Source organism: Nelumbo lutea, chromosome 6, assembly GCF_056320005.1.
Source record: "Nelumbo lutea isolate HS-2025 chromosome 6, American lotus-T2T, whole genome shotgun sequence".
Taxonomy (NCBI): domain Eukaryota; kingdom Viridiplantae; phylum Streptophyta; class Magnoliopsida; order Proteales; family Nelumbonaceae; genus Nelumbo; species Nelumbo lutea.
In genome coordinates, this window is record NC_142689.1 from 52,722,847 (window position 1) to 52,867,025 (window position 144,179).

General features: G+C 39.1%; 3 protein-coding genes, 1 long non-coding RNA gene and 1 other non-coding gene across 7 annotated transcripts; 3 read left to right on the plus strand and 2 right to left on the minus strand.

Moving 5' to 3' along the window:
• Window positions 1–24,772: 24,772 nt before the first annotated feature.
• Window positions 24,773–96,750, plus strand: LOC148848907 (uncharacterized). 2 transcript variants are annotated; one of them, XM_088948022.1, is made up of 3 exons: window positions 24,773–25,358; window positions 95,874–96,012; window positions 96,088–96,750. In XM_088948022.1, the coding sequence occupies exons 2-3, from the start codon at window positions 96,007–96,009 to the stop codon at window positions 96,691–96,693; spliced, it is 612 nt and encodes a 203-aa protein (XP_088804148.1). In that variant the 5' UTR covers window positions 24,773–25,358; window positions 95,874–96,006; the 3' UTR covers window positions 96,694–96,750. The 2 variants fall into 2 exon arrangements, 1 of the variants encoding a protein (XP_088804148.1); XR_016100184.1 differs by lacking the exons at window positions 95,874–96,012; window positions 96,088–96,750 and adding an exon at window positions 26,096–26,335.
• LOC148848908 (small nucleolar RNA R71) lies at window positions 45,572–45,678 on the plus strand. The gene has a single exon (XR_016101589.1). It is a non-coding gene; the product is annotated as a small nucleolar RNA R71 (small nucleolar RNA).
• LOC148848909 (heavy metal-associated isoprenylated plant protein 39-like) lies at window positions 91,556–93,186 on the minus strand. The gene is made up of 3 exons (XM_088952536.1): window positions 92,891–93,186; window positions 92,333–92,408; window positions 91,556–92,212 (listed from the first exon to the last, which is right to left on the minus strand). Exons 1-3 carry the CDS (start codon window positions 92,894–92,896, stop codon window positions 91,884–91,886), a joined length of 411 nt encoding a protein of 136 aa, XP_088808662.1. The 5' UTR covers window positions 92,897–93,186; the 3' UTR covers window positions 91,556–91,883.
• An 18,228-nt stretch (window positions 96,751–114,978) lies between the features above and the next one.
• Window positions 114,979–118,459, plus strand: LOC148848910 (uncharacterized). 2 transcript variants are annotated; one of them, XR_016100419.1, is made up of 3 exons: window positions 114,982–115,789; window positions 116,511–116,719; window positions 117,536–118,459. It is a non-coding gene; the product is annotated as an uncharacterized LOC148848910 (long non-coding RNA). The 2 variants fall into 2 exon arrangements; XR_016100418.1 differs by lacking the exon at window positions 117,536–118,459 and having other exon boundaries at window positions 114,979–115,789; window positions 116,511–116,965.
• Window positions 118,460–127,885: 9,426 nt separating this feature from the next.
• Window positions 127,886–128,748, minus strand: LOC148848911 (uncharacterized). The gene is made up of 2 exons (XM_088951376.1): window positions 128,613–128,748; window positions 127,886–128,529 (listed from the first exon to the last, which is right to left on the minus strand). The coding sequence occupies exons 1-2, from the start codon at window positions 128,746–128,748 to the stop codon at window positions 127,886–127,888; spliced, it is 780 nt and encodes a 259-aa protein (XP_088807502.1).
• Window positions 128,749–144,179: the final 15,431 nt, after the last annotated feature.

Below are 144,179 nucleotides of genomic sequence, written 5' to 3' on the forward strand. Positions count from 1 at the left end.
TTACATCCTTAAGTACATAATACCTGATTGGGTAAGCTTTTGCATGACATAGGGTCCGACCCAATTAGGAGCAAACTTGCCAGCTGATTTTCCTTATCGTACATGGAGTGATGTTTATAGTACCTTGTCGCATTCTTCGAATTTTTTAGGCTTTACTAGTTTATTGAAGTTGGAAGCCATTAGTTGTTTGTATTTGATTTGCTTCTGAAGTGATTTTTCTCGAGCTTCCTCTATGCATTCTAGTTTATCACTAAGCATTTGGTCCATCTCTTCCATCTAAAAGTGTTTTTTCATTTCATAGGCTACTACAGTAGACACTGTTTGGACCTCTACCAGTAAGACTGCTTCCTAGCCATATACCAAAGAATATGGAGTTGCCTGTGTGTTCTTCTAAATCGTTGTGTGATAGGCCCAAAGTGTTTTAGACACCTTATTGGCCCAATCCTTTTAGTTCTCAACTTCCATTTTTCTTAGCATCCTTAACAAGGTTTTGTTAGTTGCCTCTACTTGCTCATTCCCTTGTGGGTAATAGGTTGTTGATGTGCTTAGCCATGTCCCATATTGTCCCAATAGGACCTAGACTTCCTAATTTTTTATTAATAACCCATTGTCCGTGGTAATCCTCATCGGGACCCCAAACCGATGGACTATGTGTTGCCTTAGGAAACTAGCAACATTCTCTACACAAATGCTTTTCAAGTGTATGGCCTCCGCCCATTTTGTAAAGTAGTCTGTGGCTACAAGGCCATGGTGTGATGATAGGGTGGAGGTCATTGGCTGGTTAGTATATCTGTTCGCCATGTACTTGACATTTGTGGCACCTACATACATGCTTTTGGGTATTCTCCAGCATTCTTGGCCAGTAGAAGCCTAGGTGCAGGATGTAGTTATGCAGGGCCATTTCTCCTTGGTGTGGGGCTGGTTTAGAGTTATGGGTTGCATCCAATGCTTCTTCTATTTTCTCATTGTCTAGGTAGCGAAGAGGCTTCCCTGTCTAGGACTTTCTATATAACACTTTGTCATGCAAGTAGAATCTTTTAGATTTTGCTAAGAGTTTCCTTTGCAAAATTGGGTCGACTAGCGCAATGTCATTCTGGATATAATCTATGTTCATGTCTCGCCAAACCACATCACCCACCATGAGGCATTCATTTTTATCCACCTCTTGTATACATCTATCACAATCATTTTGTATCTTGGCCAAGTTTGCTTTTATCTCTAGCCAATAATATCCCAACCTTTGCAGTCTCCTATAGAGTGTTGTAGTCACATCTCCACAATATGTTTTATGTTCGCTTAGGACCACTGCTGCTTCCTTGGGCCCTAGTTATCTTTCCCTTACCACATCTGCCATTCTGTGATATAACACTCTGTTCACCAGTTGAAACCTTAAAATTATCTTGTCATCTTGCATTTCCACCATTGGGTTGCTTAATTTCTGTATTATGTTGTATCCCTAGTCATCTTCTTTAACATCATTTTTTGTCTCAACCCAATGCCCTAATATTTCTGTTGATGGCTCACACTGCATTTGGATTGTTATGGTGATTGGGTTCTACTTAGTTGTATTTTAGATCCCAGGGTGGCTAGTGCATCAACATGTATATTTTTGGCTCTATTCTGGTGCTCATATGTTATGTCTAGGTCTCTGGTTAGTCTTTGGATCAGTGTTCTATATGGCAGAACTGTCAACTCTTTTATTGTTGTGTTGCCATCCATCTATCCAATTACTAGTTTGGAGTCCCCTAATACTTTTACCTTCATTGCAACGAAGTCCCTTGCTACCATCAAACCTAGTACTAGTGCATCGTACTCTATGATGTTGTGCGAGCAGGGGAGCTGTAGTTTAAATGAGTAGGCTAGTGTTTCCTCGGCAAACAAAGCCAATGTGACTCTGGCCCTTGTGAAGGAATATGTACTACTTCCATTGAATGTCAAGCTCCATTCTGCATCTTCTACTACTGAGATGATGAGATGTTCTCCGAGAACCTCTTTAGAGATGGGTAAATTATCATTGGTGAGGAAGGTAGTTAGGATCACTTCTTGCGATCAACTTAACCTTCTGGCCTAGGATGTAGTGTTTGAACTTGTGTGTAGTGAAGATTAACGCTAGACAATATTGTTCCATTTGTGAGTAATTCTTTTCTGCCAACTACAGAGTTCTACTAGTGTAATATATTGGACACTCGACACCCTAGGATAATAGACATTTTATGGCTTCTGAGTTTGATGCTATGTACACCTTGAATTCTCAACCATTCTTTGAAGGGGATATGGTTGGGGCTTTGGCCAATGTTTGCTTTAGTTAGTCGAAAGCATTATGATGTTGTGTTGACCATTTATATTCTACAAACTTCTTGGTCAGCTTAAGTAAGGGCGTTGCTACATGTGCTATTCTAGGGATGAACCTTCTAAGGTAGGAGACGTTCCCTAAGAATGTTTTTAGCTATGACTTAGTGCTTGGAGGAGGTAAGTCCAAGACTACTTTTTCTTTTATTAAATCTAGGTTGATTCCAGTATGGTCAACTCCATACCCCAAAAACTTTCCTAATTGTACTTTGAACGCACACTTTAGTGGGTTAAGCCTTAGGTTGAAGGCCCTACATTTGGCGAATACCTTTCTTAGTACGTCAGAGTGGTCTTCTCTCTTCTTTTCTTTCACTACTATGTCATCCACATAGCACTCAATCTCCATATGCATCAAGTCATGAAACACACTCATCATCACTCTTTAGTATATGGCTCCAACATTTTTTAGGCCAAAGGGTACCATCTTGTAATAGAAATTCCCAATGGATGTCATGGACGATGTGTGGGGTGCACCTATAAGGTCCATGTATATCTGATTGTATCCACTGTAGGCATCTAAGAAGGAGAACAATTGGTTTCCATTTATTGAATCAATAAGGATGTCCATGTTTGGCAATGGGAACTTATCTTTGGGGTAGGCATTGTTCAAGTCCCTAAAATCGACACAACACCAAGGATAGGGGTGGGAAAAGTTAGTGCGCTAGTCTTTTACTGATAGTTATGAGCTAATGTGTTAGGATTTGAGTACTAACCATAGTTGGCCATTTTTCTTTTTGATTGGAACCACATTGGCTAACCATTGTGGGTGAGTGATTGGTTTAATGAATCCTACTTTTAGGAGTCATTCGACCTCCTTTTTGATCTTCAAGGCTATTTCTGGCTTGAAAATCCTCTGTGGGTGTTTCATTGGTTTGAACTTAGAATCGGTGCAAAGTGAGTGCTTGACTAGTGCTAAGTCCAATCTGGGCATCTGGTTGTACGACCAGGCAAAGACATCCTAGAATTCTAGTGATATGAGAGAAAACATAGTTTAGTTTCGCTCGACATGTATTATATTTATGTGATTAGGGAAGAGAAGGTTTCTATACCTTTCAAAAGGTCCAACATTTTTTTTCTTTCTCCAAGTTCTAATGGTTCTTCCACAGTGTCGTTGGAATCTTGCATGTGCTTAGGAGGAATGTGGATTTCATCATAATATTCCACTATTTCTTTGTTGTGCTCCTATTATTTATGTGATTTCAATATTTTTCTCTTGTTGTTAATTGTATACATAAATATGTTATGTTGTACCTTCAAGTTTATTGAGTCCTATTTTGCATGTTCAAAGTCCTTTTGCGATGAGATCATCACAATGTCCTTGTGTGGAGATAGCATGGTGAAATAATTCTAGTTGAGAATGGCCTTTTTGGTGGCTAGTGTGTTGGCATCCTCATATTCCTCCATGATCGTGTAATAACTCTCCTGGTTCTCGTTAGTGACTCGTATACATCTGGACTGCTTTCTTTCTAGCGCTGATGAATGCTTGCTTGCTAGGTTCGGTAGCTGGATGCTTTCCACCTTAGATACTTTGGTCTCTCCTTCCTCATTTAGTTTTGTGTAATAGATCGCATCCTGAAGATGGGTCTTAGTTCTGTTGAATGGTACACGAGTGGCCAAGATTCTTACGATGTGGCCTCTTTGCTTGGTATTGATGCATTGGTGGTATGTAGATGGGACTAGTGCCAAAACATGTATTAGTGGTCGCCCCAACAAGGCATCACTACAACAAAACTGCTGCTAAAATTCCTAAAAGCTGCCGCTAGAGGCTTTATCGGCAGCCAGCAAACTGCCGCTAAAAGTCATTTTAGCATGTGTTTTTAGCAGCAACCATGAACTTTTTTTAGCAGTCACGACTAAAAGTATACTTTTTTCTTTTCAAATAACCTTTTTTTTCTAATTTTCTTCAAATTACTTGTTTGAATCATTCTCCATTGTCCATTCAAAAACCATTCTCCATTCAAAATATTTGAATCACAAATACATCTTAATTTTACTTTGATAAACTCTTGGTTTGTACAAGAATTCAGTAGGGTTTGAACCAATCTTTCTTCATCTTCCCCTCATGTTTCCAACCACTTGTACTGATCGTACCATCTAACTCGCTCATGGAGCTCTTGTGGCAGCAACCCCATTGCTCTGAATCATGCCTTTTGACTCTCATCTCCTCAAGCCGAATTGTAAAAGATTGATGATTGGTTGTATAATATGCAGCCAGTTTCTTTGTAACTCTTCTTTGCTTACCCCATGAATGTCAACTATTAGGCATCAAAATCTCATACAGAGTTCTGTAGGAACAACGGAAAATCTCATTATGCATGCAACACAACCTAGTGAAATGATTTGGCTAAGAAAGAAGTTGACATACTTGACCTCCCAGGTCCTAGAAGACAAGTTTTGTATTTGATGCTTCAATACAACCTATATTGAGGCCAATAGTTGGAACTATACGGTCAAGAGGAAGTCCTTCCAAGTTTGAATACAATGTCTTTAACTTCTCTAGCATAGTCTACAAATTCATAAACAACAAGCCATGTTCATGTGAAGTTTGGGGCAATGTAATTGAGAAAACAACTGCAAATACACAAAAATCATATGTTATGTATTTAAAAAGGCTTAAAGTGATAGAAGCCAGCCTATCCAGTAGGCTTGAACCAAGGACTCTCATGCTCTCAACCTGTTCATAGTTTCATATTGAGATTTTCATTGTTTGGATTCTCTTGGCCTCCGAAGGGTTCCTTCAAAGAAACCTCTGAGGAGAGTAGATCTCACCACAAAGTTTGAATTTTTAGAATTTGAAGATAAAATTTCAACCAATACCTATTCAAATTTTCTAGTATTTTGAATAACTTGTTCAAAATCTTTTTACCCTTAATAAGGAGAGGATAATCTTCTAGATTGAATTTTCATTAACCTAAGACAATGTGTGAACTTTATGATGCCATGATTGGTGCATTTCTAAGTGCAATAAATGCATATTTAAGACATTAAAACTTCAAATAATGAGCCTCATCAGATAAAGTATAGACAGAGTTGGGATGTTTTACCCAGCAACCCTATTTACAATTACAATTCAGCCCAAAACAGTTGTTCCTTTTGAACCCTTTGCTTGGCCAAAGACTTTTCCAAAGAACCCTGTGATAAACCACATGACTTGCTAATCACAAGGGAACAAAGCTTTCATAGTCAACAATAAAGTTATCAACTCTGGTTCTTATAACCAAAACCATACACAATTTTTTTATCAGTCAGGTTGTTATCAACATTTTTGAGCAATCAGGTTCAGTGGAAAAGTGGAGACAAGTACAAACAAGAATAGGAGAAGAAAATATATTCTCTCTCAATATGATTATCGTGTTGCATTCTATAGCAGTACCATAAAACCAAAAACTTTAACTTTACCTACATTGTTAGTGTTCCTGGATTATAGTCTTCTTCCCTATGAATAAGTAATATAGGCTTCTTAATTTTATTGGATGACATGAAAGGGTTCATCTCAACATAAGTACTAGTTGTTAGAAAGTGTATGCCCTTAGCTCCAATCAGATTGATGTACTTTTGACATTTATTGCAAATGAACAATAGTACATAATTGATTCATGTTATATCTGGTGTATTTCTGTGTAATACCCTTAAACTAGACACTTATGAGACTTGTGTTATTTTAGAATCTTCACAACTATTGGATAGACCTAGGGAGGCTTATTCTACCAAGGCTGACACTAATGTGCTGCCAAGTCGGTTGGGGTGGCTTGTCTCAATTGCCAAGGTAAGACCTGAAGCACATGTAGTGTGGGTTTGATTCAAACTCTGAACCGGACCATTTTTCAGTTATGCCCTGGACTATAGAGACAGATGGGCACAACTGGAAAATTACACCTAACCCCTAGACTCGATTATGGTACTGCACTATGTGTTGGATTGGGCTGTCTTTGATATGCCATTAGTGAGATCCTTAGCTGGGGTCAAAACCTAGGTCTATTGGGGCAGTCTGAGAATTCATCTAAGTGGGTGATCATAGTGACAAAATTAGTCCCTTTGTTAGACAAAGTGAATAATCAGGGAGTGCACTCTCTCTGATGGAAACCTAAAACTACCAGAATTGATTTCAAACTTGTTGAGATTTGTTTTGCAAAATATATTTATATAGAGATATACACATATATTCTGGTTTCACAAAATATTTGCAAAATGTTTTAATTGCTGGGATCCATGCAAGTAGAGAGTGCGACATTGTACCTTGCAGCCAAGGGAGAGGTCCTCTCTTGTCGGGCAGTACTTGATAATTATGGGTTGAGAGGTTAAGTGTAAGACCATTTAGGGCTTTTATCTAAGGAGCTAATCTTACTTATGTCTATAGTCTTTATGCCTTCATAAGGTGGTTGGACCCAAGGACCATTTAGTGTAAATGTTGGGCCTACTAAGAGCCCATATTGATAGGCTCAGGGGTTCACTATCTTTAGTAGTGAATTCGGCCAAGCCTTGTAATAGAGGCTACTGAACCCTTATGGCTTTTGTGGAGATCAATGTTAGGGTCTCACGCCATACAAAGGGAGCCAAGCTAGCTAGTAAATTAAAGGGAAAGTGAGCCTGATAACTTAATGGGCCTAAAGCCCAATTCGAACTGGGCTAATTAGATTAGTTAATAGTGGCCTGATTTGAGATTAGATCTGCTCTAGATCAGCAAGAGGATAAGATGTCTTATTCACTTAAGAGTTCAGATCCAAATAAAGATTTGGATCAAAGAACCCTTTCCTAATAGGATTAGGAAACTGATCCAGAGAAGTTATAAATAGAGGGAGAAATCCTTCTATTAAACACTTTTTGCAAATCTCAGATCTTCTCTCTGCTCTTGCCGCCCTACCTTGTTGGATCTCCAGTTCTTGGAGTGATCAAGATTGGATCTTGATATTGTTTCTTGCTAGAAGAGTCAATCTTGAAGTTGTGCTCACATCCCTGTGTGATTCTTGTTGAAGAATTGGGGTTCTTACTAAAGAATCTCTTTGTTGATCCAACCTCACCCTATGCTGTGTCATCCTCAGTGGAGGATGGATTTGGTGAACTCTTTGGGTGTGAACACCTACGTTGGGAACTACTATTGATTCCATATCAAGTATATCCCTCCCTTAATCTTGGTTTCAGATCTGGTCCGGTTTGTTTTCAGAATGAACCTTGAAAAATGCAGTTTTTCTAAATCAAGGAATATGATTCCTATAAGGGAGAAAAAATTTTTTGAAATTTTGCCCAACCACCCTGCATGGTTCAGCCATCCATATGATGGATCTCTCTTCCCTTCAATGGTATCAGAGCCAAATTTAAGTCTTGAACCAAATTTAGACCAGATCTGAACTTGTGCAAATGGGTAGAAATTGTTCTACCCGATTTGTGCAAGTTTGTAGTTTTTCTAGGAATTGGTTCCCACTTTTTGGGCGTGTAGATCTGAAATTAATTATTTATTATTATTTAATGATTATGGAATGGTTATATAATTTTTTCTTGGATTCTTGGGCTGTCATGTGATGGAGATTGAATTCTTTAAAGGCACCAAGATTTGCGCACCCTGTAATTATTAATTCCATTCATTTTGGTCTGTAAACATTTTTTTATTTTTAGACAAAATGTATAGGATTTGATGTGACATAATTAATAGAAAATTAGGTTTTTCTATTTTTTTATGTCTGAAGACTTGCTAGAGCGCGTGGAGGAAGAGAAGACCTTTTGTAGTTTAAGAAACTGCAATCTGAGATTTGCAGATATCGAATTCCCAATCTGTGATTAACTCTTTGTTTTGCAGATTTGCAATCACACGTACAGCCCTTTGATATGTTTTCTTGCTGATTCTTGATTGTTTTTAATTGGCTGTAATTAATTTTAGATCACAATCTTGAATTAAATCTTGAATTGGACATAAAACCCTAGGCCGATTTTCACCTGATTTGGTCCAAACTGGTTGGACCAAACCCATGGTTCAATGGGGTTAGTTTCTAACCCAAATTTGGTTATGGGCCAGGGGTTTGGTGGCCCATTACAAGATCTAATTCGGTCCACCCTGTAAAACCCTGTTTTGTTATGTTAAAACTGCAATAGCCCAATTTCAGCATAAATGGTATATGGGTTGAAATGCCTTTTGCAGTTCAGCCCATACACTTGGATAACGTTATATGATAATATTATGGGTTTAATGGGCTGATATTGATTTAACTTAAATTAATAGGGTTTTACAGTTGATTTAATTGATTGGATCAATTTTCATGCATGTGGATGTATGTGATGTGTGATGTGCTTCGTACATGGACCATAAGCACTAGGACCATGTTTATTTGTTAGTGGCTCTTTGTGCACACCATAGCTGATGCACATCATTGCCATGGTGCCCTAAGGATCATTGGATGATATCCTTTTCCAATGGGCCCCAGTCTAGCTTCCTCCCCAAGAGGAACTGTATGGAACCCTAGCCGCTTTGGGCCCATTTGAATCTGACTTTAAGAAAGTCAGTGGGAGTCACTTTGGTTTGACCTAAATAAGATCTAGGGTTGTAACAATTTGTTCCCTCCAAATACATAAGTGCATGTGATTGGGAGATTCATATGATGAGCTCTCTAAAGACCTTCCGTCATTAACATGAAGGTGGGCTTATCAGTATTGAGCAGATGCACCATAAAATTGGGCTATCCATTTGCTGGTGAGTTTGTTTGCTTGCTTCATAAGATGATAGGGGCGCCATAGACCGATGAGGAGAGGCATATCCTAAAATGGAAGATTCTTTCACAGTACCTTGTTGTTCACGAATATGACGGATCTGCACTTACTAGACATAAAGGTTTAACCTAAAATGGCAGTGAACCTTGTCTGATAGAGGCCAAAGGGAAAGCTCATAAGATGAGTGGATATGATCATTCACACAAAGTTGTGGGGCTTTGCAGCTAAAACAGTTGGCTCCATGCACCATATGTGATTTCCCACAATTCCAGAGACATAACCGCGTCTCCATCACTGAGACAGAAGGGAAATCGTAGAGATGAAGAAATGGAAATGGAACATAAATTAAAAGTCTTTTCTATATAGATAACATGAATCAATTTAGGTTATGGAATAATAATTTGCATTGCCTTTTATCGTAAATGGCAAACGGACAATTCGCTAAATTGTTGGACGATAACAAGCTTAAGGAACCAAATTATGCTGACTGGTTCTATAACCTTATGCTAATTTTGACGTCCGAGAAATTGGACAAGGTTGCTAAAAACCCTTCTCTGGAATGTCCAGGTGATAGGATTTTGAGGCCTATAGGAGGGAATATCAAGAATGGGAGGAGAAGAACTCTATTGCTTGGTGTTATATCATAGCCTCCTTAGACAATCTGATACAAAGACAATTCGATAAAATCAAAGTGTCCAAGGATATCATGGATAATCTAAGGACCGTGTATGAAGAACATAATTGTTCCACTCGATAGAATGTCCTAAAGCTGTTTATGATCACACAAATGACTGAGAACCAACAGGTTCATGACCATTGTCTAAAGATGATGGATTATATCAATGAATTGGAGGCTTTTCAGATCGGGGCTAGATGATGGCACCAAAATTGATGTTGTGCTAAACTCTTTGCCTGCCTCCTTTAACTAGTTTATCATGAACTTTAATATGAATAAGCTAAAGGTTAGCCTTCAAGAACTCAACAATATGTTGTAGAGGGCTGAAGAACTAATTAAGAAGGATAGGCCGATTACCATGCTTGTAGATGGTGAAAAATCGGGCAAAAAAAAGCGGAAGGCAAAGAAGAAGTCTCAAAAAAAGGTTAGCAAGCCTAAAAAGTAGAAGAATGACAAACATCAGATGCTTGTCAATTCTACAAGCAAACCGAGCATTGGAAGAAGAATTATTCTCAATCTCTGAAGACTAAGAATCAAGGTAATTTTGAATCTTTTGTCATAGAAACCAATTTGTTGGATACTTCTGCATCATATTGATTGACTCTGAGGCTTCTACTCATGCATGTAATACATTGCAAGGTTTCAAGACAAGCAGAAGGCTGAGTGATGGAGAAGTGACTCTTTACTTGGGGACATCTGCAATTGTTGTAACTACAACTATAAGAACTATAGATTTATATTTCAGAGAATGAATAATTACTCTTAAAGATTGTCTTTATGTACCTATTTTGAGAAGAAATTTGATTTCTATTTCAAAATTGTGTATGGATGGTTATTCTATTTTATTTAGTAATGTGATTACTATTAAACAGAATAACAAATTCCTCATTTACGGAGAACTTGAGACTGGTCTCTATGTTCTCCATCCTTGTTTGGCAATTAACTTAACCAAAACTGTTGAAAATAATCTCCAAGAAAAGAACACGTGATACAGTTAATCCCACGTGACTGTGGCATTACTGGCTTGGCCACATTAACATAGATCGCGTCATTGGGTTGATAAAGAATGGTCTTTTGGATTTTTTAACTGTAGAAGATCTTCCAACCTGTGAACCTTGTCTTCAGGGTAAGATGATGAAACGACTAGTTATAGATAAGCCAAAAAGATCTACACGCACACATGAACTAATACATACTGATGTATATGGTCCCATGAATGTTAGGGCACATAACCAGCACGTTTGTTTTATAACATTTACCGATGATTTCTCATGATATGGTTATGTGTACCTAATGAGACACAAGTCTGAATCCTTTGAAAAGTTCAAGGAGTTCAGACAAGAGGTCGAGAAACAGTTGAGGGGACAAATTAAGGTTCTTTGATAGATCAAGGAGGTGAATATCTCTCCGATGAATTCAGGGACTACTTAAAGGAAAATGGGATTGTATCACAACTAGTTCCTCCTGCTACATCATAATTAAATGGTGTATCAAAGAGGAGAAATCAAACTCTATTGGATATGGTCTGTTCACTTCTCATCCACTCGGAATTACCTATATCCTTTTGAGGTTACGCATTAGAGACTATGATATACGTGCTGAACTGGGTTCCAACCAAATCCGTTCCCGAGACTCCATATAAGCTATGGACTAGTAAGAAATGAAGTGTAAGACACTTGAAGATTTGGGGTTATTTAGCACATGTTAAAAGAACAAGTGCTGACAAATTGGAATCCAAGACTAACCGTTGCCTATTTTTAAGTTACCCCAAAAGCTCCATAGGTTACTTATTCTATGACCCAAAGGAGCAAAAGGAGTTTTGTAGTCAAAATGCCTATTTCTTGGAAGAAGACTACATCCTGGACAATCATCGTCAGGAAATAGTTCTTGATGAGGAGAGCCCAAAGGTAGTGGGAGATTTCCCATAGACTCTAGATAGTAACCAACCTAGAAGGTTTACCCAGGTTTCTAGGCCTCCAATTCGTTATGGCTATGATCAAGAAAGTTACTTGATGGAAGCCATGAACAGTAAGAAAAATCCCGTGACTTATACATACGCTATGTTGGACATAGATTCCTTGAAGTGGGTAGATGCCATGAAAGCTGAGATAGGCACGATGGAGACCAACAAGGTCTGGACTCTTGTGAATCCATCCCTGGGGTGAAAGCAATTATTGCAAATAAATCTATAAGAGAAAGAAGGGCCTTGATGATAAGATTGTGACCTATAAAGCTCGTCTTGTAGCAAAAGGGTACACCCAGAAAGAAGGAATCGACTATAAGGAAACATTTTCGCTAGTGGCCATGCTCAAGTCCATTAGGATCCTACTAGCTGTAGCACTACACTATGATTACAAGATTTGGCAAATGGATGTCAAAACTGCGTTCCTGAACAAATATCTTATTGAAGATATCTACATGCAGCAACATCAAGGATTCATTATTGTAGGTCAATAACACAGTGTGTAAAATTAATTGATCCATATATGAACTTAAGCAAGCTTCTAGGAGCTGGAACATCCGGTTTGACTCTACCGTCAAACATTTTGACTTTGAGCAGAATCCGGATGAGCCCTGTGTTTATAAGAAGACAATAGGAGATAAAGTTACATTCTTTGTTTTGTATATAGATGACATTCTACTCATTAGGAATGATGTATGATTGTTAACTACAGTGAAAGTGTGGCTTTCACAACAATTCTCCATGAAAGATCTTGGAGAAGCCTCCTACATCTTGGAATTTTGACTCTATAGAGATAGATCGAAGAGGATAATAGGATTATCCCAGTCTACTTACATTGACAAAATTGTCAAGAGATACATCATGGAGAACTCCAAGAAAGGAAATGTTCCTTTTAGGAACAGAGTCACTCTCTCCAAGTGTATGTCTCCCAAGACTCCCGAGGAGATTGAGGGCATGAGAGAGGTTGTCTATGCCTCAGCCATAGGGAGCATCATGTATGACATGCTATGCACTCGGCTTGACATTGCTCAGGCAGTGAGTGTGGTAAGTAGATATCAATCAAACACAGGACAGGAGCCCTAGATAGCTATGAAAAACATTCTGAAATACTTTTGAATGACAAAAGAGTTTTGTCTGGTATTTGATGGTAGTTCACTACAGATCCTAGGTTATATCGCTGCCGACTTCCAATCAGATCCAGATGGTAGAAAGTCTATATCTGGTTGCATCTTTTTTATGGGGTCCTGTGTAGTAGAAAAATTATCCACGACCCAAGCCAAGCACATTTCTGTAAGTGAGACTGCCTAATGTATCAAGTGTCACAATACTAGATCTATGGTTGATTGTTGTTAGAGGAGGCATCCTGATTTAGAAGGTTGCATCAGCAGAGAATGTTGCAGACCCATTAACTAAGCTATTGACCTAGAAAGTGTGTGTGAAACATGTGGACAGTTTAGGACTGAGGCTTGTATACGATTGGACCCAAGTACAAGTGGGAACTGTTAGACAGTGTATGCCCTTAGCTCTAACCGGATTGATGTAATTTTGACATTTATTGTAAATGAATAATAATACATAATTGATTCATTTATATCTAGCGTGTTTCTGTATAATACTCTTAAATTAGACACTTATGAGACTCATGTTTGTTTAGAATCTTCATAGCCATTGCATAGACCTATGGAGGTTTTTCTTGCCAAGGTTGGCACTAATGTGCTGTCAAGTCGGTTGGGGTGGCTTGTCTCAACTGCTAGAGTGAGACGTGAAGCACATGTAGTGTAGGTTTGATTGAAACTCAAAATTGTACTATTTTTCAGTTATGCCCTGGACCTTGGAGATAGATGGACAAAACTGGAAAGTTACACCTAACCCCTAGACTCGATTAAGGTACTACACTAGGTGTTGGATGGGCTGTCTTTGATATGCCAATCAGTGAGATCTTTAGCGGGGGTCAAAACCTGAGTATGTTGGGGCAGTCTGAGAATTCACCTGAGTGGGTGATCATAGTGACAGAATCAGCCCCTTTGTCGGACAAAGTGAATGATCGGGGAATGCACTCTCTTTGATGGAAACCTAAAACTACCGACAGTTGATTTCAAAATTGTCGAGATTTGTTTTGGAAAATATATTTATATAGAGGTATACATATATTATAGTTTCACAAAATGTTTGCAAAATGTTTTAATTGTCGGAATCCATGTGAGCAAAGAGTGCAACATTGTACCTTACAGCCAAGGGAGAGGTCCACTCTTGTCAGACAGTGTTTGATCATTATGGGCTGAGAGGTTAAGTGTAGGACCATTTAGGGCTTTTACCTGATGGGCTAAACTCATTTAAGACCATAGTCCTTGGGCCTTCATTAGGTGGCTAGACCCAATGACCATTTAGTGTAAATGTTGGGCCTGGTAAGAGCCCATACTGATGGGTTCAGTGGTTTACTATCTTCAGTAGTGAATCCATCCAAGCCTTGTAACAAAGGCTAGGCTGAACCCATATGGTTTTTGTGAATATCAATGTTAGGGTCCCACGCCATACAAATAGAGCCAAGCTAGCCAGCAAATAAAAGAGAAGTGAGCTTGATGACTTAATGGGCCTAAAGCCTAATTTGAACTGTCTTAATGAGATTAATAAGAGATGGGCGAATTTGAGTTTAGATCTGCTTCTAGATTAGCAAGAGGATAAGATACGTGTTATCCACTTAAGAGTTCAGATCCAAGTAGAGATTTGGATAAAAAAACCCTTTCTTGATAGGATTAGGAAGCTAATCTTGAGAAGTTATAAATAGAGGGAGAAATCATTTTGTTAAAAACTTTTTGCAAATCTCATATCTTCTCTCTACTCTTGCCACCCTACCCTATTCGATCTCCAGTTCTTAATGTGATCAAGATTGTATCTTGATATTGTTTCTTGCTAGAAGAATCAATCTTGAAATTGTGCTCACATCCCCGTGTGATTCTTGCTGAAGAATTGGGGTTCTTAATAAAGAATCTCTTTGCTGATCCTACCTCACCCTAAGTTGTGTCATCTTCAGTGGAAGACATATTTGGTGAATTCTTTGGGCATGAACACCTATGTTGGGAACTACTGTTAATTCCGTATCAGGTATATCCCTCCCTTAATCTTGGTTTTAAATCTAGTCTGGTTTGTTTCAAGAATGAACCTTGAAAAATGCAGTTTTTCTAAATCAAGGAATAGGATTCCCGAAAGGGAGAAAGAAATTTTTGAAATTCTGCACAGCCACCCTACATGGTTCGGCCATCCATATGATGTATCTCCCTTCCCTTCACTAGTGGCCTACAAAGTGTTTTGTCCTCATTCCACAACAGTGACAACATAGAGTAAAAAGGCATGAAATGCAAATCATTGTAGATAAGGAGAGTAAAAGCAAAAGCTCTTGACAATTTGTTAAGTGAAAATGGAATTAGACAAGTCATAAGATGTTATTACCTGAAAACTAGAAGGGGTAAGTGTTCTATTGTAAGTCTAGAGCAAGAAATTCCATAATAGAAGAGATGAGGAGCATGTGCTAGGAGATTTGCAATCATGAATGCCCCATAAGAATGATCTCCAACAACAATTTTATTTGGATGAGCCACCTAAAACAAGTGTTTGACCAGAAAAACCAAGTCATAATGTATATACTAATATACCAATGATGTTCATCAGGGAGAAATTTTGTAGAAGATTTACCCCCCGCCATATAACTTCCTCGACTACAGCTTCATCACTAGCAACTAGATGCTCCACATACCTATTTAAGACAAGTTAGATCTATGGATAAAGTTTTAAAATTTTAAGTTATAGAAATTAGTTTTTCTAGATTTAATAACAGTTGAATTGATAATAAAAGAAAAAGAAATTTCCTTTTACTAGATGGTATAGAGTCAGTTTTGGTTTTGGCTTTTAATGGTTATTAGGCTGATTGTTTTTGTAAACCAATGACCAACTTGTATAGCTTCCAAGGGGTAAGGTATTTAAACCTCCCCCCCCCCCCCCGCTTCCCCAGGTATTTTTGGATATCTAATAAAATTTAACGGTTTCCACCCTCCCACTGGAAGTAAAGCTTGGGGTTAATAACAAAAACTGGAAAAAAAAAGAACCATTGGATAACAAGAGAAGCATGTAAACATAAATCTGAAGCAGCATATGAAATAGAGATTCCATTGGTAAGGATGATATGTGAAGAGACAAGATAGGAGGACCAGTGACCGCATTTATTAGATAGATAGGATCTGCATTTGGGTACAAAATGGAACTTTACAGGACTTTGAGAAAGAAACCACCTTTCCTGGAAAGATGGGAATCAGATTGCCTGTCATTTGCCTCTTCATCACCCTCACCAATAATTGGTATTGTTGGACCAGATAGAATAGCAAATCTGCAGGACATGGGACCATTAATTATATTTGTCCCAAAGTTATTTAATCACAAAATCCTATAAGAGAGATTCTATCAAAAGGAAATGTGATAACAAACAAATCAATCATACTAGGAAAGACGGAAGAAGTTAAAAACCACTAAGGGAACAAGAAAGATAAATACCTTCTGGCCGGCTAAAGGAGGGTTGATGTTGGGCCTATGCCTGCAAACTCATTAGGAGAACCACAGATCTGTCCAACGGCATCTTTTCTTTTAAAATCTCCAGGGTAAGACCGCACAAGACATGGAAGGGGACCATCTTTAGAGGGATCATATCCTAGAGGCAAATATAGTGTTGCAATAAGTTTAACACCATCCTTTCTCTGGTACCTAATCATCTCTTTCTGTAATGAGGCCAGATGAGGGTATGGATGGGGGAAGTTAGTAATTTGGTAGACCTTCATATCTGGCCAACTCTGTATGTAATATTGAGTGTTTTCTGTTTTTGACTCTTTAGAAGTCGATATTTTCAATTAATCAATGCAAAAGACACCCTCATTCTGATATGACATCAAGGCAATAACTGTCTCATTTTGATATGACATCCACCTCAGCTGTACTTATTTTTTGGACATGGTATTTCTTTATTGCCTAGAAAAGTTGATTTCAGAATTCAGAGTATGAACAAAAATTCAGTTTTGTGAAATTCTATCACTTGGTACACACTTCCTAACCTTGAATCTCTCCCTCTTAATTTCATTTCAGTTCTCTTTTTCCCTCTCTAGTTTCTTTTCCCCTTATCTATAGCTCCGAGCCACAGTTTTCAAGTTGTAATGGGCTAGTATGGAAAAAATAGGCGCACATTGTTTGCAAGTCACCTAGGTAGTGAAAATTTACCAGAAAAGAGAAATAAAACCTGAAATCTCCAAGTTATTTTCCTAGGTGGAATACTCAAATAACATCCACTTTGAATCAGAATTAAGTGTTGGATTTTAATCTCATAAGAGATTAAATCCAATGGGTTTGATTGGTCAATTACATGAGAAGTTGCACCTGCACACTTGATTGAAAATCAGTTTTTCTCTTACAAAAAAAAACCCAGTTTTGAACTTGTCCCACATTGGATAATTACAAAGTTTGTTTTCAGTATTTCAATAGGAGCTGATTTACACTCCTTAGAATTAGTAGAGGAGAGTATGGGGATTCGATACTGTGCAACGCGCACCCACGTGGCTCGCGATGGAAGGTTCTGGTTTTGGTGCGTTGATGACCATTGATCACCATTGATGAGATCAACTATCACGATTCGATCGGGTGTGATCAAGAGGCACAATTCAAAGTTAACAGTCACCAACTGTTAACAACTTTTTAAACAGTCACAATGGTTGAAATTGTGACTGTTCATGGTGCCTTCTCTAAACCAGCACCTACCTTTTCCTTATACCTCTTCACAAATTATTTAAGGAGCATGAATCGGACTCCAAAACACACAATTTCAAAATTCACTATCTCTCTCTCTCTCAGTCCGGTTTGCTACAGTCTCACAGAAGGTTTCTTTGGAGACTCTTCAACTTTGCTGGTTGCAGATTCTCGCCCAAGGCTCTGTTGTATCTTGGGAACGAATTTGCCTGTAACCCAACAACAAACTCAGTAAAACTGAGTGGGAGCAAATAACGTTCTAAAGACAATGTCTTCAAACGCGCCTCAGAGCTTCTCCTCCTAAGTTACAATGACCACATCTTCCCCAACAGTTTCAGAACATTATTTTGCAATGGAGGCGGAAGCAAGCATGACTTCGATCAAAATGATGAACCAAGATCTTGTTCGACTAGACCAGTTTGATGGAACAAATTTCAGCTGATGGCAAGACAAGATGATCTTCTTTCTGACCACACCAAAGCTATACTATCTGTTGGACCCGAATCTGCAATCACTTCCTGAACCCACTGACAAAGACTCTGAGAAACTAAAGAAGGAAAGAGCAAAACGGGAAGATGACTCACTTTTGTGCCGAGGACACATACTGAATGCCTTATCAGACCGGCTCTACAACCTCTACAAGGAACTTGCATCTCCAAAAAAAATCTGGAAGGCCCTGGAATTCAAATACAAGGTGCAAGAAGCAGGTACGAATAAATATCTTATTGCAAAATACTTTGACTTCACCATGAACGACCATAAACCTATACTGGAGCAAGTTCATGAACTATATGTGATAGTCAATAAAATTCGATCCCTTAACATCATCCTTCCTGAATCTTTCCAAGTGGGAGCAATCATTGCCAAACTTCCGCCCTCTTGGAAGGATTACAGGAAGAAGCTTCTTCACAAGGCTGAAGAACTTACCTTGGAGCAAATTCAGCAACACCTTCGTATTGAAGAAGAGTCTCGAATTAGAGACAGTAGGGATAAGACCCTGACCGGTATGCTGAACTCTAAGGTAAATTTTGTGGAAAACGGATCGAAAAAGACTAACCCTGCATTACAAGTAAAGAAGAAGGATGGGAACTTCAAAAAGAGCAACAATAAGAAAGGATCTTGCTATGTTTGTGGAAAGAAGGAGCATTATGCCCGATTTCGCCGACATCGAAAAGCCGGAACCAAGTCTGCAAACATGGTAAAAGACGATCTCGTGGCCATGATTACTGAAGTCAACATGGCAGAATCGTCTTCTGGATGGTGGTTTGATTCAGGCGTCACAGTCTATGTTTGTAAGGACAAGTCCTTATTCAAGACATATGAAGAAGTGACTGATGACCAGGAGGTACAGATGGGAAACCAAACATGTGCAAAAGTTGTTAGAAGAGGCAACGTAGAGTTGAACTTCACATCCGAAAGACACTGACTCTCTTGAATGTTCTCCATGTTCCTGACATTAGAAAGAACTTGGTCTCAGTAAATCTTGTTTGTAAAAGGGGATTCAAAGTTGTCTTTGAATCTGACAAACTAATTATATCCAAGAATGGGATATTTGTTGGAAAGGGATATGGTTGTAATGGTATGTTCAAATTAAGTATTAATGAAGGAAAAGTTTCTACTTATATTGTTGGTTCTTTCTCTTTATGGCATGATAAATTAACACACTTGAATTTTAAATCCATAAAGAACATGAGCAAAATAGATATAATTGCTTATAGTAATGAATCAACTGAAAAATGTGAAATATGTGTAAAATCTAAAATGGTTAAGAAACCTTTCCCTAGTGTTGAGAGAAATTCTCAACTTCTAAAACTAATCCAATCTGAACCCAATGGTGTATTAACTAGAGGAGGCAAAAGATACTTCATAACATTTATACATGACTTTTCTAGGTAGACCTATGTCTACCTTATGAGAACTAAGGATGAAGCCTTTGACATGTTTAAACTATATAAGGTGCTTTAGAGGCGCACTTTGCTCGCACCCGCGTGGCTCGCAATGGAAGGCTCTAGTTTTGGTGCGTTGATGACCGTTAATCACCATTGATGAGATCAACTATCACGATTCGATTGGGTGTGATCAAGAGACACAATTCAAAGTTAACAGTCACCAACTGTTAACAACTTTTTAAACAGTCACAATGGTTGAAATTGTGACTGTTCAAGGTGCCTTTTCTAAACCAGCACCTACCTTTTCCTTATACCTCTTTACAAATTATTTAAGGAGCATGAATCGGACTCCAAAACACATAATTTCGAAATTCACTATCTCTCTCTCTCTCTCGGTCCGGTCTGCTACAGTCTCACAGAAGGTTTCTTTGGAGACTCTTCAACTTTGCTGGTTGCAGATTCTCGCCCAAGGCTCTGTTGTATCTTGGGAACGAATTTGCCTGTAACCCAACAACAAACTCAGTAAAACTGAGTGGGGGCAAATAATGTTCTAAAGACAGTGTCTTCAGATGCACCTCAGAGCTTCTCCTCCTAAGTTATAGTGACCCCATCTTCCCCAACATTAAGAACAAAAATTATAATAGTTTTACCAAATAACAAAATACTTCACCTAAAAAGCACACACAATCAGTAAATCCACATGGAAATAGAAATTTAAATAATCCATTTCACCAAGCTATCTGCTATATGCTTAACCGACATATGGATCAACAAACAAGCATGAATTTCTATAAGAGCACATATTCATACACATAGAGGAGGATCTGTGTTCTCTATAACATAGTCCTGGTTTATTTCTCACATAATGTCCAACCTTACTGCATCAAATCAGGTCAATAACATCTAAGTCTTTTATGGCTTCTCATTATAGATGGTATTCTCTATCTAAGCATAGCAAAATAACAAAAAACCAATTTACTTTTGTTATTTCTGCAGTATTTTCATCTGTCACGATACAATAGAAGAAATAAATAAAAAAAAAACATAGCCGATTAAACACTTATGCAAACAAAAGAGGATAAAATTTGATTCAACATTTTTGCTAGGATTGTTATTCTTCTACATAGTAAATTAATAGAAAAAAAAACATACTAATTGAAGTGCTTTCCCTAGTGTCACCAATTTTAGAGTAAACTTTTGTGGTGTATCCTTGCTCACATGGTCGCTTGCAACAAATACAACATTAAAAAGAAAAAAACATTCTTTACTAAAACTAAAAGAAAAACCCTAGTTTAAAATTAAATCTAGTAGTGTCCCAAAACTTACAGCTTGTACGCCCAAAACCAATGATTCCTTCTAAACCTTTGGAGTTTACCTAGTGATGTTGGTGTCCTAAGATGTTGTTCGATGGTGAGAGGTCGACATCGATCATGAGAAAGAGAGAGAGCGCGAGAGAGAGATTGAAAGAGAGCGAGCAGAGAATGAGAAAAGGATATATATATATATATATATATATATATATATATATATATAAGAGAGAGAGAGAGAGAGAGAGAGAGAGAGAGATTACCTATTGATGCTGGTGTCCTTGGATGCCATCCAGTGGTGAGAGGTCGACGTCGATTGTGAGAGAGAGATCGCGTGAGAGAGAGATTGAAAGAGAGCGAGCAAAGAATGAGAAAGGGGAGATAGAGAGAAAGAGATTAATAGGTGTCCTTGGAAGTCGTTTGTTGGTGAGAGGTTGATGTCGACTATGAGAGAGATCGCGCAAGAGGGAAAGAGAGCAGAAAGAGTGAGAAAACGGGAAAAAGAGGAGGAGAAAAAAAGCCCTCATTTGCGCCACAACTTTTAGTGGCAATCGATGTATTCTATAGTGACAATCGGCCTTTAGCCATCTTCTAAATTGCCGCTAATTTTCATTTTTCCTGTAGTGCATGATATGTTGTATTACTAGAGAATTTTATTTCTAGAGAATCTTATTTCTAGCGATGTTGGTGTGAGGTTGACGTTGATTGTGAGAGAGAGACTGAAAGAGAGTGAGCAGAGAATGAGAAAGGGGAGATAGAGAGAAAAATATTAATAGGTGTCCTTGGATGTCGTTTGGTGGTGAGAGGTTGACGTCGACTGTGAGAAAGATCGCGCAAGAGGGAAAGAGAGCAGAAAGAGTGAGAAAACGGGAAAAAGAGGAGGAGAAAAAAAGCCCTCATTTGCGCCACAACTTTTAGTGGCAATCGATGTATTCTCTAGCGACAATCGGCCTTTAGCCATCTTCTAAACTGCCGATAATTTTCATTTTTCCTGTAGTGCATGATATGTTGTATTACCAGAAATCACCTAGAATTCCTAGTTGATGGAGAATAGCCATTGGTAGCTCGATTGGCCCCTCTTTGATAGATGCATTACCGTTGAAGTTTATGACTTCCATAGTCGGCCCTTTAATAGTTTCTCTTTGTATGTACATTAGCTTGAAGGTGTGGAAAGAGATCAAATTCACAAACTTCTCTAATTGATCAATGAGCACCGCATCTCATATCCCTCTATCTTGGTTGTGATGTATAGAGGCCAGTTGTGATGGAGGTCTGTAGCCAGCATTTCATTTGGGGTGAACTCCACATGGAACTTATCTATGTGATAGGGTTCGAGTGGTCTCTTGAACACTTCTACTATCGCCTTGATGGCGAATTGCCATGTTGCAACACTAGCTCCCTGCTTACTAAGGAACTATTGTAGGTCTGAATTCTACTTGAACCGTTGGATCAACAATAATAATAAAATGAAATAAGATAAATGGTAAAAAAATAAAAATAAAGAACAGAAAAAAAATCAAGGCTAAAGGGGGTAAAAGTTTGAGGAATAAATAAAAATAAACAAATAAATAAAAATAAAAAATTTCCAAAAAATCATAAAAATCCAAAGAAACAAAGTGAGCAAGAGTGAAATAAAGAAAGTAGTTGCTAACTGGGTTATATTGATAGGAAAGCACCATTAGGAGTCTTTAGCCAATTCCTTGTCAGATAGTGACTAGATCAGTTACCAAGTCGTGGCACAAAATCTTTTCCAAAATCTTGCAATCACTTCTCAGCTAACAAATCTGACTGTTTCCTCCTTAATAGAGCCAAGGGTGTCGGTCTTAGTTCCATTTTTGAACTATGTCCGGCCTGATCCATTTCAAAGGGGTACATAGAGCAACCCATCTCATGGGTCTGGCCACTTCCATAAATAAAATATTACTTTACCCCATTTCTCTTTCCCTTTCTTGAGATGCTTACTTGTAAGTGATTGATTAGTCCATTCAAGTTTGTCTATCTGTAGAAGAAGGCAGAGTTTGCCTCCTCCTCTTCTTAGAGTCCCAAAAGCATGCCTGAGGAAAGTTAGTTGTTGATCAAGAACTCTATAGTTGAACTTCCTGTTGACTTCCTAACACCACTACAAGAAAATGGGCCCATAACTACTACAGTGTAGCTACGAACATTAAAAACCGTAGCTAAAGCATAAGCTATTGCTACGGATATGAAATGCTTGTGGCTAAAACTTGATTTCTAACTACAGTCATTTTGTCTGTAGTTAAATGTCACTGTACCCGTGGCTAAAACCTATTTATAGCCACAGATTTTAATATCCGTTGTTATATGTTGTAGAAGATTGAAATTGACCTACAACATCCAGGGTTAACGGCTATTAATATCTATAGCTACGGAAAACCAAAAATCCGTAGTTATAGGTTATAGAAGAATGAGAAACGCTATTTATATTTATAACTTTTCTGCTGTTAAAGGATATAATATTAAGGCTACACATTTGGCATTCGTTATTCTAAGAATTTATCTCTTTTTTATCTCTTTTTTGTACTTAAAATGCCCATATGAACAATGAATTTTTAACTATAAAAAGGAGATAAGTCCTTAAAATAAGGAATGCCAAATGCACCCTAAAAGTTGTGATTTTGTGCTTTTCTAACATTCAAACATGGAGAATATTGTTTTGAAATTTCAATGTGGCATTTTGTGAAATGACACGTAATAATTTTACCCTAAGGAGGAAAATGCTTTGGAATTATTTAATAAATTGATTAGCATATAATGGAAAATGGTTAAGAAATAATAAATATATTAAAATGTTAACAAAAAATAAATATTAATAAATTACTAAAAAATATAAACTAGTAAGTAATTAGTAAAATTAAAAAAAACAATATAATAAGTGAAAACTTAATTATTTTTAAAAAACAATATAATAAGTTATTTTTAATAATTAACTAATTACTAATCACCAAAAAAATATTAATAATGAATAAATATTATTCTTAGACTATTATTAATGAATAAAAATAATAATTCATGATTACTATTTAATAATAATTAAGTTAGACATAAATAATAAGATAATAATTTCTAAAATATAAATACATATTTTAATTATTATGTAATTAATTAATTAAAAAGTAATCATAAAAATAATTTAATTATTTTAGATAAATATTTATTAATAGAAAATAATAACTAATATTTAACTATTAAGAAATTAAATATTATTAAACATTGGTAATTAATTAATTAATATTAGTTAATGATTAACGGAAACATAGTTATTGGCTATTATTAGCTAATGACAATTAAACTAAATTATTAGTAATTTCATAAATAAATTATTAATAAATTTAGTTATAAAATATAAATAAATAAATATTAATTAATATTTATTTACTTAAAAATTAAACATTTATTTAATAAATTAATATTTAATGAAGTAATAATTATTGGGGGGATTTTTATTGTTTTTTATTTTATTTTGGGTAACTTTTTCTATCTACACGTTTCAAAGTGCTAAAGTCATCTTACCTTTCTATTTTTGTTTAAAGTGCAATTTTGTCCTCAAATCCTAATTTTTTATATTAAGAATTTTAAAAATTAATAAAAATATATGTTATAGTATAATATTATTATGCCACCCCGACTGAATGGTTTGACCATCCAGATTGTGACAATTTAAAAAGTAACAATAAAATAAAATAAATAAATATAATAAAAGGCCCAAAACCGTTGTTTGGGTTGAACAAGGCAACAATTTGACTGCTCGGGCCAACAATTCAACGATTTTGGGAAAATTTCTAGTTTTGGGTCAAAACGGAACCGACACCCTAACCAATTCCCAGGCTAAATGGTACGACTATTCAAGTCAGCGATGGTTCAAAACCATGATATCATCTATTTTATATATAAATATTATAATATGATATTTATAATCTGTATATGATATTTTGTAATGTATTCCATTTAATATAAAATATTAAATATAATATAAAATATGTAGGCCCGAAATCATGTCCATCCAGTCCCGACCCTTGTAGGCCTAGGCCCAGGTTTATGTGCAAACCCTCTATTTGAAACTTCCTATCTTCCCTCCCTATCTTCCCTCGTTTCCCTCGTTCCTCGCCCCAACAAACCAAATTGCTGAAATCACCTGGAGGATAGATCGTCTTCTTCCCATCAACACACCAAACAGCGGCGGTGGTGCACTCCCTTCCGATCGACCACCCTTCTCCATCTCCTCTAATCCCTTCCTCTCTTATTTTCCTTTTCCCTCTTTCCCCCTTCCCCTTCATCACCGGCGACCGTTTCGAGCCTATTCTCACACCCTGTTCTCTGGTTGTGAAGGAGGCCTCACAATGGCAAGGTTCCCCCATTTTCGATCGGATTTCCGGTGATTTTTCACCGTTTCCATAGCTTCATCTTATTCCCTCAAAATTTACATCAAATTCCTTCAGCTTTTGGGTTTTCTGGCCATTTGCCAACCCCCTTGTCTGAGTCTCCTACGCCAATTGCATAGAATCGTTGAATATTAATGTTGTAGTCCTCGATCACCACTGTTGTTAAAGAAAACAATCTGGGAGGAAGATTACTAGAGCCCCTGTTGCAGCATCTGCATTAAGGCCTACAATCCACCACCGATTGAAAAGGATCGAGGCTCCCTGTTCTCTTGATCGAACCAGGCCGAAACCCTATCTCAGGTAAGTTCTAGTTTACTCTGCAACTCTTTTCTATTCTATTGTCTATAAATCCCATTTTCGGTTTCTCCTCTCCAATGTTGCATTCGATTGTTGACTGGCAGAGGTGGCAATGAGGTTCTGTAGAGCCATCCTCTGTAATTTTTTACCCACATCGTTGCTAATAATGATATCCTTGTGATCCTTTTTCTAGAACCATTTTTTTATCTTTCTTTGTCCTGTCTTTAAATCCTATTTGAATGAAGATGCTAGTGAAGTCGCAGATTCCTTAGCTTTTTTTGATTAGTTATTTCTTAGTTTAGTTCTGATGTTGTTTAGTGCCAGATTTCTTAGCTTTTTTTAGAAGATTCTCACCTTGAGATTCCAGCCTATCAAATGTTCAGGTCATAGTAAAAAATTGTTTGCCTTCACTAGCAATGAGAGAGATGGTCATTATTTGTGAGTTCAGGACTGGGAAGATTTCCTACCCCAGTTCTCCTACCCTGTAATGGTTATAAACCAGAAAAGGGCAAAACGAATCAAATATCATAAATACAACTTCATAAAAATGTAATCAGATATATTTCAACAAGTATATTCCTTTTTTATTCATTCTCAGTTCATCTGGTTGGATAGTTGCCTTTGCTATGATTCATGGCTTTCATATTTCTAATTAGAGATGTGTAGGTTATAGCTCCAACCTTAAGTAGCTCATTATTATGGTTCTCTAATCAGCTAACACTTTCCCTTAACTGGCTCAGGGTCATTTGATAACAACTAAGTGGCTGAACTGAATGACATTAATTTGTCTAAACAATGGGTTTATAACAAATAGGATTTCAAATGAATGAAGATTCTGACCCTATGATTTAGAAGTTCTAAGATGTGGTTAATTTAACATGCTTTGTATATGTATATGTTTCTTGGATTTCATGTAAAGGGTGGTGTATCAATTTTTATATCTATATTTATTTGGAAATTTCTTATATTTTAGTGGGCCACTGTTTATGTTAACAATCAATCACAAAATGAGTGGATTTTATGTTAACAAATAGGACTTCAATATAATACCTTTAATGTTCTTTTGTTCAGCCTTGGAAAAAGGGCAGCACAAAGTATTTGAAGTAGTGGGTTTTATGCTGCATTTTTGGTCGATATAGATAAAAGAATGAATTGGAACTTGGTATCATTACATTATTCATAGAATCATAGAATCCGTTCTGCTTTTTGACTCCTGCACATCAGTCCAAACATAACCTAGTTGTGATTCTTGAAAACCCATATATGAGTGTCATGCCATGCTGATTTGGACGCGTATTGGGAGCAGCAGCAAAAATGATCCAGTGTTCTCATCCTATCCAATTCGGCATCAACAGTCTTATCCATTCGGCAGATTAAATTAGACTATCTTGTTATTCTTATCTTATCTTATTAAGTTAGTAGATTAGATTATCTTATCTTATTAGATTTGGATTAAGAGAGACTTATCTTATTAGATTAGAATTAAGAGAGACTTATCTTATCAGTCTTATCTTATCAAGATAGAATTGGAGGTCTCCCTATTCAGCAAGGAGTCTCCCTAAGAGCATGACTCTTATAATCTCCTATTTAAGGAGCCACTATTATTGAATAAGGATATCAAATATTCAGTTAAGAAGAGAGTAAGGAGAGTTGGTGATCTCTTGGACAAATCACCATTAGGGTGCTAAGATAGGTACCTCAAGAAAAGGAAGGGACAAGGGAAAACAAGAGGGTTTTCCAATGGACCGATCTGTGACGAGATCCTATTCCCCGGCCCATGACACATGCCAAGTACTTTGGTTGACGTTTAAAGGTTAGGATTTAAAGTTGATGAAAATTGTCCATGGTTGGATAAACCTTCATCAATAGGAGGCCTAGGATGCCTTGAAATTGATGATGGAGAAATATGTGAATAGGAGTTTAAAGTGTGAACTCCACTAATTTGAAGGAAGAAAATAAACCATATGGGGTAGGAATTTAAAGTGTGAACTCAACTAATTTGAAGCAACAACCCAGGATCTTTACCTAGTACAACCCAGCCCCAGGCAACCCCGTTCTAATACCTCTTTCCCAACCCCTGCTCTTGCTAAACCATTTGCCACCATATTTGCACTCTAGGAATCCAATTGAATGAGGAACAACAGTTTGATAGTCCCCTTCTCAACATCTTTCCACCCCTGTTGTTGTATCAATTTTAAACCTTGAATCAGTGCTAACAACTCTGCCCTTAGGGAGATAACCTGTCCTGTTGGGCCTGTAAAACTGAGAATAACAATGCTTTGCTGATCTCTTACTACACCCCCTAACCTAGACAGCCATAGGTTCCCCAGACAACACCCATCAAAAGTGAACTTAATTACACCAACTTTAGGAGGATTCCAATCCAACACTCTTTGTCGTTTTCTAACCTAAAAAGCAACCAAAGTTTGCCATTCCCTCAGCACATCATTCATGGAAACTCCCTTGAATTCCTCTATCTCTAGGGTCCAATGTGTCACCCTAATTATTGTTAACTCTAACATCTCTTCAACAGACTTGCAGTTTTCCTCAAACAGTCTTGCATTCATTTTAGCCCACAACCCCCACAAAATTGTCCCTCTCAACTGAAGGGATGAGAGACCCACTATATGGATGGCCGAACCATGCAGGAAGGTTGGGCGAAATTTCAAAAGTTTCTCTCTCTCATATTGGGAATCACATTCCCTATTTTATAAATCTACATTTTCAAGGATCAATCTTGAACCAAACCGGACCAAATCTGAAACCAAAAGGGAGGAGAGGGATATACCTGATACGGAGTAGTAGTAACTCCTAATGAAAGTATTCATGCCCAAGGAGAAAACCAAAACCTGCTTCCACTGAAGATGACACAGTGTGAGGTGAAGCAAGATCAGTAGGACGGCTCTTCAGTAAGAATCGGATTCTTTAGCAAGAATGGAGTAGAGGGCTGGTGAGCACGACTTCAGATCGCTTCTTCTACCAAAATGCAATATAAAAAACAATTCTTAATCACTCTCACAAGTGGGGATTGAACTGGGTAGGGGCGGCAAGAATAGGGAACAAATTTGCACTTTGTTGTGTCTTGTCTGATGATTTTGCATGTCCACCCTGCTCTTTTATTTATAGCCTTAAAGAGACAACCTCCTAATCTGATTAGGAGTTTCCTGATCCAAATCTTTATTTGGAGCTGGACTCTTTAAGCGATAAGGTTATTCCCTTATCTTATCTGCAGTTTAAGATCAACTTAATCCTAATCAAATTAAGAGTTTTCTGATCCAAATCTTTATTTGAATCTGGACTCTTTAAGTGGATAAGACTTATCCTCTTATCCTTATCTATCGATCCAAACCCAGATTTGCCCCTATTTAATTAATCTAATTAACCCAGTTCAAAATTGGGCTTTATGCCCATTGAGTTTATGTGCTCACTTAACATCTTAACCTGCTGCCTTGTTGGTTCTCCTTGTATGGCGTGAGACCTAAATATTGATCTACACGTCAGCCACATGGGTTCAGCCCAGCCTTTATTACAAGGCCTGTCCGAATTCACTGTAAAAGACAGTGAACCCCTGAGTCCATCACTATTGACTCTTAATGGGCCCAACATTTACACTGAATGGTCCTTGGGTCTAGCCACCTTATGAAAACCCAAGGACTATGGGCAGACGCAAGATTAGCCCATTAGGTATTACCCTCAATGGTTTTACACTTTACCTCTTAGCCCATAATGATCAAACACTACTCGACAAGAGAGGACTTCTCCCTCGGCTGCAAGGAACAATGTTGCACTCTCTACTCACATGGATCCTAGGAATTAAAACCTTTTGCAAACATTTTGAAACCATAATATATATATGTATATCTTTAAATAAATATATTTTGCAAAACAAATTCCAATGGTTGAAATCAATTGATGGCAGTTCAGGTTTCTATCAGAGAGAGTGCATTCCCCGATCATTCACTTTATTCGACAAAGAGGCTGATCTTGTCACTATGATCACCCACTCAGGTGAATTCTTAGATTGTCCCAACATACCCAGGTTTTGACCCCCTCTAAGGATCTCATTGATTGTTACATTAAAGACAGCCCAATTTGACACCTAGTGCAGTACCATAATCGAGTATAGGGGTCAGGTGTAACATTCCAGTTTTGCCCATCTATCTCCAAGGTCCAGGGCAATATTAGAATTTTGGTCTGGTTCAGGGTTTCAAGAAAACCTACACTACATGTACCTCAGGTCTCACCTTGGCAGTTGAGATAAGCCACCCCAACCAACTTGGCGGTACATCAGTGTTAGCCTTGGCAGGATAAATCTCCTCAGATCTATCCAACGGCTGTGAATATTCTAAATTAACACGAGTCTCATAAGTGTCTAGTTTAAGGGTATTACATAGAAACACACCAAAACAAATGAATCAATTATGTAATTTTATTTATTTACAATAAATGTCATCAAATACATCAATGATTGGAGCTAAGGGCATACAACTGTCTAACATCAATACTTCCAAAGGACCTTTTGTCTCTGAGTAGTAAAACTAATGAAATCTATCTTGAATAGGTTCACAACCTCCTTTGGTGCAACCCAAATCTTTCTCAATAAAGACAAAAAATGCTTCCATGATTGATCTGCAAAGGGATAGAGCAAAACCAAGTGGTTGGTGGACTCCTCACTCTTCAAGCACAACACACACACATGAGACAAGTGCCAGTTCTTCCATTTCTTTTGAAGCCTCTCTTGGGTATCTATGATTTGGTTGGTAGCTTCCCAATAGAAAATCTTGACTTTGGGGGCAATCAAACTGAACCACAATTCTCTAGCAGGAAAGGAAGGAGGCTCAAGTGTAGGAAGAAAGGTTCTAAAGAAGGAAGAGAGTAAAAACCTTTAACATTGTGTGACCAAACTCTCTCATCACACCCTGAAGGGAAAGCTGCACATCTTTGAGTAATTCAAGCAAACACAGGCTTCAAAATCTCTTAAAGGTCTTCTTAAACCCAAATCCCAGAGGTCTTCAAAATCTCTTAGAGGTCTTCAAGCAAACATAGGGAAAGCTGCAGATCTTTTAGCAGCTAGTGAAGGGATGAGAGATCCATCGTATGGACACCCAAAGATTGTGGAATAAGGGGGCGGATTTCAAAATTTTTTTCTCTCCCTTCAACTAGGAATCACATTCTCTATTTAGAAAATCATATTTTAAAAAATCATTCTTGAACCATAAACTGAACCAGATCTGAACCAAAAGGAGTAGGAGAGGATTATACATGATACAGAGAAATAGTATCCCCCAACGAAGGTGTTCACACCCAAGGAAGGATCCAAAGACTGTTCCCACTGAAAATGGCGCAGTGCAGGATGGAGTAGATTCAACAGTGTTCTTTTCCAAGAACTCTGTCCTTTGCAAGAAACAACAAGATGGCACGTGAGCACAACTTTCTATCGATTCTTTCTCAAAGAACTGATGTCAAGATCGAATCTTGACTTCTCCCACGCTAGAGATCGAACTGGCAAACACGGGTGGCATGAACAGGGAGGCGGCAAGAAAGAATTCAGCAGGAATGCTTAATTCTTCCTTCTATGATTTCAGCACTCAAGAGGATGTGAATATCTCATTCATCTAAAGGCTGCCGCCCCATCCTTCTTCTGTTAACTTAAAGGATCAGCTCCTGATCCAATTAGGAGTTGCTTATCCAAATCATATTTGGATCAACCTTCTCTTTAGGTGATAAGGATAAACCCTTATCTTATCTGCAAATTAGATTAGTTTTCTCCTAATCTCATTATGAGGTTTCTAGATCTGAATCATATTCAAATCTAGACTCTCTGAGTGGATAGGGTCAAGGCCCTATCCGATCTGCTAATCTATCTCAGAATTCGCCCCATAATTAACTAATTAAATAGCCTAGTTTGAAATGAGCTTAATTGCTACCCAGTTGGGCTTCCTTGTATGGCGTGGGACCCAAGCATTGATCTACACATCAGCCACATGGGTTCGGCCCAGCCTTTGTTACAAAGCCTAGCCGAATACACTATTATGGACAGTGCACCCCCTGAAACCCATCAAATGGGCTCTATGGGCCCAACATTTACCCTAAGTGGTCCCTGGGCCAAGCTACCTTGTAACACCCAGGGACTATGGGCAAATGCAAGATTAGCCCATCAGGTATTATCCTTAATGGTTTTACACTTAACCTCTCAGCCCATAATGATCATACACTGCCCGACAAGAGAGGACCTCTCCCTCGGCTATAAGGAGTAGTGTTGCACTCTCTATTTGTATGGATCCCAAGAATTAAAACCTTTTTGCAAACCTTTTAGAAACCATTATATATATATTTTTATATATCATATAAAATATATTTTGCAAAACAAGTCTCAATGATTGAAATCGACTGCCGACAGTCTTGGTTTCCATCAGTGAGAGTGCATCCCCGATCATTACCTTTGTCTGGCAAAGGGGCTGATCCTGTCACTATGATCACCCACTCAGATGAATTCTCAGACTATCCCAACATACCCAGGTTTTGACCCCCGCTAAGGATCTCACTAAATGATACATCAAAAACTACCCAATCCGACACCTACTGCAGTATCATAATCGAGTCTAGGGGTTAGGTGTAACTTTTCAGTTTTGCCCATCAATCTCCAAGGTCCAAGGCAATATTGAAAATCTGGTCCAATTCATAAATTCAATTAATCCTATACTATATGTGCCTAGGGTCTCACCCTGGCAGCTGAGACAGGCCACCCCAACCGACTTGTTGGCATCATAGTGTCAGCCTTGTCAGGATAGGTCTCCCCAGACCAACCCATTGGCTGTGGATATTCTAAACTAACACGAGTCTCATTAAGTGTCAAGTTTAATGGGATTACACAGAAACATACCAAGGGAACATAAATCAAATATGCACTTTTATTCATTTACAATAAACTCATAAAGTACATCATTCTGATTGAAAATAAGGGCTTACAAAATTGTCTAACAGCCCCCATTTGCACTTAGGTCTAATCAGGTACAAGCCGGAGTCCCATGTTTTTCACGTGTTTCTCAAACACTTTCTGTGATAATGGCTTAGTCAATGGGTCTACCACATTCTCCGTTGATGCTGTTAGACAGTTTTGTATGCCCTTAGCTTCAATCAAAATTGATGTACTTTATGAGTTTATTGTAAATGAATAAAAGTGCATATTTGATTCATGTTCCCTTGGTATGTTTCTGTGTAATACCCTTAAACTGGACACTTATTGAGACTCGTGTTAGTTTAGAATGTTCACAGCCAGTGGATCGGTCTGGGGAGACCTATCCTGACAAGGTTGACACTGTGGTGCCACCAAGTCGGTTGGGGTGGCTTGTCTCAGCCTAAGAAACACATCAGATCCTCTTTAGTGCTGAAATCAAGAAGAGAGAATTCTGCAGCCTACGAATACTCTCTTGCCGCCTCCCTGCTCTTGCCGCCCTGTTTGCTAGTTCGATCTCCAGCTGTGGGAGAAGTCAAGATTGGATCTTGACATCAGTTCTTTGAGAAAGGATTGAAAAGGAAGCTGTGCTCACGTTCCATCCTACTGTTTCTTGCGAAGGACAGAGTTCTTGGGGAAGAACACTGTTGATTCTGCTCCATTCTGCACTGCGCCATTTTCAGTGGGAGCAGTCTTTGGATCCTTCCTTGGGCGTGAACACCTTCGTTGGGAGATATTACTTCTCCGTATCAGGTATTATTCTCTCCCATTCCTTTTGGTTCAGATCTGGTTCAGTTTAAGGTTCAAGATTGATCATTGAAAATATGATTTTCTAAATAGGGAATGTGATTCCCAGTTGAAGGGAGAAAAAAATTTTGAAATTTGCCCCTTATTCCGCAATCTTTGGGCGTTCATGGGATGGATCTCTCATCCTTTCAGATGCTACCTCTTAACATCATCCTCCTGTAGGTCCAGTGTTGTCACACAACAGTGGAATGGGTGATGTGCTGAATTCCAAATTCAAGAATGAACACTTTCATTCATAAGGCAGCCTCACTTATGGTAATGCGTTCGGCTTGGGTTGTGGAGTCTGCAGTGGACCCCTCTTTGCTGCTTTTCCAGCAAACAGCACACGATCATATCGTGAAAACATATCCAGATGTAGACTTTTTATCACCTGGATTCGACTGAAAATCAACATCTATATACCCTTGGATCTGTAATGAGCTACCGTCGAATACTAGACAAAACTCTTTTGTCTTTCGAAAGTACTTAAGTATTTCTTCACAGCAGTCTAGTGCTCCTGCCCTGGGTTGGCCTGAAATCTGCTTACTACACTCACTACTTGAGCAATGTCAGGATGAGTGCATAGCATGGCATGCATACATGATGCTCCCTACTGCAGAGGCATAGGGAACATCTTTCATGCCATCAATCTCCTCAGAAGTCTTGGGAGACATCTTCTTGGAGAGAGTGACTCCGTGCCTGAAAGGAACATTTCCTTTCTTGGAGATTTCCATGCTGTATCTTTTGACTATTTTGTCAATATAAGCATATTGGGATAATCCTATTATCCGCTTCATTCTATCTCTATAAAGTCGAAAACCCAGTATATAGGAGGCTTCTCCAAGGTCTTTCATGGAGAATTGTTGTGAAAGCCATACTTTCACCGTAGTTAACATTCCTACATCATTCCCAATGAGTAAAATGTCATTTACATACAAAACCAAGAAGGTAACCTTATCTCCACTGTACTTCCTGTATACATAGGGTTCATCCGAATTCTACTCGAAGTCAAACGATTTGACAGTAGAGTCAAACGGATGTTCCAATTTTTATAATCTTGCTTAAGTCCATAAATGAAACTATTAAGTTACATACTATGTTTTCCTGACCTGCAGCAACGAAACCTTGCGGCTGCTGCATATAGATACCTTCAGTAATATCTCCATTCAGGAATGCAGTTTTTACATCCATCCATCAAATCTCATAATCATGGTATGCTGCTACAACTAGCAGGATCCTAATGGATTTAAGCATGGCCACAGGCGAAAATGTTTTCTCATAATCGATGCCCTCTTTCTGAGTGTACCATTTCGCCACCAGACGAGCTTTGAAGGTCTCAACCCTACCATCGGGGCCCTTCTTCCTCTTGTAAATCCATTTGCAATCGATTGCTTTTACCCCAGAGGGCGGATCAACTAGAGTCTAGACTCCATTGGTCTCCATTGAGTCCATTTCTGCTCATGGCCTCCACCCACTTCTGGGAATCTATGTCCAACATAGCTTCTACGTAAGTTACGGGATCCTTCTCACAATTCATGGTTTCCACCAGGTAACTATCTTGGTCATAACCATAACAAACTGGTGGCCTGGATACCCGAGTGGATTTTCTAGGTTGGTCACTACCTAGAACTTGTGGGACATCTCCCACTGTACCTGAGTTCTCCTCATCAAGAACAACTTCCTGACGATGGGTGTCCAGGATATAGTCAGTTTCCAAGAATTGTGCATTTCGACTGCAGAGCACTTTCTGCTCACTTGGGTTATAGAATAGGTAACCTATAGAGCCTTTTGGGTAGCCTACAAATAGGCAACGGTTGGTTTTGGATTCCAATTTGATTGCACTCGTTCTTTTAACGTGTGCTGGAAACCCCAAATCTTCAAGTGTCTGACACTTGGTTTCTTTTCGGTCCAAAGTTCATATGGAGTATTCGGAACCAATTTAGTTGGAACCCGATTCAGCACGTAAATCGCAGTCTCTAATGCGTAACCCCAAAAGGATGTGGGTATCTCTGAGTGTATGAGAAGCGACCGGACCATATCCAATAAGTTCCTATTCCTCCTCTCTGAAACACCATTAAGTTCTGGTGTAGCAGGAGGAGCTAATTGTGATACTATTCCATTTTCTTTTAAGTAGTCCCTGAATTCGTCAAAGAGATACTCGCCACCTCGATCTGATCGAAGGGCTTTAATTTTTTTCCCTAACTGTTTCTCGACCTTTTGTCTAAACTCTTTGAAATTTTCAAAGGATTTAGACTTGTGTTTCATTAGGTACACGTAACCATATCGTGAAAAATCATCTGTGAAGGTGATGAAATACAATGTTGATTCTGTATCCTAACAGTCAAGGGACCACATACATCAGTATGTATTAGGTCAAGTGTGCCTGTACATCTTTCAGGCTTACCGTTAAATGACCGCTTTGTCATTTTGCCTTGTAGGCAAGGCTCACAGGTGGGAAGATCTTCTATAGTTAGAAATGTTAGACAGTTTTTGTATGCCCTTAGCTTCAATCTGATTTGATGTACTTTTGTTATTTAGTGGAAATAAATAAAGTGCATGTTTGATTCATGTTGTTTGGTTTAATTATGTGTAAAACCCTAAAACTGGACTTTTATAGAGACTCATGTTAGTTTTAAATGTTCACAGCCGTTGGATAAGTTTGGGGAGATTTATCCTGCCAAGGCTGATGCTGGTGTGCCACCAAGTGTTGGGATGGCCTGTCTCAGCCATCAGGGTAAGACCCGAGGCACATGCAGTATGGGATTACTTGAATCCTTGAACCGGACCAGATTTCCAGTATTGCCCTGGACCTTGGAGATAGATGGGCAAAACTGGAAAGTTACACCTGACCCCTAGACTCGATTATGACATTTCACTAGGTGTTGGATCAGGCTGCCTTTGATATGCCAGTCAGTGAGATCCTTAGCGGGGATCAAAACCTGGGTATGTTGGGGCAGTTTGAGAATTCATCTGAGTGGGTGATCATAGTGACAGAATCAGCCACTTTGTCGGACAAAGGGTAATGATCGGGAATGCACTCTCTCGGATGGAAACCAAACTGCTGGCAGTTGATTTCAATCGTTGGAATTTTGTTTTGCAAAATTAATATATTTATATATATATGTACGGTTTCGAATTGTTTGCAAATGGTTTTAATTCCCGGGATCCATGTGAGAGGAGAGTGCGGCACTGTACCTTGCAGCCGAGGGAGAGGTCCTCTCTTGTCGGGTAGTGCTTGATCATTAAGGGCTGAGAGGTTAAGTGTAAGACCATTGAGGATAATACCTGATGGGCTAATCTTGCACCTGCCCACAGTCCCTGGGTTTTTATAAGATGGCTTGGCCCAGGGACCACTTAATGTAAGTGTTGGGCCCATAGGGTCCATATGATGGACTCAAGGGGTTCATTGAGTTTTTCAGTGAATTCGGCTGGGCCTTGTATTAAAGGCTGGGCCGAACCCATGTGGCTGGTGTGTAGATCAATGCTTGGGTCCCACGCCATACAAAGAAGCCCAACTGGGCAGTAGATTGGAATGTAATTAGACACTGAACACTTAATGGGCCAGAAGCCCATTTCGAGGTGGGCTGATATGATCACCCATCCTTGGGGCGAATTTGAGATTAAAGTTAGTAAAAGGATTGGGCCTTTTAGCCTTATCCACTCTAAGAGACCAAATTCAAATTAGATTTGAATCTGGTAACCTCCTGATAAGATCAAGAGTAAGCTAACTCTATCTGCAGAAAGGATTAAGATTATCCCCTATCCAAATACTGATTTGGATTGGGATAACTCCTAAAAAGGAGGTTTCTTAATCAAGAAGAAAGGAGGAGATTTCGAACCACCTTGAAGAGGTATAGGATACCTCTTGCGAATTCAAATCTGATCTGATTCATACTCTCCAGAAAAAACAGGAAAAGCAGTTCAGCCTTTTTCGTTTTGGAGATCTCCTCCTGCCGCTGCCATCTGCCATTGCAAGATTAGATCTTTGCTGAAAAGAAAGTCAAGAAATCTGTTCTTGACATCAGTCTTGCAAGAAAGACTGAAAAGGATTCAGTGTTTAGTACTTCCAGAGGATTCTTGTGAAGGATCCAGTGTGTAGGATGCACCCTGCTGGTTCTGTTCCATTCACAGCTGTGTCATCTTCAGCAGGAACGGATCTTGGAGTATTCTTTGGGCGTGAACACCAACTTTGGGAGATACTGCTTCTCCGGATCAGGTATATTCCTCCCATTTATCTTTTGGTACAGATATGGTTTGATTATGGTTCAAGTAGGATCCTTGAATATTGTATTCTAAATTAGGGAATATGATTCCCAATTGAGAGAAGGTAGGAAATTTTTGAAATTCGCCCACCCATTCCGCAACCTTTATGGCGTCCATTAGATGGATCCTACCATTCTTTCAAGAAAATCCAAAGGACCATCCTTTACCAACCTTGTGATTCGGTCAACACCGATGTGGCCAAGTCGGTAATGCCACAGACACGTGAGATTAACTGTATCACAGGCTCTCTTCTTGGGCATTTCAGCCGACGTATTTTAGGTTATGTTAGTTTATAGAGAAGGATGTAGAACATAGAGACCGTTCTCCAGTTCCTCGTATGCGATGAATCTGTTATTTCTTTTAATAGTAATCGTATTACTAAAGAAGGCAAAATAACCATCTGCACAATTTTGAGACAGAAATCAAATTTCTCCTTAAAATTTGTACATAAAGACAATCTCTCAGTACAATATTTCATTCTCTAAAAAGTAACTCCACGGTTCCTATGGCCACGGCTGCAACAGTTGCAGTAGTTCCCAAGTAGAGTGTGACTTCTCTTTTACTCAGCCTTTTTCTTACCTCGAACTCCTGCAGTGAGTTACATGCATGAGTTGAAGCCCCGGAGTCAATACACCAAGACGTAGAAGCTATCAATATATTGGTTTCTATAACACAAGTTTTGAAATTAACTTTCTTGGATTCTAGGTAAGCAGGACAGTTACTTTTCCAGTGGCCAGTCTTCTTGCAGAAGTGACATGCATCCGATGCTTTGTCTTTCTTCTACTTCTTGCCCTTAGTGGCTTTTTTTTGAGGCTTCTTTGCCTTCCTTTTTCTCTTGCCTGTCTTGCTAGCTTCAACAAGCATAGTTACAGGCTCATCCTTTCTTGCAAACTGACATTCAGTTTGTTCATGTTATAGTTCATGATGAACGGATTGAAGGGGGGCAAGAATTAAGGATAACATCTATCTGGGTCGCAAGGTCCAACCCGGATCCAAGAGCCTCCAATTCGTTGATGTATCCCATCATCCGAAGACAATGGTCGTGAATTTGTTGGCCCTTGGTCATTTGTGCGGTCATGAACTGTTTCAAGACCTTCTGTCGAGTAGAACGATTATGCTCTTCATACATCATCCTGAGACTATCCAATATGTCCTTGGCAATTTGATCTGATCAAATTGCCTCTGTATTGGGTTGTACAGGGAGACAATGATGTAACACCGGGCAAGGGAGTTTTTCTCCTCCCATTCCTGATAGTCTCTCTTTCGGGCCTCAGAAGCCCTATCACCTGGACGCTCCGGGCAGGATTCTTTGCCACTTTGTCTAGCTTTTCAGAAGCTAGGACCAGCATAAGGTTCCTGTACCAATCGACATAATTTGGGCCCTTCAACTTGTTGTCATCAAGCAATTTTGCAAATGATTCGTTTGCCATTTTCTGATAAAAGAGCAAACATTAGTCCACAACCATATTTGATTCATGTTCATTTCATAGACATGGATTTTAATCTACGTTTCATTTTCATTTATTCATCTCTGAGATTTCCCTCCTTTCTCAGTGACGGAGACTACGGGTTGTCTCTGGAAATGTGGGAAATCACATAGGGTGCATGGAACCAACTATTTCAGCTGCATAACCCCACCACCATTCTGTGAAGGATCATATCCACTCATCATATGAGTTTTCCCTTTGGCCTTTGTCAAACAATGTTCAGAGCCGTTTTTAGGTAAACCTTTCTGTCCAGTAAGTGCTTACCGATCATATTTGTGAACGCCAAGGTACCGTGAGAGAGTTTCCATTTTCTGGTGAAGCCCCTCTCACATCGGTCTATGATGCCCCTATCATCTTTTGAAGCACTTAGACAAACTCAACAGCAAATGGATAGCCCATTTTCTGGTGCGTTTCCTCATTACTAAAAGACCCATCCTCATGCTAATGATGGAAGGCCTTTAGAGAGTTCATCATATGAATCTCCCTATCACATGCATTCATATTAGCTGGAGGGAACATTTAATTATGCCCTAGTTCTAATTTTAGGTCAAACCAAAGTGGCACCCATTGACTTTCATAAAGCCATATTTCGGTGGGCCTAAATCGGCTAGGGTTCCGCACGTGACCTCTTGATGAGGTGTGGGGCCCACCACTGAGGGAGGTCATCCAATGACCAAAAGGGACACCATGGCAATGATGTGCATTCAGCCATGGTGTGCGCAAGAGCCACTGTTGATTGAGCATGGGCCAAGCACTTATGGCCCATGTACGTAGCACATCACACATCCATACATCTTATGTAGGGATAAATTGATCCAATCAATTAATCATTTGTAAGGCCCATTTGAAGCTCATTTTAAATCCATAATATTAACCATTAATATTATCTAGGTATATGGGTCGAATGGTTCAACCCATATAACTTTATGTGTTAAGTGGGCTTTTAGCAGTTTTTACTATTTAAAACTAGGCATTTACAGGTTGGGCCGAATTAACCATTTAATTAAAAATCAATTCTCACACCCATTAGTGCGAAAAATAGGGCTGACTTTAAGCCTTGATTAAACCCTAGATTCGGTCCAAACAGTTTGAACCAATCATTGTTCGAATTGGCTAGGGTTTGATCTTTAATTAAATATTTAATTCAAGAAAATAATCTGAAATTAAATACTGATAAAAGAAAATCACGAATCAGTCAAACAGGGTTGTTCGCACAATTCAACCTATAAAACAGAGGTTAGATCACAGTTTGCAGTTTCATAAACTGCAAATCGCAGATTGTAATTCTCCCATTTGCGAAATCTCCTTCTCTACGAAATCTCCTTTTCTGTGCCGCCATCTTCGATCCAAAATTAAAAATAAATACAAATCCTATTTTTATTAATGATTACATCAGATCGAATACCTATACATTCAGCCTAAAAAAAATAAAAAAAAATTACATACCAAATGAAACAAAATAATCTAAAATCTGCAAAATCACAGGTTCCCTGCGCTAATCAAGATTTTGATATCCTCTTGTGTGAATAGCCCATAAATCAAGAAAATCATGAAGAGCAGTTCTAAATAATAATCAGATTTATATAAAATTAATTTTAGATTATTCACCCTTTAATTTTGGGAGCAAATTTCCCAAAACCCATATCTGCGCAAATCGGATAGAACGCCTTCTGCCCATTTGCATAGGTTCAGATCTGAAACAAATTGGTTCAAAATTTGAACCATGGCCCTGATACCACTGAAGGGATGAGAGATCCATCATATGGATGCCCAAAGATTGCAGAATAATGGGGCGAATTTCAAAAATTTTTCTCTCCATTTAATTGGGAATCGCATTCCTATTTAGAAAATCATATTTTCAAGGATCATTCTTCAACCATAAACTGAACTAGATCTGAACCAAAAGGAGTAGGAGAGGATTATACCTGATACGGAGAAATAGTATCCCCCAACGAAGGTGTTCACGCCCAAGGAAGGATCCAAAGACTGCTCCCATTGAAGATGGCGCAGTGTAGGATGGAGCAGATTCAACAGTGTTCTTCTTCAAAAACTCCGTCCTTCGCAAGAAATAGCAGGATGGCACGTGAGCACAGCTTCCTATCGGTTCTTTTTCAAAAAACTGATGTCAAGATCGAATCTTGACTTCTCCCACAGCTAGAGATCGAACTGACAAACAGGTGTAGCAAGAACAAGGAGACGGTAAGAAAGAATTCTGCAAGGATGCATAATTCTTCCTTCTATGATTTCAGCACTCAAGAGGATGTGAATATCTCATTCATCTAAAGGCTGCCGCTCCCTCCTTCTTTTGTTAAACTAAAGGATCAGCTCCTGATCCAATTAGGAGCTGCTTATCCAAATCATATTTGGATCAGCCTTCTCTTCAGGTGATAAAGATAAACCCTTATATTATCTGCAGATTAGATTAGCTTTCTCGTAATCTCATTATCAGGTTTCTAGATCTGAATCACATTCAGATCTGGACTCTCTGAGTGGATAGGGTCAAGACCCTATCCTATCTACTAATCTATCTCAGAATTCGCCCCATAATTAACTAATTAAATAGCCCAATTCGAAATGGACTTTAGGCCCATTAAGCTTATGTGCTAACTTAACCTTCATAACTGCTACCCAGTTGGGCTTCCTTGTATGGCGTGAGACCCAAGCATTGATCTGCACATCAGCCACATGGGTTAGGCCCAACCTTTGTTACAAGGCCTGCCGAATACACTGTTATAGACAGTGCACCCCCTAAAACCCATCAAATGGGCTCTATGGGCCCAACATTTACCCTATGTGGTCCCTGGGCCAAGCCACCTTGTAACACCCAAGGACTGTGGGCAGATGCAATATTAGCCCATCAGGTATTATCCTCAATGGTTTTACACTTAACCTCTCAACCTATAATTATCATACACTGCCCAACAAGAGAGGACCTCTCCCTCGGCTGCAAGGAACAATGTTGCACTCTCTACTTGTATGGATCCTGGGAATTAAAACTTTTTTGCAATCCTTTTAGAAACCATTATATATATACTTTTATATCTCATATAAAATATATTTTGCAAAACAAATGTCAACGATTGAAATCGGCTGTCGAGTCTTGGTTTCCATCAGTGATAGTGCATCCCTGATCATTACCTTTGTCCGACAAAGGGGCTGATCCTATCACTATGATCACCCACTCAGATGAATTCTCAAACTGTCCCAACATACCTAGGTTTTGACCCCTGCTAAGGATCTCATTGAATGATACATCAAAAACTGCCCAATCCGACACCTAATGCAGTATCATAATCGAGTTTAGGGGTCGGGTGTAGCTTTCCAGTTTTGCCCATCAATCTCCAAGGTCCAGGGCAATATTGGAAATCTGGTCCAGTTCATAGATTTAATTATTCCTACACTGTATGTGCCTAGGGTCTCACCCTGGCAGCTGAGACAGACCACCCCAACCGACTTGGTGGCACCACAGTGTCAACCTTGTCAAGATAGGTCTCCCCAGAATTACCCATTGGCTGTGAACATTCTAAACTAACACGAGTCTCATTAAGTGTACAGTTTAAGGGGATTACACAGAAACATACTAAGGGAACAGGAATCAAATATGCAATTTTATTCATTTACAATAAATTCATAAAGTACATCATTCTGATTGAAGTTAAGGGCATACAAAATTGTCTAACAGCTAGGAGGCGCCCTCCTGTTTTCAATTTTTCACAAAAACACCACCTCTCTCAACTGGACTTTACACCAGTTTCCCAAAATCTGCATTTCAGCCATGAAAACTTCTTAGTTTTCTCCAGAATACCCTTGAAATGATGCCCTTAAGGCATCAAAATGCAGAGTTATCACAACCCCAACTTAACCATTGCTAGTCCCTAAGCAATGCAGCCTTAAAATTACACTAATCATAGTGATCTTTCCCATCTCAAGATCCTCCCTAACAGAATTAGTCAAGCATCCTGATTCCAGAATTCTCAAACTCTTTATAGATCGGTATTGGGCTTAACGGGTAAAACTGTCTTACTTTGAATATTACCGAAACTTGCCTTAAAAATCTTAAATACCCTTTCATTTGCAGACTGTCTTGATAAGCTGGGATTGATTTTTAAAATCAGACATGTATTCTTCTTAGCATTTTTTGCAGTGGATTTCTACCCTTGAACTTGATTTGCACACATATTTCTATTGTTAGCTTTCACTGTTTCACGCGAATCTCGACACTTTCCTTAGGTGAAGAGACTCGGTTACTAAGTCTAGGGTATCCATTGACCTTTTATCCTTTTTTTTTAGCAACATTGTTCAGGGTAGTCCACTGTCTCTTAACAATTTGAAGAATTTTGGCTAACTTCTCAATCTTTCTCTTCATATCTTGACAGGGGCAAATTTGGGAGTATTTTTCAATTTCCAAATGGTTTCAACAATATTCAAACAAGATCAATTTTGACACTTATCACTTGTTACCAATTTCTATAGAATTCAATATTCTTTTATCAGTTTCCTTAAATTTTTTTGTTTAGGAATCTCTTCTAATGGAAAATTTTAAAAATTTTAGGGAAATTTTAATTCTCCATCTTTAAAGGCTTAGCTTCACAATATTTTTTTAAAATTTTTCTCTCTCTTTCTTCACCCCCAACTTAAATGCCATTGCCCCTAATGGCATGACTAGAATGATGCAAAGAAGATTTGTGCCAAAGGGAACAACGAGTAGGGTTTTCCTGGGGGGTTTAAGCTATGCCACCTAGTCTTGAATCAAGAAAATAAAAAAAGAACTCTAATCCTAAAATTAACTGAAAAAATTACGTTGGGTTGCCTCCCAATCAACGCTAAGTTTAACATCTTCAACTAGACGCAACTATTCATCTCTCTCATCCAAACTCTCATACTCATATTCGTTTTCATACCAACCAGGACCAGATTGGGCTAACCAAGGGGTAGATAGGTCATTCACGAGATTGTCTATATGTCCACACTGCCTTATCCTTCCCCTAGGTTTGGATACTTAGAGGCATTAAAAACATTCAATTGGACCTTTTGCTCCCTAAATGAGATGTCCATTTCCCCCGATTTGTAGTTGATATTTTCCTTAGTCGTTGCTAAAAATAGTTGTCCTAAGATTATCGAGTTGTAGTTCAATTCTTCAGTTGGGGTCATGTTTAGGACAACAAAATCTACAAGGAAATAACCATTTTCTATCCTGACAATGACATCTCGAGTAGTCTTGACTGATCGATCAGCGAGTTGCAGAATTATTGGTGTAGGTTTCAACTCGCCAACCTTGAACCTTTCATAAATAACGGATGGAAGCAGGTTCACAGTAGCCCCTATATCCAATAGGGCCCTATCAAAGGTGATTCTAGAAATTATGCAGATAATAAGAGAAGCACCTGGGTCTTTCATTTTCCAAGGAAGTTGGTTCAGGAGGATTGCACTCACATCTGCTAAAAGCAACACTTTTTGTGGGGCCGATCGTGGCTCCCTCCTTTGGGTGCATAGCTCTTTTAGAAACTTTGCATAATCGGGACATGTTGATTCACTTCGAGGAGCGGGATATTAATGTATACTTGTTTGAAAAGTTCCCTGATCTCCTCATTGCGAATCCCTTTCTTTTTCCGTGATGGCCCAACTATGAGTGCGATAGGAAAGGGGACTACAAATTGGTTCACTTTAGGTACTTTTTCTAAGTTTCCCTTCCTTCTTCTCCGCGCCCCCCCCCCCGCCCAGCTTAGGGTTTTCAGACTCCTCTTTTTCTTCTTTACTTTCTTTCTCATACGGGTCTTCCAAAGTTCTCCCACTCCTTAAAATTGTTATAGCTTTAGCATTTTCGAATTGGGGAATCTAAGGAGGTGGTTGAATTTGCTAAGAAAAACCCAGTGGCTGATTCCCAGGGTTTACAACCGGTTGACTCGGTAATTGCCCCACTGCCCTTCTTGCATTAGCTTCAGCTAGCTGTCCTATTTGGCTTTCTAACCTAGCAATGTACTGCGATTGATTTAGGATCAACTGCTATAGTTGCATAAATTGATCATCTATTGATTGGAATTGAGGGGGTTGCAGGTAGCGTTGATATGGTTGGGTCGGTTGACTCCTGGGGTACACTTGTTGGAACTGGTTTTGTACTACTGGCCTTTGAAACTGTTGGGCCATGGATTTGGACGGATGTTGATGGGACTGTACATTGGATTGATGTGTCATCCAATAAAAGTTAGGTTGGTTTCTCCATCCAGGGTTATAAGTATTAGAATATGGATCATTAGTGGGCCTTGAGAAACTCTGGGCTGCCTGGACTTGTTCTTGGATAAAAGGTGGAAACTGGGCTGTAGTAGGACAGTCATCAACTTGATGGGCCGGGTTGGCACAAATGGAACATACTTCAGAATAAGAGGTAGATGGGCCTGATTGCTGGTTAAGAGTGAAAAACTAGTCGAGTTTTTGGGCTAGAAGGTCTACCCTATCCAACTTTCTAGAAATGGCATTCAAATCCATTTTTGCCTCAGGCTCTATATTATTTTTGACCTCATAGAGCCGTGCCCTCTTTGAGGGTCCCACTGAACTTTCATAGGAATATAAAGACGCATTATTGATAGAACTCTCACTCAAGTTTTCAAAAATTATAAGCTTCATCCTCGCTCATGCTCATAAATGCCCTCTCACACGATGCATCTACCATCTACACGTATTGATCTGTCAGGCCTTCATAGAACGCCTAGACAATTTGCCACTGGGACAGGCCATGGTGTGGGCATTTTCTCATTAACTATTTTATCCTCTCCCAAGCCTCATGAATTTGTTCACCCGGTGTTTGGGTGAATCTCGTGATAGCTCTTCTCATGGTATTGGTTCTACCTATAGGATAGAAATTCCTAAGGAATTCTTATTGCATTTCTGCCCAAGTCCTAATGGGTCTCCCTATAGTCCCTAACCAATGCTTGGCCTTATCCTTCAAGGAGGAGAAAAGAGTCAATCTAAAGGCATCATCATTGAAATTCTGAATCCTTACAGTTGAACATATTTCCAGGAACTCATCTATGTGCTTGTATAGGTCCTCACTTGGGTTCCCATAGAAGGATGGGAGCATCTGGATTGTACATGACTTAATTTCATACTGTAAGGCCTGAGTATCAGGTAACTAAATGCAGGATGATGGGTTGTTTTGTGTTGGAGTGAAGTATTCCTTCAACTTTCTAGGTTGGGCATCATTGATTCCGGCCATTTGATTTCGGTGTTGATGATGGAGGTATCTCTTTATTTCAGGTATAGGTTCTATAGTTTCTCTCCTTAGAGATCTCCTTCCCAACATACAACACGAAAGTCCATTTTCTTATTTGAATTTAAAATTTTGAGTTTAATTTCAAACATGAATTTTGAAATTTAAATTCTAAAATTTAAACTCAACTTTTGAAATTTTCTCTTTTTTTATTTTTTTATTATGTTTATTTTTATTATTTTTATTTTTTAAATTCAAATTTTAAATTTTTGAAATTTAAATTCAAATTCAGATTTTGAAATTTAAATTCCTAAAATTTAAATTCAAATTTGAATTTTTAAACTCAAAGAAAAAATGCAAACAAATCAACCACATGACCTAGTGCTGACTTAGGGTTTCCTAAACTAGTGGTTCAACCAATGTGAATCCTTTTAGGTTCACTTGGAATTACACGACTTCCTTTGGTTAGCCAGGTAAGAGGTGGGGATGTGGGAGGCTCCCCTTGCTCTCACAAGGACCTAATTAAGTAACCATAAAACCCGCTTAGACTTAGTTGTTTAACCTTTTTCTTTAGACACCAACCGCCAGTTATGGAAAATAATTTCAAGATCTCCTAAAATTCAACACACCTTTGAACCAAAAGTGAGGCTTCCCTAAAGGATCTTTCTATCCAAATTTTAAATTAGGGTTAGGGTGAACCGCATGTGAATGGTGGTGACTTTTAGGACAATGAAGGGTGATGAAATCCCAACTTTATCTTATTTAGGTTGGGTGCCCTTAAATGAATTAACGAAAAGACAAAATAAACACAACAACAAAATGCAACTAATTACAATGCATGAACAATTATTTCTAAGATGAAATTCAACAATTAAACCTAAAAGAATAAAACAAACAATTAAGCGAAAGGAACAATTAAAATAATAAAAAGAACACCTAATACATTTGCAACTAACAATAATAATTTAAGCAAATAAATAAACCTATATGATGCATGCTCTAGAATATCAAACCCTAAATATTGGAATGAAAATGCAAGAAAAATATTACCCAAAATTTTTTTGATTTTTTATATATTTTTTTAATTCAAATTTTAAATTTTTGAGAGTTTAAATTCAAATTCAGATTTTGAAATTTAATTTGAATATTTTTTTTCTTTTTAACTTTTTTTCATTTTTTTTAATTTCAAAAATTGAAATTGAAATTTAAATTCAAATTTAGATTAAAATTAAAATTTAAATTTAAACTCAGATTTGAAATTTAAACTCAAATTTGAAAATTTCAACAATTTCCTATTTAGCAATTAATTATTCAATTAAACAACTAAAAGAAAAGAAATTAAATAAAGCAACAAATAATAATTACAAACAGAAAATAAAACAACAACTAATTGTGCTACATAGAATTAACCACTGCCAAAAATAAATTCTAACAAACTAATTGCTAATTTAAAAATTAAACCAAAAATAAAATAAACAAAAGAAAAAATATGCTGAATTTTTTTAATATTTTCAATTTTTTTAAAGAAACACAAATCTAAAAATTAATACGAAAAGAAAATTAACAAAAGAAAAATACGTTGCAAAAATAAATAAACTAAAATAAACGAATTTTTTATTTTTTTATTGTTTTTTATCTGAAATAAAAAAGAAAAAAAAAGAATCTAAAACATAAACTGAAAATAAAATAAAATAAAATAAACAAAAGAAAATTATGCTGCAAGAAATAAAATAAACAAATTTTTTTTGTTCTTTTTTTAAATCTGAAATAAAAGAAAAACAGAAAACTAATAAAGCAAAAAAAATCGAACAAGAAATTAAAATAAAGAAAGAAGAATAGATCTAGAAACAAAATGGAATCAAAATAATACTAAAAAAATCGGATCTAGAAAAAAAATTAATTAAAAAAATTCAAATTTAACTATTCTACCAAAAAAAAGGATTTTGAAAATTAAAAATAAAATGGGGCGACTACACCTGAAACACAATCCAATTAATCTTCTCTTCTCTTCTCTTCCGCAGTCTTGCAATGCTTCGGTACCCCACCTTTCGCTATTCTGTCCTGTAGAATCAAAGAGAAGTAAGAATTAAAATGAGTCAACAGATCAAGTAATAAAATGAAAAAAAAAATAATGAAACAGATCTGGATAAAGCAAATAAAAAAATTTCTCTGTTGCTTCCTCGGCAATGGTGCAAAAAACATGGTGTGTTTGGAAGCGCGTCGTTAAACACTTAGGAACACCAGTTTAAACATTTATAATTTTATTCTGATTCTCAAACAACTACTAACATAGTAAAGTGATGAGAATGGGTCATATCCACAGGGAAGCAGGGGAAAAATAATTACATACTTAGATTTAGGAGAGAGAACATAAAGGGGAATTGCAGAAATATAAAATTAATTAATTGAAAAATGTAATTCATTAAAACCAAATTTGAACAATACTACTCATAACAAGTAAATAAAAATAAATAGATAACAGAAACAAATAAATAAAAGGAATGAAATAAAAATGTCTGAGAATCCGACCAGAGGTAGCAATCTCCAGATCTCTCCTTTGACCCTCGAACTTCTTGAGCTAGGCCTTCCGTCTTACCTGGCCGAATTTCATATCTGCAAAAAAGAAATAAAGTACAAATTAAATCTAATAAAAGTAAAATTTACTGGAAGGAAAAATGAACTGGAAATTAAAGAATAAAAGTAATTCTAGAACTAAAGAAAAAACCATTGCAATTCAAATCCAGAGGTGACAGTAGTGGTGTTGGCAAACTGCAAGTAGGAACCCCTCCTCTTCCTTGGGCATCCTCCTCTTCCTCTACCCTTGAACTTCTCAAGATCAGAATTCTGTCTTACTTGGGGGAATTGACCAACTCTTTCTCCAGGGCCCCTAGGGTCCTTTTTATAGAGGGTGGATATAATTGGGAATAGAGAGAAAGAGGGGGGCGACAATTGGGTTTTAGCAAAAATATGGGTGCCCTAGGGTTTTTTAAGGCGTGGGGAGCATGCTAATACAGTAGGAGGGGCACCAAACTAGGTTTAGCAGTTAGGAGGTGCCCTCCTGCTTTCAGTTTTTCAGAAAACACCCCTCTCAGTTGGACTTCACACCAGTTTCCCAAAATCTGCATTTCAATCATGAATACTTCCCATTTTTCTCCAGAATTTGCACAGAGATCCTCAAAGGTTAGAACAATGAATTTAACTGGGAAAATGACATACTTTGACTATTCTGAGGCCAAAAGAGAAAGAGAGAAGAGATGAGGAGAGAAATGAAAAAAGTGGGAATAGAGAAGAAAGAATGGGGGAAAAAAGAGAGAAGAGATCACCAACAAAACCTTTTAATGAAGGAACTAAAACCTAAGTTTCCAGCTTTCTATTCAAGTCCATCTCACTTTACTTATTATAGCTTACAGGTATTAAATTTGAAAATTGTTGGAAAATAAGTACAAACACTTTTATCGGTAAACAAGCATAAAAGCTTGGTTAGGTTTCACAATATGGAAGGCAAGTTTATATTTCAACTATAAATACGCTGTAGTAATAGTTGTATGCCAATTTGATTATCGTCAATCGAAAACATTTCATGACGAAACAGCGATGGTACCAAACCACCTCTAAATTGATCAAAATATCATTCCAGCCTTGTCTTTGACTAATTCAAGTGTGTTTAAAATAAAATAATTCAATTGGATTTCCATATTAGAAATTAAAAGAATAGGAAAGGCATAATCTGAGATAAGGATTCCATTATTAATTCTCATTTAATTAGCTGATCTTAAACATGGATAATATCTTAGCTTCGGGCCCTCTCTTTACTGGATGTGCATCTTGAGCATATGAGATCGAACCATTTTTGGAGGGCCTATTCAACCAATCTGAATCCAATATAGACCACCATTCGCTCTTAGCTTCGGGCCCTCTCTTTACCAATTCGCTCTTAGCACCTCAACCTATAGACACCTCGTCACATTGGTGGGCTGACCTACGAGAGAGGCTAAACAATCTGTTGGTTGTCAACTCCCACGGGAACCATGGAGGGCTCGAACTATGGGGGCAGCTCCACAGTCTGTTGGTTGTCAACTCCCACGGAAACCATAGAGGGCTCGATTTATGAGGACGGCCTCACAGCCAGGGCTGGGAGATTATATCTGGGCGAGACCGCTAGAACTTGTTCAACCTGATCATTCTGATTCTTCCTCCCTATGAGGTTCCTTTGATCTAGGCGTTGTTGTTGCTTGAGGATGCTATTACTTGAGGTTCAAAGAATGGGTCAGAACTTAGTTTTTGTGTAGTGTGTTCCCATAGATGATGCCGATTGATGATGTGTGACCTAGTGCTCTCTATTGATGGACAGCTCAGGCGTCAGGCTGAGTAGGTTGCCTGGTCGAGCTGCAAGAAAGAGATCACAGTGTGTAGGTTGCTTTACCCGAGGTGGGCACTCCGATGCTAAATGTGTTTGACATGTATGCTGTTATTTTGTTCCTACTGTAGGTATATAGTGGTCACTATGACCATCAGCGTACAGAAGGTGTCAAACCAACACTACACGAACGCCTATGATGAATCCATAACCCATCACACATTTACGATAAGTTCATCGCAGATCTGCGATTGCGATGAACTCATACTCAAAACGAGTTACGATGAACATCGGCTAGTGCGAACCCGCAATAAACCTTAGACATACATAAACTTGCAATAAAACTTAGATACACACAAATCTATGATGATCTATAAAGACATGCACGGATTCGAGATGAACTTTGAACACGTGTTGAGTTGCCATGAACCTGAGACCATTATAGAACCGTGGAATCACAGTAGATCGAAAATAAATGTTGGTTACACGTGTGCTTTTAAATTATGCATGCGAGTTTATCCAAAGGGATTGGATTCTCTAATAATGATCTGCTAATATTCACACAAAAGGAAATATCTCCCTTCCTAATAGAAAAGATCCTCTTTCTTAATAGGAAAGAACTTATTCCTTAATAACATTAACTTTCTTTCTATAAAAGGAGGAGAGAAATTCTTTCCCAGGGACAACATAATACAATCTTGACCTAGGATTTCTAAGAGAGAAACAACTCCCTTCTCTCATCTCTTCCTCACATTCTCTCTCTTTCCTGCCACCATCTCCGGACCTTCGAAGACTGACCAACCTCTGCCTTACCATGGTGCTTACATTATAATCTCTAGTTACCATCTCCGATCATCGAGAATTTCATTAGGTGAGAGCTAAGGATGGTGGTTGAAGGAAAGGATTTGCAGAGATTAATAGGGACCTTGTTCCAACCTCCTATTTTCCGTTGTAATCAAGGCGACAAGCTAGTGTGGTCTCCTATCACCACTTCCCATGATCGACTCCAGTCGTGACAAGGCATCCGTCTACCTTCATCTTTGTTGGGCATCATTAGACAACGATCACAGGATTGTCACCATCATACCCCAACTCAACAAGCAAGAGCCTCCAACCTCATGTGGTAACCATTATTGAGAACTATAGAGACACCAGATCCGATATAGAAACCTAGTTTAGTAGGAGTTCCCCAAAATTTTTAGACAATAGCAACAAAGTTCACAGTAGTGGAAGTCTTCCTGAACACTTTTCCCATCTCCTGGTTTGTTCTTTCCTCACCACCACTGCCACTACCAGATTCATCTCTTTGGTCCCATCTGAATACAAAGCACCGTCTCACTTCTAGAACCCTTCCCATCCTTATCGCAATCTCTCTCTCTATTTTTTTCCCTTTCTTCTTCTTCTTCTTTGATCATTCCTTTCCCTGCTACCTGCCTCAACAAATGGAGAGGCATAGCTTTGTCGTCATGGAAGGGAACATTAGAAGTCTTATGCTGATGCATGGTTTGTTGCTGAATAAATTCCACCATTTTCTTGTCTGTACGATTATCATGCATCCTCTCTCTATTTTCTTCTCTTAATTTATTTTTAATCATAAATCTACTTCTCTATTTTTTTACATTTTGATTTTTGTCTAAGGAAGCTGCTACATTGTCTGGTGATCATTTTTTTATGCTGATTTTTTTCTCTTCTTTTGAGAATCTCTGTTATGGTGTACCTGTCTTGCCTTCTGTGGTATTTGTAGCTAAATTGTATTGCTGGTATCTTAGATCCACTTCTTTGTTTTTCTTCGTTTTTAAGTTTACCTCTGGAAGTTGTTGGATTTCTTTGTGATCGACGTTTTGATCTGAGTATCATCGCCATGTTTTCTTTTTATCTTCAATCTCTTGAATTTAGATACGTCATAGTGCTTTAAGGGGCGAGGGGGGCCTTTTCCTTGCCCTCGAATCTTGTGGCCTCTTTTTTCTTCTTTCACGGAAGTTGGCGTTGCCAAAGCCTATCCCTATCGTGCTTTTATTTGTATTCGAGATATCACATTCTTGCATCATCATTCTCATTCAAAAACATTTTGAGGTCAACCCAATCCAAAGCCTTCCCAAGTCGTAGTTGATATATGCAGAACCCTCTCGAATTCGGTGGTATCTTAATCAGATCTGTTATTTTCTCTTTTTGTATATATTGTTTATTTTGTTTGTGGGATTCTTTATTCTTGATCGATGCCGTTTGAGCGATTTCCAGTTCATCATCAATAGACACAGTGCTTCAAATCAAGGAGTTAAGAAGGTAGTCTTGAATTTTCATAGGGGACGAAAATCATCTTCGACTCCAAAGGGTCACACATGCGATAGTCATGAATTTTCATCCAATTCCAATTCATTCATGTTTTCTTCAACTCCAAAGGTACACACATTAGACTCTCTAAACTCGCATCGATATATTTTCATGTTCTCTACTGCAACTTTGCTATTGATAGGCCTTTTAATTTTACCTTACTACAAAAAAAAGAGCATATCATTAAGTTTAATTTCATGTCCCTGAGATGTAGATTGGCCTATGGAGCGGTCGTATGCGTTTCTTGGCATGTTTCTTGATTGTGTAGAAAGTAAATTGGGAATGACTTTTTGTGCATTTCCCACAAATGGTACCAGCCTGATGTTGTCTGATTCAAGGTGTCCCAAACCAAGATCATAGTCAGATAATCCTGCCAACTGGCAAAGTCGAGGTGGAAGGACGAAGTTGTGCACCAAGGGCTGAAAAAAGAATATGGTCAGAGGCCCGAGGAGTTGTTCCCTGGGTAGGTACTCCAACACTCAAGTTAGTCAAGGATAGTGGGTGGTCGGGCCAAGCAACTGAGAGAAACGTGCTGGTCTGAGCAAAGGCATAATAACATTATGGATGCTGAAGAGTCAAAAGTCCCTTACCTTGGGCGGGGATTATCTATTTATAATCGTGGATCCGTGTCCTATTCGGATGAGACTTCTAAGGTTGTCGGGATGAGGTCGTCCACTAAGGTCATCAACATATGTCTTGATCCCCACCGGAGCCATCCTTCTTATCCGTACGGGGTTCTCCTTCCTATGGCAGCTACGCGTTTATCCATCTTATGTGGTGTTGATGTGGCTGAAGTGATATGGCAGCTATGGAAGGGACACAAAACACCCAGGGCCAGTTCAACCATAACCCAAACAATTTCTTTTTTCCAAAAGGAAATGACTTCATTCATATATCAATATCATTATTGGAAGACTTTATGTTGCCTCATGTTCGACTAAGTGATTATACTTACATGGCATTGTATACTAGATTGTGGGTAGTACAATTTGAGGTCATACCAATATGATTTACTAAAATATCATAAAAAACGCTCATAAGGCTTTTAACCTTCTCTTGTATATATGGCGCTCATGCTCCACTTAGTAGTCCAGTTAGTGTTTATGGTATTTACAATGCCTTTTGAGTCAGAAAAACCAAAAAGTAACTAGATATCTAGCAAAATTGTCCTCCTCAAACCATCAACCAGTGTGCACCATTCTATGTGAACATTTCCAGAGATTTTAATTTTTTTACTTGTTGCAAACAAAGTAACATTTGGTCTTGTTAGGATGATAAAACCTGTTGCTGCTTGGTTTGTTTCGACCCGTCCACATATAATAGATATTTAGTTATAATCTTTGTGCTTGGTCATTGCTTTGCTTTTTTCTCTAGTTAGGTCTCTTGTGGTATTTATAAATAATAGTTTTTTTTCTCTAGTTAGTTATAATCTTCTATTTGCTGCAAACTATATAATAGTTTTTTATCTCTTTTGACAAGTCAACCAACTTGTTTGTAACTCGGGGCAGCAATTTTTAACCCAACCCGCCCAACCCACCCATTTATTAGTAAGTTGGGTTGTAATTTTTAATATTGGATTCTTAGTGGGTGGGTCAACCCAATAACAAAATTTTAAATGCTTTGGGTAGGTTGGGTCATGCGTGTCCAACGGATATCCATCAATTAAGGATTCTAGTTTTTCATCATTTGTTTATATCTTGGATAGAAATCTCGACAAATTTTCTTCCTTTACGAATGGTAAGTCTCCTCCTCTACAACTCTGAAATCTGAGGGTGACAAGTCTCCTCCTCCTCTACAACTTTCAGATCTATGGGTGATAAGTCTCCTTCTCTACATATTTGATATACGAAGGCGAAAAGCCTCATCCTCTACTAATCTCTCTTTGGATCAGAACCCTAATCTATTGACAGTTAAAGGTGTAAAATGGGTCATGGGCACGCACTTTTGTGCTGGCCTTGCCTTGCTGACCCACGAGCCGTCCCAGGCTATGCCCCCCTAGGGATAGTTTGGGGGGTTGACCCGACAGGTCCCACGGCCTAGGCCCATGTCATGTCATGGGCTGGGTTGGCCCATGGGCCGAGCCTTGGGCCAGATTGGGTCGTGCATCAGGCCAAAGCTATTTATTTAAAAAATTGACAAAAAACTTCAAATTTTAATTTTATATGAATTTTGATGTATAAAATTTATTATATATATAATAAATAAATAAATTAGTATAATAAATTAAAAAAAATATTTATTTTATTATATTATATACTATATGTTATTATATAATTATAATTTATATAATGTTATACAAATATAATATAAATATAATATATATAATATAAAAATAATATATATGGGTTATGTCGGGCCATGCTGGGATGGGCTATAGGTTGGGCTATGCTGGCACGAGGGCCGCTGGTGGCACGTCCGGCTCGGTCGTGCCATGTTAGCTTGGCCTGTGGACCTAAAATCCTAGGCCAGCACGACCCACACAATTGTGCTATGCTTGGCATGGCCTATGGACCGTCATATTGGGCCAGTTCAAATTCGTGTCAGGCAATGCCGAGTCGCGGCCGACATGACCTATTTTACACCTCTAATGGTAGTAGTATTAGTTTGAAAGAAGATCGAATGTTAGAGGAAGAGAAACCATCATTTGAGTTAGGGTTTTTTCTTGGATTGACTCCATTCAACTTTTTTTTTTTTTTTTGTGGGGTGATGGGGAAGAGGATCGTTAGAATTTGGAATCAATAGTATTAAGGTGTGTGTGCAATGGGGCTACTATTATTGTTTGTTAGATATCTAAACAACAAGTATCCTTATATGACCTGAGAGGCATTGGCCCGGTTTTTCTACAAATTTTTGTAATGTTTCTGGTAGCTATATATATTGTCTGTAATTTCTATTATATTTCTTCACTCTCTATGTTTTCCTATGATTTTTATATCATTCTCAAATTTTTGTTCTTTTTTTTTTTGTGCAATTTCCAGGTTTTCTTTTTCTTTTTGTAAGTTATGTTATTTTTCTTCATTCTCTATGTTTTTCTATAATTTTTATTATATAGTTATGCATTTCAGTTTTTTTTTTGTAATTTTTTGTTTTTTTCCATTTTTATGTAATTTATATTAATTTTATGCATTTTTGTGTTTTTGTTTAATTTCTATTCTATTTCCTGCAATTTTTTTTTTATTTTTGTGTAATTTTCATTATTTTATCTAAATGAGTTGGGTTGGATTCAGGTTGATTTGGGTTGAACGCAACCCATTTAATTCTATCTAATTGGGTCATTAATGGGTTGGTGGGTGACGGGTTGTCGAAGCCCTCAAAATTAATGCTAGTCCCAACTTACAATAAATTTGTAGTAATAGTGGTACCAGGTCGAATCCCACAGGGAGCTAGTAAGTAATTTCTTGCCCTGAATCGAAATACAAGAGTAATGAGTCCAATTAAGTGTTAATTTAGTGTAAAAGAATGAATGTATGGGGATAAAAATATGATAATTTTTATTCACATCAAATCCCCCCACACTTAAACTTTTCTTGTCCTCGGGCAAGACAAAACTCAAGCAAAAACAAAACAAACTACCTACTGATTTTTAAACTCTCTCTCAACATGATGCGTGTCCTCTCGCATACTTCTATCCAAACTTAATAATCTTCACATTTTTCATTTCTTTTTCCCCTTTAACTTGTCAAAGAATAATCTCAAATCACCATTCCTCATGATCTTAAGTTAAATCAATAGTCAAGGAAGCAAGCTTCCACCAACTTAACATTTTTTGGACTAAAATAAGCACTCATTGTTTTAACAATCAAATGCAGCCACATTCAAATACCTTCTCTTTGTTTTTGAGGTATCATTAGTCTCTCATGTCAAAACATTATATGTTTTCTTTGTATGGCATGGGACCCAAGCATTGATTTACACACCAACCACATGGGTTCGACCTAGCCTCTGTTGTAAGGCTTGGCCGAATTCATTGGAGAGCCCAGTGAACCCCCTGAGCCCATCATATGGACCCTATGGGCCCAACACTTACACTAAGTGGTCCCCGGGCCAAGCCATCTTATAAAAACCTAGGGACTGTGGGTAGGTGCAAGATTAGCCCATCAGGTGTTATCCCAAATGGCCGTACACTTAACCTCTCAGCCCATAATGATCAAGCACTACCCGACAACAGAGGACCTCTCCCTTGGCTGTAAGGAATAGTGATGCACTCTCTACTTACATGAATCCCGAGAATTAAAACCATTTGCAAATATTTTGAAACCATACTTAAATATATATCATATATATAAATTTTGCAAAACAAAATTCCAACGATTGAAATCAACTGCCGGCAGTTTGGTTTCCATCAGAGAGAGTGCATCCCTGATCATTACTTTTGTCTGACAAAGGGGCTGATCCCATCACCCACTCAGATGAATTCTCAGACTGTTCCAACACTCCCAGGTTTTGACCCCCGCTAAGGATCTCATTGATTGGCATATCAAAGACAGCCCAATCCGACACCTAGTGCAGTACTATAATCGGGTGTAGGGGTCAGGTGTAACTTTCTAGTTTTGCCCATTAATCTCCAAGGTCCAGGGCAATACTAGAAATCTGGTCCGGTTCAAGGGTTCAAGTAATCCTACACTGCATGTGCCTTGGGTCTCACCCTGGCGGTTGAGACAAGCCACCCCAACAGTTGGCAGCACACCAGTGTCAGCCTTGGCAAGATAAATCTCCCCAGACTTATCCAACGGCTTTAAACATTTAAAACCAACACAAGTCTCATTAATTGTCCAGTTTTAGGGTCTTACACAGAAGTATACCACGCAACATGAATCAAACATGTACTTCATTTATTCATATTAAATATCAAAAGTACATCAAAGCTGATTGAAGCTAAGGGCATACAAAAACTGTCCAACAAGTACGTTACTCCTCCTTTGTTTTGTGTTTTTCCCCTCTTTATAGACAACTGAAACCTTTTGCATATTTTACCTCTTTATAGACTCTATCTACATACATAAAGAATCTTGAATCTGTTAAGGTTAGGGGTGGAGAGTCCAAAATTTATGGTGGTTAACAATAATTTGTGTAATTAAGAAATGTCAATCAATAGCATTGATGGTGCGTGATCTGGTCACTCCTAGCTGGAAGTGGCTGAGCTCCTAGCTGGCGACGGATGAGACACCTGTGAAGAAGAAGATGAAGGATCCCAGGGGATTCACCCGGCGGGAACTCTCCGACGATCAAGTTAGTAACTCAGATCGAGAGTTGTGTGTGTGAGACAGAAGAGAGGAGAGAGAGAGAGAGAGAGAGAGAGAGAGAGAGAGAGAGAGAAATCAAGGAGCTAAGAGTGATGATCACGCGATCCCCTTGCCCTTGGGGGTCGGGGTCCTTATATAGTGGTCTTCTGACATATCAGGTGTAACCGCCTCCACACCTCTACTGCGGTGATCTTCTGTCAAATAACGGCTTGGCGTGGCTGGTCGTTATTTGTCAGAGTTGTGCTGGCGGGCAAAGGTAATCGCTGTAGAGTACGGTCCTGCCAGACGCCGCCAGGCGAGAGACGTTGGTGCAATCTGGCAGGTACGGTTGTCAGGCAGTCAATCTCCCATGATATGCTGAGCTACTTTGCTGTGAGCTACCTTAAACCGAGCTACTGGTGATGCGCCAAGGTGCTTCTCCGAGGCGGGTCTTTGAGAGCCTAAGCTTGGGTGGCAACAAAATGACCCTAGTTAGGGGACTGATGAGCCTAACCCGAGGTGTCTCCAGCTTGGGGTGCTCCCTACTTGGGAGTCTTAGCTCGGGGTGCCGGAGTATCATCTTGCAGCGAGCTGCCACTTCGGGCGAGCTATCAGGCTGAGTTGTACCTAGCTCGTTATGCTGAGTTGTCACTTATGTCAGGTCATGTCCACGTGTCCCCTTATTATGAGGTCGAGCCAAATCATCCTCCATCAATTGCCCCCCGCTCCCTAGGCCAAGGGTCCTGACATGGTGTGGGGAGTTCATGACGTGATGGGTGGATTTGGCTTGAAGCCCAGGTCGCCTAGTCAAAAAGTTCGCCGATCGGACTAGTTTGTTGCTCGACTCAATCAAGGGTAACCCGGATTGCGTACAGTTCATGTGCGGACATCACGTGATCTATAGACTCCGCGGATGCCCAAAAAATGCACTAAACTAATTTCACCTCGGGGGTCGCATAGTCGGTTTTCTTGAGAGCCATTGGATCGCCCTGATCCTGACCGTTGGTTCTCGGATATAGCGGCTATAAATAGGAGGGGACCCAAGTCATTTTCTCTACCTAAAGTTTACTAGAGTTCACTCTGAGGTCGCGCCTAAACTCCTCAGCTCGGGTTCTCTAGCTTGTCAGTTTCCTAGTTCGGTCGTTTTCCCTTGGTAAGTTTCCCCATCTCCTCTATTTTTTCCAATTCATTTCAGTTTGTAGTTATGTCAGACCATAGCTTTGATAGTCTTCTAGATGAGCCTGAGGTGGGTACCTCGGCTCAAGTAGGTGCCTCTGAGGCACAACGACCTACAAGGCACAGGAGGCCTTGGATAACCCAGCTTCTACCTCTCATCGAGTTTGGGTACTAGACATGTTCGGTCCCTCAACTATGACCGTAGAGAGGCTTAGGGCCTTGACCCGTCAGTATAATCTTCCGAGGGAGTATACCTATAATCTTCCTGCGGGTAACTTCCCTTGTGAACAGTCACGATGAGATCGTGATTTTTGGAGAGCAGCTCGCCGCTAGGCTCCGTCTTTCTCTACACCCCCTGATCATAGATGTCTTAAAGTTTTTCAACGTCACCATAGACCAACTTCACCCGAACTCCATTGGATATGTGGTCGAGACAATCTCCCTCTGCTTCGACTACGCCCTGCCCCTTGATCTCGAAATTTTCTCCTCTATCTTGTCCATGAAGAAGAGTGCCTCTAGCATTCTCCCCAAGCATAGGCGGGCCTACTACCTGTCCCCTCGCCCAGGCTATAAGTTGTTGCACAAGCTTCCTAGTAAAATCCTGACCTAGAAATGGGATTATTTCGTAGTCCGCAATTCCACGGGGTGGCCCTTTCCTACTCATTGGAGGGCGGTTGCTCAGGACTCCGGTATTAGGCTGGACCTAAAAACAAGAGAGATGCTCCAATCTTGGGCGGAGCTCAGGTTCGACTACGAGGACTATATCACCGAGGACAAGCTCATAGAAGCCGACTTGAGCCCTGGTAGGTCATTTTGGTCTAGAGTTAGTATCTTAATTGTTGTCATCTCTTTTTGATAGCATCACCAACGTTGAGCTTTGTTGTAGGCCCCATGGAATGGCTCAATGCGGATAAACTCTTCGGGAAAATGAAGAGGAAGAAGAAGCGGGCTGTCAAAAGAGCTCGCGTCGAGTCTCCTCGGGCTCCTACTCCCGAGCCTGAACAGCCCTCTATTGCTCCGGTGATTGACTTAGAGGAACCGGAGAAGGCCCTACCTCAAGAGCCAGAGACAACTGCAGAGCCTGCTCCTGATACTGTCGTTCTTACTTCGAGGAGCGGGGGGATCAGCCCAGAGTATTCTGAACCTGCAATACATCCTTCGCAAGAGAAAAAAGGCTGCATGCACCGACGAAGTCTCCAGTTGGGCCGAACTATTGCTTGCTCAGCTCGGAGCTTGAGCAGCTACCCACTGCATGGTGGTAAGTCTTGTTTAAGCTTTGATTTCTGCATTTGTAACCTTACTGGTACTAACCGACACTCTTGGTAGGTGAACAACGCCATGCATGCCCTGACCTACCAGTCTGAGCAGCACTTAAAGTGGGCTCTAGTTGCTGAGAGTTTGTCCCGTGAGGCCCATACCGAGTTGAAATTAGCCCACGACCAGATTTACTGGCTAGAGAATGATGCACTAGCTCAAAAAGAGTTAATCAAGTCGCTGATGTCAGAGAAGGAAGACCTACTGCACAAGGTGGAAAACCTTGAGACAGACAAAGGAGCTCTGAGGTGCCAGGTAGAGAACCTCGAGGCAGATGTCAAGGAGAGGACTGAAATCTTTCTCCAGTCCGTGGAGGAGGCCAAAGTCAAGGCCATCCAAGATTATAAGAGCTTGGAGGAGTTCGAGGGAGAGCTGGTCGAGGTTGGGACGGAGGGCTACCGCAAAGGTTTTAAGCTCAATAGGTGGCTGATCATGTGTGAATTCCCGCAGCTCGATGTGAGTGCCATCACTACCTCGAGAATCATAAAGGAAGTAGTCGTTGAAGCTGCCGAAGACCTAGACTCGGAAGCAGAGAGCGACGGTAACGACATTGCAGAGACCAATGCCGATGACAAGGCCGGTTCCTCCGCTGAGGCTTTGGGCAAGAGCAATGAGTGCCCCAAGTAGTTTTTGTATTGGAGCCTGTGAGCTCAGCTTCTTTTTCTCCTTTCCCCCTTTTGTAATGAACTCTTTATAATAAAATACTTTTTTCGTTAAGTGTTGTGCAATTGATCTTCTGGCCATGGTGATTTTTTCTGAACTGTTGAACTATTGAGAACATACAATTTATCTATAATTTATAAAGTCTTTACATGAATTCTTATGCAGGTTTTACATGAACAAAAGAGGGGCAATTGAGAATTTGGATCAGAACTCAGATCTGAGTCCAGATCTGAATTCTGCTATTGCAGACCTGGAACAATTTAGATCTGAATTCCTATGAACACAGATCTGAACTTATGCAAATTTGAGGTGAATTGGGTGTCATAACTACCCCAATTCACCCTAGGACACTTCTACTATTCCTCAAAAGCAAGTTGGTAGCAATGACTAAGGCAATTCAGATCTAAAATGATACAAATCTGAATTGCAATTGAGAACAGAGCTGGTGTAGAGTATACTTTGTGATTTTTGATAAACTAGTTCTCTGCTCTATCCACTTGTAACCGAGCTAAATTGGCTAAGGATGTGTGTGTTTGAATTTTATAACTGAGGTGTCTCAGATATTTAATAAAAAGCAACACTTTCCAAGTATTTCTATTAGCATTCAGATCTGTAGCAGAACTGCTACAGTACAACAGTTAGCAGACCTGATTTCAGGATAGGTTTGTCCTTTCAAACACCCGCACACTCTTGGATGTTCCTTGCAAAATTTCAAAAAAATTTCTTCTATGATGACCAGCTCTGATTTCTATTGAGAATGAACATGAGGTCTGATCTGAATTTAGACCCAGATCTGCTCTGCAACTTGCTAAAGTGTTGGTTTACATAAACTAGAAAGCTATGGGGTTGATATGGTTGATGTGGACTGATATGCACTTGTATGAACTTGTAAGAAATCTGACATGGGCTGAATTAATTGTGGGCTAATTTAGCTTAATGACAATAAAGATTTCAAGGGTAATCAATTCAAGAAAAAAAAGGCAAAAGATAAAAAAGAAGGCAAAAAATTACCAAATTCAGCCCAGCTCAACCATGGAAGCAAGAGAGCATAATTCGGCCCAAGTAGTGTAAGTTAATTCCTTGGGAAAACCAAAGGAAATAAGCTTAGCAAGGATAAAATTTTGGCCCAGCAAGAGGAGGCCCATTATCAGCCCAAAAAACAACCTAGAGTATAGCTAACATGTGCTAAGAAGGAGCTTAATTGCAGCTCAAATAGCAGCCCAAAGGAGCTAGGGGCGGCAACCCTTAGAAGGTTCTTGAGAGAACACTCTAGAAGGTTAAAAGGGGGTGTAATACACCCCATTCTAGAGGCTTCAAGAAGGGGCAAGAGCTCCCTTGGAAATCTATATAAGGAGGCCTCTAGAGGTGGGAAAGGTGTTCATTTGCTTAAGTTCAAGGCTCTCTTATCCCTTGGGGTTCGAACACCTTGAAGAGAAGAAGAGAGAAGAAGAGCTAGGTGCAAGAAGGAGGAGAAGGGCTGAAGGAGTTCAAGCTAGCAAGAAGAAAAGAAGGTGAGTTTGAATTTGGGGAACTTTGATTCAGAGATCTTATATAATAATTTCTTTTATTTTCATTTTTCTTTGGTTTGAATTCAGCTTCTTTTGATGTAAATTTTTCTCTCTCCCTCTTCCATTCTTTCTTGTTGAATTTAAGGCTATAAGATTTTAGATTAAGTAATCAATTTCTTTCTCATTCGAATGGATCTGATTTGTTCTTGATGTTTTTTGAATAAAGGTGATTCTAGATCAGGTTGGACAATTTGATCTAATGCTTGGAATCCTTAGACTGTTTGAAAAAGACTCTAAGACTCTAGGAATTCAAATCTACTATTCAAGAACTGAATTGGATGCAAGGTTAGAGATAACTTGCACAATTCAATTGGTGATCAATTCAGATTTGAATTGATGCCTTAGATGTGTTTGAAGAAATGCATGCATGAATGATTAGATTCTTGCTAGAGATAGAACCGTCACTCATGCATAGGATGAACATGCACTTGAGAGAGGCTATTCATGACCTTGGGGTTTTACCAAACCAAGGCTTAATCATGGCCTATTCGAATGTCTCAAGTTGATTGATTGCTAAACCTTGAAATTGGGTTTTATTACTTACTCTTCTAACTTGAATTGAATGCATTTGATCCAATGTTTTAGATAGATTTTAGTTTTTGAATAAAGTTATACTGTATTGTTAATCAAATAAGATTTGACCAAATTAGTATTAGTAATTATTTCCTAAATCCTCGTGGGAACGATACTCTATTCACTATGTTACTACTTGAACGGCTAGTGCACTTGCTAGTGCCACGATGAGCCACATCAATTATTGAGCTAGATGGTCGAAGAAGGGGTTCCTTAGTTGTTACCCCGAATTGTCACTTAGTGCTTAGAGGCAACTTCACAAGGTGTACACAGAAGTGAGCGACATTGTAGGGTGTATGCCCGACCTGTTTGCGCACTAGTTACCTCACTTATGTTGAACTGCCTAGTATGCCTAAGCTATCATAGGTGCTCATACTCAAGCTGCCTATTCCTTAGGCATTTTTAGAGTACTTTGCCTATGTCAAACTAGTGACTAGGTCTTTGGTGGTGCTGAGGCCTTTTGTTAGCTCAGCACTTTAGCCCTTAGGCTGGGGGAGCGACTCATAGTCCACTCTCTTCTAGAGTTCGCCCAGGCTGAGGAGGTGGCTAGGTCTTGTATGGTGTCGAGGTTTAGCTCGGCACTTTGGCCCTTAGGCTCTAGGAGCGACCCGTGGTCCACTCACTTCTGGAGCTCGCTCATGCCAAGGAGGCGACTAGGTTTTATATGGTGTCGAGATTCTTTTATTAGCTTGGCATTTTGGCCCTTAGGCTCGAGGAGTGACTTAGGGTCCACTCACTTCTGGAGTTCCCCCATGCCAAAGAGGCGATTGGGTGTCGAGGTCTTTTGTTAGCTCGGCGTTTTAGCCCTTAGGCTGGGAGAGGTGACTTGTAGTCCACTCCCTTGGTCACTACAGGTAATATTGCCTTAGGTTGACAATATTCCATGCCTAAGGTACCTGCTTCCCTTCTAGGGTTTTGAGCTCATACGTTCCATCCCCAAGCACTCACTTTACCCGGTAGGGTCCTTCCCAATTTGGCCCGAGCTTACCAACACCGTGATCAGGTACCATGACTTTACGAAAACCAGGTCTCTGACACGGAGGTTCCGCTTCTTGACCCTAGCGTTATAGTATCAAGCTACTCATTGATGGTAGGCCACGGTCCTAATGTATGCGAGGTCCCGTACCAAATCAAGTAGGTTGAGGTTGGTGCATAGCTCATCCTTGTTTGATTCGTCATCGTATGCTTCCAAGCATAGTATAAGGACCTCGATCTCAGTTGGGATGACTGCCTCTGTGCCGTAAGTGAGGTTGAAGGGAGTCTCACCCATCGCAGTCTTCACAGTGGTTCGGTAAGCCCATAGTACGTTGGGCAACTCATCTATCCATAGTCCCTTAGCTCAGGCTAGACGTGCCTTCAGTCCACGGAGAATGGCTATGTTTGTGACCTTCGCTTGACCGTTTGCTTGAGGGTGTGCCACCGAGGTGAGATTTTGTTGCATCCCCATGTCTTTACACCAGTTCTGGATTTGATGTCCTCGAATTGTTTCCCATTGTTAGATATGAGCACTCGGGGTAGTCCGAAACAACAAACTATATTCTTCCAAAAGAAGTTCTGCACACTTCACGTTGATCATTGCGAGAGGTTCGGCCTCCACCCACTTAGTGAAATAATCAAATGCTACCACTAATAACCTCCTCTGTCCTATCACTGGTGGAAACAGTCCGAGTATATCGATCCCCCACTGTGCAAAGGGCCATGGGCTGTTAAGGTACTTTAGGTCGGCAGCGGGCTTGTGGTGGATGTTGGTGTGCTTCTGACACTTGTCACACCTTCTGACGAACTCAATTGCATCCGCCTTCATCATTGGCCAATAATATCCTTGTCGTAGTGCCTTCTAGGCAAGGGCCCTGCCCCCAAGTGTCCACCGTACAAGCCCTCATGAGTGTTACGGAGCACAAGCTCGGCTTTAGAGGGTCTTAAGCAGCATAGGTAAGGAAGCGTGTAAAATCTTCGATACAGTTGTCTGTCTATTATGGTGTATTTGGCTGCCTGGCACTCTACCCTTATGGCAGAATTACGATCTGCAGGGAGGGTCTCGTGTAGCAGGTAGCTCAAGAATGGGTCAATCTAACTCGACTCTGCTTGTACGAAAAGAACGACTTCCTTTGCCCGCCTGAGAATGTTAGGCCGAGTCAAGTTCTCTATGTACACGATTCTCATGGTGTTGTCGTTTGTGCTGGCTAATCGGGATAAAGCATCAGCCTCAACATTCTCGGATCTTGGGATCTGCTTGATGAAGTAGCACTAGATGTTGAGCAGGGGGCCTCTTTGACTTTGGCTAAGTAGGCGACCATGGTTGGCTCACGAGCTTCGTATTCGCCAGTGACCTAGTTGACCACGAGCTGGGAGTCACCGCAGATAACGATATGCTTTGCTTTCACTTCGCTTGCTAAGGCCAGCCTGGCTATCAACACCTCGTACTCCGCTTCATTGTTGGACGCAGTGAACTCAAAGCGTAGCGCATACTCCAATTTCACACCGCTTGGCCCATACAAAACGATTCCATCCCCACTACCCTGTTGATTTGACGAGCCATCAACATGGAGGATCCAGGGCCTCCTCATCCCAGGTCGGTTTTGGTCTAACCAGGAGAGAAGTCATGCTGGTCGAACTTTCCTCACTGTGCTCAGGCTTGACTATCTCAGGGACCTCGGTGCTGAAAGTGCATTCTGTGACAAAGTCAGCCAAGGCTTGGGCCTTAATGGCAGTTCGTGGCTTATACTGGATGTCGTACTAGCTGAGTTTGATGGCCCATTTCGTCAATCTACCGGAGACCTCGGGCTTGACCAAGACTTGCCTCAGGGGCTTATTGGTGAGGACGACGATTATATGAGACTAGAAGTACGGTCAAAGTTTCCGACCTGCAACAACTAGCACGTATGCCAATTTTTCGATCTCAGGATACCTCGTCTCTGCTTGCTGCAACACTTTGCTAACATAATAGATGAGTCGTTGGACCCGATCTACTTCTTTTATTAGTACCGACCTGACTACCTCGTCACTCGTAGAGAAGTACAACTCCAAAATATCTCTCTCCATAGGTCGGGTTAACACCGGGATGCTAGCTGTTAGACAATTTTGTATGCCCTTAGCTTCAATCAAAATTGATGTACTTTATGAATTTATTGTAAATGAATAAAAGTGCATATTTGATTCATGTTCCCTTGGTATGTTTCTGTGTAATACCCTTAAACTGGACACTTATTGAGACTCGTGTTAGTTTAGAAAGTTCACAGCCAGTGGGTCGGTCTGGGGAGACCTATCCTGACAAGGCTAACACTGTGGTGCCATCAAGTCGGTTGAGGTGGCTTGTCTCAGCTACCGGGGTGAGACCCTAGGCACATGCAGTGTGGGATTAATTGAATCTTTGAACTGGACCAGATTTCCAGTATTGCCCTGGACCTTGGAGATTGATGGGCAAAACTGGAAAGTTACACCCGACCCCTAGACTCGATTATGATACTGCACTAGGTGTCGGATCGGTATGTCTTTGATGTACTAATCAGTGAGATCCTTAGCGGGGGTCAAAACCTGGATATGTTGGGACAATCCGAGAATTCATCCGAGTGGGTGATCATAGTGACAGGATCAGCCCCTTTGTCGGACAAAGGTAATGATCGGGGATGCGCTCTCACTGTTGGAGACCAAGACTGCCAGCAGCCGATTTCAACCGTTGAGATTTGTTTTGCAAAGTATATTTTATATGAGATATAAAAGTATATATATTATGGTTTCTAAAATGTTTGCAAAAGGTTTTAATTCCCGGGATCCATATGAGTGGAGAGTACAACACTGTTCCTTGCAGCCGAGGGAGAGGTCCTCTCTTGTCGGGTAGTGTATGATCATTAAGGGCTGAGAGGTTAAGTGTAAGACCATTGAGGATAATACCTGATGGGCTAATCTTGCATCTGCCCATAGTCCCTGGGTGTTACAAGGTGGCTTGGCCCAGGGACCACTTAGGGTAAGTGTTGGGCCCATAGAGCCCATTCGATGGGTTTCAGGGGGTTCACTGTCTTTAATAGTGTATTCGACCAGGCCTTGTAACAAAGGCTGGGCCGAACCCATGTGGCTGATGTGTAGATCAATACTTGGGTCCCACGCCATACAAGAAAACCCAACTGGGCAGCAATTAGGAAGGTTAAGTGAGCACATAAGCCTGATGGGCCTAAAGTCCATTTCGAACTGGGCTATTTATTTAGTTAATTTAAGGGGCGAATTCTGAGATGGATTAGCATATAGGATAGGGTCTTAATCCTATCCACTCAGAGAGTCCAGATCTGAATGTGATTCAGATCTAGAAACCTCCTAATGGGATTAGGATAAAGCTGATCTAATCTACAGATAAGATAAGGGTTTATCCTTATCACTAGAAGAGAAGGCTGATCCAAATATGATTTGGATAAGCACCTCCTAATGGGATTAGGAGCTGATCTTTTAAGTTAACAAAAGAAGGAAGGGGGCGGCAGCCTTTAGAGAGACCAAGAAACACATCAGATCTTTTTTAGTGCTGAAATCAAGAAGAGAGAATTCTGCAGCCTGCGAATACTCTCTTGCCACCTCCCTGCTCTTGTCGCCCTATTTGCCAGTTCGATCTCCAGCTTTGGGAGAAGTCAAGATTGGATCTTGACATCAGTTCTTTGAGAAAGGATTGAAAAGGAAGTTATGCTCACGTTCCATTCTACTGTTTCTTGCGAAGGACAGAGTTCTTGGGGAAGAACACTGTTGATTCTGCTCCATCCTGCACTGCGCCATCTTCAGTGGGAGCAGTCTTTGGATCCTTCCTTGGGCGTGAACACCTTCGTTGGGAGATATTGCTTCTCCATATCAGGTATTATTCTCTCCCATTCCTTTTGGTTCATATCTGGTTCAGTTTAAGGTTCAAGATTTATCCTTGAAAATATGATTTTCTAAATAGGGAATGTGATTCCCAGTTGAAGGGAGAGGAAAAATTTTTGAAATTCGCCCCTTATTCCGCAATCTTTGGGCATCCATGTGATGGATCTCTCATCCTTTCACTAGCGAGGTACCTTTTGAGCTCGTCAAAAGCGAGCTGGCACTCTTCGGTCCATTCGAGGTCCTTGCTTCTCTTAATTGCCTTAAAGAAAGGCAAGCAGCGACCTACCGATCTAGACATGAAGCGGCTTAGAGCGGCTATACGACCATTCAACCTCTAACCTCCTTCAATTTCTAGGGTGGTCTCATATCTAAGATAGCCTTAATTTTGTCAAGGTTGGCCTCAATGCCACATCGGTTAATGATGTAACCTAGGAATTTACCCGAGGTGACACCGAAAACACACTTGTTTCGGTTTAATTTCATGTTAAACTTGCACAAAATTTCAAAAACAGAATGCATATCTTTTATTAAGTCATTTGAAAACTGGGTTTTGACGACCATGTCATCTACATAGCACTCTACTTTTCTTCCGATCAATGGATCAAACAATCGATTTACAAGTCTTTGAAAAGTAGCCCCGGCATTTTTCAGCCCAAAAGGCATGACTTTGTAGCAGTATAGGCCTAACTCAATTATGAAGGCTATTTTTTCCTCATCGGCAGGGTCCATTCTGATCTGATTGTAGCCCGAGTAAGCATCCAAGAAGCTCAACAACTCATGCCCTGAGGTCGCGTCCACTAAACAGTTTGTCTTGGGAAGTGGGAAGCAGTCCTTCAGGCAATCTCGGTTCAGGTCGGTATAATCGACGCACATGCGCTATTTACCATTGGCCTTTTTCACCAGAACGAGGTTGGCTACCCAGCTCAGGTAATGAACCTCCCTGATGAAGCCGGCTGCGAGGAGCTTCGCAACCTCCTCATCCACTGCTCTCCAACGCTCCGGGGCTAGGTTGTGTTTCTTCTGTCTAACGAGCCTAACTATAGGATCAGTGTTCAGTTTGTGAGTAATGACTTCGGGATCTATGCCAGTCATTTCTACCGCAGACCATGCAAAAACATCTAAGTTTCTGAGTAAAAACTTACTAGCTTAGATTGTAGAGGCTCCTCAATGGAAGCGCCGATCTGGAGGGTCTGAGCTAGGTCCTCTGTTGAAGTAGGCACGGAAGTTGTCTCTTCTATGGGTGCAGCTCATTCTTCAAAGTTCTCCGCAAGTCGCTCCAGCTCGAGGTCATCTACCACCTTGGCTTTTCCTTTGAGGGCGGCAACATAGCACATGCGAGACTCAAGCTTATCGCCTCGCGCTACCCCAACTCCGAAGCCCGTGGTGTACTTCATTGCCAAATAATAGGTGGAAACCACTGTTCGTAGAGCATTGGTGATGGGCCGACCTATTATGGCATACGGGGAGTGAGTTGCGACCACAAAAAAATTGTGGTTGAGTCTCACTATGCTAGGCCAGGTGCCGACCTCCATAGGTACGGAAATCCTCCCCAAGGGCTTGACTTCCTCTCCGCTGAAGCCCACCAAAGGAGTGCTCGTGGGCTTGAAGTCGCTTTCCTGAAGCTAAAGCTTGTCAAACGCAACTTTGAGGAGGATGTCTGCCGAGCTGCCGGAGTCAACAAGGACATGCTTCACCTCGAAATCATTGATTCTTATCTTGACGATGAGCGTGTCATCATGAGGGTAGTGGACTCCGCGTGCATCATCTTTGGTGAAGAAAATTGGCTCCTCCATCCTCAGTCGCTTTGGGGGATTCTGCTCTTCTCTTTCAATCTCGCGAACCGAAGTCCTGGCCGCAGTTGAGGTACAGCCCATGACGGATGATCTGCCGGTGATCATGTGGATTGTTCCCCGAACTGGTCTCTCTTCGGGGGGCGGCCTCTACGACTGCTCGCCTTGCCTATTGCTGGACTTGGGAGTGTCTCTACCTTGCTCCACCTGCCGTCTTATCTTACTATCGTTCTATACAAAATTTCTCAAATATCCGCGACGGATGAGCTCTTCTATCTCGTCGTGGAGGTTTTTACAATTTTCGATACTATGACCATGATCTTTATGAAAATGACAATACAAATTTTTATTTCTAACATTTGGATCTCCTCTTAGCCGGGTGGCCACTTCACGTACGGCGTGTCCTTAATCACCATGAAGATCTCAGCTCGCTTCATGTTCAATGGCGTGTAGTTCTGCCTTTCAGCTAAAGGAGCTCGGAAAGACTGATCTAGCCTTCCTCCCCGAGCTGGCTCTTTCTTCTTCTTGTTGTCCTCGTGGGTCGATGACTCACCTTCTCTTTTCCTCTTCTCAGGCGGGTTCTCGCTCTTCTGGTTCATCTCCTCCTCCATTCCAATGAACTGTTCCGTGAGCTTGAGGAATTCAATTACATCCTTAGGTCTGTTGACAACCACGTGCCACTTGAACTCCTTGTGTGTTATGCCTCTCTTAGCTGCTGTGAGCCTCACCGTGGGGTCCAGGTCAGGAATCTGCAGACATGCATCATTGAATCTCTTGATGTAGCTACGGATGGACTCCTCTTCCCTCTGGACTATGCCGAGGAGGCTTTCTTAGTTCCTCGGGCATCTCTTGTTGGAGACAAAGTGGGAGGTGAAAACCTGCACGAACTGTGCCCAACTCTTGATCGTTCCAGGCGTGAGGTTCCTATACCACGTGCGAGCTACTCCCTTGAATGTGGTGGAGAAGGCTACACACATGCAGGACTCACTTGCCCCGGCTAAGTGCATCTGCGATTGAAAGGCATCTATGTGATCGTTCGGGTCGAATGATCCATCATACTTGTCCAGGGGAGGTACCTTGAAGTCTTTGGGCATTGGGACGGTCAGGAGTTCAGGAGACAGAGGAGATGGTACAGAAAGGAGAGGAGTGGCTTTCATCACTCCCGAGCTCGCCTCTTCTTTGGGGAGTTCGGGCAGGCGTTGGGTTGTAGCTCGGCGAGCTCGACGGCGTCTCTGTTGCTTCTTTGTTGGCTCTGCATTGGTGTTGCTGGCCTCTGCGTTGTTGGGCATAGTAAGCCCAAGGAGGGGCTCAGACTGCTGCCGATGGCTATGGATTGAAGGGCATTGTCTATAATCCATAGCCAGGACCTTGAACTGGTTCACAATGAGCGGGATCTTGAACTGTGAAGGCTAAGGTGATAGGGGTCTGGTTGGCTGAGAGTCCCCCAACCTGACTACATGCTGCGAGGTGGGGGGAATGGCTTGTCTTTCCCTCCCGCGGGATGAGGCTTGACTCCCAAGAGGGTTCTGAGTTTGGGAGGTCTCTCCCCGGCGAGGGGGTTGCTCCCTGTGACAGTGGGGCTTGGCCTGCTGCGCAGTGGGTTATCGAGGAGGAACTTGCTGCTGGTTCTGGAGCAGTGATGGAAACTGCTGCTAGTACTGTTGCTGATGGATGTAGTGCAACATTTTTTGCTGGTACAACTGAAGTTGCTGGACTTGCTGCATTTGAGCTTGCATAGCTCGCATACAGTGCATCAGGTCTTCCAGTTGGTTTTGTCCAACCATCGGGGGAACGGACGGTTCTACAAAGGTTGCATCTACTGTGGAGGGGAGTGGAGCATTTACCGGCGCCATGATCTGGGGCATATCTCCCATGATATGTCGAGCTACTCTGCCGCGAGCTACCTTACATCGAGCTACTGGTGATGCGCCGAGGTGCTTCTCCGAGGTGGGTCTCTAAGAGCCTAAGCTTGGGTGGGAGCTAACTGACCCTAGTTAGGGGACTGATGAGCCTAACCCGAGGTGTCTCCAGCTCGTGGTGCTCCCTACTTGGGAGTCTTAGCTTGGGGTCCTCCCTACTCGGGATTCTTAGCTCAGGGTGCCAGAGTATCATCTTGTAGCGAGCTGCCACTTTGGGCGAGCTGTCAGGCTGAATTGTACCGAGCTCGTTATGCTGAGTTGTCACTTATGTTGGGTCATGTCCACGTGTCCCCTTATTATGAGGTCGGGCCAAATCACCCTCCATCAATCATCATTGATTTAAAGTTCCTTATTTGACCTTCCTTAATTAGTTAAATAAACTTAATTGACATTATTAATTTAATTATCTTAATTTAGTGTGTTGCAATAATATTTCACATTCCACATGATTTTTACTTCATAATATTTATTCGGTTATTAAATTAACATTGTTTATTTGTTGTAAGTTAGCAGTAAATAAAAACCTTCAGATTATATTTTTAAATATTAACAAAAATATTGAATATTTTTAGTTAATTAAATCAATTTTTGGTTATTAAGGCCCTATTTGGCATCGTTCCTACCTATTTCTGTTGTTAGAGAAATTCCCAGGGTTTTTAAAACGAACCGGTAAATGGTCCGATTCCAAGTCGAACGGTCTAAACGTTCAAACCGAACATGGATATTATCTACCAAATAGTTGAGGGAGAGGATTAATGCTAATCCCTATTCCAAAATCATGAATGGAACCAGTATTTCTAGATTACTACTTTAGGAACAAACTAAAATGAAAAGTTTTCTCTTTTGGATTAGGAATGGAAGCGAATTAAAATGAAAAATTACAACATATTCAAGTCATTAGATTTTTCATTTCAGCCAACAAATGATCAGAAAACAATACATAGGGTTTATCTTTTGGCAAGGGGATTGGCTAAGAGAGTTGAATAAAGGAGGAGATTGATCTAACCTGCAAAAAAAAATAAAATTAAACGTTAGAGAAGGGGGAGAAAAGAGGAAGGAGGCTGAACTCTGTTTGTGTGACGATATAGCAGAAGAAGAAAAGAAGTTTTAGCATTTTTCAGTAAGTTGATTGCTATTTTCAGGCTGAACTATGGTTCAAATTCTTCAATGGCAATGGTTCAAGTCAATGAATCTACAAGCAAAGAAGAAGAAAGTTCTGGCCAACTACTCTTTCTCAGTTTATGGACTGTACGACAGTGGGATGAGGAAGAAAAGAGATAACTGACAAGGGCTTTCTTGTGCCCAATGTTTCTTTTATTTGAGAAAAATTGCATTAACATCCCTCCTTACACGTGAGAAATTCCTACATGTGTTCATCTTTTTAAGTTAGCGTTGTAGGAACACGTGGTTCTAGGAACATGCATCACTAGGACACACCCAAAGCCTTGCACGTTAAATTCAATTCTAAGCCACTCAACCAAGTTTATCCTTGTGACAATAAATAAATTTATTAACTTATGTCTATACATGCAATTTTAAGAAAAAACACATGTTTATATTTAATAATTCTAACTAAAGTTTCAAAATGAATACAAAAGAAACTAAATTTTCAAAAGAATAATATTCAAAAACAGTATTTTATAAACTAATATAATAAATAATCTATCAAATCCGTGTTTATATAAAAAGATGATTTTTAATACCAAGAAAATTATACAAATAAAATATTAAGAATAGAATAATTATTTTAATACTTAAAATTTATAAATTTGCAAATGATATGATTATTAAAATTTTTATATATTTTACAAATTATTAATTAATATTTTAATTTATATTAATAAGTAAAAACAACATATTTATTATTTATAAAAAAAATATTGTTTACAAAATATTTAAGAATATAACATTAAATTGAATTTATCAAATCCATTAATCTATATTTATTTCAAAAAATATTTTTCATATTAGAAAAATTATATAAATAAAATATTAATAAAGGAATAATTATTTTAGTAATTAAAAATTATGAATTTTTATATGATATGTTATAAATTTTAACAAATTTGATATAACTTAAGTTAAGATTAGATTTTTTTATGAATTATTAATTAATATTTTAATTTGTATTTGAGAATTGACTTTTTGTTAATGTTAAAAAATTAAAAAAGTAAAATAAAAATAATTTGTATAATAATTAAGATATAATAGGTGCATATGTTTACTGCCTTGGACTCTTGATTGATGCATCATAAATAAAATAATATGATATCTATGTATCCTGATATACTAATTATAATATATTTCTTCATATATATCACTAAAATATACATTTTCTATATATTTATATACTATTTGTGATTATTTTGATATTAAATTTGATAATATTATTGTATTTATAGAATTTTTATACATTTTTCTAGTGTATCCATTCATTTTCATATTTTTCGTCCGTATTCATGCATTTTTAAAACATATCTGTATATGTATCCGAGTGTTTTCACATGAGACCCTCTAGTTAACAACTAAACGCCTGTCAGTTATGTTGAGTTTAATCTGGTCAGACCCAATAACTGGTTAATAGCAAGATAGGTTTCGGATCTATTTAGTGAATTAGGTATGAGCATTTAGGTCTACCTTGACCCAGGCCAAACCCAAAACATTGACAGCTCTAGAGGTTAGAGCAATTTAGACCAGTAAACCTTGTGAAACTAGATATGAATAAGATTTGAAAAAGATATTTAATGTTTTCCCACCCCACAAATTATCCATCCCTTTCTCCATCTCCATTGACAAGCTTTACATCTTCACCCACCTCAGCTTTCTCAAAGAGGGAACTCCATCACGGCTCTTATGGTATGATAGCGCCAAAGCCAGACATCATATGAGGACAAACCAGAATTAACAGAACTCCCTTATTAAATTTCAACAGGAGATCGTTGTAAGGGAATGATTTGAACCTCATTTCTCATAAACAATACCCATAGTACTAATGACCACAAAGATAATTCAAAGTAGGAATTGGAATATTTCTGATGTTTTCATTGGAAGGAGACAAACAAGCTCGGTTTATATATGAAGAGAGGGGGTGTCATCATCCCCGACAATGGCCACCTTGACCCCAGGCACATGTCATAAGTCATGGAACATTGTCGACAACAGGTCACGTGGGCATACCCATGATTCCATCATAGCATGTCATGACTCATGACTCATGACTATGGCCCCCCATACATTTATTTTACTTGCTTATGGTGCCATCACTATTGGGCATTGAATAAGAATACCGCCTATTGAGTCATCTGTCGTGGTATTCCACTATTCCTCTACCTAATACGTGACTTGATTTAAGCTAATCCTAAGGCTATTCACGGGTCGGGTTGGGTCGGTTTACAGGGGTTTTCCCAACCGACCCGACCTGGTCGGGTTACATGAGGTTGAAACCGAAACCGACCCACTGATAAGCAAAACCGACTTGGTCGGTTTAAATCGGGTTGGGTTGGTTTGGGTCGATTTCAGTTTTGTTCCTGTACAAAAATGATAGAGAAGCCTAAAACTAGAAGGACACCTAATTCTAATTGTAATTGCCTAATGGGTTACCTATTAGGATAGATACAATTTACTTAAATAAGAACTAGAGATAGGATTGTTCTAGTTCTAGTAGAAGACTAGTTAAGTAGGAAATTAGGAACTACTGAACTAGAAAATTAATTGATTCAATTTGGTTCGGGTCGGTTTCGGTTTTCTTATGTAAAAACCGATATATCGACTTATGATTTTGCCCAACCCGAAACCGACCGATACTGATGAAAACCCGACTGACTCGGATTAGGTCGGTTTGGGTTGGTCGGATTGGTCGGGTTGGACCTTATTATGAACAGCCCTAGCTAATCCTGCGTCATGCTTAAACTTAAAACTTAAAGTATGTTAAAGATAACGACCTAGGATTTGTTTGACAAATCACCGATGTGATTTAGATAAGCAATGGAGAAATGGATATGGTACTTCGCCACCTACCAAATCTTGTGCGGTGTTTATCTCTATTTTACGTCTTATGCAATGCAAATTGTATCTCCAACGGATTTCTGATTAGGTGTCAATTAAAAAACAAGTTATCTCAAAGCCCATTTGTTTACTAGCAAGTTATTCATTCAGAGGAATACAAATACAAATACATACAAAATAATACAAAATAAAAGGTTTTGCACTCTACAAATTTATATTTGTACTTCTTTCAAACTTAGCCTCAGATAAATATATTTATACCCGGATAAGTGTTTCTTAGGTAAATGTATTTATATGTATTATTTCTCGTAGAAATTTATCTTCATAATTTTCATATTTACCTTAAAACCTTTTTGTTTTTAAAAGTGTGTTATAAAAGCGTGTTAGAGAAAGGGAGTATAATGGGACTCCCAGTGTTTGAAATAAATTAGCTTTTGATTGTGGTGATTCCATTTTCAGTATGATATGGCAGTCCGGTTAAGTTGAAAAGGGGAGAGGGAAGGCGTTAGGCACCCTCCCCCTTGTTGGTGTGAATGCCACTTCCTATGAGCCGAAGCAACAAACCTTTTAACTAAAGACAATGGAAAAAAAGGTCCTAACTGGCATGAGCACAACATAACCTAGTGGTTTACTCGCCTCCTAGCTACTGTTTTTCTTCCTAAGATTTATTAGTCTCAAAATTCAATGGGAGAAGCCAATCAAACTCAGGTACCATTTTCTCTCTTCTTCGATTTCTAATTGTTCGCATTGGAAACCAATGAGTGCGGCAATACTGGGGTTCCCCCCTTCGCGCTTCTCTTGGCACCAGACCAACTACTGTTATGTGTCTTAAAAAAGGGAAGGCAGAGAATGGGATCACTTCGGATTCCAAAATTACAAGCTCGGGAACTCAATGAGACCAGGGCTCTGTTTTCTTTCATACTAAGTGATGAGAGCAGATTTGGCCCTCTAGTGACAACGCACAATGTGCGGTGATCCCAAAATCGTCATATGACACCCCGGCACCATGTAAGTGATGATTCAGCCAAAATGATGGAGACCTAGTTGGAGCCAAGTCGGAGGTGCCTCGCATGCCTTGAAGGCACTTCATCACCATCTCGTCAGGATCGGGACGACCACCTTAGGACCGAGCTTGAGACCTCAGTATGAAGGAAGACCTCCCGCCAAGGTCTCACCAATCAGACTGAGGTTCAGGTAGCAACTTGCCTACACCTCTGCCAACTTGACAAAGACCCAGTTGATGACCTACCTCCACTGACAGCAGTTTGGAAGACTTTTGAGCACTTGATACTTATTGGGCCTAAAGCCAATTTCGAACTGGGCTGATTTGATCAGTCATTAACAAGAGGTGAATCTGAGATTAGGATGAGACCAAAAGCTTATCTAATCTGCAGATAGGATTAAGAAGAGTCATAATCTAAATACAAATTTGGATAAGGGCAACTCCTGATATAATCAGGAGATCTTTTCTTAATCATTAAGCAAATGGAAAAAACCTTATTTGAATTACAAGAATTCGAACCCTAGAGGATTTACACAGAACACACCCTGTAGTTTTGTGAGATAGGATCTCAAAAACCCTAGAGAAGAAAATGCAGTTCGCCATCTTCTTCTCTAGCTCCCTCCTTTTGCAGCCACCACTATCTATTGCAGTTCGTTTTCTCTGTCAAAGAAAGATCAAGAAAAGTTCTTAATATCAGTCTTTGTTGAAAGGCTGATTCTGTTTGGTGCTCATTGTCATCCAAAGGATTCTTGTGAAGGATTCAGTGTGTAGGATGCACTCTGCTGGTTCTGTTCCACAGTTACTGTGTCATCTTCAGTAGGAGCAGATCATGGTGCCTTCTTTGGGCGTGAATACCAACTTTGGGAGATATTGTTAGAGAGTTTTGTATGCCTTTAGCTTCAATCAAATTGATGTACTTTATGAGTTTATTGTAAATGAATAAAAGTGCATATTTGATTCATGTTCCCTTGGTATGTTTCTGTGTAATACCCTTAAACTGGACACTTAATTAGACTCATGTTAGTTTAGAATGTTCACAGCCAGTGGGTCGGTCTGGGGAGACCTATCCTGACAATACTGACACTGTGGTGCCACAAAGTTGGTTGGGGTGGCTTGTCTTAGCTACCGGGGTGAGACCCTAGGCACATACAGTGTGGGATTAATTGAATCTTTGAACTGGACCAGATTTCCAGTATTTCCCTGGACCTTGGATATTGATGGGCAAAACTGGAAAGTTACACCCAACCCCTAGACTCGATTACGATACTACACTATGTGCCGGATTGGGCTGTCTTTGATATATCTTTCAGTGAGATCCTTAGCAGGGGTCAAAACCTGGGTATGTTAGGACAGTCTGAGAATTCATCTGAGTGGGTGATCATAGTGACAGGATCAGCCCCTTTGTCGGACAAAGGTAATGATTGGGGATGCACTCTCACTGATGGAAGCCAAGACTGTCGGCAGCCGATTTCAATCGTTGAGATTTGTTTTGCAAAATATATTTTATATGAGATATAAAAAGTATATATATATATATATATATATATATATATATATATATATATTATGGTTTTGAAATGTTTGCAAAAGGTTATAATTCCCAGGATCCATACTTGAGAGAGTGCAACACTGTTCCTTGCAGCCAAGGGAGAGGTCCTCTCTTGTCAGGCAGTGTATGATCATTATGGGCTGAGAGGTTAAGTGTAAAGTCATTTAGGATAATACCTGATGGGCTAATCTTGCATCTGCCCACAGTCCCTAGGTGTTACAAGGTGGCTTGGCCCAGGGACCACTTAGGGTAAGTGTTGGGCCCATAGAGCCCATCTGATGGATTTCAAGGGGTGCACTGTCCATAACAGTGTGTTTGGCTAAGCCTTGTAACAAAGGCTGGGCTGAACCCATGTAGCTGATGTGTAGATCAATGTTTGGGTCCCACGCCATACAAGGAAGCCCAACTGGGCAACAGTTTGGAAGGTTTAATGAATACATAACCCTAAATGGGCCTTAAGCCCATTTCGAACTGGGCTAATTTGATTAGTCTTTAAGGGGCGAATTCTGAGATAAGATCAGCTGATAGGATTGGGCCCACACCCTATCCACTCAGAGAGTCCAAGATCTAAATGAGATTTAGATTTGGAAACTTCCTAATTAGATTAGAAACTGGCTTATCTAATCTGTAGATAAGATAAGGTTTATCCCTTATCTTAATGGGACTTCTAATCCAGATATGATTTGGGTTAGCAACTCCTAATGGGATTAGGAGCTAATCCCTTTACGTCTATAAAAGGAAGAGGGGGCGGCAGCCTTTAGACACACAATCACCAGCAACATTCTTGTCTTCAGAGCTGAGATCACAGAGGAGAGAATTCTACACCCTACAAATTCTCTCTAGCCGCCTCCTTCCTGCAGCCGCCGCCTATAGCAGTTCGATCTCCATTGCTTGGGAGAAATCAAGATCAGATCTTGATTCCAATCTTTTGGAGAAAAGATTGGTAGGAGTTGTATTCACTAGCCGCCCAGGTGATTCTTGGGAAGAATCAAGTTCTTAGGAAGGACACTGTTGATTCTGCTCCACCCTGCACTGCGCCATCTTCAGTGGGAGCAGATTTTGGTTTCTACCTTGGGCGTGAACACCTCCGTTGAGAGATATTATTTCTCTGTATCAAGTATTATCTCTCTCTACTCCTTTTGGTTCAAATCTGGTTCAGTTTATAGTTCAAGAATGATCCTTGAAAATATGATTTTCTAAATAGGGAATTCGATTCCTAGTTGAAGGGAAAGAAAAATTTTTGAAATTCGCCCCCCCTTTATTTCGCAATCTTGGGCGTCCATATGATGGTTTCCTATCCCTTCAGTGGTATCAGAGCCAGGTTCAAATCTTGAACCATTCTGTTTCAGATCTGAACCTGCGCAATTAGGGAGAAGGTGTTCTACCCAATTTGCGCAGATATGGGTTTTGGGAAATTTGTTCCCAAAACAGATGGGCAAATAATCTGAAATTATTTTAAATAAATCTGATTATTATTTAGAATATTTCTTTATAATTTTCTGAATCTATGGGTTGTTCGTACAAGAGGAGATCGAAATCTTGATTTGCGTAGGGAGAATTGCAAGATTTGCAGTTTTTGAATTGAATTTATTACATTTGGTTTGTAAATAATTTTTTTTTAGACTCAATGTATAGGCATTCGATCTGATGTAATAATTAATAGAAATAAGATTTCTATTTATTTTTAATTTTGGATCGAAAATGGCGGCGTAGAGAAGGAGATTTCACAGATGGGAGATTCGCTATCTGCGATTTGCAGTTTGAGAAACTGCAATCTGTGATCTAACCTCTGTTTTGTAGGATGGAGTGTGCGAACACCCCTGACTAACTATTTTTGTTTTTCTTTTATCAGTTATTTAATTTTAGATTATTTTCTTGAATTAAGGATTTAATTAAAAATCAAACCCTATACTCATTCGAACCAAGATTGGTTCAAAATGTTTGGACCAATTCTAGGGTTTAATCAAGGCTGAAAGTCAGCCCTAATTTTCCCACTAATGGGCCTAAGGATTGATATTTAATTAAATGGTTAATTTGGCCCAGCCTGTAAAGGCCCAGTTTTAAATAGTTAAAACTGCAAAAGCCCATTTTAAAGGATAAAACTATATGGGCCGAACTGGGTAACCCTAATTCAGCCCATATACCTAGATAATATTAATGGTTAATATTGTGGAATTTTAACGGGCTCCCAATGGGCCTTACAGATAATTAATTGATTGGATAATTAATTATCCAATACCGTGGGAGGGTACTATGATACGACTACACCAGATATGCTCACATAAGATAAACTTGGAATTTTGATAATTGTGATTTTGTGAACCAATTGTGTGAAGTTATTGGCGTAATTTTGTCCCAACGATATTTTTTGGTTGGAATGCCAACTTATTTGCATTGATGCAAAACTATGATAGTGCAAATGCTTTTGGTGCAAATAATGGTTTATTTTTATTTCAATATTTTGTATGATTGCAATACAAAGGAAATAAAATTAAGACCTGAAGAAGAATAAAGAAAAACCTGATGGTGTGCGATCTGGAAGCTCCTAGCTGGAAGATCACCTGGACACTAATCGCGTAGTGAGCTGGACCAAGCTGCAAGACAAAGGATCAGAGAACCCAGGGTGGCTAACCCGGTGAGGTCGCTCCGATGCTTAAGTTAGTATTAAACTCTGGTTGCGAGCTGAAATTTTGAATGCAAGTAGGCGAGTGAGCAAGTAATTGTGTGTACTTGAGTCTTGGGGGTTGATGGCCTTATATATCTATGAAATGAACATGAATCAAATTAGGTTGTAGACTGATGTTTGCTCTTTTATCAGAAAATGACAAACGGATCTTTTGCAAAGCTTCTTGATGACAACAAGCTTAAGGGCCCAAACTACGCCGACTGGTACAGGAACCTTATGTTAGTCCTAGCTTCAGAAAAGCTGGACAAAGTGGCAAAGAATCCTGCCCCGGAGCATCTGGGAGACAGGGCTTCTGAGGCCCGAAGGAGAGACTATCAGGAATGGGAGGAGAAAAACTCCCTAGCTCGGTGTTACATTATCGCTTCCTTGGACAACCCAATACAGAGGCAGTTCGATCAGATCGAACTTGTCAAGGACATATTGGACAGCCTAAGTACGATGTATGAAGAGCAGACTCGTTCTACTCGGCAAAAGGTCTTGAAGCTGTTCATGACCACTCAAATGTCCAAGGGCCAACAAGTTCACGACCATTGTCTTCGGATGATGGGTTACATCAACGAACTGGAGGCTCTTGGATCTGGGCTAGACCTCGCAACCCAGATAGACGCTATCCTTAATTCTTTGCCTGATTCCTTTAATCCGTTCATCATGAACTATAACATGAACAAGCTGAATGTCAGCTTGCAAGAGTTTAGCAATATGTTGCAAAGAGCTGAAGAACTGATTAAAAAGGATGAGCCTATAGCTATGCTTGTTGAAGCTAGCAAAACGGGCAAGAGAAAGAGGAAGGCAAAGAAGCCTCAGAAGAAAGCCACCAAGGGCAAAAGGCAGAAGAAAGACAAAGCATCAAATGCATGTCACTTCTGCAAGAAGACCGGCCACTGCAAACGGAATTATCCTGCCTACCTGGAATCCAAGAAAGGTAATTTCGAAACTTGTGTTATAGAAATCAATTTATTGGTAGCTTCTGCGTCCTGGTGTATTGACTCCGGGGCTTCAACTCATGCGTGTAACTCACTGCAGGGGTTCAAGGTAAGCAGAAGGCTGAGTGAAGCAGAAGTCACTCTCTACTTGGGAACTACTACAACTATTGCAGCCATGGCAATAGGAACTGTGGAGTTAATTTTTAGAGAAGGAAAAATTGTACTCAAAGATTGTCTTTATGTACAAAACTTAAGAAGAAATTTGATTTCTATTTCAAAATTGTGTGCAGATGGTTATTCTGTCTTTTTTAGTAATACGATTACTATTAAAAGAAATAACAGATTCATCGCATACGGGGAACTGGAGAACGGTCTCTATGATCTACATCCTTCTCTAGAAACTAACATAACCGAAACTACGTCAGCTGAAATCCCCAAGAAGAGAGCCCGTGATATAGTTAATCCCACGTGTCTGTGGCACTACCGACTTGGCAACATCGGTGTTGACCGAATCACAAGGTTGGTAAAGGATGGTCCTTTGGATTTTCAAACTGTAGAAGATCTTACCACCTGTGAGCCTTGCCTACAAGGCAAGATGACAAAATGGCCATTTGACGGTAAGCCTGAAAGATGTACGGGCACATTTGACCTAATACATACTGATGAATGTGGTCCCCTAAGTGTTAGGACATGGAATCAACACGTGTATTTCATCACCTTCATAGATGATTTCTCACGATATGGTTACGTGTACCTAATGAGACACAAGTCTAAATCCTTTGAAAAATTCAAAGAGTTTAGACAAGAGGTCGAGAAACAGTTGAGGAGAGAAATTAAAGCCCTTCGATCTGATCAAGGTGGCGAGTATCTCTCTGACGAGTTCAGGGACTACTTAAAGGACAATGGGATAGTATCACAATTAGCTCCTCCTACACCACAACTTAACGGTGTTTCAGAGAGGAGGAATAGAACCTTATTGGATATGGTCCGGTCACTTCTCATACACTCAAAGTTACCCACATCCTTTTGGGGTTACGCATTAGAGACTGCGATCTACGTGCTGAATTGGGTTCCAATCAAATCGGTTCCGAACATTCCATATGAATTTTGGACCGGAAAGAAACCAAGTGTCAAACACTTGAAGATTTGGGGTTGTCCAGCACACGTTAAAAGAACGAGTGCGGACAAGTTGGAATCCAAGACCAGCCGTTGCCTATTTGTAGGCTACCCAAAAGGCTCTATAAGTTACCTATTCTATGACCCAAGTGAGCAGAAAGTGTTCTGCAGTCGAAATGCCCAGTTCTTGAAGACCGATTATATCCTGGACACCCATCGTCAGGAAATTGTTCTTGATGAGGAGAGCCCAGGAGCAGTGGGAGATGTCCCACAAGTTCTAGGTAGTGACCAACCTAGAAGATCCACTCGGGTATCCAGGCCACCAGTCCGTTATGGTTATGACCAGGATAGTTACCTGGTGGAAACCTTGACTAGTGAGGAGGATCCCGTGACTTACGCGGAAGCTATGTTGGACATAGATTCCTAGAAGTGGGTGGAGGCCATGAGAGCAGAGATGGACTCAATGGAGACCAATGGAGTCTGAACTCTAGTAGATCCGCCCTCTGGGGTAAAAGCAATTGGTTGCAAATGGATTTACAAGAGGAAGAAGGGCCCCGATGGTAGGGTTGAGACCTTCAAAGCTCGTCTGGTGGCGAAAGGGTACACTCAGAAAGAGGGCATCGATTATGAGGATACCTTTTCGCCTGTGGCCATGCTTAAATCCATTAGGATCCTGCTAGCTGTAGCAACATACCATGATTATGAGATTTGGCATATGGATGTCAAAACTGCATTCCTGAATGGAGATCTTACTGAAGATATCTATATGCAGCAGCCGCAAGGCTTCATAGTTGCAGGTTAGGAAAACATGGTATGTAAACTTAATAGATCCACTTATGGACTTAAGCAAGCTTCTAGAAGTTGGAACATCCGTTTTGACTTTGTTGTCAAATCGTTTGTCTTCGAGCAGAATCCGGATGAACCCTGTGTTTATAGGAAGTACAATGGAGAAACGGTTACCTTCTTGGTTCTGTATGTAGATGGCATTCTACTCATTGGGAATGATGTAGGAATGTTGACTATGGTAAAATTATGGCTTTCACAACAATTCTCCATGAAAGATCTTGGAGAGGCCTCCTATATACTAGGTCTTCGACTCTATAGAGATAGATTGAAGCGGATAATAGGATTATCCCAATCTGCCTACATTAACAAAATAGTCAAAAGATACAGCATGGAAAACTCCAAGAAAGGAAACGTTCCTTTCAGGCACGGAGTCACTCTCTCCAAGAAGATGTCTCCCAAGACTTCTGAGGAGATTGATGGCATGAAGGACGTTCCCTATGCCTTTGTCGTAGGGAGCATCATGTATGACATGCTATGCACTCGCCCTAACATTGCTCAGGCAGTGAGTGTAGTAAGCAAATTTCACGCCAACCCAGGGCAGGGGCATTGGATTGCTGTGAAAAACATACTTAAGTACCTTCGAAGGACAAAAGAGTTTTGTCTAGTATTCGATGGTAGCTCACTACAGATCCAAGGGTATACAGATGCCAATTTCTAGTCGGATCCAGATGATAGAAAGTCTACATCTGGATATGTTTTCACGATAGGATCGTGTGTTGTTTGCTGGAAAAGTAGCAAACGGGGGTCCACTGCAGACTCCACGACCGAGGCCAAGTACATTGCCGCAAGTGAGGCTGCCAAGGAAGCCGTGTGGATGAAGAAGTTCATTCACGATTTGGGAGTAGTTCCATCCAGCACATCACCCATCCCATTGTTGTCGAGCTATTGCTCAAGCTAAGGAGCCACGAGCCCACTTGAAGTCGAAACACATCGAGAGTAAAAACCATGTACTGAGGGAGATTGTTGGTAGAGGAGACGTCCTGATTCAGAAGGTAGCGTCAGGGGAAAATGTAGCAGACCCATTGGCAAAGCCACTATCACAGAAAGTGCTTGAAAAACACGTGGAAAGCATGGAACTCCAGCTAGTACCTGATTGGACCTAAGTGCAAGTGGGAGCTATTAAATAGTTTTGTATGCCCTTAGCTTCAATCAAATTGATGTACTTTATGAGTTTATTGTAAATGAATAAAAGTGCACATTTGATTCATGTTCCCTTGGTATGTTTCTGTGTAATACCCTTAAACTTGACACTTAATGAGACTCGTGTTAGTTTAGAATGTTCACAGCCAGTGGGTCGGTCTGGGGAGACCTATCCTGACAAGGCTGACACTGTGGTGCCACCAAGTTGGTTGGGGTGGCTTGTCTCAACTAGCGGGGTAGGACCCTAGGCACATACAGTGTGGGATTAATTGAATCTTTGAACTGGACTAGATTTCCAGTATTGCCCTGGACCTTGGAGATTGATGGGCAAAACTGGAAAGTTACACCCGACCCCTAAACTCGATTATGATACTGCACTAGGTGTCAGATTGGGCTGTCTTTGATATACCATTCAGTGAGATCCTTAGCGGGGGTCAAAACCTGGGTATGTTGGGATAGTCTGAGAATTCATCTGAGTGGGTGATCATAGTGACAGGATCAGCCCCTTTGTCGAACAAAGGTAATGATCGGGGATGCACTCTCACTGATGGAAACCAAGACTGCCGGCAACCGATTTCAATCATTCAGATTTGTTTTGCAAAATATATTTTGTATGAGATATAAAAAGTATATATATATATATATATATATATATATATATATATATATTATGGTTTTGAAATATTTGCAAAAGGTTTTAATTCCAGGGATCCATACTTGAGAGAGTGCAACACTGTTCCTTGTAGCCGAGGGAGAGGTCCTCTCTTGTCGGGTAGTGTATGATCATTATGGGCTGAGAGGTTAAGTGTAAAGCCATTTAGGATAATACTTGATGGGCTAATCTTGTATCTGCCCACAGTCCCTAGGTGTTACAAGGTAGTTTGGCCCAGGGACCACTTAGGGTAAGTGTTGGGCCCATAGAGCCCATCTGATGGGTTTCAGGGGGTGCACTGTCCATAACAGTGTATTCGGCTCGGCCTTGTAACAAAGGCTGGGCTGAACCCATGTAGCTGATGTGTAGATCAATGTTTGGGTCCCACGCCATACAAGGAAACCCAACTGGACAACAGTTTGGATGGTTTAATGAATACATAACCCTAAATGGGCCTTAAGCCCATTTCGAACTAGGCTAATTTGATTAGTCTTTAAGGGGCGAATTCTGAGATAAGATCAGCTGATAGGATTGGGCCCACACCCTATCCACTCAGAGAGTCCAAGATCTAAATGAGATTTAGATTTGGAAACTTCCTAATTAGATTAGGAACTAGCTGACCTAATCTGTAGATAAGATAAGGTTTATCCCTTATCTTAAAGGAACTTCTAATCCATATATGATTTGGGTTAGCAACTCCTAATGGGATTAGGAGCTGATCCCTTTACGTCTATAAAAGAAAGAGGGGGCGGCAGCCTTTAGAGACAATCACCAACAATAGTGTTGTCTTCAGAGCTAAGATCACAGAGGAGAGAATTCTGCACCCTACAAATTCTCTCTAGCCGCCTCCTTCCTGCAGCCGCCGCCTATAGCAGTTCGATCTCCATTGCTTGGGAGAAATCAAGATCAGATCTTGATTCCAATCTTTTGGAGAAAATATTGGTAGGAGTTGTATTCACTAGACGCCCAGGTGATTCTTGTGAAGAATCAAGTTCTTAGGAAGGACACTACTGATTCTGCTCCACCCTGTACTGCGCCATCTTCAGTGGGAGCAGATTTTGGTTTCTACCTTGGGCGTGAACACCTCCGTTGAGAGATATTATTTCTCTGTATCAGGTATTATCTCTCTCTCCTCCTTTTGGTTCAAATCTGATTCAGTTTATGGTTCAAGAATGATCCTTGAAAATATGATTTTCTAAATAGGGAATTCGATTCCCAGTTGAAGGTCAAGAAAAATTTTTGAAATTCGACCCCCTTTATTCCGCAATTTTGGGCGTCCATATGATGGTTTCCTATCCCTTCAGATATTATTTCTCTGGATCATATATAATTACTCTCTTCTCTTTTGGTCCAAATCTGGTTCAGTTCTGGTTCAAGCAGGACCCTTGAATCTTGATTCTAAAATTAGGGAATGTGATTCCCAGTTGAAAGGTAGATAAAAAATTTTTGAAATTCGCCCACCCATTCCGCAACTGTTTTGGCATCCATACGATGGATTCTACCATCCCTTTTAGTACTTAGGTGGACAACTAACAATGGTGAATGTAATCACTTGAAGGAGTAATTCACTTGGGTGGACAACTAACAATGGTGAATGTAATCTCTTTAACATGTCCTTGTTTTTTAATGAGAAAGTGGAATGAATAAATAGGATTTGCTTTTTCTAATGATGAAGTAGAGGAGAGGATAAATAAGAATTGGAGACAACTTAAAAGAGAATAATGAAGAAGTTATCATCATTATCATCATCATCATTATTATTATTGAAGATACAAGTTCTGAAAACAATATTTTTTTTATGTAAAGTTGAGGGGAGAATAAAAGGGAATTGAAGATTTCCCTATATATTTGGAGTGTAAATGGTTGGGTCTTTAGTGTAAGAAAAACAGGGGTGTTGAGGTGGCAAGATGAGAGACTAGAAAGGGTATATTGAGAAGAGAGATTTAATGAAGGAGAAGGCACGGTTGGAGTAATGGAGAAAGGAAAGGGCATATCATGTATCCATCTTTGTTTTGATATATACTAATATTTTCTTATATCCCCTATAAAATGATAATTTTAATGGAATTATTATAGATAAAACATGAGGTCAAGTGCTAATACAGATTGAAATGATACTAATTTAATTGAGTCCTCTTTCAATAAAAAAATTACTCCGGTCCTCTTCTCCAAAGATTACAAATTTTCTTAATTACTTTCATATAATTTCAGCTCTTCTCATATTAATTCAGTAAAATGTGAAAAAAAAAAAGTTGAAAAAAGAGTTTGCAATAGTCGGCGTAAAGTGGGTCACAATAGACTCATGACTCCCAAGTCTTCAAGAAAAAGATGAAGCTTATTAGGTATGAGCCTATGAGGACAGAGAAACAGCATACCAGTCTGGACCCCCACAACTGCAAAACAGAAATATTTATTTTATTTTCATAAACACCTAAAAAAAATAAATGAATAAAATGACATATAAAAATAAAACAATTAATATTTAATTTTCCCTTGGTTTCTTCAGCTTGGTTCGAGTGAGAGTGTGGTCATCACTTATCAGCCCAACCAGCCAACCTACCCCGTGCTGAGTTCACATCTGCGCCCTCCTGCGGTGTATTAGGAACCTCTACCCATCATATTATCAAAATTGATGATGTCATCATTAGGAAATGTTTCTAATGTATATGGAAATATACAGTAGAACATTGTGGGGTCCTTTCATCAGTTTAGCTGAGTTTACTCTATGGGTTATGGTTTTAAATGAGACAAATGCAGAATTCTGAATTCTGGCCCCACCCTACAACTAGCCCTGTCCCTCCTATAAACCACATCCTGCTTGTGAATTTGGCATTTGGTGATGTATATTTACATGACTTGTTGACGCACACAAACAAAGAGAAAGTCATCCAGTTGCTCTGAAATACATTCTTTATAGCCAGCTAATTGCAGCAGACTATATATGTCATCATGTGGATAAAGATTTAGATGAAAAAGAGAAATGTAGGAAAACTTGTGAGATTGGTCATCCAATCCATTTTATTATTAGGGTAAATTGTTGAAATTTCCCCTAAAGTTTTGGATTGTTCTTAAATTTTATTTAAACTTGGTAATTACAATCATCTCTCCAGAACTTTATAATATGATAGCAGGTAGATCCTCTCTGTTAGAATCCTTTAAAAAGAGGGATGAAAATGTCTAAAATACAGATGTAATTACTAGAGAAGCTGGTTTCTATCGAAAAATAAAAAATAAAACCAATACAAACTTTATGAAAATAACGAAAAGGAGAATTTAAAACTCCACTTTATCATTGAGTGATTGATATGAAGGATAAATTCGAAAAATAAATCAAATATTAGAAAAGAGATCCAAAGGGTTTGGGGTAGTGGTTCATATGTAGAGAAAACTTGAAAAATAAATATTTCGATCAAAGTAATTGCATGGGTATTTTGGATATTTTCTTACGTTTTTATAGGAAGAATTCTAATTGAAGGATCTACTTGCAACTATGTCAAATAGTTGAAGGGAGGTGATTGCAATTGCCAAACTTCAAATGGCGTCTCAGAAATTTACCTTTATTAATAAGCTGAGATTGGGAAACCATTGAAAGATAAAGAGATAAAGGAAGAAGACATTCCTTGGATAGATTTTTGCACTCCAGAAACTTCTTTTGTGGAAAAAAGTCTTGCTTGTGAGGGTAGCTAGAAAGTCTAACTTGAGATTCAAGATTTTATTTTGTTTATTTATTTTTTTTTCCAGAAACAAACTCAAGACTAAAAGAGTACACAGTGCCTTGTGTTTGGATCGACAAAGTTTATTTTTTCCCGTATATGTTTTAGTTTTACTCAAGGTTTAAATTACGGCATGTATAGGCCCGTATCGGCCGATATGTATCATTCCGGGAACCCTACGATACGCCCCTACAGTGGATGTATCGGGGATCTGACCGGTTCAGGTTGTGGAGTAGCCCTAAACCAGCTCCCCTGAACCAGTTGCAAAAAAACAAAAAAAAGAGAACCAGAAGCTGTATTGATTCGCTGGATACGCCCATACCGACGTATCGGATATATCGATATTTTGAACCTTCTTTTACTTGCTCTATGTTTTACAGTTTGCTGGGGATGTTCGCCTAACCTAACTATAATAGTTCTCTTTTCACAAGTATTTTGGAAGAATTCTGGCCGGTCTGGTTTTCAACCCTACATTGAAGCCATATTTGACGATGGAAATTTTGTATTGCTAAGATGGATGGGGTTGGCCAGTTTGGATCGAGTCTAGATCACCTACCAGCAAATTACTTTCCAACACTCTATCAACATCATCTTAAACCACACATCTCATGCAAGGTAGGTGCCACTTTTATAGTGGGCCCCAATTTTATAATGAGATGTGTGGTGTTAGATCAAGTTGGTAGGGAGTTGGGACATGTTTTATTGGCAGGATATCCTAACTTGTTCGGATCAGATAAGCATGATGTTAATTGTAAGCATGTTAAATAAGCACTTAGAAAATTTTTTAATACATATCCTTTAAAATATCCCCAGCTTACAGCTGACCCTGAGAAAGATTAAAAATCTCTTTTGAAAGTTGTCAAAATATGAGATCAAATCAGCCCCCACAATATTGTCCCCCACAACGTCCCACAGTACATCTTACTGTCTATTGAAAATATCACCCATAATAACATTATTATTTCTGGTATTATCATGGGGAGATATTTTCAATACACAGGAGAGATGTGCTGTGGGATGTTGTGAGGGGCAATCTTCTGGGGCCTGATTTGAATTCTCAGAGTATTTATCAAGTGATCATTGAATATGACAAATCAGTATTTCTTATGATATCGAGCAGATATTGTGGGGAACTCTCTTGTTGAGATTTTTTCTTTTGGGGGCAGATGTTCGAAAGTCTCCATGTGGGGTAAAGTTTGAGGTTAAGAAAGAAATCTTGATGACTATATTTTGAGCATTTGTAAATGAAAACTGCCTTTTCCAACTTTAAAGTCTATAGTCTCTTACACAAAAATAGACTTTTAAAATTCCAGCCGCCCAACCGGGCCCCATCTAGCTCCCCTAGGCAGTTGCAGACTTGAACAGAGAATTGGACCAATGGACTAACCAATCAAGTTTCAAGCAGATCCAGTGCCAGAATAATCTGACCCACCAGATGGTCCCTTCTCAGGTTTCTCTTAACAATTTTCCTGCGTCAGTGTGTGTGCCCGTACCTTTTAAGAGAAGACAACATCATAAAACGGAGCACCATAAATGAATCCAAATGCAGCCAATTGTAGTTTACTATTGGATTATTAATGATAAACATTTCAAACTATATCAACTTAGCATTGAACCAGATCTACCTCCATACGAGATTATGATTTTATTAGAACAAAAAAGTATGAGATCCCACAATTAAGCATTGGTTTCTCGATCGAAAATATAGTTTTGATTAATGCATTTGGTATTTGCAGCATATAATAATTCATATTTGTGTCAGAACCGTCTTCAGGCTTCACATATCCCAATAGTTTACTACGCCAGAGGCCAGACGTAGCATATACACCAAGTCCTTTACTATTTAAATATTTGATTTGTTGTTTTAACGAAATCTGACCACAAATCCCAATAGTTTCAAGGCAGAATGCCGTTTTAAACGGAAAAATTATAACCAGCGTCAAGCACAGTCTTTGTTGATGTTGAGTGTGGAATCAGAGAGAGGTTTGTTTATTAAACTCTTGTTTGCTTGACGAGAAAGCTTTATAAGCTCAGTAATTCCCAAAAGTGATATCATTGCTTAAAAAGCTGTAAATGTGAAGAATTCGGTCCAAATTAATAAATTAGGGACTAGAAGAGTGTAACTGTTAATCCAAAGGAGCACCATTATTCTCAATGAAACAATATGAATCAAGCATCTCATTTTCTCCCACAGAGGTTTGAAACGATGGAAAATTCTGACTAAGAAGCTCTTAATACATACCAAAATTAATTTATACTCCCTAGTCTCTCTATAGTCTATACAGTAATAATCCTTGATCGAACAGAGTAAAACAATAGAAACCAATCAATCAACCCACCACAATGAACTGTACATATTAGCCTCTGTGTTTTGGGTGATAGTTTTGGAATCCATCCCCTGAGGAAGAAGGCATCTGTTTTCCTCTTCATCTCCCTGAAATCTGAGAATTAACAGATAACACAAGCATTCGGATTCTCTTCTGCACTATGGGCATAGTAATGGGTCGTCATGTAGGGATTATAAGCCTGGTATGCCTTGACAAGGTTCTGGATCTGCTGCTCGACTGTTTCTTTCTTTGGCTCTTCTTTCTTGGGTTCTTCCTTCTTGGGTTCCTCTTTTTTGGCTTCTTCCTTCTTCTCAGGCTCTTTTGCAGGCCCAACAGAGACTATATCCGCATACGAAAGTTTGCGCAGTTTACTTACAAGTTGTACAGGGTCGACGTCTCCGACCACTGTCAATTTATTCTCCTTCATGTCCACAGAGATGGAATCGATTCCTACACATTCATCAAGAGGAAAATCAACAGTTAGGAAGACAGATTTATTTGTCCTTTTTTTCCCTCCAGAACTGGGTTTTCTTTCTTCTGTAACTAATAGTGAAAGCAAAAACTTGATACCTTGAAGGGTAGAGACTGCCTTCATGGCCTTCTGCTTGGCTTTGTCGTCATGTAAATTCAACTTCAACACCACTTTCTGCAAGGAAAGAGCACAGAGAATCAAGTAAGGTTACTCTAAAAATTGAAACAGCATAAAATCCAACAAGAACGAATATTCAAATAATCAATTTTGATTTTCTAAAACTGATCAACTTAGTTCGGAAAGACTCCCCGGCCCAAAAGTTAAAAAGATTCGGAGAAATCATTCCCCCAACAAAAGTAGTCTGAGCTTTTCAAAACAAATCACAACCAACAAAGCATCGAAAAATCTTCAAAAATAATCCCCTTTTCCCCCAAAAGGCCAACTGAACCCAGAAACAGGGAGGAAATGGAAAGTCCATCAAAACTCAACAAAATCTTCAAGAAACAAGCCCTATAAGAGTTTCATGAATCTAACAACCCCTCAAACAGAACGACCCATATCACAGAAAAATGTCAGACCCCAGAAAATCGGTGTTTCAAAGCAAACGATCAGACTGAGAAACTGGAGTAAATTGTGACGAAAGAGAGAAAACCCACCTTCATTTCTTCGGATTTTCAGTGAACTGACCAACAACTGAGACGGTAATCGTTGATCAAGTCTGTAAGAAAGAATATTAAACACAGAGATAACGAAAGCAAAGACTGAAAGAACAAAATAAGAAGAGGAAGAAGAAAAATTCTAGAAGTAGTGGAAGGCTATTAGAGAAGAAGTCGGTCAATAAAGATGTATGGAAGGAAGAAAGAGATACAGCCAACTGCACCTAGCACTCAGGCAGTTTCTAAGAAGACACGGAAGGTTATATACGCAAAAAGTCGTACAAAACGGAAGCAGTGAAGAAGCTCTCTCTCACCCCCTCTTTGACGGTGACGTCTCTGGCGGCCGGTCTTCTGGTCGAGGAGGAGTCCTTATTCGCTGTTGCATGCATATTTCTATAAAGCCATCTAGTTAGATCGTAGCCATTAAATAAGTACACGTCACTATTTTACGAAATATCGGATTGTGGCTGATATTTAAATTGAGAAGGAAGAGTCAAAAGGAAAGGAGAATGGACCCTACGTTTGGGTCCCATCGGTGGAGATTTAACTTTTTCTGTGGACAACCGTGTGGGGTCTGTAGTATATGGACTTAAAAAGGATGTTCTATCTCTTCTAAGACGACTTCACAAATTCACGACGACCCCACCCACCGCCCGTTGAATTGGTCTGGTCTCTCGATGAGACCTGATAGAAGGAGAAGACTAAGCATAGCGTCACGAGTGGCTGATTCAGACCAATATGGCCAAGTATGGCTTCGTGGCAAGATTAGAACCTCACATATCGAAATATGCTGTCTCTAAGGCCCTGTTTGATTTCACTTACATGGGCAAGTGCTTATTTAGGTAATTTTTTTTTCTGAATAATTTTGGTTTGCACGTTTTTGTGTGATACATGATGTAGCGCGATCTAGCTGTTCCCTACTAGAGGTGACTTGGCTTCCAGTCAGATGACGAACTAGGTTGATCTACAAGAGAAGGATCAGAGAACCTTGGATTGCTAGCCCGACAAGGTCGCTCCGATGTTTAAGTTAGTAGACTATTGCAAGCTAAAAAGCTTAAGAGTGTAGAGAGCTAAAGAGCAGAGTAATCACGCGTACCTTGATCCACCGGGGGAGGAGCCTTTATAAAGTTGAGTCCTCGTGGGTTTCACGGATAAGTTCCGGGATCTTCGTCACGATGAGATCCGTTTCCGCATTAATTGAGGGATAACATTATCAACTGATAAGGCTTATCAATTCTGCTCGAATCGGGCGGAGAGGAGATAATGCTAGCTGTTATGCGGCGTGATCCCGTGAGGTTCGGAATTCATTGGAGGAATTTCCGGGATTACCACGTAGTGTTCTGAAGTCGATATCCCCGAGCTAATGCTTTTAAGTTCCAAATTGAGTTGAATGTCGAAGTGCCTTGGGATCAAAGTGATCCTGTTGCGATTTGGTACCGAAGTGATTTCGTCCCGAGGTCACCTCATCCCAAGGTGGTTGAATATCCGAGATCGATCTATTGCGGACTGGTCACGTTAGGCTGAGTTGTCATCTCTTGGTCAGGTCATGTCCACGTGTCCCCTCTTTACTAGGTCGGGCCAAATCACCCTTCATCAATTGACCCCCACTCCCCGAGCCAAGAATCCTGACCCGGTGCAGGGAGTTCATGATGAGTCCAAGTGGATTTGGCCCGAGGTCCAAGCGGCTTATCGGGCGAATCGCTAGTCGGACCTATTCGGCTACCCGGCTCAACCAGGAATAACCCAAGTCGCGTCTGGTTTACACACAGACGTCACGCGATCTATAAACTCCGCGGTCGTCAAAAAACGCGCTAAACCGATTTCAACCTCAAGGGTCGTGCAACCGGTTTTTCTAGGAGCGGTTGGATTGCTTCGATCTTGCCCATTGATTTTCGGACATAGTGGCTATAAATAGGGGACCCGAGACTCATTTGCTTCGCCACAAATTCGCTAGCCTTTGATCTAAAGTCGCGTTCAAGTTCCTTAGCTCGGTTCTTCTAGTTCGGTCTCTTCTTGGTGAGTCGTCCCTATCTCTCCTTTTTTATTCAGTTGTCATTTCTATGTCTAGTTTTAGCTTCGATAGTCTATTAGATGAGAGCGGTGATTCTGCTGGGGCCGAGGTGGGTACCTCAGCTCAAGTCGTAGATCGTCACACCGAAGAAGCCACTTCAGGTCAAGAAGCGGTCCGCCATCCTCCTGAGGTGGAATCACCCCAGGAGGTGCAAGAGGCCTCAGGTGGTCTAGCGCCCACCTCGCACCGAGGTCGGCAACCAGACAACTTTGGCCTATCGACGATGACAGCGGACAGGCTCCAAACCTTAGTAGCTCGGTATAGGCTTCCGAGCGACCTTGTATATAGTCTTCCGCTAGGTAACTTTCCCTGGGAGCACGATCATGATGAGGTCGTGATCTTCGAGGAGTAGCTCGCAGCTGGTCTTCGTCTTCCACTTCACCCCATGATAGTAGAAGTTATAAAACTTTTTAACATCACCATAGATCAGTTGCATCCGAACTCCATTCGCAACGTAGTAGGAACCATCTTGCTCTTCCATGACTATAACCTACCCCTTGACCTCAATATCTTCTCTTCCATTCTTTCAATAAAGAAGAATGCCTCCTGTGTCCTACCCAAGCATAGGCGGACTTATTACCTATCTCCTTGTCCGGGCTATAAGCTTTTACACGAGCTCCCAAACAAGGTCCCGACCTAGAAAAGGGGCTACTTCGTGGTTCATAACACTGAGGGATGGCCCTTCCCAACCCACTAGAGGGTGACCATTTAGGATCCCGATGTTAGACTGGACCTGAAGACAAGGGAACAAGGGAAGCGCTCCGATCTTGGGTGGAGCTCGGTCTCAAATTCACAGACTACGTGACCGAAGACAAGCTCATGCAGGCCGGTCTGAGTCCTAGTAGGTTGTCACTTTTTGTGTTGCCTTTGTTTTATTTCGATACTGTTTTTGACGTTTTGATTTTGTTACAGCAACCGTGAAACTCCCTGCGAACGAACTCCTTAGTAGGATGAAGGGGAAGAAGAAGAGCGTGGTATATGCCGAGGAGGTCGCTAACTGGGCTGAGCTGTCGCTTAGCTCGGAGCTCGAGGGACTACCCATTGTATGGTGGTAAATTCTGTCTTGACTTCTTCAATTTTGCACTTGAAACTTTTCTTGTATTAACTGTTGTTCTTCTCTTGGCAGGTGAACTCCGTTGTACATGCTCTGATGTACCAGTCCGAATTGCACCTGAAGCGAGCTCTTGCAGTTGAGTCCTCATCTCACAAGGCTCACACCAAGCTAAACCTGGCCCACAATGAAAATAACCAGTTGAAGAAAGATGTGTGGGCTCAAAAAGAGTTGATTACACTGCTGATGTCCAAGAAGGAGGAGCTCACGGGGCAAAAGGCGATGCTGAAGCGGGAGGTAGAGAATCTCGAGGCCCTCGTGAAGGAGCGAACTGAGATACTCCTTCAGGTAGTGGAGGAGGCCAAGACCAAGGCCATCGAGGAATATAAGACCTTAGAAGAGTTCCATGTAGAGTTGATCGAGGTGGGAACGGAAGGCTATCGCAAGGGCTTCAAGCTCAGTAGGTGGCTGACCCGGCGTGAATTCCCTCAGCTCGACCTGAGCGCCATCACTACTTCAAGGGTCACAGAGGAAATGGCTATCGAAGCTACCGAAGATCCAGACTCCGAGGCAGAAAGTGACGGTGAGCTGCTCAATGACTTCGAAGAGACCGGTGCTAACGAGAGTATGGACCCTCCTGCTGAGGCCTTGAACAAGGGCGAAGAGCGCCAAGACGAATAGACTTATCTTCTATATTGTATACCCCGGGCCTCCGAGCTCGATCTACAATGATTTTTTTTTTTTGTAACAAACTCTTATATTAATGAAATACACTTTTGACTTATCTTTTTGTTCAAAAATGTTCTAAGTGAAAATAACTCCTGAACTAGCAAACTAACCAAGTTGGAGAAGATGTGTAGGTTACCCCGAATGTCGATCTATCAAGCTGGACAACAAGTAAGGATAACCAAAAACAGAATTTTCCCAAGTGGAGGTTACCCCGAACTGTCGAGCTACCGAGCTGGACTACTAGTAGGGGTAACTTCGCATAATGTATGTCGAGGTGAGAGGACATTGTAGGGTATACAACCGACCTATCTGCGCACGGGCTACTCAGATGTCGGTTGTCCCTTAGAGCTAGTGGGCCCAACCTATTATTATATGCCGAAGTGGGCTAGAAGTTGTAGGGTTTATACCCAAACTGTCTATGCCCTAGGCCCATGCTGAAGAGGTGATTGGGATTTGCCTGCCCATGCTGAAGAGGCGACTAGGACTTATCGTAGTGCCGAGATCTTATGTCAGCTCGACATCATGGCCCTTGGGCTTCTGGGAGTGGCTCGCAGTCCTCTCTCCAATTCGGCGATCACAGGTAGTATCTTCTCAGGTTTTCGATATTCCACGCTCGAGGTACTTGTTTTCCTTCTAAGTTTCGAGCTCCTACGTACCTTCCCAGTTCAGTCCGAGCTTACCGACGCCGGGCTGAGGTACCATAACTTTCCGAAGAACCAGGTTGCCAACACGGAAGTGTCGTCTCTTGACCTGGGTGTTATAGTACCGAGCCACTCTCTACTGGTAGGTTGCAGTCCGAATGTATGCCAGGTCCCGTACTTCTTCCACCAGGTTTCGGTTGGTACAGAGCTCGTCATCGTTTGTTTCCTCATTGTAGGCCTCCAAGTGTAGTGTTGGCACCTCAATCTCTGCTGGGATCACCGCTTCCGTGCCATAGGTGATGTTGAAGGGGGTTTCACCCGTGGCGGTCTTGACAGTAGTCCGGTAGGCCCATAGCACATTGGGCAGTTTGTCTATCCACATTCCTTTGGCTTGGGCTAAGCGAGCCATCAATCCAAGGAGTATGGCTCTGTTGGTGACTTCCGCTTGCCCGTTTGCCTGGGGTGTGCCATCGAGGTGAAGTTCTGTTGTATCCCCATCTCAGTGCACTAATTTTGGAACTCAATGTCTTCGAACTGCTTTCCACTGTGGGAGATGAGTACCTGAGGTAGCCCGAAGCAACATACTATATTCCTCCAAAAGAAATTTCGTATGTTGTGGGTTGTGATCGTCGTTAGGGGTTCCGCTTCCACCCACTTTGTGAAGTAATCCACTACTACCACCAGGAATCTCCTCTATCCTGTCGCTGGCGGAATGAGCCAAGAATGTCGATTCCCCACTGTGCGAAGGGCCACGGGCTGGTGAGGTATTTGAGGTCAACAACAAGTCGGTGTTGGATGTTGGCATGTCTCTGACACTTATCACACTTCTTGATGAGCTCGAGTGCATCTGCCTTCATTGTAGGCCAGTAGTACCCCTGTCGCAGTACTTTTGAGCAAGAGCCTTGCCCCCCAAGTGTCTGCCGCACAAGCCTTCATGGGTGTCACGGAGAACGAGCTCAGCCTCTGAGGGTCGCAAGCAGTGCAAGTAGGGGAGCATGAAAGATCTCCGGTATAGCCGCCCGTCTATGATGACGTACTTAGCCGACTGGAGCTCTACCCTTCTAGCCACATTGCGATCCGCAGGGAGGGTCCCGTGAAGTAGATAGCTCGCGAGTGGGTCAATCCAGCTCGGCTTTGCTTGTTCTATAGGAGCGACCTCTCCTGCCCCCCCCCCCCCCGAGAATGCTAGGCCAAGGTAGGTCCTCTATGTACACTATCCTCATTGTGTTACTGCTCGTGCTGGCTAACCGGGACAAGGAGTCGGTCTCAACGTTCTCGGATCTCGAGATCTGCCTAATGAAATAAGATAGGAAGCCACGTAGAACCTCTCTGACCTTGGCCAAATAAGTAGCCATGGTGGGGTCGCAGGCCTCATACTCGCTGTTGATTTGGTTGACCACGAGCTGCGAGTCATTACAGATGATGAGATTTTATCCTTTACTTCTTTCACTAAGGTAAGCCCGGCTACTAATGGCTCATACTCTGCTTCGTTGTTGGATGCTACGAATCCGAACCAGTGCATGTATTCCAGTTTCATCCCACTTGGACCGTACAAAATTATGCCCGCTTCGTTTCCTTGCTGGTTGGACGAGCTATCAACATGGAGGATCCAGGGCTCCTCATCCCAGGTCAGACTTGCTCAAACAGGGATTGGTGCCGCATTGGTTGAAGCTTCCTCCGTGTGGTCGAGCTCGGCCAGTTTGGGGGTTGCGGTGTTGAACGTGCATTCTGCCACGAAATTGGCTAAGGCTTGAGCCTTAATCACCGTCCGAGGTTCGTACCGGATGTCATACTCACTGAGTTCGATGGCCTATTTCGTCAGTCTACCAGACACCTTGGGCTTGTGCAGGATTTGCCTCAGAGGGTTGTTGGTGAGGACGACAACGGTGTGGGCTTGGAAGTAGGGCCTAAGCTTCCGAGCTGCTGTAACTAGCGCATACGCCAGCTTCTCAATCTCTGGATACCTTGTTTCAACATCTTGCAAAAATCTTGCTGCCATAGTAGATGGGTCGTTGGACCCGATCTACCTCTTTTATTAGTACCGAGCTGACTACCCCGTCACTCGCGGAGAGGTACAACTTTAGAACATCTCCCTCCTTGGGTCGGGAATGGACATCCATGATGAAATCGGCCGCTAGGAGCTTCCCGACCACCTTGTCGACTATCCTCCAATGCTCCGGGGCGATGTTGCATTTTTTCCGTCTAATGGGCTTGACTAAGGGATCAGTATTTAGCTTGTGATCTAGGACCTTGGAGTCTATGTCGGGGCATTTCTATCGCAGACCATGCAAATACATCTAAATTTTTAAGTAGAAAACTTATTAGCTGAGAGCGAAGCGGTTCCTCAATCGAAGCGCCGATTTGGAGAGTCTTAGCTGGATCCGTTGAGACTGGGATGTGAACCATCTCTTCTGTTGGTGTAGCTCGCTCCTCTGCATACTCTGTAGGTCACTCGAGCTCGATGTCAGCCACTAGTTTGACTTTCCCCTTGAGGGCGGGAACGTAGCATTTGCGAGACTCGAGTTGGTCGCCTCACACAACCTCTACTCCATAGTCTGTAGGGAACTTCATCGCCAAGTAGTAGGTGGTTACTACCACACGTAGGGTGTGCGTAATGGGCCGACCTACTATGGCATTGTACGGGGATGGAATCGCGGCCACTAAGAAAGTGTGCTCAAACCTTACAATGTTGGGCCACATGCCGACCTCTACAGGTACTGAGACTCTCCCTAACGGTCTGACCTCTTCGCCACTGAAGCCTACCAAGGGTGTATCTGTCGGCTTGAGGTCACTTTCTTGGAGCTGGAGCTTGTCGAAGACGTCATTGAACAGAATGTTGACCGAACTTCCCAAATCCACTAGGACGCGCTTGACTTCAAAGTCATTTATCCTCAGCTTTATTACTAGGGCATCATCATGAGGATATCGGATCCCGCACGCATCATCTTTTGTGAAGTAGATGGGATCTTCGAGCCTACGCCGCTTCGGTGGGTTATGCTCCTCATTCTCTAGTTCGTGAGCTGAAGCTCGACCTGCTGCCGAGGTGCAGTCCACGATGATGGACCCGCCAGTAATCATGTTGATTACTCCACGGATCGGCCTTTCCTCTAGTAACTGCTTTGGTGGCTGCTCACTCTATCTGCTGCTGGATTCGGGAGCATTTCTTCTTTGCTCCCCTTGTCGATCTGTGTGGCAGTCAGCTTGATTTCTATCTTCTTTTTGTACGAAGTTTTCCAAATATCTGCGATGGATGAGCTCCTCGATCTTGTTGCGGAGGTTTCTGCAAATTTCTGTACTATGTCCATGGTCTTTGTGGAAGCGACAATAGACATTTCTATTTTTGGTGGTGGGATCTCCCCTCAACTGAGGTGGCCACTTCACGTAGGAAGAGTCTTTGATAGCCATAAGGATTTCTCCTTGCTTCGTGTTGAGGGGTGTGTAGTTCACCCTCTCAACCGACGGAGTTTGGGAACACTGACCTGACTTATGAGATTGCGAAGGAGATCGGCTTCCGGACTTGTTTCCTCCCCTGGTCGGGGACTTGCTCTTTCTTCATTTATTGCTGCCATTACTTGTGTTGTCACCTTCTCTTTTTCTCTTTTCTGTTGGATTTTCAGTCTTCTGGTTCATTTCTTCCTCGGTCCCAATGAACTGATTGGTGAGCTTGAGGAATTTGATGATGTCTTTAGGCTTATTGGCCACTACATGCCACTTGAATTCCCTGTGGCTTATACCTTTCTTCGCTGCCGTGAGCCTCACAGCTGGATCTAGATCGGGGATCTATAAGTAGGTGTCATTGAAGAATTTAATATAGCTTCTGATAGACTCCCCTTCTCTTTGGACTACGTTGAAGAGGCTTTCAGTGGGACCTCGGGCACTTCTTGCTGGTAACAAAGTGTGAGGCGAACATCTCTACGATTGTTCCTAACGCGAGGTTCCAGTACCATGTGCGAGCTACTCCTTTGAATGTGGTGGAGAAGGCTATGCACATGCAGGACTCGTCAACCCTAGCTAGGTGCATCTGGGACTGGAAGGAGTCCACATGGTCGTTTGGATCAAAAGATCTATCATACTTGTCGAGAGGAGGCATTTTAAAGTCCTTTGGCATCGGGGTTGCCAGGAGCTCGAAGGATAGAGGGGATGACCTGGAGAGGAGAGGAACGGTCTTTGTGGCTGCTGAGCTCGCCTCCTCTTTACCCTATACTTGCTCCGGTTGTCTAGGCCTGGCAAACTAGCTATTCTGAGTTGTGGTTCGGCGTGCCTTGCGACGCCTTCGCTGCTACTTCTTCATTGGCTCTACATTAGTGTTGCTGACCTCTGTATGGTCGGGAACTGTTTTGGCACGGAGTGGCTCTGGATGCTGAGGCTGACTTCCATGGACGGAAGGTCCTCGCCTCGAGTTCGCGGCTAGAACCCCAAACCGGTTTCCCACGAGCAAACCTTTCTGATGCGAGGGTCGAGGTAAGATAGCCCTGGCGAGCCGAGTATCTCCTGATTTGCTTGCACCGTTGCCCTGTGAAGCGGGCGGAGTGACCTATCCATCCTTCCTGCCGCAGGGCGAGACCTGGCTCCCAAGAGGAAGTGGAACCTGGGGAGTCTCACCTCGACGGGGAGAGTGAGTGTTCTGCAAACGAGGCTGATTCGGTTGTACTGCTGGGTGCGGGGGTGGAATCGGCTGCTGACTATGCTGTAGTGGAGGGAATTGTTGTTGATACTATTGCTGGTAGAATTGGTGGAGGACTTACTATTGATAGTGCTAGAACTGTTGGACTTGTTGCATTTGGACCTGAATGGCCCGCACGCAGTGTACCAAGTCATCGAACTGGGACTGACTGACTCTAGGGAGAACCACAGATAGTTCAGCGAAGGTCGCGCCAACTATAGAAGGGAGTGGCGCGTTTACTTGTGTAGTCGCTTGGGGCATGGTCAGCGTTGGGTCCCCAGCCGCAGTAAGCAGTATGGTGAACTGACCGATGCAGATAAACGGGAACTGAGGCTGCCCCTCGGAGACATTCACTTCATTGTTTTGTCAGGCGTTGCTGGAATGCCATGGATTTGAGTTTGTTATTGATGGTGGAAAAGGCTTTCTGTAGCATTTTCCACAGATGGCGCCAAATGATGTAGCGTGATCTAGCTGCTCCCTACTGGAGTTGACCTGGTTTCTAGTCAGACGACGGACTAGGTTGATTTGCAAGAGGAGGATCAGAGAACCCGGGTTTGCTAGCCCGGCGATGTTGCTTTGATGCTTAAGTTAGTAGACTGTTGCGAGATAAAAAGCTTAAGAGTGTAGAGAGCTAGAGAGTAGAGTAATCACACGTACCTTGAGCCATCGGGGGAGAAGCCTTTACATAGTTGAGTCCTCGCGGGTTTCACAGATCAGTTCCAGGATCTTCATCACGATGAGATCCGTTTCCGCAATAATTGAGGGATAACTTTGTCAACTGATAAGGCTTATTAATTCCGCCCTAATCGGGTAGGGAGGAGATAATGCTAGTTGTTACGCGGCATGATCCCGTGAGGTTCGGAATCTGTTGGAGGGATTTCCGAGATTACTACGTAGTGTTTTGAAGTCGATATCCCCGAGCTGATGCTTTTAAGTTTCGAACTGAATTGAATGCCAAAGTGCCTTGGGATCGAAGTGATCCTGTTGCGATCTGGTACCGAAGTGGTTTCGTCCCAAGGTGACCTTATCCCGAGATCACCTCATTTTGAGGTGGTTGAATATCCGAGCTTGATCTATTGTGGACTGGTTGCGTTAGGCTGAATTATCATCTCTTGGTCAGGTCGTATCCACGTATCATCTCTTTACTAGGTTGAACCAAATCACCTTTCATCAATACAGGTTACCCCGACCAAGGGAATGCCAAGAGGGAGGGAGCGCTACTAATATGTATTTTGCATAATTATCCTCTTTTTCTGTTCATGAATGCAAATTAGGTTTACATTTTTAAACTGTCTTTGTACTCATAGGTGTAAAATGAGAGCCCCATCATTAAATGCTCCAACTATCACCTATACTTCAATTTCTTAAACTTTATTAAAATATTATAAGAGCATAAAATTGTATACAAACAATAAGTATAACAATACTATCTCCTCAAAGTACAAAATGTGGAACGTAGATAAATTTTTTATCCGCCCTCTGGGATGTATTAATTACCCAACCCCAAGTAGTTCATACTCTCTGGAATGGATGCAAACTATAAGGATCCAAATATCTGTTTGATCGTGGTCAATTATCTGCTTGATCAATATACCCCTGCTAAATATCAGCAAATGAGCGGGTCTTAAATTTGTGTTTGGATGGAAGTTTTCAATTCATTTTCTGCAAAATTTCTAAGCCATGTCGCCATAATCTGAGGGATGAGTGGATTCTCTCTAGAAACCTTTCATCCCGAACATCTTTGCACTTCAAAGGGGTAAGTTTTGCATTTTTTTATTTTTTTATTTTTTGCGGTATTGTGTAACGAGACTGGATCTGCTATTCACACCTGGCGCCCTACAGGCGCCTCACACGCACACCCTATCATGTATTGAGAACATCTCCCATACTTATCAATTATTATTTACGGGAGATATTCTCAATACATGGTGGATGTGCATGTGAGGCGCCCATTTGTGAGGAGCTGATCTTGTCTCTTGTATTACCCATAACGACCAATCCAGGTGGAGATGGGATTCAATCCCAAGTCACCACTACGACCACCAGACCTTACCAATCCGCTGGTTGGCACCTTGCAAAAGACTGGTAAGTTCTGCACTTGAACCACATAATTCATCCTTATGGGTACAAGATTTTTCATTGGTGTGAAATTGGCATATTACAGTAATGCGAAGTTTTACTTTCCTTTCAAACAGATTAATCAAGGCAAAATCTGAACAAAAAGTTGACTAATGAAAGTTTGCCTACCTTTATTTTACCTCTGGACATTTTTGGCAATGCAATGTTATTGAAAATTAGTAATGGAGAAAGAAAACAAGCATTTTGAAATAGGAATGGCAACGGGGCGGGGTGTGGGGAGCCTCTCCTAATCCTCGTCCCCGGGAAAATCCTCATCTCTGTTCTTGTCCTCATACTTGCTAACGAAGACAAGGTTATCCCCATTTCTGGTCACGGGGATTCCCATTCTCCATGATTTTTTATAATATTAATCATTTTATTTTTGTTTTTTTTTATTTAAAAAAATAAAAATAAAATAATTAAAATTTTTAATCCTATTAAAAAAGATTCAATCATTATTTTTAAAAATATTAATATATAGATGTATGTGTGTGTGTGTATATATATATATATAGCATACGTATACATATATACATATATATTAGTGTGGATCCCACAAGGCAGGTATCGGAGCCCCGCAGGATAGGGAGTTCTCTCCATGTCCCCGTTAATAGGGATGAAAATTTTCCATCTCTGTGCCTATTCAAGATGGATCCCTACGAGAATTGAGAAAATGGGAAAAATTACCATCCCTATTTGTGGAAATGAATTTGAGTGGCTGCCACTTTGCCCAACTCAATGACGATATTATTCAGAAAAATAAAAAGCAAAAAAATAATATCGACCAAAATACCATAAACTCAGAATATTTAAATGTTGATAGAGTTAAGAGCTTACCTTTTTCATGTAACTCTTTCTACCATACTTTAGGAGACAAACCTGTAGAGAGGTCACTTTTAGGTAATGACCTAAGCCTTTTTGTTCCTTCTTTTTAAAATCCACTCCCTTCCTACAGGAGAACGAAGAAAACAAAATTTAAGTGGACCGGCAATAATTCAAAAGAGTAAGATGTGCGTACCGTGGGCGGCTTATATTTTGTGCAGGCCGTGCCGTGCTGGCCTGCGGGTCATTACAGGTCGTGCTGTCCTCTTTGGTGAAAATTTTGGGGGTTGGCCCGGTATGGCCCCACGGCCCGTGGGTGGCCCGCATTTTGTGCAGGCCGTGCTACCCTCCCCGGTGAAAATTTTGGGAGTCAGCCAAGCATGGCCTATGGCCCAAACCCATGTGGGCCCGTGTCGTGCCATGTTGCGCCACGGGTCAGGCTGGCCCATGGGTCAAATCTTGGGCCAGGTTGGGTCGTGTATCGGGCCAAAGCTATTTATTTAAAAAATTGACAAAAAAACTTAAAATCTTAATTTTATATGAATTTTGTGTATAAAATTGTTTATATATGCAATAATTAAATAAATTAATATAATAAAATAAAAAATAATATTTTATTAATATATTATAATCTTAATCTTATATGAATTTTGTGTATAAAATTGTTTACACCTCTATACGTACTTACTCGTAGAACTCTAGGCTATTTGATTTTGACTTATTGTAGACTTTTGTTCATTTGGTGATTTGAATTTTTAGTTTTGAGGTTTTCATGAATGTTTTCGAGTTTCTGGGTTATTGGGAATAGGGTCTAGGGTCTACAGTCAATGGAGTAGGAGTTACAGATTAGGGGTTAGGGTTTTAGGGTTTATTGTTTAGGTTTGTACTTTGGGTTTGGGGTTTGTAGTTTGGGTTTTGGGGTCTTTTGATTTCAGGAGATTAACAGTTTAAGGGTTTAGGAATTAGGGGTTTTAGGGCTTATGGTTTAGGATTTGGGGGTAAAGTTTGGGCCTTAGTGTTTAGTGTTTGAGGTATGGGGTTTGGAGTTTAGGATTTAGGGTTTTTTAGAGTTTAGGGTGTAGAGTTTAAGCTTCTTGGGTATAGGTTTTAGAGTTTGTGTTTTCGGGTTTAGTTGTCTATGTTTGGGTGTTTGGGAGATTCCATGTTTTAGGATCTAAGTGGTAGGTATTACGATTAAGTTTAAGGTTTTAGGGTTTTACATTTTTATTGTTTTTAGCATTTTAGTTGTTTTTAAGGTTTTAGGGTTTAGAGCTTAGGATTTAAGGTTTTGGGGTTTGGAATTTGGGATTTGGTGTTTGCATGAATTGAGTTTTGGGTTTTTAGGGCTCAGGATTTGGTGTTTTGGCCTTAGATTTTTGAGTTTTAGAATTTGGAGTTTAGTGTTTTAGGAGTTTCGAGATTAGGGGTTGGTGGTTGGGAATTGGGTTCAGGATTTGGGGGTTTAGGGATTGGGGATTAGGGTATAGGGGTTAACCATTAGGGTTTAGGTGTTTTGGTTTTGGGGATTTGGGTTTTCTAGTTTAGGATTTTGACGTATTGTGCTTTTAGTGTTTTCGGGTTTTTAGGTTTTGAGGTTTTCAAGTGTTAGGTCTGGGGTCTAGGGTTTAAGTGGTAGGCATTAGGGGTAGGGGTTAGGGTTTTACACTTATTGTTTTTAGATTTTTTATGGATTTAAGGGTTTGAAGGTTTAGAGCTTAGGGTTTGGGGTTTTGATGTACTATGGCTTTCAGGTTTTGGATTTTTGGGGTTTAGGGTTTATGGGTTTTAGGATTTAGGGTCCAAGTGGTAGGTATTAGAGGTTGTGGGTTAGTACTTTAGGGTTTTAGGGTCATTGCTTTTGGCATTTTTACAAGTTTAAGGGTTTAGGGCATAGTGTTTGGTGTTTAGGGTTCGGGATTGGGGATCAGGTTTTAGGTTTTGGGGTTTATGGTTTTTAGTTTAGGGGTTTAGGAGCTAGGGGATTTGGTTTAGGGTTAGGATTAAAGGTTTTGGTCTAGGAACTTAGGGATTAAGGATTAGGGGTTTTGGGGTTTAGGGTTTAGGATTTATGATTAAGGGTATGGGTCTAGGGTTTTATGTGATTTTAATGTACTATGCCTTTGGGATTTTTGGCTTGCTCTTGGGCATTTTGGGTTTTAGGGTTTGTGATTTTAATGTAATATGCTTTTGGGGTTTTGGGGCTTTTGGCTCTTAGGCATTTTGGGTTTTAGGATCTAGGGTCTACAATCCAAGTGGAAAGTATTCAGTGTTGGTGGTTAGGGTTTAGGGTTTTAGGGTTTTACACTTTTATTGTTTTTAGACTTTTTATAGGTTTAAGGGTTTTGGTTTAGGACTTAGTGTTTGGGGTTGGGATTTTGGGTTTTTGGTATAGGGTTTTAGGAGCTATGGGATTGGTGTTTAGGATTTAAGGGTAAGAAGTTTGGGGTTATGAACTTAGGGGTTAGGAATTGGGTTCAAAGTTTAGGACTTTAGGGATTAGGGATTAGGGATTAGGGATTATGGGTTAGGGGTTAGGGATTAGGTGTTTTGTGGTTTAGGGTTTATAGTATGATATTTTTGGGTTTGGGGTTTTGATGTATTGATACTTCGAGGCATCTGGGTTTATTTATTTATTTATTTATTTTTGTCTAGGATCTACGATCTAGGGTCAAGGGGGTGGTGTTAGTTGTTAGGTATTAGGAATTACAGAATAGTCGTAAGTGATTAGGAGATTAAGTGTTTTGGGGTTTAGGGTTGTTTTATGGTTTGTTGTTTGATGTTTTGGGGATTTGGGTTTTGAGGTTTGGGGCCTTGCATGATAGGGCTTTGGGGTTTTTATGTTTTTGGCTCTATGGTCTACAGTCTAGGTTCAAGGAGGTAGGAGTATGTAGTTAGGTGTTAGGGCTTTAGGGTTTGTGCTTTGGGGTTTAGGGTTTATGGTTTAATTGGATTAATTTTTTAAGGGTTTAGGTTTTATGGGTTTTAAGGCTTATGGTTTAGGGTGTAGGGTTAAAGTTTAGGCTTTAGGGTTTAGTGTTTGTGGTTTGTGTTAGCACCCAATTTTTGCTTGGTCTCTTCACCCTGCCTCTTTGTACCCTCCTCTTAGACCCCAAAAACTTGGAAACACAAGTAGACCAACTTGAGACTTTCAAAAACCCAAAATACCCTCCTCTAACACAATCCACAAGACAAATAAAAACCTTGAGATCAACATCAACGTCCGATTAGGCATCATCCCTAGACTTGGAAAACTACAACTTATTTACACATAAGTTTCCAGACTAAACTACAAAAATCCACCATTCATCATGCCAACTTCATTTCTAATGGCTTTGATCTATGCGATATTCAAACTCCAACCTCTCAAAATCAAATCCAACATATCCATCACCTCAAGACAATTAAGAAATAATCAACTAGTGAATCCCAACACAAATCTACGATAGACAACTGCAAAAACATCAAGATCACATTCTAATGGGCCTAAATGATTACCAAGATTGACCATATTTATCTCAGATCAGAACCATCCACTTGACTCCATGCCTACCTACCAAATCGTAGCTCAAAATTCCCCCTATTTGACTCTCCATCAAGCCTAGATCCTATTTCAATAAATCTTATTAATTAAAGCTTACCATCTGTCATCCCAACTTAATGTGATCAATCAGACATTACCACTATGTTCGGAGACCCAAAAAACCTCATAACGTCAAATTTCATGACTAACACCTCCTTTTGACCGTTGAAAAAGTAACATTCCATTTCAGGCCCTTCGTTGATTGGAAAACCATAAGATAAGGCCATGATCTGAATTAAATCAGTCAATCTACACCTCTGATAATCACTTCCATTAGATTTAGGATGTTCAAAAGTGCTAACCCACCAAATTTCATCCCATAATTCCTCTGTTTGACTCTTCATGAAATAAAGATTCTATTTTAGCAAATCTCATTGGTCCAAAATTGTCATCCATAGATCTCAATCATCATAACCCTACTTGACCAAGCAGACATCACAATTGTGTTCAGAGACCTAAAAAACCCTAGTACATCGAATTTCATGGATAGATTCATCTGTTTGACCATTAAACTAGAAAGATACCATTTTGACACACCATATTAAATCGCCACATCATCTCTCCTAACTTGAAATCCTAAAAGGGTGATACCTGATTTCATATTCATTCTCAACCCATTATAACACTTGGACCAATGAAATTGAGCCTAATAGACCCAAAGAGTCCAAAAATCCAAAGATACCCCACTTAAAACTAAGAAAAGACAAAATAACATTTAAAAGTTTATCAAATTTATGTTTTTTGCCATTGTCTGCCCCAAATACGGGGCTGCAATGTTTGGCACGCCTCAAGCTCCCATTGGATGCACAAAACCCATGAAAATCACCCCCAAATCAAAGAAAATGTTTCACCAAACAAGTAAACTTAATTGGCATTTATTTCTTTGAAGAATCTTTGCCTATTTTTGTGAAAACCCTCTGTTGAATCCCAAGCATTGTAGCTGATTAAATTCAAACCTGCCCCTCCCTTTCTTTACAAATACTGATATAATTCGAGCTCAAAGAAGGGGAGAAGGGGGGACTGAAGAGAGGAAACCTGAGAAAAGCCCATAGAGAGACAAAGAGAAAAAGAAAGAAGAGAGTTTTCTCCTAGCCCAATACTGCCTCTTATTCACCCGAAATTGATAGGTACTCCGAACCTCAAATTCAAAACTCACCTCCTCCATTTTTAAGTGGAAATTGTTGTAACCAGAAGTACTCCCTAGCTCAAGAATCCATCTAAACATCATTATATCTTGTCCTCAGTTGCTGGAAAACTCCCGTCAAGGTACATACAAAAGGTGAGTCTTCTTTAGTCTTTATAGGTTGCTTGAGGTTCTGAAATGTTAGAGAACCATCGCTTGCAATTTCTTCTTGACTGAGAATAGAGGCAAAGAGGCAAAGGTCTTAGGGAAATCAGTACTTAAGACCCAATAACATCACCTCAAAATCAGTCTTAAGAGAAGTTGAAAGTAAGTTTTTCCATATTTAAGAAATTCCTGCAACCATTTTTGTTCTTCTCCAAAAAAAACTGAGCTTGAACAACTCCCATATTGGGCTGCTACAACATTGGAGAAAGGAATGCCTAATACCTTCCCTCTCCCAATCCTTGGGACCCAAGATCACTCGGTTGTGTGCCTTTTCCATAGAAGATGGAGTTACTATGAAAAACTTAAATCGAGTTTTTCAAATCTAAAAAAGAGGGCCTATTTCCTCTAAAATAGGATGGTGACTCCATCTCTTTGAGTCGGCCATGGCTTCCCGGAGCTCATAGTTTGGGTTTAGGATTTACGGTCTTTTGGTTTTAATGATTTGGATTTAGTATTTAGGGATTAGGGTTTATGGTTTTGGGGCATATAGTTTAGGGTTTTAGTGTCACTACAAGAAAAATGGATTTTAGTAATGGACATATAGTATGTCTATCACTATAAACAACTCTATAGTGACAAATTTAAAGCTTCCTAGATGCACTTTCCCAATAACCTAAATAATCTCTTCTCCTAAATTTACTTCTAAACTACCTCCCCCACTTTCTACAAAATTGTCTCTAATTTCTATTTATCTTCTAAATTATCCCTAATTTACTAGAGAGTTTCTCTCCTAAATTATCTCTAATTCCTATTTATCTTCTCCCATACTTTTTATCTATATTTATCTAAAGAAAGTTTGGATTAAAAAAATTAAGAATTATTTAAATATTCTAACAAAATTATATAATAACTTTAAAATATTTATTAAAAACACAAAAAAATAATTTTATATTTTTGCAAAATATATCACAAAATTATGTACTAACAATTTAAATTATACTTTTCTGGATTATTGTATTTTTGTAATTATTGTATTTTCATTATAAATATATTTTTATCAATTGTGTATTTTGCTATAAATTTTCAATAACTATTAGAGATTAAACTATTGTTATTTATCAGAAATAAGACTATTAAGTTAGCTGAAATTATGAGTGTTCATGAGTTGATTCGATTCAGTCTGTTCAAAATTAACATGGTCAGGTTAGGGAGTTGGTTAGTTGAAACCAACAAACCTTTTGTGAAAACCAACTCACTCAAGTTGTATCCGTTTAGGTCGATTTTTTGGTTTGGTCAGTTTGTTCAAAATATTAAAACTTAAAATTTTAATTTAATTTTAAAAATTATAGTATAATTATTAAAATATAAATTTTAAAATTAGATTTATTATATAAAACATTTTAAACTAAGAAATATGAGAAAATTCCCACTTTTCCATATTAAAAATTATTTAAAATATAAAATATTAATATATATCTATGGTTAGGTCATTCAATTTTGGTCGGTTTACAAATGGCCAAAGTGAAGATGATCCAACTTGGTCTAATTGGGAAACTTTTAAATAAAAGCTAACCTAAAATACTAGAAAACCGACCAACTCGGGTCGAGTTAATCAGGTTGGTCAGTTTCATTAGTTTGATAAATAAACCTAACTGAAATTAATTATTTTGATTTTTGTATTATAAAAAATTATTAAAAGTAGTATATAAATTATGAATAATTATTAATTATTTAAAAAGTTGAAAATATAAAACAATTGTATACTCCTATGTGTTTTTATTAGGGTCATTTATTAAAACACACTTTTAGGGATAGCAATTTCCCCATCCCCGATGGGGAAGTCAGTCATTTATTAGAACACACTTTTAGGGTTGGGGATTGTTTTGGCAGAGCGAGGGCGAGGACAGGGATTAATAGGAATCCTTAGTTGAGGTCGAGATCGGGGATGGAGATTGAGGTCCCCGTCCTGCCCCGACCCCGATTATATATATATATATATATATATATAATATTAAATGTTATTTATATTAAACATACTATTATATTATTTATATTATATATCTCAAAACATATTTAAAACATTGTCTATAATTTAAAAATTTTATTTATTTTAAATAAATTTATTTAGAAAATACTATTATCTGAAAACAATTTCGGGATTTAGGTCCCCATGAGGAACCCATCCCCCTCGGGGATCGAGGATGGGGTTAATTTCAGAATCGGGGTCGGGGACGGAGAATATGATACCCGCCCCATTGCCATTCCTACACCCCTTATAGTTTTTTATAATTACTTAAACCTACCTTATTGTTTTCATTTTACTAAAACATCCCATATATTTTACAACTTATTTATTTAATTAACCTTTCATTAAGAAGTGTTTGTTTTTTCATTAGCCCATAAATTTTTATTCTAAAAATACCCTTAACACTATTTTATATTTTATATTGCCCGTATCTTATTAAGGGTAAAAATAATATCTATTATACTTATTACGCAATGGGTGTTTTCTCCTTGCGCTAAACGAAATAGATAAAGGCCTTCACATGAGAGTGATTTATGCGTGTTACTCTTGGCTTCTGACTTTCCTGTACGTTACGTTTCATGTGAATAACACGTTTCATGTGGAGCGGCAGAACGTGTCTCATCAAAACTCATTTACTTGCGAAGGACACGTTTCACACTCCCAGCTTATTCACGCGGACAAGGCGGAACTATGACGTCTTCCTGAGTTTCAGAGGCAGAGAGTCCAATAGTTACTTTATCCATCACCTGTACACTACTTTGGATGAAAGGGGAATCCGCACCTTCAGAGACGGACCAACTCAAGATAGGAGAAAACATATCTTCAGAACTGCTAAATTTAATAGAAGAGGCAAGGGCATTGATAATTGTTTTGTGGAATGCAGGAACACAGGAAGCCGGTTGGTGCTTCCTGTTTTCTTTGATGTCAATCCGTCGGATGTTCGGAGTAGGAGTTATGAGTAAGCATTTGCTAGACACAAAGAAGAGTATTACAAGGTGGTGATGTATGTGAAGGGATAGGAAATCCATCATATGGACAGCTCTCACCGAAGCTGCCAATTTGTTTGGGTGGGATGTATGTGAAGGGATAGGAAATCCATCATATGGACGCCCAAAGATTGCGGAATAAGGGGGCGAATTTCAAAAATTTTTCTCTCTCTTCAACTGGGAATCGAATTCTCCATTTAAAAAATCATATTTTCAATGATGATTCTTGAACTATAAACTGAACCAGATCTGAACAAAAAAGGAGTAGGGAGAGATAATACCTGATACAGAGAAATAATATATCTCAATGGAGGTGTTCACGCCCAAGGTAGGATCCAAAATCTGCTCCCACTGAAGATGGCACAGTGCAGGGTGGAGCAGAATCAGCAGTGTTCTTCCAAAAGAACTTGATCATTCTCAAGAATCACCTGGACGGCTTATGAATACAACTTCCACCAATCTTTTCTCCAAAAGATTGGGATCAAGATCCAATCTTGATTTCTCCCAAGAACTGGAGATCGAACTGTTGTAGGCGGCAAGAGAGTATTTGCAGGGAGCAGAATTCTCTCTTCTATGATTTCAGCTCTGAAGACAAGACTATCTATTGCTTACTTGTGATTGTGTTGGGATGTCTAAAGGCTGCCGCCCCCTCTTCCTTTTATAGACTTGAAGGGATCAGCTCCTAATCCCATTAGGAGTTGCTAACCCAAATCATATCTGGATTAGAAGTCCCTTTAAAATATCTTATCTACAGATTAGATCAGCCATCTCCTAATCTAATTAGGAAGTTTCCATATCTAAATCTTATTTAGATCTTGGATTCTCTAAGTGGATAGGGTGTGGGCCCAATTCTATCAGCTGATCCATCTCAGAATTCGCCCCTTAAGTGGCTAATCAAATTAGCCCAGTTCGAAATGGGCTTAAGGCCCATTTAAGGTTATGTATTCATTTAGCCTTCCAAACTGCTGCCCAGTTGGGCTTCCTTGTATGGCGTGGGACCCAAACATTGATCTACACATCAACCACATGGGTTCAGCCCAGCCTTTGTTACAAGGCCTAGCCGAATACACTGTTATGGACAGTGCACCCCCTGAAACCCATCAGATAGGCTCTATGGGCTCAACACTTACCCTAAGTGGTCCCTGGGCCAAGCCACCTTGTAACACCCAAGGACTGTGGGCAGATGCAAGATTAGCCCATCAGGCATTATCCTCAATGGTCGTACACTTAACATCTCAGCCCATAATGATCATACACTGCCCGACAAGAGAGGACCTCTCCCTCGGCTGCAAGGAACAGTGTTGCACTCTTTCAAATATGGATCCCGAGAATTAAAACATATTTGCAAACATTTCAAAACCATAATATATATATATATATATACTTTTATATCTCATATAAAATATATTTTGCAAAACAAATCTCAACAATTGAAATCGGCTACCGGCAGTCTTGGTTTCCATTAGTGAGAGTGCATCCCCAATCATTACCTTTGTCCGACAAAATGACTAATCCTGTCACTATGATCATCCACTCAGATGAATTCTCAGACTGTCCCAACATACCCAGGTTTTGACCCCCACTAAGGATCTCACTGATTGGTACATCAAAGATAGCATAATCCGACACCTAGTGTAGTATCATAATCGAGTCTAAGGGTTGGGTGTAACTTTCCAGTTTTGCCCATCAATCTCTAAGGTCCAGGGCAATACTGGAAATCTGGTCAAATTCAAAGATTCAATTAAACACACATTGTATGTGCCTAGGGTCTCACCCCGGTAGCTGAGACAAGCCACCCCAACTGACTTGGTGGCACCACAGTGTCAGTCTTGTCAGGACAGGTGTCCTAAACCGACCCACTGGCTGTAAACATTTTAAACTAACACAAGTCTCTTTAAGTGTTCAGTTTAAGGGTATTATACAGAAACATACCAGAAACATACCAAGAGAAGATGAATCAAATATGCACTTTTATTCATTTACAATAAACTCATAAATTACATCATTTTGAATAGGGCATACAAAAACTCTATAACATTATGAAATGCTAAAAAAGGTAATTCTGAATCAGTTCCCATCTGCTATTTGTTCTCGCAAAAATTATACGATAACCAGATACTCTGGTTCCCTGTCTATCTTCCTTCTCTCTCTCTCTCACCACTTCCTCTGAAAACTGGGGACCTATGCTCCTGCTTGGCTTCTGTCTCGTCTACATCGGTTGCAGATCAGGTTTTCAAGTTCAGACCAAAGACACGAGCTTGCAGCTAACGACAGAAGCCCTGGAATGGCCTTCTACTGCTTGGCTTCTGTCTCGTCTACATCGGTTGCAGATCAGGTGTTCAAGTTCAGGCCGAAGACACGAGCTTGCAGCTTAATGATAGAGGCCCAGGAATGGCCTTCTACAATGCCATTCGATGATGAGTGTTGGTGCTCGGATTGGCTTTGAGGATTCGGAGAGGTTGCTGCCGAGGACGAGGTATGCAGGGGCAGAGTCTCCGACGGTCAAAGTTAGTTCGGGGGTACGAAGAGGGGAACTAGAATATAGGTTTGAGACCAGTTCCAAATCCGGATGTCTAATGTGTTAGACCCCTCCCTTTACTTGAGTGCCTAGAGATAGGTGGAGATGAACGCTCGTGGGCTGGGCCTCCCACGATGGTGGGAGGACGACGACATAGATGGTGGGATGAGTCGGAGGTCTCTGTTCTGGAGGACGGCTCACTACTACATTTCCTACGGTGTTCTCTCCGCCAACAGGATCCCATGCTCACCTCGCTCCGGGAGGTCGTACTACACTCATAACTGCTACAAGGCTACAGGCCCTGTCCATCCATACACCAGAGGGTGTTCAAAGATCACCCGTTGCTGTTAATAGCTTTTTAACCGTTTCGGTTTCCACGATCCTAATGTCGCCTTCCATCATCTGGGTTTGTTTTCTTTAACCTACGATTTGGTTATTTTTAGCTGCTGAATAATTTAGGGCTTGGTCTTGAACTCCTGAAGATCCTATCAGATTTTTGGGTAAGTGTGGGTATGATGGAGATTGGAGGCTGTTCGTTTTTCTTTTTCTTTGTCAATGTAGGAATTTATATTTATGTTTAACGTTATTTACATATATGGCCACCACAAGAACAATTTGTATTCTTTTTACTTATAAAGCTGTCTGTCTCCTTCCCCTGCAATCAATTGGTTGATGGCTAGATATGATCTGTTTCTTGACACTTGATGGTTTCTAAATCTTTTTTTTTTCCTTTTTTCATTTAATTATTTATTTGTATTTTTGAATTTGAATCAGTGTTTCATTGATTTGTGGGTTGATGCCTAGATTTGTGTCTTGTTACTTGGTGGTTTCAAGATTTTCTTTTTTCCCCTCCTTTTCCCAGCAAAGATTGATGCAAATTGTTGATGCTACTAAAAGCCTTCCCTTTTAACTATATGGCTTTGTGAAAACCATAAGGATTTCTTGGGATCAATGGTCTTCCCATGTGATTCATTTTGAGTTAAATGGTTCTTTAGGATTTAGGAACTGTGAATTAAGAAATCTATTTTAGGATCTAGGTGATAGCAGAGTGTCCATCCTGGTCCAATTCTTTAGATTAATGACTGTGGTTCAAATGTGCACTGCAGCAACTAATTAATTGTTTACAGGTGGTGCTGGATGATGGGAAATCTGAATGAAGGACCGTTGCTACCAATGACAACGCCATCTCATCTCAGCATGCAGTAACAAAATATCGAGTGATGAAATCTTTAGCTCATGGTTAGCTAAAAACTTGGCTACAGTGAATGGTGTCAATAAAGCTTTATAAATGGCATGTGGCTGTGCATACTTCTAGATCAGCAGCATACTTTGTAGGGTAAATCCAGAATTTTTTTTTCTTAGAGGGGCCAGATTGAATGTATTAAACAAAAAGTGTACTGTTTTATTTAGATGTAATTCTAATATAGAAAAGATTTATCAAACTTATAAAAGAAGTTACTTGGTGAAAGTAGAAGGCTCAAAAGAGAAAGGGGAAGGCCAAAGGGGATGCATGTACATACAATTTGACTAAAGAAAGAGTTCTTGATGGAGTACAATGATTAATGTAGCTAGTGATTAAAAAGAGGATTCTTGTAGCTGACCTGATATAGTTGTGATAGGGCTTATTTAGTTTATTGAATTTTATGTTGAACTTAAAAGTCATTTTTAGATTAATTAAATAATTGTAGATTAAAGTTATAGGTCATTTTTCATCTAATTCACTGGAAGTTATGTTTACCATTTTGATCTTCACAAAAAAATTCTCTTTACCATTTACTTAAGACTATTCTTTTTTTCATTATCTTAATTTCATATTTAAATACATTAAGAAATATAGTGGATTCTATAAACAATGGGAAGACAGTCAAGTTCACTGCACAGAAAAGGTTCTTGATACGGTAGAAAAAAGAGAGAAAATAAGGAGAGAGAAAGAGAGAGAAGGGTCTCCAAGGAATGAAGAAGATTTGAACTAGTCTCTTCTCCTTGTTGACCTAAACTTTTATACTTTTATTCCATTTGAACCAGTCTCTTCTCCTTATGCCCTTGTGCATGGCAAACTTCCTGGTTTGATTTGTATGTTTCATTGCTTGCACCTTTATTTATTATCACACATAATGTTGGTCTTTTTTATGTTTGCTTACCTTTGCTACAGGATACACATGGTTAGAGTTGTGTCCACTTACTGGTAGAAAACACCAGATCAGGTCGTACACTTTTTTCTAACCCCTTCCCTGATAACACAGCTCCGTGTCCACTGTGCTGAGGTCCTGGGGACACCAATAGTTGGAGACTACAAGTATGGTTGGCAAGCTCACAGGAAATGGAAACCTCTTTCTTGGTCAAACTCTCAGAAGAATAAGAAACTTCCAAGGTCAAAGGAGTGTCCATTTGGCCTTAGTTCAGAGGGTGGAAGCATTGTAGAGAAGCAGCCTCACCTGCATCTTCATTGTAGACAGATGATTTTGCCTAATATATCCCTGGCTCTACAACATTTGAAATCATCTTCAAATTGTGATCTTTCAGAACTGGAGAGCCTCATTCTGGTTGCACAAATATTTGTTTCCCCTTCTCCATTTATTTTTGTTCTCCATTTTTCATAGTCTTCTATGCCTTCTTCTTAGACAAATATTTGTTTGATTTAGATGGAGATTTAGATGGAGGGTAGAAAAAATTGGGTTCTGTCCACTAGATAGGATGGTTGCAGTTTGCAAAAGGATGAAACCTCCATCAATAAATTGCATGTGATTGATGGTGGAAATCATCCTTCAAGATTGGATAAAAGCACTTACAATCAAATGGATCAAAACCAAAGATGAAGATGAGGATAAGACAGTCAAGGCAATTACAGAGTTTGTTGGCGAAACTTCGAAGAGTAAGTGATGTGTGATGTCCTATAACTCTTGTCCTTGTGAGACATGTATCCATTCTATATCAGTGACATTTTTATATTTTTATATCATTTTGGTAGTCTATGTAAATATTTCCTTGTTTGTAAATCGCATAGTTGACAAGGTGTTTAGGTGACTTAGGGTGAACAGAATCTTGCCAAATTAATTGATATCTCGGTTCTCTCTGCCATTTCTGGTTTTTTTTTTTTTTTTTGGGTTTCAGCCAGAAACCACATGCAAATGTTTGAAACAAATATCCAATAGAACTTGCCCCTGCGAAAAGAAAAAGCTTACTGCTTCTTAGTCTTCTCCTTCTCCCCCTCTTCCACTTTGCTGCATTAATTAGAGATGAACTGCGAGATCGGTAGTAAGGGAGGTTCAGGTTTTAGGTTGTCTCAGATCGTGTGAAAGAGGTTTTATACACTTGTGGTCCCTCGTCTAATAGGCAGATGGTGTACCGTGTCCCACGTTATCTATCCTTCGCTCCGCTTGATTCTCGCTTTTCGTTTCTCTCTGGAGTCCGGACAAGCGAACAACCAATCCACGTCATCCCAATGAATCATCATAGTAGACCCAATGAAAGTGGGAATGGGCCAATAAATAGGCCTAATACCAAAACGAATGAGCTTTTTTAGCTTTGACTCGCCCCTGCATTAGTTTTTTATTTAAATGAATATTAGGGTCAATATTGTCATTTTCCACTGTCATCTAATAGAAGATTGATTAAATTCATTGCAAATTATAAGTGGTGTTTTAGTAAAATGCTAATTATATAGTAGATTTTAGTAAATCCATGAAACTATAAGGGGTATTTTATTATATGACCCTTTTTATTGTTTAGCTTTCCCTTAATAAATCCTGTACATCGCACGGGTTTCCGCTAGTTGTGATTTATAGTCCGCTAAAAAAGCACAAAATCTTGATATATAGTGACAGACATTTGTCAACCATCCGTCACAAATGATTGACTTATGGTGACGGGCAACTTAATCATCACCACTAAATGGTAAGTTAATCATGATTAGATATTTGTTATAAAATCTTTATCTTTAATAACGGAAAATTGAATGTTTTTCCTAAATTAAAATTACAGTCACTTCATTTTGGGACATTTTTTGTAGTGATATTATCTCATAATTATTGTTTAAAGGTTATTTCATTTAAGATAATCTAATGAATTAGACATTTGAATGGTTGAATTGATACATTTGAACAATGGGCAATAGGTTATACATTTTATCAGTCCAACTAGCCAAGACAATGATATTTTGCAAAACAATGTTACATACATATTTGATAAGAGTAGAATTTATCACATTTTTATCCCCAAATATTCTGTCTTGCATACTTAATTAGTACTTAATTGGACTCATATTTCTTGTATTTCGGTTCAATGCATGAAAGAAGGCATCAGGAGGAAAGAAAGGCAAATCGGATGACTTTTTATAGTTTCAGCACCGTTCAATAATCTGTGACTAACTTGCGTATCCAAACTCTGATTGGGCTGATTCAAGACCACTGGATAGATAAGAGAAAAAGCCACAACTTTCATGTTTTGGGCTTTCGTAGATTCGGCCTGCATCGAAGTCAAATCCGGAGCCGAAGTCAAGGTAAATTCGTAGGAAGGCCCAATCCACAGCTTAAGCCCAACTTGCAGAAAAGCCTGGCAGCAGCCCAATTCGCAGAGGAGGCCTAATACGAATCCAAGAACAAGAAACTGAGAAGTCTTATCAAATCTAAATTTATGATGTAATCCCATAGAGATAAAGAGATTGAGTTTATTAGATAAAGAGATGAGAGTAGGATTAGACTAGGACTTTCTATTTTTGAGAGATTAACTTCAAGAAAGAGTAGGAGACCACCCCCTCCCCTTAAGCTATATAAAGGGGTAGGGGCGGACTAGAGAGGCATCAAGAAGCAAAGGAGCAATCAGTCAGAAAAGCAAGAAGACTGCAAGAAGGAGGTGGCGGCAAGGAGAAGAGGAGATCTCAACTCCAAGGGCGAAACTATGAGTTCTTTCTTTCCTCTTGTTTGTTTTATTTCTGCTAGTATGAACTAATTTATCTGTAATTAGGGTTGTGAAAAGCCTAATCATATCAATGAATATATTTTTATTCTGATTTATTCAAGATTGTGATTTTCATATAGTCTATGAATTATCTTGCTTAATGCTATTAGGAGTGATCATCTCTTAATTGATCAAGCGTATGTAAATGAATCGAGAGAGGAATTCACATAGCTGACTACATAATTCATGGTGTGAATTGAATGGTATATAGGGGTATATACACATGATTCATCTGAATATAATAGTTTTTCCTTGGACTTAATGCGCTTCTATCTTGAGAACTCTAGTCGAGAGATCGATGGGTTACCTGATAGAAGTAGTTTTAGTATATCTCGAGACAGAATATTAAATAAAATTGGAAAGACTTCAGCTTATGGGAATGACACATTATCTTGGATAATCTCATCCATTAATATTCATTGGAATGATTAGGTGGACCGAAAGCCCTAGCGAATTCAACCAATCGTTACATACTTCAGCATTGTTACTTCTACTCTTGTTTTCCTGTTTCTGTTTTTTCATTAGTTCTTATTCTCAAATCTGAAATTCGATTGTCCAAATAATTAGGGAATGCTGTAGTTCTAATACTTATTTTGTTAAATCCTCGTGAGAACGATATTTTTATATTACTTGATAACTAGTGCACTTGTTAGAGTTATATAATTAAACATTTGAATGGTTGAATTGATACATCTGAACAATGGCCAATAGGTTATACATTTTATCAATCCGACTAACCAAGACAAGGATAGTTTTCAAAACAATGTTACATACATATTCATACATAATATGTATGTATGTAGGTAGGAATATGTGTGTGTGTGTGTGTATGTATGTATGTATGTAACATTATTTTGCAAATTGTCCTTGACCTAGTTAGTCATAGGTTATACATTTTGATATTTAAAATTAATGTTTTAGTAAAATTCCATTTAAGTTGTAACTTAGGATGATGCTAGGCTCTACAAATATCAACTATAAAATATTAACCATTATTGTTTGCTTGCAAAGAGATGCTAGGCTCTACAAATATCAACTATAAAATATTAACCATTATTTAATCAATTAAATATTAGATATGATTAATTAATTATTCTTTAATATTTAATTAATAAATATTGTTTTTTATTATTTTCTTTTTATATTTTAATATTAATGATCAATTAATTAATTAGTTGGTTAATTACTAATTAATATTTTTATTAGTTAATAATTTATTTATAAATACTTACTATTAAGTCCTAACTCATGATGATCCTAGGCTCTACAAACATATTCTTCAAATGTAAAAGCATGATAACTCATTAGACCTGTGCCTTGTGCATCTAATAGGCCTTGACACCATGTTGCATGCCTCCACTACTCCATATTTAATAATACAAAATGGTTAGTTGAACCAAAAACCACAAATTGGTTTACTTATTAATTTGGTCATTCCACAAAAACCAAAGAAGATAAAAATCATCAACCAATCCAATCGAAGAATTGTTGAGATGGTACCAGTTTCATAAAACTAACCAGGTACCATTGTTGATTCCTTATTAGAATTTGGCCTAAGATAATATATATATAGTATATATTAGATACTTTTCTCTTAGTTATTTTGATTGCTAGCTTATGAATTTTGGTGTTTTTTTTTTATTGTATACTTCTAAAACATCAATTTCTAGGTTGTGATCCTAGTAGTGAAATGAACAAAGTTACACTTAGGCCATTACATAAACGTCAGTGACTTACTAAACAAAGAAATTTAGAGCAAGATGAGGTTGTATTATGAGGCTGTTGTTAGCGGTGAAATGATTGACTCCTATATGACATTTCTAGTTGTTACATTCTAAGGCCATGGGCTATGTCAATTTGGGAAACTATCCAAACCTTGTTTGATATTGAAATAAAGAAGACGAAAATAAAAAAATGCTATTTCCATCTTTTTGTATCTCCTGGTGTTCTGCAATGTGAAAAGGATCACATAGAAGGTTTTGCTCCAGAGGTTGCTTGAGTTACAAAGTCTGGAAGTACTGATCTGGATGTCCTTATAGCAATTCGTCCAACAAGTGAGACTGTTATGTATCCATATTATTCCAAGTGGATTAGAGGACACCATGATTTGCCTTTGAAGCTTAACCAATGGTGCAATGTTGTTAGGTGGATGTTCAACCATCCTACCCCATTCATAAGAAGTTGTGAGTTTATTTGGCAAGAAGGTGTACAACTTGTGCAACCAAGGATGAAGCTTATACAGAGGTTCTTGAGATTTTGGAGTTGGAGTTGTACAAAAGGATATATGAAGAATTTCTGGCAATTCTTGTCATAAAGGGAAAAGAGTGAGCTTGAGAAGTTTGTTGGTGGGCTCTACACAACAAGTGTTGAGACATTTATTCCAAATACTGGTTGTGGCATCTAAGGTGCTATCTCTCATTGTTTCAGTCAAAATTTTGCAATAAATTTTGAAAATGAGAAGGGAGAAAAGCAAATGGTCTAGCAGAACTCTTGGGCATATAGTACAAGAATGATTATCCAAATGGTGATCATGTCCTTGGTAGCAATTTACCTTCTCAAACTAGGTAAATGTCCACTTCCATTTTCCTTGGATGATAAGACTAGTGACTGAAAAAAAAAATGGCTTTTAGAAATTTATGCAAGTATTTCTCTTTAAGTGTTTATATTTTCAGTTTTGTTGAAGGGGGAAAGTATGTCATTTAGATCCTGTTTTGCAAGTAGGAAACATTAGTCCTAGAAATCAAATAGGGAGCTCTATTTCTCATCATACATCTAGGTATGCTTTTGCTCTAAATGTTATTTATTGCATTAAAGGCCCAAACCTGAAATTCAGCATAGTATATGGATATCAATTGACCATATCCATAAAAAAAAATAGTAGAAAGAAGAAACCAGGGCTGCTCAACCTAGAAACTCATCCATCCTGTAACCAATGTTGATGAAAAGGAAAGGAAGAGAGATTAGAATGTGAAAAGGAAGAAGAGTTGAGAGTCATTGAAATAAGCCAACTAATCCTTCTTTTTTCATTCTTGAGGGTAAAAGAGTTGAACAGAAAAAGTGCCCTTGATACAATTCAACATATAATATTTGTAATATAGATGATAGGCTTTTAATACACTTGACAACAAATTCAAATCCTTCAAAGCTTGAGGGGTACCATTTTCTTTTTCTTTTTTTGAATTAGTGGTTAGTAGTTAATTAACTAATTATTCATACTAATCAATTAATTAATAAACAAAATATTAATAATTAATAGTCAATAAGAAAATAATAGAGAAAATGGATGTTGGATTTATCTCCATTTCTATGTATTTGTACATGTACTTATAATGAGGTAAGCATGGGGTGAAGAGGGCCTATTGGATTATGTGGAGTGAAAATTGAAGGCATTGGATATGGGTCTTAAGATTTCTCCAAGCACCAACTAGGATATTAGGTTATTTCTTCAATTTATAGATGATGACATTTTAATACATTTAAGAATCTTCATGACCATTTTATTTAATGTAACTTGAGTGCTTTTTTTTTTTTTATTTTGCATTCAAGGTTTTAAATTTTGCCTCAACTAGTCATGGACAAATAACATTTTTTGGCAAGGAACATTAGAACAAAAAGCAATATAATATAGGTAAGTAACTGTCTCCAATGCAAAAATTTTCTTGGGCAAGGAGCAATTGCTATACAAGAAGTGGTATTCTTAGCTCTTGTTCAGGAAGGCCATTTACTATTACATATATCTTGGAACCCATCTAACTTGTTTAGATCAAGCTACCAAAAACCACTAGGAGACCTTGAAACTAAAGGTTGTATATTTTTCATATATTTTGGAACCTTGTTAATATCTTACCCTTGGCACAACACTTATTGTCACATATACTTGTGTTAACATATAATCTTGACAACATACATAAGTAAGATATTCAAAATCTCTTTGTATATTAGTGAATTCTTTCTTATTAAAAGTTGCACATGAGTTGTTTTTCGACACATAATTATTCAATTAGTATATGGGGAAGATGATACATAACTTTTATATTTGGTTTGGTTTGCTTTGTTGAGGTTGATTTATTGAAATGTCATTTATATTTTTTGAGCAGGAATAAGGGATTTGGGTTAATAGTAAGCACTAGAGCACTTTCAAAAATAAAAGGCAAAGAATTAGATGTTTGAAGCGTACAAATGGAAACCAAGTTTAGGTTTCCATCAAAGAGAGTGTAAACCATATCATTCACTTTTTCCGACAAAGGGGCCGATCCTATCACTATGATCACCCACTTAGGTGAATTCTTAGTCTGCCCCAATATACCCAGGTTTTGACCCTTGATGGATCTCACTGATTGGCATATCAAAGACAATCCAATCCAGCACCTAGTGTAGTATCATAATCAAGTGTAGGGGTTATGTGTAACTTTTCAAATTTTCCCATTAATCTCCAAGGTCCAGGATATAATTGGAAAATGGTTCGAGCTTAGTGCTTCATCCAAACACACACTACATGTGCTTTGGGTCTAAATCTAGCAGCTGTGACAAGCTGCCCCAACTTCTTTGGCAACACATCAGTGTCAGCCTTAATAAGATAAACTTTTTAAATCTATCTAACGGCTGGAACATTCTAAACTAAGGGGTAAATACACAAAAATATACAAATATTAACATGAAACAATAATGTACTTTTGTTCATTTACAATAAATGCATATGTACATCAATTTGATTGGAGCTAAGGGCATACACTGTCTAGCAAGATGTTGAGGGATAAACTATGTTTTCTTTTTTCTGAGTTTGGTGATTTGAATATGTGTCCAAACATGGGAAGAAGACTGACTGAATTATGAACAATTATTTAATATCCTCTTTGTTCTTGCAATATAGTTAACTCTTTGAACTCTTTAGGTTGTCTTGATTTGAGTATTATTCTGAAGTAACTTTATGACTGAGCCGATTACCCATGGCTGAATTACATTTCTTCTTGTAGACCCTTTCGATTTGTTTTGGGATGGGAACCTTACTTAGAATGCATGTTGGTTTGTTTGCTTTGAAGGATTTTCCACATTGAGCTTTTGATGGCCGAATTTAGTTATGTGCATGTTAGAATGATATCATGTTATCTAGGGACTGTCAATAGCTGAATCACTTTATTATTTTTTGGCCCCATTCATCTTTCTTAGTTTTGAAGTGTGATTAGGAAGTTTGTTCTTCCTTTGACTTGGATTTGCATGCATGTATGATAGGATTGTCAATGAGAAATCCGAAATTTGCGTGTTTATTCCTCTCATCACTTTCTTGCGTTCCATGTTTTTGTTCTCACTCACACTTTGCTTTTGAGTACATGATGAGGATGTTCTTTGGATTACCAAAGAGTGGCAACACCATGCATGTTTCTTGTCACCATTCACATAGTTGAATCTTTTTTTTTTTTCATGGGTGGCTACAAAGATTTTTTTTGGGGCTGTCAAGAGATAAGTACCCATCACCATGATGCTTCTTTTCCAAACACATCCTTTTGTTAGTTGGATAGGGTATTTCTCAAGCATTAAGTTAGCATGGGTTTAGTGTAGGAATGTAGAAGTCCAGTGACACTTTGGGACCTTGAATCCATTATAATTTAATTGCTTGAATGCCTTTCTATAGTTTTCAAGGCGCCCAGGCGAGGCTAAGCGACCACAGGGCACCCAGGTGCCTAGGCGTTGGAATTTTAAAATGTTTGTTTTATTGAGTTTTTACTTTATATATGCTTTTCTTTGTCATTTTATTGGTTTTGTGTGCTAACTACATGTACTCTAACTATTAACACTAAAAAACATTCAAATGAGTATAAATTTCATATAAAAAGCTAAAATTATAAAATATTATCAACAAAAAGGAGTTTAAACCAACTAGGCAAGGCAACTACACTAAAAAACTAAACTAATAAAGTAATAAATACTAAAAAATATTTTAAATTCACAAAGAGTCAAAGACATACCTTTGACTTTGAAGTGAATGTTGAGCATTGTCCTTCTTGAGTGCTCTCTCTTTTCTCAGTTTTCCTTTAACATACACACACAAAAATCATTAATAAATTAAACAAAAAACATTGTAAATTTACAATAAATGAACAAATAATAAAAGGAATTATCAATTATGTAGAAAACTAGGAATCAAATCAAACACATATGATATACCTTGATTGAAATTTATTTATTATAGGCATTTAAAGGAAGTAGGAACTAAATCAATAAATGAATAAAACCATAACAAAAAATAAATATGGCACTTATCCAATTCTCCAGAATCTCCACAAAAAGGATTAAGGATAACAAAACATGAAGTTTATAGATGATCAATAAAGAAAAATATCTAGCTAATTTCAGTATCTAGGTAATAAGAGCCCACAACCTCTCCACTAAATCCACCAACATAATCAACAACACAATCAACATCATCGACATCCTCATCGTCTTCATCTTCCCCATCAAGTTCTTCGACTTCATCTTCATCTTCGTTATCCTTAATGTTTCTATCCCACATTGAGTTTTCATCTTCTTCTTCTTGCACAACACTCTTTCCTTTGTCTTGTCCCCTACCATTGCCTCTTCCATGACCACCTCTACCTTCGCATCTACTTGCATGTGTATAAACTGTATATGCACTTCTCCTCAGCCTATTTGTACCCTGAATAGCTTCAGTTGCTCCTAATGTTTCTTCCACTTCATTCCATGTGAGATCACCACCTTCATGAATGAATTCATTTGATGGGTCTCTTCTAGTCAACCATTCACTACTCTTATCAACATCATCGAAGCAAATGGGATCAAATTGGCGTGGGTTTGCAGGTCTTGTCAAGAACCTCTCACGAAGATGTTGATTATTTTGAACAAAAAAAGAATGTTAAGCCTCTTTTGATCAAGTTTGTTCCTCTTCTTGATATGAATCTACATTCATAATAAACAAAAATAATAAGATTATAAAAATAAAATATTTTAACTTTTATAATCAGAATTCATAAAACAATTAATAAATAATAATAAAATTAATTACTTACATGCTCAAAGGTGCTCCAATTATGTTTACAGGCAGAAGATGTGCATGTAAGACCTAATATGCATAATGCAATACACCTAAGGTCTAGTGTGCAATGTCAATAAGTATGCCACCAATCAACTACAAAGTACAAATTACAAATAAAGAAAAACTTAAATTAGAGATTACAAATTCAAAGATATCAATACAAAAAAATTAATGAAAATAAGATTCTAGAGGTAATGAGGTTTACCTTGGTTATTTTGTTTCCCATTGTCTAATTGCCATTTCCTTAGAAAATTCACCATGGGCATGCTTATATTCTTCCATTTGATGAGAGATCTTATCTTAAATTTCAATGTCACTCACCATCCTCTCAATACAATCTATGAAGCCCATTTCAAGCTTCCCAATTGATGTTTCATTTTCAGCTTTAGCTTTATAAAAGAGGGATGGATTAAGAAAGAAATCGACAAGATGCAAAGGATGTTGCATCATATTATACCAACGCCTACCAAAATTTTCTAGAATGGGCTTATATTCTCTTTATTTTCCACCAAAATTTGTTTTGATCTTTTCCCTTGCTCGTTCATTTGCAAAGTGGAAGATTACAGGTTTTTCATCACCATCAACCAACCGTAAGACCTCTACAATTAGTTGGAAAGCTAAGAGGGCAATCCTTACATTTTTCCAAAATGTAACTGAAGGAATAGTGCTTAAGACTCTTAAACACTCTAGTTTGTTTGCCCATTTACTTCTATTCCACACATCGCTAACAAATAAAGAACGCAATGGCTCTTTGAAAGCGAACAACCTTTGCAAAGTAAGAAATGATGTGGAAAACCTTGTAACAACACATCTAACAAGATCCCTCCTATGTGTTTTCTCCCTCATATAAGTAGGGAAAAGAGGATGTCTATAGATAAAGGACGTCACATGTCTTGCCTTGGAAATGCAATTCTTGGTAGGCTTCAATCCTCCAACATCCTCCAACATGAGGTCCAAACAACGAGCAACGCAAGATGCCCAAAATAAATTATTTCTCTTTATCTTCAAAAGGTCTCTTACAACAATATAAGAAGAGTGGTTATCAGTAACCACTTGCACAACATATTCTCCTATTTCCTCAACAACTTTATCAATCAATTCATACAAATAAGCTACATTGTGGATTTCATTGGAGGCACCAACTAATTTCAAGAAGAAAGTACCTTTAGGAGCAAATTTCTTTGCCTCTTATCTGTCCATCCATCAAACATAATAGTGCAACCACAGGTTTTCCAAGAGGCCTCATATTCATTATAAAGCAATTTTGTTTTCTCAACCTCCTCTTTCAAGAGTGACTGTCTCAACTCATGGTAACTTGGAGGTTTGTACCCAGGCCCAAATTGTGCAATTGCTTCTACCATAATTTCAAAACTCTTCAACTTTACTGTGTTGAAGGATATTCTGGCTTAATAAAATCAATTTGCAACATATTCGTTCACCTTTTGTCTTTCTTCCTTTTTCAACCTGCTTTTTATGCTTGTTTGCACCAATTGTCCCTTATGCCTTGCCTCTACCACTTCTTCTGGACTTGGCCTCACAAAAGAATCCATGGGTCCTCCTACTAGTTGAAATGGAGCCACCTACTTCCATAGGTTGGTTACTTTCATGGTGAGATTCTCTCTCACAAACCATTTGCTCCTATGACCCACAACTGTCATCCACTATGAAATCACTTAACAGTTTCTTCCTCTTATTTTTGTACATGCCTTGCATCTCTTTTGCAATACTCATTGTAGCTTTTGGACACTTGGTAACATCCCCGAATCCTCCAATTAAATTTTCTTTTGCTCTCTTAATTCATCATTTGACAATCTTTCCACACAAGGAACACGTAATAGAATTTTTGTCCTCTAAATCATGCCAATATGCATATTTCCATGCTGCATCTTTTGACTAGGTTTTATTCTTAGTGCCAGAAGTGTTTTGATTTGCCTAATCTGCCATTATCTAATGAAAATAAAAACAGATCAGCAATGACAAATCAGTAACGAATCAATTATATAATCAACAATGACAATGACAAATCACCAATAAAAAGACTAAGAGTCTAAGACCAAGGGCAAATCAGAAATGACATTAATTAATAAATTAATAAAAATAAAAACAAAGAAAGAAAATTTCAGCTAATCAATAATTCAGTTATTTAGTTAGAACTTAGAAATAGAAATTAAGTAAAAATTTAAAGGCTACAACAAGCAAATTTCAGTTCAGCTATATAATCAAATATCAAATTGCAATATAGATCAAATGCAATATTGCAATATTGTAAATCAACAAAAGCAATCAATATTGCAATATAGAAATAAAAATAAAAAAAACCAGTCATATAATCATTACTTAAATATCAAAATTTCAGTTCAGCTTCAGCCATGCCCATATAATCAAGTTTCAAAGTGAGGCTTGTAGTTTAGCCAGGTAAAAGCATTTCGGCCATATATAATTATATATGTCAATGATATAAAAAACATTTGAAAAAACTGATAAAAAAAAATAAAAGAGTAGTTCAGCCATGTAGAAAAAACATTAATGAAGAAGAGAAGAAGAGAATTCAACCATATAATCATATATATTAATGATATATCATATCATATATATAATCAATTAATCACTTAATCAAGTTTCAAACATGTAATTCAGCCATAAAAAACATTTGAAGAAGAGAATTCAATTCAGCCATACAATCACTCAATCAAGTTTCAGCCATGTAGTTCATCATCCATATAAAAAAATTAATGATATAAAAAATTTGAATGAGAAGAAGAATTAAAGAAGAGATTAGAGAAGAATTGAAGAAGAGAAGAAGAGAAGAGTAGGCTCGGTAGCTTCAGCTATTAAAAACCGAGATGATTCAAGTGTGAATCATGACTGAAATATTGATTGAGTGAAGGGAGGAGAAGAGTAGCGCGGAGCCCCTGTTTTTTTTTTTCAAAAAAAAAGGTAAAAAAAAATGGAGTCATGGGGCGGACTGACGACTAAGAGAGTGAAAGTGACTAGCTAAGAACAGTTGGACTCATGGGGTGGGAAGAAGAAGAAGAAGAAGAAGTGGAGAAAGGGAGGATTGAGTAGTATTGGGGCGGAGCCCCTGTTTTTTTGGAAAAAAAAATCGACTGAAATCTGAAAAGAAGAAGGGGAGGACTGGTGGGGCCCCTGTTTTTTCGAAAAGAAAATAAAGAGTCTAAAACTTTGAAATCTGGAAAAGAAGTTTTCATATCAACTTATTTGCTCGAACTAAGGTGAGATGGAGTTGGGTTGGGGCTCGAGCTTGCAGTGTTCGGTTCTCCTCCCTCTCCAATCGAACCAAAACCTTGTGACAGAAAATAAAATAAAGATTAGTTAGTTTAGTTGTATAGTTCTCTTAATATTAAAATGATACAATGTAACAAATTAATTTTAAAAGAATACAACAACCAATGAAATATCAAATCAATAAATTTAAAAAAAATAATTTTTTTAGATGCATGTAAACGCCCATTTAAGTCTCTGGACGGGTGCCTAGTGTGCAAAACATATGGCGTTTGGGCGAAGCGACCATGAAAAACTATGCGCCTTTCCTAAACATGTAGCATGATCAATTGTGCAAATGACATGATACTTAAAGTACTTCAAAGTTGATGGCCTTGCTGAATTGCATATGAATGATATGACTGTTGGGATGAATGCTTTTGTGCTGAAATCATGCTTTGAACACCATTATATGAATTTCATATGTATCAAGACGATGCGTGGGATTTGATATGCCACACTTGAGCCTAGATCCCCTTGAAAACACATTTTGATGTGTACAGAGCTGGAGTAAACCAATAAAATAAGCAATCCAAGGAGGTTGGAATAAAATAAAAGAAACAAAATAGAAGAGAAAACCCAAAGAAAAAGAAGAAAAAGGAAAAAAATAGAGGTGATAAAAGGTTAAAATACATAAGCTTTGGGAGGTTAATAGTCAAAATAGGATTGGGATGAATTAGAGGCAGTATAGTTTTAAGAAAGAATGAATTAATTATTAGGTCCCCTAAAAAATAAATAAATAAAAAAAATAGAAGAAAACACAAAACACAAAAAAAGATCTCCAGCTTTGGTTTATAAGTTTACACTTGCTTCAATTCCCTTGGCTAATAATAAATTTAAATTCAGCTAGGCTAGCTATTCCCTTAAATCTAAATTAGGACACCCAATATGACGATTTGAGAAATTCGAAAAATTCCAGCACCTTTTTGTCTGGAAGTTTGATGATGAAGGTGCAGTCTTATAGCGACAGTCATTTAAAATTGCCGCGAAAAAGAAAATGTTGACGGAGTTGCGAAAATTGAATTAGGGCTCCCTTTCACGTAAACCTTTTTCTCCTTCCCGCCTTCCCCCAAATCTCTCTTTGTCTCTCTCTCTCTCTCAAATCCTTGCCCCTTTTAGTAAAGTACAGAAGCAGAACTAAGTGGGTGAATAGATTGAGAAGATTAGGAGTCTTTTTCTAGAATTCCACATCTCAAGGTAAAAAACCTGTTCTCGTTGAATGAATCTTGTTTTTGTTTTGTTTTTTTCCCTTGTATTTGGGTTGTGGCTATCGACTAACTTATTGTTAGGAATTTATACATTTCCCTATTCTGATATCGTAGTAACCATAAAGCTTGATATAAATATTCTAGCTTGAAAATGAAATCAAGCAAATCAAAGAGGATCATCCCAGTCAATTACCAGATGAAGTTATCAGCCACATCATTTTGTTTTTAACACTGAGAGATGTAGTAGGAACCAATATCCTATCATTTCATTTCGATCCAAATATCATGTTTGGATGCAATTTTGTCGAAGAAAATAATAGAGCAAAACGAAAATCCAAGTTAATAAGATTGGTGGATCAAACACCAGAGCTTCTTGAAGATTCGAAAATAGAATCATTGGAGATTTCTTGCCACTTGGGCAAACAAAGTGCATGCAACCTTTACTAGTGGACTTGATGCAAAGGATCCATCCAAAGTACACAGATATGGCTCTCTCTGCCCTTTTTAGTCTTCAAATCTCCTCTGACAACTTGATCAGCCGCTCCATGCTTTATTGAAGAGATAAATTCAAGTTGCTATTCTCCCTTCAACTCTTGTACAAGTTTTATTTCTAATTTCTCTTAGAATTTGAGTTCTCTTGCTTGCACTTTGTTATTCGGTTATTTGGCTTATTTGTGCAAAACGATGTCGGGCTCGTTAGTTGACTGGTTGCTTGATCAATAGTCACTGTTGTCGTTGTAATCTGTCTCATTTTTCTAGGTCTGTCCCTCTCATTTTGGTTTGTGTTTTTTTTTTGAATGCACTATAATTTTATTTCTCATTGTCTCCACTTAGCTCGTAAGTAGTAAAGAGGATTCCTTTTAAAACTTGGCACTTATTATGTATTTTGATGTTTGGTGTGTTTGTCATGTTTTCTTGTTATCCAAGTACAAGTTGAAGGCAACAAATATTTTTCAAGTGTTCTTGTCTTGTTTTGATTGATTCGGCTCATCCGTATTACCTCCCAATTCCTGTTATTGACTTATTTCTAGCTTCTTTCTACTGGAAGGAAGGTTGATCTTTTTACTATTTCCTCTATTTAGTATTTTGAATCTTCTTTAGACCAGGAGAACATGTATCATACGATATGGAGTGTGGAAAGGAGTTCATATTGTGTGACTACAATAGAGATGCGGATTCCAATAGGTAATTGCCAATCACTCCAGTAGTTGTTGCTCCTAAAAGTGGTATTGAGAGTATTCATATTCTGGTTTCCTATAGACATTTTATAAGTTAATGAATTTTAAGATTCCTTGTTCTCTATAAGAACTGAATATATATTGATTTTATTTTATACTGATTTTCCACATTTTTCTTGGTTAAACAAATACCATCCGCCACTGGAAGATGGACAACAACCATCATCCTTGAGTTTGTTCATATAACAAATTGTTTCAAGATTACATGAACATTTGCTTCTTTGATTACTTTCTTTTTGTATTGGTGATTGCTTTCATTTATCCTGAAATACCATTTACTGAGGTGTGCCTCAAACAACACTATGTTTCTACCTATAAAGAAGAAAAGAAAAAGTTTTATCTTTACTAATATGTAGTGGTTTTTCTTTTCTTGATCACTAAAAAACTGATTATATTAAATTAATTGAATGAGAAAAGATAGTACAATTTTGATTTGATGATCATGATATCATCCCCACAAAGAACACTATATTACAAAGCTGCCCAAAACAATTGTTCCCTTACTACCCATTGTTTAGAAAGGGAGTCGGCTAACAATTCTTCAGCATTTTTGAGAGTGGTGTAACATGACCTCCTCAAATCAAATGAGTCGTTCCTATGCTTTCTTGACTAATCTTTGTCTCGATTAACAGGCAAAGTTCTTCAATATATGTAGAGAAGATGGGGTATACAAGTCATCATTTTGTTATTGTTTTTTTTTTGAACTTGGATCATAGACAGAAATTCTAAGGGTGGGCAATGGCGCAATGGTTGGGTTGATTCATTGCAATATGGGTGACCAGGGTTCAAATCTTGGAAACAGCCTCTCTTTATGTATAGGGATAAGGCTGTTACATCTATCCCTCCCCTAACCCTACATTGGTGGGATCCTTGCACACTAGGCTGCCCTTTTATCCTAGAAAGGAAAAAACGAAGACAAGAAGAATCTTTTATATTAATACATTTCTTATACATGTATAAGTTAATAGTAATTAACTTTTCTAAAACATCTTTTGTATTTTTTGTCACTGTATGCACAATAAAATGGTTGTGGATTAAATCTAAATCCGATACCCAAAATATCAGATTTTGGATCATATCTGGATATAATCAAATCGAATGCAGATGTAGTGGGACCAATCTGATTACAACCCTAGTTCAGTAGTGTTTGAATAATTATAAGAATCTGGATTTAGATCTTAGAATCCTAATATTCATGATCAATTTCCCTCAAGTAAGGCTCGGCTCCTACTGAATGAGTGATACAATCTATTAGTCTATTACAGTATTAGGCTAAGGCTTTGTTGTGGATTAATCTTTGTATTGATTTGATCATATTATATTTGAATATATTATGAGTTCTATGGGTGTCAAGGCCTTTTATTTGCCAACAACTTGGAACTTGACCTTTCCTAGTTACTATTGCTTTTGGCAATGAAAATTATTCAAAAATTCTCAGCTTCTATATACCATGTTTTAAGATATTTTGGGATCAACAATGATAAAATCCATATTATGGTAAATCAGGACTTTATGATGAATACATTATTCACAACTCATATTTATGCCTTTTAGATGGACTGAAAACTAAATTATCGTTAGGACAATTTGTTAATTTTTATAGGTTTAGTTAATTAAATATTTTTATTGTTTCTAAGGTAATATCAGATTATTTCATCTCTATTTTAATGATTTATTTATTTTAATTGCTTGAACTGACTGTACTTCTTTTAATTGCTTGCCATCCAAAGAAACAGAGGACAAACCTTCTGATTCCTCAATGGCACTCTTGCTGCTCATTCCGTTTATGTTTCTCAGACCATCCTGCCCCCATAGAATATGACTTTTGGTAAAAGTCCATTGTTTGAAAGTAAGCCTAACAGAAGATCTAGTTGCTGAAATACTACAATTAATTTTTAGAAATTCATATTGAAATAGTTAAAACTTCATAAGGAGACTAATTTTTAGAAATAGGACTTATAATTTTTAGCATTTAAATATTTTTCTGGTTGCTAGACTTTATGGGAAGAGAGAAAATCCGAGGTTTTTTTTTTTTTTTTTTTTTTCTCTTTAAATAATTGATTGATATAGTAACAACCACCGGTATGCAAGCTTCTGGTGTTTGCGGATTCACCCTATATCTCATTCTTAAGTTTTTTGAAAGGTTATAGTTGGCATGTTTCTTGAACCAAAACTTTTGATAATTTTGTTCTTCATTTGAGATAGGTCTTATTCTTTTATTTGGTTATTATTATTGTTATTATCAATTTTTTTTTTTTTTTTTTTTTTTTTTTTTATCTTAAGTGGTTCTTTCAACGTTGAATGCAGTCCTATATGAGAATTTTGGTTACTATAGGAGCTAGATTCATTGGTTCTCACCTAGTGGACAAACTGATGGAAAATGAAAAGAATGAGGAACCTACATTTTTCTCTTTCCTAGAAGCATGTCTATGTTGTTGCTTGACAGGCATGTGTCTAATTCTGGTGTAATGGATGTGCCCTTGTTCCATAAAGAATACCTGCAAAAGTGCATAGAATCAACTATTTTATTTTTGGTCAGAGTCATTGGATAAATGCATTGATCATTTTGTTTAGGTAGTTATATGTCTGCTACTGGCTTTGTTACTCAAGTGATAGTTGCTAATAACTACTTCACTGGACAACTTCAGAAAATGGAGATCGGTCATCCAATATTTGATCTTATTCATCATGGTATTTCTCATCTTTGCTTTAATTTTGTGGTAATAATTGCAAATTTTATGTTTGTGGGGAGCAAATTCTAATAGAAAATAGAGAATATGATAGTAAACCAGAATACAACAAAGACAATTATTATTTTATTTGAAAAAGGTAAGATAAATTTATTAGATCAAACTCATAAAAGTACAAAACAGAACCTGCCAACAACCAGACAGTCCTGAGGAACTCCCATTACAAGCACCAAATTGACTGGTTTCTCGGTAAATGAGTTATATTTATGTGTCTGAATTCTGGGGTGACTGAAATCCAAGAGATCAGTTTACCAACAGCCATGTGAACTATATCCTCGGGCCCTCTCACTCTTTGATTAAAAATTATGTTATTTCTCTCAGACTAAATAGCCCAAATCACAGCTGTTGGGATAGAAACCTCGACCAATTTCCCTCTTTTCTTCAATTTACTGAGCTTCCAACTACATAACAACTCCTTAACCAATTTAGGTATGACCCAATACATCCCCACAGCCTTCAAGAAGTGATACCGCACCTGGGAGCAAGCGGGCAATGAATGCAAATATGATCTGTAGACTCCAGATGATCATCGCAAAGGACACAAGACTTATTTGGAATTTGCAATCCTCTTCTTTCAAGATTGGTTCTGGACAGACATTTGTCTAAGGCCATTGTCTAGACAAGAAAATTAACCTTAGATGAGCAGATTGAATTCCAAATCTGCTTAGCAGGGAAATCCCCCACTACCACTCTACTGTAGAGTCTATTGGCCATTGATTTTACTAAGAAAACACCCTCTTTGGTCCAGACCCAATTCCATTGATCATCCTGATTGTAGTCAATGATTTGAAATTTTAAAATCTCCAACAGCCACATAGCTTCTTGAATAGTCAAAAAGAGCTCTTCTGAACTGGGGAACCCAAGTCACCTCATTGCCCAAAACTGTGTAAACTTCAGCTACTGAAGCATTCTGGTTGGAGGCACATTGGAAGATAAGAGAAAACTCTTCAGCCAAGGTATGATTTAGACACCAATGATCTTTCCAGAATTTGATCCTATCCCCTTTACCGACTTTGAGGCTGATTCCCCCATCAAACAAGGGGAAAACCTTCATGATACTTTTCTATAAAGAATATCCCCAATTAGGTGGGGGGTTTTAGTTCTCCGGTTACCCCATTCCACCCCAAATTTAGATGCAATTAGGCTTCTCCACCAAGCTTCCCTTTTAGTGGCAAATCTCTAGATCCATTTGCAAAGCAGTGCCGAATTTGTCACCTTAATTCTTCTCAAACCTAGGCTTCCTTAGGCAGGCAGATTTGGTTCCAATTCACAAGGTGGATTTTCTTTTCTTCCTCCCAACCTCCCCCACAAATTTTTTTTTTTGAGTCTCTATTTTCCTAGCCACTTTATTTGGGATAGGGAAAAGGGAAAGAAAATGGGTAGGAAGGTTGGAAAGGGTACTTTTTAGAAGGGTCACTTTACCACCAAAGGAAAGGTATTTTGTCTTCCATGAGGACAATTTCTTTTCCAATCTTTCAATTATTGGATCTGAAATGGACGAAAAGGAGCATTTAGCCCCCAATGGAAGGCCCAGATACTTCACTGAAAGTTGGTCCACCTGACTAGCCAAGATAAGCACATTCTTCTAGGTTAGGGACCTCACCCACTAGGATAATTGACTTTTATTAAGGTTGACTTTCAAACCAGTGACTACTTCAAACTAGTTGAGGATCCCAAGAATCTAGCTATTCATGAGAGGCATCAATAAAGCATAAGGTATCATCTGCAAACTGAAGAATATTCACTTTTTCACTCCATGAGGAGATTGCAAACCCTTTCCACAACCCCGAATCTACTGTTAGTGTCGAGTATGTAGGGGTATTTTAGTCTTTATACTTATGTTGAGGTTTCTGATGTGTAATATTATGTTAGAACTAGTGTCCCTCACTTAAGTAGGGGCACATGTGTCTTTTCCATTATGTTAATAATATAAAACACATATGGCCGAATGGGAGAGGTAATTTTTCTCTCATTCGGACCAGACTTTTCTTCTCTTCTTTTCTTCTTCTATCTCTCTTTCTTTCTTCTTTCTTCTCCTCTCTTCTTGGATGTTATCGGACTAATAGAATTCAAGGGAAGGCCGAATCATAATATGGTATCAGAGCTCAACTAAGCAACTCGGATCTGCCCAAATTTCTTTTTTCTACGCACCAAGTCTGGGGTTTTCTCTTGGTTTCTTTGCCATCGGTTGGAGATAAGGGAAAGGGCTAAAAAGGAGTGGTCGCCCTCTTCTCTTGAAGGTTTCTATGCCTCCAGTTGTGCTGTTTGTGGTCGGTTGTTGTGGTTTCTAAGAAGCCCTCCCGTAATCGATGAAGAGAAGAGGGCTGATTCATTTGGTGTAGTGGGCGTTTTGTGTGGTCTGATTTTTGTGTGGTTTGATTTTCGGGTGATGAGGTAAAAGATTTCTATATATATATATATATATATTGTTGTGAATCAAATAATAAGTATGTTTCAGATCGTATGGTGGGAATTTAGATTGTAGTGTGCTAGGGTTTATGTTATTTTCAATGTGGTTTGAAGGGGGGAGTGGTCCTCATATAGTGTGGTGAGATTTCAGGTAGTCGTGGGTTAGGGTTTGTGGTGTAAAGAGTGCAATCTTCAACAATAACAAGTACTAAAACCAATGTGATCAATGTGTGGTGTGGTCTAGTGTGCAGTGTGCCAAATTCAGCAATAACAAAATTCAGTAATGGGAGACAACAGTGATAGAAAGTCTAATGTGATGATTCCTACTAACTACCTGAATGTTCAAATGACCTCCATTAAACTGAATGAAGAGAATTATGTACCTTGGGCTAAATCTATAGAAGTTTTTCTTAAGACAAAGAAGAAGGTGAAACACACAAGGGAAGAAAAATCCTCCACTGATTCTCATGAGTATGATGATTGGGAACAAGAGGATGCATAAATTATCACATGGTTATAGAACAGTATGGAACCCAAGATTACTGTTAATTCCATGTTTCTTGACACTACCAAAGATGTGTGGAACCATGCTAAGAAGTTGTATTCTGGCCAAGACAATACACACAAGAGTATATCAGCTGTATTAGGAATACTTTAATCTACAAAAGGGCAATCAAAGTCCTGAAGAGTACTATGCTAGTATGAGAAACATTCATAATGAGTTGAATGTTTATCACCCCTTCACTTCTAATGTCAAAATTCAACAATAGCAGAGAGAACAACTTGATGTGACTCGATTTTTGGTGGAGCTGAAATCTGAGTATGAACCAATGCGGGCTCAAATACTAGGAGGGTTAGCTCTCCCTTCCTTAGAAGAGGTGTTTGTTTGACTTTGAAGGATTTCCATTGGATCTACTAAGAACTCTAATGTTTCCGATAGATCAACCTTTGCAGTATCGAGGGGCCATAGTGTTAGAGGTGGAGCTCGGGGAGCTCAGTCTAGCCGGAGTGGTGGTGGTGGACCTACATATAACCGTGGTGGTGGAACTACACAGTTGTATTCGGGTCTGAGGAGGTGTACTCACTGTGGTATTGATGGACATACCATTAATTATTGATATAACTTACATGGTCCACCCTCAATCTGGGCCAATCATGCCATAACTAGTGACAACAACTTCAGGCAAGAGAGTTGTTTAGCTGATCAGATCCTTCCTATATCCATAGATATTCCCGGGAAGGAGATGATGAGTGTCCCCCGTGATGAGTATAAGAGGTTTGTCCAGGCCACATCTCAGCAGAACATGGCTACTCTCACACACTCAAGTATAGCTTGTCTGGCATCCACATCCAATCCCTAGATTATCGACTCTGGAGCCTCTGATCACATGATTGGAACTACATGTGTGTTTTCTTTCCTCTCTCATTACTCAACATCACAACCTGTTACCGTTGCTAATGGCTCTACATCCTCCATTTATGGTGCTACCAATGTTAACATGACCCCCTTACCTTTATCCTTTGTTTTGTATGTCTCTAAATTTCCGTTTAACTTTATGTCTGTTAGTAAGTTGACCAAGTCACTCAATTGGTGAAGGGCATGAAGCTGATGGGTTGTATTATCTTGACGGTGGTGGAAGAACATCAAAAATTCTCTAATAATCTCTCTCTCCTCTCTAGTGGCACTTTCGATTTGGTCATCATTCACTAAAAGTTTTAAAATATTTGGTTCTTTCATTGAGTCAACTTTCTGTTTTATATTGTGAAACATGTTAGTTGGGGAAACATCACCGTGTTCCCTTTAGTCTTAGGGTTGATAATCATGTGTCGAACCTTTTTTTTTTGTTCATTCAGATGTTTGGGGTCCTTATAAAGTGATGTCATACAATGGATATAGATATTTTGTGATTTTTGTTGATGATTATTCAAGGATGACGTGGCTCTATTTAATGAAATAAATGAGTGAATTATTTATTATTTTCAAAAAAATTTATGCTGAGATTCGCAACCAATTTAGTGTTCACATTAAAATCTTTCATTCCGATAATGGTTGTGAATATTTCTCTTTATCATTTCAAGAATACTTGGACCAACATGGCATTATACATCAGACCTCATGTACACACCCCACAACAAAATTGGGTGGCTGAGAGAAAGAATTGTCATCTTTTGGAAATTGCTCAATCTCTCATGCATCACATGAATGTTTCCAAACCCTTTCGGAGTAATGTGGTGCTTACTTCTTGCTTCTTGATTAATTGGATGCCCACATCTATCCTTAATGGTGATTCCCCATTCACTACCTTGTTTCCCACCTTGTCTCAATTTTCTCTTTCTCCTCAGGTTTTTGGGTGTGTCTGCTTCGTCCATAATCTGAGCCCTGGGAAGGACAAGTTAGATGCATGATGCATTAAGTGCATCTTCCTTGGCTATTCTTAGACCCAGAAAGGGTAAGTGTTATCACCCTAGTTCTCGATGTTCCTTTGTGTGTTCTGATGTTACTTTCTTTGAGTTTACTCCATTTTTCTTGGGGTCCGGTGATGTTTCTTCCTCGTCATCACCTTCTCCTCTTCCTCTTCCAGTTGCAAATTTTATTCATTTTGTTTCAGTTGTGACCAAGTCCTTGCCTCTAGTGTCACCACTTGTTGAACGACACTTATTCATTAAGTGTATAGACATCGCCCACATGTACTGGCTGTTCCTCCTCTAGCTCCATCAACATCGACAGATCCGGCAGTTGTTCCCACACCAGCCCCAGCCCCAACCCCAGTATCTGATCTTAATCTTCCCATTGCCCTGCGGAAAGGTAAACACTTGTACCCTTCATCCTATTTCTAATTATGTTTTACTCACTCACCTTTCTGCTTCCCATCGCCAGTTTATCTCTTTGTTATCATCTGTTGTTGTCCCTAAGGATGTCCAAGAAGCCCTTGCCTCTCCAAAATGGCGTCATGCAATGGAAGAACTCCTAGCTCTAATTCAGAATCATACTTGGGAACTCACCACTCTTCCTATCGTGAACCATGCTGTTGGTTGTAAGTGAGTTTATACTGTTAAGTACTTACCTGATGGTAGTGTAGAGCGACTGAAAGTTAGACTAGTTGGAAAAAGGGTACTCCCAAATCTATGGTATTGACTACATGATGTGTGGCTCATTGTGACACTAGCAAGTGCACTAGCCACTCAAGTAATAGAGTAGTGAGTAGAATATCGTCCCACGAGGACTTATGTAGCAACTACTAGTAATAAATCAGTCTACTATTATCTGATCAGCCGAAATGTAACACTAATGAAAATCTGAAATTCTAACTACAAAGTTATCTCTAACACATTGGACCAAACACCTTGTATGCAAGTGAGGAGACAAGCTAAAGATGCATAGAAAAATAAATTCAGCAACTAGTTTTCTAGGCAATTCGAGTAGAATAGGATTTAGCCTTGGTTTGGTGAAATCCCAAAGCAATGAACAACCTCTCTCGAGCGCATGTTCAATCTATGCATGAGTTATGGTCCTTATATCTTTATCAAGGATCTAATCACCATGCATGCACTCAAATCTAGCAATTCTAGGGCTTCATTTCAGCTGGATTGATGATCATCAACTCAGCTGAATGAACACCAACCGAATTGTGCAAGTTATCTCTAACCTTGCACTCAATTCGGCTCTTGATTGACTGAATGGGAGAGGTAATTTTTCTCTCATTCGAACCTGACTTTTCTTCCTTCTCTCTCTTTTTCTTTCTTCTTTCTTCTCCTCTCTTCTTGGTTGTTATTAGACTAACATAACTCAAGGGCAGGTCGAATCATAATAAATGCAAATAAAGAGAAGGGGAGATAGGGGGTCTCCATACCTTAAACCTCTAGAACTCTCAAAGAAGCTTGCTTAGTGTTTTAAAAGCACAAGGCACAAAAAAGGCGCAAGGGTCAATTTGCGCCTAAGGCACAAGGTGCACGCCTTTTTGAACCAAGGCGCAAAATTATAAAAAAATGCTAAAAAATAAAAAAAGTCAGAAAATTAAAAAGAATGCCAAAAAATAAAAAATACTAAACATAATATTAATAACAATATATAAACATAAATTTTAAAATAATATTTTAAAAGACCTATTATCTAAAATTAAAATGCATAAACATAAGATGTAATTATATAAAGCATATTCAAATGAAAATTTAAAAATAAAATCAAACATGTGAAACATTTTCAAGCATTTAAAAACTCTAATCTCTTTCTTCACTCAATTGTAGTACTTCACGTGGCAAATGTAATGTAAAACATATTACATTCTTGATTCTACACGCCGCTTTTGTGTCGCACCCCTCAAGGCAAGCCTAAACAAGTCCATGTTAGCTCTTAAATTCTTAGTTTTCACACAAAAATAATGATTTTATAGTTTTACTTGCTTTTTAAGAAGACATTTTATTCGGATGAATGAATGAATCCCCAATTTGGTAATGTTGTTCATTCATCTACCCTAATAAAATGTCTTCTTTAAAAGCAAGTAAAACTATAAAATCATTATTTTTTGTGTGAAAACTAAGAATTTAAGAGCTAATGTGGACTTGTTTAGGCTTGCCTCGAGGGGTGTGGCATGAGGATCTGGGGGCAAGGCCCTCGACCTAGCCATGTGTTCAAAAAAGGCAAAAAAGTATCAAATTTTCAAAAGGCGCACACCAGGGCTGAGGTGCAAGGCGCATCAGGCGTGCATCTTTTGAAAGGACTATGCCTAGGACCTAGGTGAGGTGCATACCTTGAAATGCGCCTCACTTGTAAGCCTAGGTGTCTTTTAAATCATTGAGCCTACTAATTATCCACTGATCAAAATGGAGAATTTGGGAGATGATACACAAACTTTCATCTAGTTTCTCCACTTTTGCCCAAAATTCATTTTTTCCAGAACTCTGTCTAAACAGTTCCAATTGACATGACCATAAACGTTTTCAATATCCAGCTTATACATTATACTTGGAATCCCCTCTCTTTTCCTTGAATCTAACAATTCATTTGCAATAAGCATTGGATCAATCATTTGCCTACTCGGCATAAAGGCACTTTGATTTTTCAAGATCACACTATCCAACACCCCTTTCATCCCCTCAGCTAAGACCTTGGCCAAAATCTTGCAAAAGCTATTTAGAAGGCTAGTTGGTCTAAAATCTTTTACATGCACAATGCCTTCAATCTTAGGAATGAGAGTAATAAGTACATTATTTAGACTCTTTTGAAGAGAGGCATTTGAATGGAAGGTCTGAAAGGCATTAAGGATGTCTTGCTTCACAAAATCCCAATACTTTACATAAAACATATTGGAGAAACCATCAGGCCCAAAGGACTTCTCATTGTCCAGGTTGTTGATTGTCATCTTAATCTCTTCCTCAAAAAAAGTTTTTTCAAGAAGGTTTCTTTGATCTTCACTCAATCTTTTAAAAGGAAGGCTTATGAGGAAGGGTTTGCATTTCTAGTTCTCCTTATAAAGATTTTTATAAAAAGAAGTTGCAATTACCTTGATTTCTGCAATCGAGTCAATCATCTTATCATCCCAAATAAGTTTGCTGATTGTGGAAAGTCTATTTCTTGCATTTGCCAGTTTATGAAAGTAGTGAGTATTCCTATCCCCCACTTTCATCCATTTTGATTTTGCTTTTTGTCTCCATTTTAGTTCTTCTTTGACTGTCAATTTGACAAAAGCCACATTTTCTTGAATTCTTTTCAGTTTTAACTCTTTTGAAATTGGGCATGCTTCGTCTGCTCTATCAATTTCAGCAATAAGACCAAGACAAGCCTTCTTCTCTGTTTCTGCATTCAGATTATTTTCCACTTTCCATATTTTTAACTTTTCTTTAACTGCCCCCAAATTTTGAGCTAGAATAAAAGAGTTGGACCCTTCAACTTGCACTTCAGACCAAA

Bases quoted from the DNA above. Each gene is read 5' to 3' on its own strand.
- LOC148848909 (XM_088952536.1), bottom strand. The intron at 92,213-92,332 runs GTATCAAGTTTT...ATGAATGTGTAG, and splicing joins GGCAGTCTCTACCCTTCAAG to GAATCGATTCCATCTCTGTG.
- LOC148848911 (XM_088951376.1), bottom strand. From the start codon at position 128,748: ATGGTAGAAGCAATTGCACAATTTGGGCCTGGGTACAAACCTCCAAGT. The intron at 128,530-128,612 runs GTGGTTGCACTA...TCTTGAAATTAG, and splicing joins TGAGGCCTCTTGGAAAACCT to TTGGTGCCTCCAATGAAATC.